The 144,179-nt window shown below is 41.3% G+C and overlaps 4 protein-coding genes, 1 long non-coding RNA gene, 1 other non-coding gene and 2 pseudogenes across 7 annotated transcripts in view; all 8 read left to right on the top strand.

Moving 5' to 3' along the window:
• Positions 1-388, top strand: part of LOC143099584 (uncharacterized) — a 4,637-nt gene extending 4,249 nt beyond the window's left edge. Inside the window, exon 4 of the long non-coding RNA XR_012981678.1 lies at positions 1-388. This exon is cut by the window's left edge and continues 51 nt beyond it. This is a non-coding gene — a long non-coding RNA (uncharacterized LOC143099584).
• Positions 389-11,450: 11,062 nt separating this feature from the next.
• LOC143100111 (BOLA class I histocompatibility antigen, alpha chain BL3-6-like) lies at positions 11,451-23,856 on the top strand. Of its 2 annotated transcripts, XM_076263049.1 has the most exons (6): positions 11,451-11,791; positions 14,706-14,966; positions 15,159-15,413; positions 22,874-23,143; positions 23,230-23,407; positions 23,493-23,856. In XM_076263049.1, the coding sequence occupies exons 1-6, from the start codon at positions 11,707-11,709 to the stop codon at positions 23,506-23,508; spliced, it is 1,065 nt and encodes a 354-aa protein (XP_076119164.1). In that variant the 5' UTR covers positions 11,451-11,706; the 3' UTR covers positions 23,509-23,856. The 2 variants fall into 2 exon arrangements, with proteins under 2 accessions (XP_076119164.1, XP_076119166.1); XM_076263051.1 differs by lacking the exon at positions 15,159-15,413 and having other exon boundaries at positions 11,454-11,791.
• Positions 23,857-29,150: 5,294 nt separating this feature from the next.
• Positions 29,151-48,647, top strand: LOC143100110 (hereditary hemochromatosis protein homolog). The gene is made up of 6 exons (XM_076263048.1): positions 29,151-29,497; positions 46,043-46,303; positions 46,478-46,750; positions 47,142-47,420; positions 47,507-47,672; positions 47,779-48,647. Exons 1-6 carry the CDS (start codon positions 29,404-29,406, stop codon positions 47,789-47,791), a joined length of 1,086 nt encoding a protein of 361 aa, XP_076119163.1. The 5' UTR covers positions 29,151-29,403; the 3' UTR covers positions 47,792-48,647.
• LOC143100996 (U1 spliceosomal RNA) lies at positions 29,633-29,797 on the top strand. The gene has a single exon (XR_012981999.1). It is a non-coding gene; the product is annotated as a U1 spliceosomal RNA (small nuclear RNA).
• A 13,027-nt stretch (positions 48,648-61,674) lies between the features above and the next one.
• On the top strand, positions 61,675-61,823 carry LOC143101007 (U1 spliceosomal RNA; annotated as a pseudogene).
• Positions 61,824-74,554: 12,731 nt separating this feature from the next.
• Positions 74,555-81,859, top strand: LOC143100119 (E3 ubiquitin-protein ligase TRIM35-like; annotated as a pseudogene).
• A 7,058-nt stretch (positions 81,860-88,917) lies between these two features.
• On the top strand, positions 88,918-106,747 carry LOC143100109 (nuclear factor 7, ovary-like). Its single transcript, XM_076263047.1, has 6 exons — positions 88,918-89,558; positions 100,080-100,175; positions 100,482-100,712; positions 102,833-102,855; positions 102,943-103,061; positions 105,575-106,747. Exons 1-6 carry the CDS (start codon positions 89,178-89,180, stop codon positions 106,108-106,110), a joined length of 1,386 nt encoding a protein of 461 aa, XP_076119162.1. The 5' UTR covers positions 88,918-89,177; the 3' UTR covers positions 106,111-106,747.
• Positions 106,748-107,644: 897 nt separating this feature from the next.
• LOC143100106 (zinc-binding protein A33-like) lies at positions 107,645-121,245 on the top strand. The gene is made up of 6 exons (XM_076263045.1): positions 107,645-108,347; positions 109,506-109,601; positions 110,460-110,690; positions 118,607-118,629; positions 118,717-118,835; positions 120,284-121,245. The coding sequence occupies exons 1-6, from the start codon at positions 107,961-107,963 to the stop codon at positions 120,817-120,819; spliced, it is 1,392 nt and encodes a 463-aa protein (XP_076119160.1). The 5' UTR covers positions 107,645-107,960; the 3' UTR covers positions 120,820-121,245.
• The last annotated feature ends 22,934 nt before the right edge of the window (positions 121,246-144,179 follow it).

Genomic DNA, 144,179 nt, shown 5'->3' with positions numbered 1-144,179 from the left:
AACCCTCTTCAGATTCTGTCTGTCTGCCTGCCAGGAGATGCCGCCAGAATGCTCAAGCCCCTGGAAATTGCCCTGAGAAACCCTGGCAGGTGTTCATGGGGCTCATTCTGTGCGGCCTTCTTAGGTCCCTGTTTCAGACCCTTCTGTGCTCAGTCATGGTTTTCGGCCTTGTGGAAGGTTGTCTACTCTGCACCTGTGAATCTTGCTCTTTGTGCTGCCCCAACCCGGTCTGTAAGGCTTTCTTGTTGTTTTTGCCTTGGACGCTTGGACTTCTGGCCCTTTTCTGGATTTACTTTTCTGTTTGGAACCGGGACTTCTTTCCCTGTTTTTTCTCTCTTGGACGGATCTTCTGTGAGTTAAGACTGTGATTTGAAAGGCTTTACCTAAGTTAAACCTGTGTGCTTCCGAAAAATAAACTCTGTTGAAACCTTACTCCTGTGGGCTCTTGCAATTGTGCTCACCGAGTATTGTAAGAGATTCAACTCAAAGACTTAACTCTTCCACATCTGAAGAAAAAAGACACGTCCACTGAGTGTCCAACAGAATGTCCACTGAGGTGCAAGCACTTCATATTGTAACGATTTGAAAGCGAACCACACAGTTGTGCAATCAAAAGGTTTATTCACTGGGAACGAGAGCAGTGACACAGACAGATTTAGACACAGAACACAATACACACGGGGCAGGTCAAGCAGACACACACTACACACATACAGGGGAGGTCGCAGCCCCCCACACAAAAAGGATCACACACGAGGGAGAACTAAAAGGGAAACATGTCACACTAAAGACGCTAACTTTACACTTAAAACTAAGGAGAATAACGACATAAACCCCCCCAAATGTTCGCTCTCGTATCCCAGGATCCCCTGCGCGGGAGAACGCGAACACTGTCTTTTGCGCCGACGTTACACAGCTCCCCCAACAAGCCATTGCCGTCCTCGGCAATGCCCACGAGGTAGCCACATGCTAACGTCGGCGCGCGTCGCCCGCCACTCAGTTCAGTGCGAAAGTTCCGCCAACTCACGTGGGGTGCACGCGCCGCAGGAGCTCACTCAACGGGGCGCCACGCTGCTAGCAATCCAGTTCGGGCGTGCTAGCAGCCACGTGGCCGACCCGCTCGTCACCAGCTCCCTCTCAGCAGCCGCCCTCAGGCTGCACTTTCCGCGGCGTGTCACCACGGCACTCCTCCTCTCCAGACGGGGCCCTAGGTGGCCTTACAACCGTCGACACTGTCCCAAGCACCGGGGTTCGGGGGGGCCAGATGAAGCTGCGCCAACGCCACTCCGCTCCGTCGAGTCGTCGACCAGGACAGACAGGCACCGACTCCGCAGCAACCGGACCGCGCTGAGCTCTCCCGCTGCAGCTACCGTCTTCGGCGTCCCTCCTCGTGTTGCCATCTCGCAGAGCCGTACTGCTCTGTTCCCGGCCCGTTCCACTCCTTCGCGGCCTCGGCGAAGGCACGACCCCCGAGATGGTCGTGCTATAGAACTCCACACAACGAACTTTTTTTTTTTTTTTTTTTTTTTTTAACGGCGCCGGCCAACAGGCCAACTAGAACTAGCGCCTAGCACTGCATGGTGCCCCTCACACGCACCCAGAAGTTAAAGCACACACGAAACAGTCACACTCTAGAGAGCCTTTCCGTCGAAGCTGCCCCACCGTCGTGAGTTCGCTGCCTTCAGCGGCTCCGCCAACCGTCCATCGTCTAAGAACCTCTTCCTCGCCGCACTCCCTCGGCTCTGCTCACGCGTCGCGGCTCGCCGTGGAGTCAGCGCCCAGGCCAGCGTCGTCTCCTCCGCGACCGCTTCTTCCGGCCAGATCTCCTCCCATGGCAGCAGGCAGGTCCCGGTAACAGCTCCTCTCCTCCGGCGGCAGTCACGATAGAAGGCCTCGAGCTTTTTAGTAGCCCTGACAAGGGCTCTCTCTAGATCCTGTTGCGTGGGCCTCCACCCAGTGATGAGGTCTCCCGCTCCCAGCTTCTCCCGCTGAGTGGAGGCCATGTTCGAAAGTCGCTTCTGACACCAATGTAACGATTTGAAAGCGAACCACACAGTTGTGCAATCAAAAGGTTTATTCACTGGGAACGAGAGCAGTGACACAGACAGATTTAGACACAGAACACAATACACACGGGGCAGGTCAAGCAGACACACACTACACACATACAGGGGAGGTCGCAGCCCCCCACACAAAAAGGATCACACACGAGGGAGAACTAAAAGGGAAACATGTCACACTAAAGACGCTAACTTTACACTTAAAACTAAGGAGAATAACGACATAAACCCCCCCAAATGTTCGCTCTCGTATCCCAGGATCCCCTGCGCGGGAGAACGCGAACACTGTCTTTTGCGCCGACGTTACAATATGTTTAATAGTTAAAGAGAAACTATGCAGTATTGGCAATTTATTTGCTGTTGTCTTGGTTTTTGCTTGTTTTTCACTGGCTCTGTCATGACGAATGTCTGAGAAACTCCATCGCTACATTGTTCTAGCCGGTGCCTAAAGAGTATTTGTATTTACTGTAAATTACATTACATTACATTACATTACATTTAGCAGACACTTTTTGACCAAAGTGACTTACATATGTCAGCTATATTACAAGGGATTACATTGTCCCCGGAGCAACTTGGGGTTAGGTGCCTTGCTCAAGGGCACAACGGTGGAAGCTGGGAATTGAACCAACAACTTTCAGGCTACTGCACGCTAACCCAGCTACTTAACCACTACACTACCATAAATGGGTCATTCTATGAAAAGTGCCATTTTATGTCCCTCAAACAAAAGCGTCTTGCAAAGGTGAATTAACAATATTCATAATTATTTTATATTTTAGGAAATATAATAATGGTAAAAATAAATTATTTACTTTTTAAGAATTCATAATTTTTTTAAAGGATTTTAAGCACTTTTCGTATTAGGAATATTGCAAAAACTAAAAATGGCTTGTCCCTCGGTATGACTTGTCTAGTATCACTGGCTCTTTAGGATAAAAAAAGTCAAATTATCACAAAAATAAATACATGTACAAAAAGCCTCAAGTGTTTGTTCATGGATCATTAAACAATTTTATTTGGAATGTTTTTAAAATTATGAAAAAATCAACATTTTACATGTGTCCCCATGTTGTCGTCAACCCTGTTACTTTTGGATAAAACCCCCTTTGGAGAAAATGAACTGTGCCAAAAGTTACATCATTTTCAGGAAGTGATATCCCCTGCCTTCCAGGAAGTTAATGGGGAAAAGACCAGAAAAGTGTTGTTCTCTTTTAATGACTTTTATTACGGTTTTGCTCTGTCTGACAGAAGGGGACAAGCTTGTTTTGTCAACCCTGTTACCACAAAATCATGCATTAAAAAATAATTTGATTGAAAATTGAAATGTAAATATTTAACAGCATTTTAACCTCTTTGAATGCACACCATGTGGTGTCATGGTGTCCACCACATGGCTAGTAATAGCTGCCAATAACAATATTTCATCAACCCTGTTACTGTCAACCCTGTTACTGTCAATCCTAAAATCGAATAATTAATGTGTTCAACACCAGAATTATTTATGTAACACATACTTTTTTGTATAATATTCATGAATAGTTACAAGAGCACTCATATTATTTTATAATAATATATGTTTTTTTGGTAACAGGGTTGACATAGCACACATACCTCCATTGACTATTTGTTAAAGTAAATAAATATATAAATAAGATAGCCTGAGATGGCACCGCATGTTTTTTTGAGAGGTAAGAATCTACTTCATCCAAATAGGTGCTTCAAGATTTTAAAAACAGTACTTTGAAAATTAGATTTTTTGAATGCAAAATGGCACTTCGTAGAATGACCCAAATGCTGTAAAGCAATTCATTACACTCGTTATACTTCCTGATACTGAGGCGGTCGGCCCACCGGCCCAAAGTTGCAAGGGTGGTTTTTCCGCTCACAGGCGCTAGAGGGATGCAAGATGGCCATCATTCAACCCGAAAGAAGTCATATAACCATTCCAATGACTCCGAAGCTGTTAAGTTAAGGTAAATTGACCTAAAAAAACCTACATATTAAGCTAAAAAACCTGCATAGTTCACCTTTAAATTCAGCAGGAGCAGTTGCACATGGTCAGTTGCATTTTGGGAAAGCTCAGCTGTACATTCTTCATTTGTGAGATTAATGCTGCAGAGTAACGGCTCCTACAAACAGTTGCGTGCGGTGCAGTGCTAGATGCATCCTGTCCATGGGCTCAGTGGCGCCGGCAGGCGTAATCCTGTACGCACTGTGCGTACAATTTTTCACAGCTTTATTTGTGAAATCATTCAACATTAGCCTACAACAATAAAAAAATATATTAGCATATTAGCATATTGGCATTATTCTGAATAAAACCAGATTATGGTGTGCATGGAAACCATATGAAAACGTAGCATTGTCATGACATGATAACGATTGGCCTGTGGTGGTTTTCAGGCATGGCTTTGGATGGGTCAATTCTGGCGCTTAAAAACACAACGTTCCATTCATTCATGAAAAGAAAACAACAGCAGCAGCTTACTATTTTTCAGGCGTTTAACCGTAACGTTAAAAGACGTAGGCCTACTGTTCTTAGCAGTGATGCTAAAACTGACAGCAGTGAGAGATTCTCAACTACGGTCACGGTCTACACATGTTTAAAATGTTGAATTGTTTGCTTTCCTCTGTAGGATTATTTAAAAAAGATAAAGCATTGTTTGGAACAGGGATTCAGTTAATGCGTAGAGAGGTTCTCAACCTTTTTGGGGCTAAGGCACGTCATGACGAGTCGGGTTGGTGTGGGTGTTAAAAGTCCTTGACTTCGTAGGCTTATCATCTAAAAGTTTGGGACAACCAAAACAGCAGTGCAATGTATTTAGAGAGTTGTAAGCAAATCCTTATTGTTAGTAGGTTACCATAATTGTGTGTTCCTCGACATGAACTTGGTTTATTTTTTCTTTTCTTTCCCTTTTTTCGCAAGTTGGGCAGTGAAGTTATAATGCGCATAAAGTATGTTCACCTAATTTGAGCCAGAGCCACTTGCTCTGTAAAGGTATTCCTGTCCATCCCAAACTGCGTTAAAATAGTATGTTTAGCAACCAGAATTAAAAAAAAATTCTCTCCCTCATCCCAGAACTTTAAATAGGGTCGGGTATCTCTTTTTTTTGGGGGGGGGGGGGGGGCTGGGCCACGTAGGGTGCGTACTATGGAATACAACCCTAGCGGCGCCCCTGCATGGGCTTACGTCATCCGTTGCCGAACTGAATTGTTGGTCCGTTGCGTTGCGTTGCTCCTGTCGCTCGTGTCGAAAAGTTCAACTTTTGCTGCACCAACGGACAACAACAGAAGGCACTAGCCAATTAAATTACGGTTATGCTTCAAGTAATTTGCATAGCGTTGGGAACACCCATTGGCAGGCGTTGATGGAACGCAACTGTGTGTGGGAGCCGTAAATGTGGCGGTGCAGCACTGTTCTCCAGGCAGCGGATTGTTACATTAATTACATGATCACATAATCACATAATCATATCCATAATCATTGGAATCAATTTGATTGTATTTAGAGTTGTAAAGCAGACACATAAGATCAAATACGCAATCAAAGGATTTTAATTTTTGCCTGCTGTGGCTAAGTGTATCATGCGGTCAAATTGTAATGTGTTTTGTGGTTAATTGAATTGTGTGGTCAATTGTAAAGTGGTATATGTAATGTAATATGTTGAAAAGTGTTTGATTTGCAAATGGAGCTACTATGCTATGCTAACTCATCGACAAGAATAGAAGGCTATCTGCTGCACCTCTGTGGGGATAAGGAGATATGCAACATACTCCCATGTCATTATTTATTTATTTTTACATTGACAATTGTAATTTACACTCTTTACTTGATCTATTTTCTTATTTGTCTTAATGAACAATTTGCCTGAAAACAGATACAGCTTACAGGCAGTGTGGCTCTTTCTTGTGACTTGGGCCGTACTTTCTGGAGGCATAGATAGACAGACAGACAGACAGACAGACACTTTATTCATCCTGAGGTTTGGTTTATGGTTTATGATTTATAACTTATTTTTGCAGATTGAAGATTAAATAAATGCACTAAAATACCACAGAATCTGACAAGCAATTAAAACTGTTTATTTTTAAACAACTTAATACCTTAGCAACCCTTAGACCTGTATTATGGAAGGGATAGTGTATTGTCCACCAATTCAAGTTCCTATCCAAGTTCAATTGGTGTGGCAAACAAATAATTAAAAAGGATATATTGAATTAAATTTCTTTTCTCCTTTTTTTTTTTGTTTTTAGTCCTGTGGACCATCAGGGGCCTATTGCACAAAAGCAGAATTAAGACATCCAGGATAAGTTACTGAGCTGCGCTCAATGAATCCAAAACAAGAGCGTACGTACAGGCTTAATTAGTTGCACAACGAGCAAGCCAGGATGAGCAGACACGGATCCATCAAGCCAGGTGAAACCTATCCCGGATAAGTGCGCGCTCACGGCTCCCTCAAATAGACCCCGCCACTGATCACAGATTCACTGATTCACCATGGCAACTAGAGCGGCTTCATTGCTTCTTCTACGGTGTGAAGTAGGTAGTGATAGCCTTTTCACCACAGCAACAAACAGCAACACCTCTGTTTAGGAGAATATTGCAACTAGTGCTGCGACCACCACGCGCAAAATGGTTAGGCACTCCCGTGACATCACATTGTCACATGACAGGTCGGGAATGGCGAGTATGTAAAAGTTAATTAATGATCACAAACGTTTAAATAATGACAATGGGTCTAGGTATATGGGATAACAATGTGTAGTGGGCAGTGGAATAATTATTGGTTTCTGTTTGTGGTGACTGCTGACTGAGATAAGGGATGAGATTAAATAGATCCTGGAACATAGCCTGGTCTGGAGCAGGCTAGCTCCAAAGAATAAATCGCCATGGTAACTTATACCATAACATATCCTGCTGCCCCTATCCCGCTTTTGTGCAACTGGATCACGGCTAAATTGAGTCAGGATAACCAAGATATCCCGGCTAAATCCCTTATCCTAGTTTTGTGCAATAGGCCCCTGGACTTGTTTTCCAATAATGACTGGCGGACAATACATTATCCCCTACATAGCTAGACAAGTGTTGACAATACACACAATTCAGATTGTTCACACAATTTTCACATGAATACTTTCACATGAAAGAGAGAAGGCAGTTCTGCTGCTTTCCATCCATATTGTCATTTTGCCCCCAGAAGATTAACAAGTAGCCTAAGTATTAATATCAACTGTGTTATTGAGTTATTTAGCATCAGTGGTGAATTAGAGATCAATGTCTAATGGACTGGCCATTGCTACAGTACCTGCACTTACATCATTAAGCCGTCATGATGACAGCAGTTATCCAGGGAGATTTTGCATGCTCTTGATGACTGTACATTTTCACTGCAGGAGTATGTTCTTCTATCCATAAGAGTAAAGATGTTATAATGTAATGTTGGCCTTGGTTTGTAGGGGCTAATACACGGTCTATTCTCCCATACAGTAGGCCTCACACTGTGTCAACTGTTGTTAGGAAAGTATATTCTTCTCAACCAAACAGATTTACCTTTCTATTTCCTTGGTGTGGTGGGTGATTCACTGAAAATGCTGTCAGTCCCAACCACCCACCCTCAATTTGTGGTGATCTCTAACTACCTTTTGTAATAATGGTTTATACCATAAGCTTAATATATTTCTTGAGACACAAACAAAATGTCAGTAGTAGTACAATATTTAACTACCCATAGATATTAAGCATATAGGCTTGTTGTGGGCTTCTTGAGCTGCTCTCTAATTGTCACTCTTGTTGTGAAACTATAACAGTACACATCCTTTCAGCAACAACAGACCCAGGCCTATAACCCACATCCTGTTTGTAAATGTCAAAACCCAGTAGATGATGATCTACCAAGTAACATGAAAGAATAAGATGATTGGCCGCAAGAGCAAGTCCTCCTAGCCGAAGACCAACCCACTACTTTTCATATGCCTTGCACTAAAAAGGTTAAATTTACCTTTGGTGGGTGGGGTGTGTGTGCGTACTATAACATTCAGTCCTGCAGGCGCCCTGTAAGGGCTTTGTCCTGTCTTGTTCTGTTTTCCTTGTCTGTACTGCGGGGAGAAAAGCAGGGTTACATGGTTCACTCTGTCAAAGGCCTTGCACATATCAGCCAATGAAACTCACAAGTCCAGACGTAGAAGACACTCTCTCCTCCTACAAGCTACGCCTCTAAACGTTCCACTTTCATACACATGACTGTTTCCCTTTAAAGTATACAGGTCTTGTTTTGAATGCTACTGCTACCTTCACTTCCTGAATCCAGTCAGCCGCCTAGAGTAGTCTAGTAATAGTAACAACATGTTCATCGGTTCTTATGTTCTTCCTGTTAATAGCATATTGTAGCGATCTCACCCTCAGACAAGATTCACCTTTGGCCAGGACGGCCATTTATTGGAACAGGAAGACTCAGACGCACACAGACAACTACATAGGGCAACACAGGGGTAGTCTCAACCGCACATGCTACACACAATAAGGGTTTACCACACACATCAACACGAGGATAAGCACATGAGGTACAACCAAAGACTAACACGCTAACAAATACACAACATGCTAAACGTAACTACAACTATTATAATCGACATTACACATTCTAGCATTCACTCGCACTGCATTCTGGGAGACACTCATCCAACGATAAACATGTACATCCACCGACGCTACATAACCCCCTCCCGAGCCATTGTCGTCCCCGGCAATGACAGCTCAGCTCACCGCTCGCGGCTGCGTCGGTGTCAGTCCCAGTGCTTAGTCCAAGTGACCGGAAAGCCTCCGGCTGCACGATAACCCCTCCCGACTGGAAGGGCTCTCGGCTGCCTCTGTCACATCAGTTCTCCCCCGAACAAGCACCAGAACCGGCCAGACGTGGGTCGTGGTGTCGCTTGGGCCCTCGGTTTCCCGCCGTGCAGCTGCGCTACCTGAAACAGCAGCAAACAGTCCCACTGCAAGCCGAACCCCCGGATACGCTGGAACCCCTGGACGTTCGGTAGCCCCCTCTGGCTACTGTGACAGCTCGTGGCCGTTGCCACCTGTCCACAGTGTGCCGATCTCCAGGCGGTCAGCTGTCCACGAGGTCCCTCCTCGCGCTGCCCTCTTGTAGAACTTTTGTCGGCTGTCTCTCGAGCACAACGATGCTCCACTGTGGCGGGAAATGGAGACCCCGACCCTCTCAGCAGGCTCGGGACACACAGAAACTCACACACAAAACGTGAAAAACATTGCGCAGACTTGTGTCGAACGTGCGCACTTCAAACTTCAAACAGTCCACAACACGATAGCTCCCAAGGCTCTACAGGTCGACGTTACCCTCTTGGTCACTAGCTGGAGCACCGCAAGCTCCCGAACCAGCAGCTATGACTCCATCACACTCTCGACCGGCAGCTGACGCTCTGGAAGTTCTTCCGTAGCTGGCGGTGTAAACCCGGCCGCTGTGGTCGTGTTCCAAGGTCGTCAGAGAGTTCGCGCTCTCTATGGATGAGATCGATCCTCGGATGACGGCAGCATCGACATCGGCGTCGAGCCGGGAACTCCTCAGCCGGGGCCGCTTCCTCCAGCGTTGGCAGCTCTCGTCGGCTGTGCAGGGCTGGTCCCGCTGGTCGCCTGCACAGGTCCCGCGCCGGGCCGGAAGGTCCTCCATCCTTCGCTGTGGCGAGCTCAGCGAGCTGGCTAGTCCTTAAAAGGACCATTGGAACATCTGCTGAGCATCGCCGCCATCTTGTTGGTCTGGTCTTCGGCCTTCTTCTCCATCTTGATCTGGCGTAGATCTTCGCGCCCCGGGAGGGGCCCATCCCACTTCTGACACCAATGTAGCGATCTCACCCTCAGACAAGATTCACCTTTGGCCAGGACGGCCATTTATTGGAACAGGAAGACTCAGACGCACACAGACAACTACATAGGGCAACACAGGGGTAGTCTCAGCCGCACATGCTACACACAATAAGGGTTTACCACACACATCAACACGAGGATAAGCACATGAGGTACAACCAAAGACTAACACGCTAACAAATACACAACATGCTAAACGTAACTACAACTATTATAATCGACATTACACATTCTAGCATTCACTCGCACTGCATTCTGGGAGACACTCATCCAACGATAAACATGTACATCCACCGACGCTACAATATCAATCTAACTGTCTGTATTGAAGGGATAATTGGATTACTGTACATGCACATTTCTTAAATGACCTGACTTGATCTGAGCAGCAAATGCAGAAGAAGACAGGAAATGTTCCTCTTTGAAGGCAACTGCAACTGCAAAGTGGATTTATTTAGGTCTACTGATCTACATTCCTTTCTCAAAGGGTTCAGGTACAGTGTGTGTATTAGTGTGTGTTCTAGAGTATTCATGTTTGTATGGTCTTCTTAGACATTTCACATTTTTTATCAATTATTTTGTCCTAACATCTAATGGCATATATGTTTGTGATTTACAGTCTTAAAACAGTGGGTTCAAAACTCATTAACTTGAGTTTGTGTTCATCTGTGTCCTGATCCTAGTTAGTCCGTGTGCATTTAAACTCTCATGTCTCTTAGTTCTTGTCCGTCTTTGTTCGTGTGCATTTGCATCATGTTCTGAGTGGTGATAGTGTACTGAACTGGGAGAGCATGCTGTAGCCGGAAAAGATGTGGGTTCAGAACTCATTAATCTGAGTTTTACTACACTGGGCACTGGGCACACTACTAAGGCACATAACATTAGTCACAAAAAGATTCAGTGCCTGAAAAGAACTCAGCCTTTACACAGGAAACAGCTGGACTGGTCCCCACCGCCTCTCCTTCCTGCTCTGACTGTCTGAATATTGTCACATACTGTATATGCTTCTGATTTGTACACGTGACTTTTCCCCTTTAAAGTAAACAGGTCTTAGTTTTTGAACATGCTACTGGTACTTTCACTTCCTGAATCCAGTCAGCAGCATAGAGTAGTCTAGTAATAACAACAACATGTGACATTTGTTCTTATATTCTTACAGCTTATAACATATCAATCTAACTGTCTGTATATTGACGGAATAATTGGATTACATACATGTTTCACATTTCTTATCAATTATAATGTCCTCACATCTAAATGCCATAGTTTTGAAATGGAAAAATGGTTTATCATTTATAATCTTAGAGCAGGGCATTTCCTTATTTCCATTTATGGAGACAGTCAGGTGATTTAAATTGATAGACATGTTGATTGTACTGCGGGGAGAAAAGCAGGGTTACATGGTTCACTCTGTCAAAGGCCTTGCACATATCAGCCAATGAAACTCACAAGTCCAGACGTAGAAGACTCTCTCCTCCTACAAGCTACGCCTCTAAACGTTCCACTTTCATACACATGACTGTTTCCCTTTAAAGTATACAGGTCTTGTTTTGAATGCTACTGCTACCTTCACTTCCTGAATCCAGTCAGCCGCCTAGAGTAGTCTAGTAATAGTAACAACATGTTCATCGGTTCTTATGTTCTTCCTGTTAATAGCATATCAATCTAACTGTCTGTATTGAAGGGATAATTGGATTACTGTACATGCACATTTCTTAAATGACCTGACTTGATCTGAGCAGCAAATGCAGAAGAAGACAGGAAATGTTCCTCTTTGAAGGCTCATCTGCAACTGCAAAGTGGATTTATTTAGGTCTACTGATCTACATTCCTTTCTCAAAGGGTTCAGGTACAGTGTGTGTATTAGTGTGTGTTCTAGAGTATTCATGTTTGTATGGTCTTCTTAGACATTTCACATTTTTTATCAATTATTTTGTCCTAACATCTAATGGCATATATGTTTGTGATTTACAGTCTTAAAACAGTGGGTTCAAAACTCATTAACTTGAGTTTGTGTTCATCTGTGTCCTGATCCTAGTTAGTCCGTGTGCATTTAAACTCTCATGTCTCTTAGTTCTTGTCCGTCTTTGTTCGTGTGCATTTGCATCATGTTCTGAGTGGTGATAGTGTACTGAACTGGGAGAGCATGCTGTAGCCGGAAAAGATGTGGGTTCAGAACTCATTAATCTGAGTTTTACTACACTGGGCACTGGGCACACTACTAAGGCACATAACATTAGTCACAAAAAGATTCAGTGCCTGAAAAGAACTCAGCCTTTACACAGGAAACAGCTGGACTGGTCCCCACCGCCTCTCCTTCCTGCTCTGACTGTCTGAATATTGTCACATACTGTATATGCTTCTGATTTGTACACGTGACTTTTCCCCTTTAAAGTAAACAGGTCTTAGTTTTTGAACATGCTACTGGTACTTTCACTTCCTGAATCCAGTCAGCAGCATAGAGTAGTCTAGTAATAACAACAACATGTGACATTTGTTCTTATGTTCTTACAGCTTATAACATATCAATCTAACTGTCTGTATATTGAAGGAATAATTGGATTACATACATGTTTCACATTTCTTATCAATTATAATGTCCTCACATCTAAATGCCATAGTTTTGAAATGGAAAAATGGTTTGTCATTCATAATCTTAGAGCAGGGCATTTCCTTATTTCCATTTATGGAGACAGTCAGGTGATTTAAATTGATAGACATGTTGATTGATAGACTTGTCCTGTCTTCCCTGTCTGTACCTTGGTTTTGTAAACCATTGTGTCTCCTTTGTTTACTTGGTTAGTGCTTCTGTGTACTGTAGTAGTTAATGAGCTGGGCAAGCAAAAAGACAACATGGGAAGACAACATGACATAAAACAGCCTAGATGCCCCTAGAGTTAAGTATACGTATAAGTAAGTATACATAATCTTTTGATCCTGTGAGGGAAATTTGGTCTCTGCATTTATCCCAATCCGTGAATTAGTGAAACACACAGCAAACACACAGTGAGGTGAAGTACACAGTAACCCGGAGCAGTGAACTGCCTGCTACAACAGCACTCAGGGAGCAGTGAGGGGATAGCTGCCTCGCCCAAGGGCACTTCAGCTGTGGATGTGGGTATGGGAGAGCAGTGCTCAACCACTTTCCCCGCCCTGAATTTGCCTACTGGTCAGGGATCGAACAAATATTATTGTGACTACACGGCAAATATACCTATGTTTAAATATTGTTTAAACACTGTTTAATTTTAGTTTTAGGGCATTTCTACGCCACAGAAAATTAGTCACAACAAACTCAGGGCTCTACACAGGAAACAGCTGTACTGGTCCCCACAGCCTCTACTTCCTGCTCTGACTATCTGACAATTGTCACGTATGCTTCTGATTTTTACACGTAGCTGTTTCTCTTTAAAGTATACAGGTCTTGTTTTCACATATGTTGCCTGACAGGTCACATACATTGTTATTGTTTAGTTCATTTATTTTCTTTGCATTTGATTTCATTGTACCACTGACAGGAGGCCCTTCTGTGTCTGCAGCCTGTTTGGTGAATATTGTGTGTGTGTGTGTGTGTGCCGGTGTGCGGACTTGTATTGTGTACGTGTGTGTGTGTGTGTGTGTGTGTGTGTGTGTGTGTGGCCCACTATCCCTGTGTCTCTTTCCTCTGTTTCCTAGGAGCTGAGTGCCCAAGGTAGGGGGCAGCGTTCCTTTAGGTGGTGGGATACCTTTGTGTGGCGTGTCTTCTTTTCATTGGCTGTGACTATATTTTGCCCTTGCAAAGTATAGGGCAAGGGCAAAATACAGTCACAGCCAGTGAAAAGAAGACACGCCATACTGCAAAAAAATGAAATCTAACCAAGTGTTATTAATCTTATAATAAGATCAAAAAATCTATTTGGTATTGTTTCTAGTATGAAAAGACTTACCTAGCACTTAATTTAAGAAGACTTTGACTTATTTTAAGGAGTCTTATCAAGACAAATTTACTTAACGCACTGGCAGACAAATTGGCTTGTTTTTAGGACAAATTTGCTTAACGCACTGGCAGAAAAATCCTTGCTTGTTTTCAGGATGGGATGTCTTAAAATAAGACAAACTTTTCTTAATTTCTTAAAGATTTCATGAGAAAGTGCTAGGTAAGTCTCTTTATGCTGAAAACAATTCAAACTAGTTTTTTTATCTTGATATATAAGATTAATAGTCTTGGTTAGATTTTATTAGATACACAGTTTTTGCAGTGCACACAAAGGTACAAAGGGGACAGAAACTAAACAAAACAAGCAAAACAAACAAACTCAACAAAGGGGAACAGAAACAAAACAAGCAACATAAACTCAGCTGCGTCAGACACTCAATACTCATCAGACAAAATAACAACATTCATTCATTCATTCATTCATTCATTCACCCAGATGGGCACACACAAATTAGGATGCAGGACACAGAGTTATTTGTAACATACAGTGTAGTGAAACAGCGATCAGCAAAGCAGCAGTGTTCAGGTGTTAGTAGGACCAGCATAATTGTTGCTCCTCCCTAGAGCTAACTCTGGCCCTCCCTGCTACACACAAATATGTCATCCATAATCTATATGCTAAACATGGACATTGGTCTGAACAGGTTCATGTCATTTGCCCCTGCCTAGGAATGGGTTAGTTACACATATTTTTTAAGTTACCCAAAGGTCTGACAAAACGAGGCCTGTTCTAGAATCTGACAAATTATATTATCATGTTTGTTTTCCTTGTACCCCAACCCCCCAGATGTTGACACACTTGAGGTCCAGTACACAGTGAATCATGGCCCAGGTGGCAAGCTGCAGTTTCAGCAGACAACTCTGTTCAATGGACACGTGATATTTGCCTGTAGCAGCCCAACACTGAGAGACCAGCCAAGACAGCACTGGGTAACACAAGCATTCACCCAAGAGGAACTAGAGGAAAGACACCAGCAGTGTAAAAGTCAATGCTATGAGCACTTTGCTTGGTTTGAGAAGATACAAGAGACCATCACTGTTTCGGCAGGTGGGTCGTACAGTATGCATTAACAAACAAATGAATAAATTGACATCTGCAGATGGGAATACTACATTATATTATTCGTTTTCATTCATTTGGCAATAAGCATTTTATTCATAATTGTTTATTTTGATTTACTCAAAATGGTATAGACCCGTAAAGAAATTTAAAAAAATCATTCTTTTTAAATCATTACAGACATTCTTCAAAGACATCGAGGTTGTATAATCAACAGCTCAGGAAAGTTTGTCTTTGATAAGTGGGGTGTGAATGGTGAGGACTTCCTAACCTTTGACCCCAATGCTCTTAAATGGACAGCTCAGACTGATGAGGCCAACCCTTTAGCATCAGAGTGGGATGGAGAGCACCTTAGGAATAATGCTTACAAAATAATGCTTACAAGAATGTTGAACATGAAGCTACTAGCAAGGCCCAGTGATGATGCCCACACAGGTACATTACAGCAATCTGAAACATGAAAAAGTGTGTGTTTACAGTGTTTACCCTTTGCTAATGTGTCCTGCTCTTAAGTTAGCCTGGCTCCACCTGTCTACGTACTTCCACTGAATTTCATTTCCCTACAGTACTCCGTCTGGCATAGCTTGATCCGCCCTCGTTTACTTTGACTTCCTGGAAGCCGAACCAACCAGCTAACAGAGTGTGTAATAACAGGCACCCCTGAGAGCGATTACGTTACACAGGCATGGTGTTTCAATTTACTACGTCCCCGCCCCCGAAGCAGACAGCTTGGAATACATCAGCGTATTTTTTCAAATACTACACACAAAACTGCAAACAGAAAGTACAAGTCTTTTTATCTCTTTTTAGACACCTGTGCTAGCAACCTTAGCTTATAAATATAATAATGATAAAATAAATATTAATACAAATGATAAAAACAAGCAAAAAGCATAAACACAGGTATGTGTGTGTTTTACTCCAAATAAAAATATTTTCCTCTCATAACTTATTTAAACCTGGCAAACTTTAGGTGCAAGGGTTAAGAAAACAACACCATTGGATTTTGACATCAAAATTTCAAAAGGCTTGAAAGTGGTCAGAAATAACTGTAAATGTAAAAATCTTTGAGTATAAACAAAAGTTTATGAAGGGGGTACATTTACCCATCTAATTTGCCACTGGATGGCAAGCACCTTTCAGTAAAGTAGCCTGGTCAAATCAGTTCCTATCTTGGGTGACTTTGTAGTTCTTCAGAGCCCGATTTTTACTACCCCCTGCTGTCTTTACCACGTCAATTATGGACAATATCATCACAATTACCACTGCCACCTAAATCTATGGGCAGAGGGTCCAAATAAGCATTGTATGCTTAGTGGACACCGTCGTATACACGCAAAGACGCACCTCCATTCACAGATGCACCGTGACTATCACTGTCAATAGACGATCGATCATAATCTCCAAAAGGCAGATATTCTCCCTCAGAATCAGAAAAGGTGAATAACATAGCCTACCCATAGCCTAGACTTCATCACACGTGAACGTTTTTTCAACATTTGGTGTAGGCCTATTTCTGCTTCAGTTTGTACAAAACTATGGCCTGCATCGCTTCCGCGTTATTACAAACAAATGCACGTCTTCGTGTTTCTCGCATGTAATACAAGTATTTCCTGAAAACTACAACAAAATTTGGGCTTGAATTGAAGCTCTGGATGTCTAGCAACTAGTGGAGGAGAGTACAAATGGGATTTGTCACCGTCCTTGGATCTATCGTCTATTTTAATTAGTGTTGTTGTTTGTCGCAATTAAAAAATACCCTCAAGGGCCGAATTAAATTATTATTTTGACATTAGGTCGCAAGCCGGAATTGGGCCGGGAGTTTGAGACCCCTGGTTTATATAGTAATGAAATCTTTGAGCAAATGTGAATAAAAGGCACACAATAAGGTTTGTGTGTAAGTTGGATTTAGGCGGCCATCAGACGCGGCTCGTTCACTAGGACAGGAGGGGCAGAGCCCTACTAAAGATTCATCCACTAGAAAATCCACTAGAAAATCCACAAAATATATTTTTTAAATAAAATGTTGTTTGTTTATTATTGTAATCAGTGGCAAAGTACTCAATCATTTTACATTTGTGTATGATTTGCAAAGAAATTTCGTAAAGATCGCAAAGATCTCGTTGATCATATTCGTAGTTGTTGTAGGCCTACTGTAACGTTACATTTCATTTCTGGTAGGGCAGTGACGTCACTGCCCTGAAGAAATTGAACAGCGCCTGCTGTTTGTCTATGTAAATCTGTCGACCGATAATGGAACTGCAGCTAGAGCGCGGTTAGTAGAAGGTCGGGTGGGCAGATCATGCCACTGCCCACCCTATACGACGTCAGAACTTACTGTAATATGCCTACTGTTAGCCTACTGTATTAGTCCGCACAAAGTTTGTGAGGTCAGACAGACAGTTGAAAAATGGCGAGTGAACAGCGTGTGTGCAATAGAGTGGAGTTTCTCTTAAAAAACTAATTCGAAAGACTTGAGTTTGTAGTTAAATTAGCTATCAAAGACCTAGGACCTGATCAGCCCGACATTAACATCGTATAGGCTACCAACAAACAAAGGACAAGAGTCGGTCATTTAATCGGACATTTTCACGTTCGCAGTAGGCCATATGTCTGATAAGAAGTTCTGGTTGTTCTTTTTTTCATGCCTGTTTTTTCGATCTTCTGGGGGACAAGGGGATGTTTGGAGTAGGCTAGTGTAGGTGTGTGTGACATGAAACATTTTTCAGAGAAGGCAAAAAACATGAGGCTAGCATCTGAGTTGTGCAAATTAGCCATGCTGGGGAAAGCTAAAATTGCAGCACAACTCGATGAGGGCTAGGCCTACATTTGTTGGGGCTAGTGTCATGAGAGGAGCATCTGGTGGAGTGCGTAAGAAAGTGCAAGACGTGTACCCTAATTGCTATGCACATCAATTGAACCTGGTGATGGGAAAGGCTGCGTCAGCAGCATCCTCAATGCGTGTCTTTTTTGGATCTTTATGGTTTCTCTGCGTTTTTCACAAGATCTCTGAAAGATTTAAAAGCTTATTTTGGAGTGTTTCGAAATAGCCTAATTGAAACATCTGGAGATTTTGATACAATCTCAGTTAGAGAGGCTAAAGTGTTTTCTCGCATGCTCTTAAATCCCGATTTTTTATTCCTTTTAGACCTGTTCTACAAGATCATGCCCCGTGTAGATGTGCTCTATGCACAACTGCAGAAAAGAGCAATGGATGCAGTGGAGTCACACAGGGTTACAGACAAGTTTGTGGCCAACATGAGAACGATAGGCCTACGTGATGTCCCGTGCCTTTGTGCAAAACATACCGGTCCAGGATAAGCGCAGGTCCGCTTCTAACGTTGCACAAATTGCCTTTAAGTGTGTGACAATCATATAGTTACCGCCACCGACAGATTTTCATTCACCGGCCATTTGTCTACCGCCATCCTATTTGATAGTTCAAGCTTCCTCAAATTTGCCAAATCATTCTCCAAGGAGCTCGTAAAAAAAACGCCCTTTTACGTGTAGGCTATGTGTCACTTAATATTAATGTCTACAAACCACGGTGGACACGCAAGCACTCACCCCCCCATACACACAGAATATTTACCTTTTTAATGAATAGCCTACTTTTAATTTACTCTTTAAAGTTGAGCTGGCTCTTGAACACAATAATTTCGTTACTTATAATTTATTTTATGAGTAGGCCTACTGTGATCGGGATGGCGTTGCGGTGATGGAAATAGGAGACAGTGGTGATGTTTCTCAAAAATAGCCAGGTTTTATTTCCACCTTTGCGGCTGAGCATGCGTACCAGTATGGAGAAATCGGAAAAAGAAAAGAAAAAAAACAAACTCCAAACAATAATCTCAAATCAATCAATGAGCTTCCAAAATATATCAAAATTAACTTTGACAACCCTTTTCAATCATAGGGCAAACTGCTGCAAATCACAAAACGAGTGTTCGGCCTATTAGCAGGGGCAATCACTTGCTCACCTCACACCATTCTACCTCCTGCTCTCAACCATAGTCCCTCCAGAGAATTTAACTCCGCCGACTAAACCAATGCACAATCAATCAATCAATGAATTAACAAAACGCATCTTCTCTATATAAATATCCAATAATACATTCCATACCATAAAACCCACTGTTTCATAACAAGGCCATCATATTGTATCATTTCATAACCATAAACACATCATAGATAACCAGAATCGTCCCAAACACCCCTCTTGTCCTGCACACTTGACCTCTGCTTGTGCAGTACGTCACACTCCACTAACTTATAATGTTCCTTGCGACTTTCCGTCGGCTTTTCTCTCCGTCCCCAGACCAGGAAGCGCTATTGTCCGACACATTGAAAAGTTTGCTGAATGTCCGTGTTCCCTCAACCTTCAGTTGGCCACCCTGAAAGTAAGGCTTATTGTCCCGTATGCGTTTGTGGTTTGCAGTTGCTGCAACCATGCTGGATGCCGTTCGTGTTCGTGTGTGCAAATAAAGTGTGTTTGTAAATCACGTTGTCCGTTCTTTGTGTTTAGCTCCCGTGTGAAATAAACTGTAGCCGTAAATATTGCAAGTGGTAACAGTATGGGATTCCATTCCCCAGATTTCGCTCATAGCCTAGCCATAGAAAGAAAGAGCCGTAAAAATGAGCAAAATCTCCGTGAACCGCCCTTAGTGTGCGTCCAGCTGCCGGTGACCTGGAACTATGCCAATTTTTTTTTCTAAACTTGATCATCAGACTCTGCCCTGCCTATTTGTCAACCCAGGAGCCGCTACTGGCGACCATTCCATTTCTATTTTTAGCTCTTTCTAGTTTACTAATGGGAGTGTCATGAACAAAGTCACAGTAGAGCTGCCAGTGGGGTTGAGAAGCTTAACTGTTAAGCAATATAAAACTTGTGATCATTGGATTGGTAATGGATATTCCCACGGCTGTTGTTGCCTACGCCACTCTGCCTCTGGCCTCGTGGCTACGGCCACACAACACCCATGGATATATCCATTACCAATCCCCTTGATCACGAGTGCTATGGTGATCATACTTTATTTTCTTTACCCATTTAATTTCTTCTGAATTTTTACAAATACTCACAAACCGATTGCACATGTGTGAAATCACCACAGTCTCATGGCTTTCAACATCTTTAGAAGATAACGGCTGGCGAGTAAGAAATCAACATGCCGATTTGCTGTGAGAATTTTGTAATTTAACGGTTAACACTCATGTTAAAGCGCTATAGAATCTTTGCATTGTGTCGCGGAGTGATTTATTATTAGCTGTGCAAAGTCTGAGTTGAAATGTTCAGGGATATTTCAACTCATGGAACGTCTCTCGGTAGCCTGGCGTTGTCATACTCAAATTCTAGTCAGAATATGAATCTGATACTGTTCCATTGGGACGTAATTATGGGGCGTGTTTCAACCGATACAGGGGGGGAATGACTCTGCACTCAATTGGATAGACCTAACCAATCAGAGCAACAAAATAGCTTACCGTGAGATGTAGTAAGAACACACAAACCATCCTTCTTCTCCACATATACCTTAACATTGTTTTCTGGTCTTCTGGTAAAAGTTATTGTGCCGTCAATATCTCCTACAACACCCGTTAGCGAAATCTAAGAGATATGTAGCAGGGTAGGCTATTAGGAAAAACTGATATATCCCTTCCGTTTTTAAAAAGAATTCCGTTGAACACCGATAAGCTACAAACATGTTATAAACAGCTGGGGAAGGCTGTCGCAAATCCCTCTAACAGGTGGTCAATCAGAGATTTCAAACGAACAAGGGAACAACATGTCACAATGTAACACGCTGTTTTCCCTTGATGAAAGTGAAACCATGAGTTTTCCCACATCTCAACTTTGGCCAAAGTTTTCAGAAATAACTGTTTTCAGTGATTAAACCTCATTGAAATAATATGCATTTTCCCTATGGGGTCTTAGACAGCCATCTGTCTCCTTCTAGCCACAGCGTTTTTGTTGCAAACAAAATCAACCTAAGTGTGCTCAGATGACGTGATAGACGAGGCGCTGTTGCTCACCTGTTCATCATCGTAAAGCCTGATTTGATTGGTCCGAACAGCTTTGGTCCGAGCATAGTTGCTCCACAACGGAGCAATGCCAGACCGAACTTCCTGACCTCAAATGTTATGGGCGGGGCTAAGTTCGGCTGGCACCCAGGTTAGTTTCTCGGCCAATCGGAAACAAATAGTTCCATAGAACCCAATTGTTATATAATACATGTTATAACGTCGACTAAACTTGTCATTCCTTAATTCTATCACTTGAAATGCAAACGTATTCCCTACCACTAAGATGACATAATTGGCCATATTAAACCAGAGAGGGTTAAAGCAGAGCAATCAAGGCTATTTGGGTATAAGGAAGTTCCACAGTTTACGTTAGCTAGTTAGTAAACTAACGGTGATAAATTGTCCTCTACACTGGGGTATGTGAATTATGTTGGTAATGTTTTGGGATGAGTCAGTAGCAAATACAGTACATATTTCTTCATAACCGTTGGGTTAGTAAAAGGACTGAATGTCCTGTGAATTAACGGAGTGTCTATTTACACCCCTGGTACGAATAGCCTTGGCCACACAGCTGAGCTATTCACACCCTGTCACATAACAACAAAAAGACGTTGCTCACGTGCACATTAGTTTTTTTGTCAGCAGAAAGTGAAGAATTATGAAAGGTTTCGGTACTAATATCTGTTTAGATTAAGTTTTAGATTGAAAAGTTGTGTTTTATTTTCATAATCTTGGTTCAGTGAACACATACAACCGTCAGTTTGTTAGTTAACAGAAATTTCGTGAATATGACGTTCAGGCCTATAAACTGTAAGTTTACCTGCAAACACCATTTTCTTGTGGAAGAAGATGGTGCACTGGTCACAGACATGGGTTAACACGTGGGAGACCGGGGTTTGATTCCCGTGTGATGTGTTTTGGCAGAGTGAGTGTACATGTGTACCAACGTCTCTGGAGAGAAGGCGCGCAATTTGAACAATAAATTGGTTCTCAAACGGAAGTTTTGATTGCAACAATTAGCTAGTTAATGCACCAGGGTGTAAATAGCATACAGTACTATATACACCAGGGTACGAATAGCATCCACTTCTAACTATACATTGATGCAAACAGCATACCTTATTCAGAGTATCTATTACACAGCTGAGCTATTCACATCTTGTTACGAAAAACAACAAAAAAGTTGCAAGCTTGATTGCTGGGCGTGATGCAGAGAAACTTCTCTGTATGACGAAACACCAGTTGTTAGTGATTGGTTTAAAGGAACTCCAATGATTTTAAACTTCACACTGTGCCCTCCCACCCGGAAATAAACTTTTGCCAATGGAGTTAGGCCAGACTCTCTGCAAAGTCAGATAGTCTGGTATCATCAGGCTATTCTTGAGAAGGACATGGACTCAAGAAAATGGCCCACCCAATAGGGTGACCCTGGTCCAGGATGTGAAAATGAATGATAAAAACCAACCAGATCTGGGTCAGAACTGATCTGGCTTTTGTGAATCACCTTTAGTGAGATAGAACTGTGTATTTTCATGCTTGCATAGTTAAGTGCATCGCATTTTACTATAATTGGTTTGGTGTGATGCAAGTTTGACTCAGACTGACCTGACTCAGACTGACCTGTGAGCAGTAGGCTTTATCCCTGTACTGTGTATGTTCTTATAAGTTTGTCTGGTAACTGGCTATCGAATGGAGTCATGGGGGTCTTGGTAAATTGAAAACTGTAATTGAGTGGATATATTAGTCCATGGTTTGATTGGGTAGCTGCATATTTGCAGATGAGGAAATTACAACTACTATTTTTAGACCAATCAGCCCCACTCAGCTTTTACCGCAGCAGTGTTTAATGACTTCTCCACCTTTTATTGTAGGTGTGGAGCTTCATATATTTGGCGAACCCATTTTAGGAAGAACTGTCTCATATTTACAGTGTCATGTGACAGGCATCAGCCTATCAGGAATCAGCATCCAGTTAACTAAAGACGGGGTTCCTCTTGATCATGGAGTTCATCAGATTGGACCACGTCCCAATGGAGATGGAACAGTTCAGATGAGGGTCCAGGTTAAGACCACAGTAGACAACAGTAAAACATATCGATGTGAAGTTCACAGTGAGACTTTCAACAAGTCTGTTCTCTTTGGTAAGATCAACTTTGTGTAAAATGTGAATTCATTAACACTGTCCATTAAAAGCAGAAGACCGTAACTGTAAACTCTGTTTTCACAGATGACCCATCACCTCACCAGAGTACTGTGATTGGGACTGTTGTACAGGTCATTGTGACTGTTATATGTAGCATGACGTTTCTTGGGATAAATATTGGTTGCCATGTGTTGGTGAAGGTGAGGAAGGAGAGGAAGGAGAGGAAGACGGCAGCGCCAGAGGCGGAGGCAGCTATAATCATGTGAGGTGTTTTGTGTTCTGTCTTAGCAAAACCACACTGTCTTACTGACTTGTCATTATTACTGATCACTTATTTTAACATACAGGTCTCCCAAGTTATGACTGAGCCTCGTCTTCAGATTCAACTATGAAGACTGAAGCCTTTCGCAGATATCACACAATCATATCCATAATCATATGAATATATTTGGGTTGTAAAGCAGACACATAAGATCAAATACACAATGAAAGGATTTTTATTTTTGTCTGCTGTGATTGAAATGTGTGGATAATTGTATCATGTGGTCAGTTGTAATGTGTCCTATTGTATAATATGGTTTTAGAATTGTGTGGTCAATTGTAAAAAGTTATATATGTAATATATGTAATGTTGGAAACTGTATGTTTAGCCTCCTATGCCATTATTTATTCATTTATTTATTAAAATTAAAAAATGTAATTTACACTCTTCACTTGATCTATTTTCTTTTTGTTTTGTATGCCTTAAGACAGATACAGCTTACAGGCACAGTGTGGCTCTTGCTTGTGGCTTGGGCTGTAGTTTCTGGAGGCATTGGTTTCTTCTGCAGATGTAATGCCTAAAAGTCAATAAAGAAGCATTTTTCCTTCCTCCAAATCTCACCAGAATTAGGTTTGAATTAATGTACTGAAATACCACAGAATCTGACACACTGTTGCTTGGTTTATGTATTCAAGTAATCATCACATTATTATGACCGCCGCGCAGCGAAGCGGCGGTCATATAGGTTTAGTCAGATTTTTTCTTTTTTTTTAATTTTTTTTCTTTTTCGCATGTCCAAATTTCCGTCAAGGATTCCCGGGACACTGTAAGACCGGGATACACGAAACTTGGTGGGCATGTAACCCCACATGGATAGCATGGAACCTCCTGTTTTCGTTTTGATCTGTAGCCCCCCCGCTGGACTGGCCCCCCCGAAAGGAGGGTAGGGCAGACACAGTTTTCTGTGAATATCTCGAGAACCGTAGGGTTTAGGAGGACCATTTTTTTTTGTATGTCGATCTCAAAGGGCCATGTCAACCCATTCCATAAACACTCATTTCATGTATAGCGCCACCTAGTTAAACACAAAAAAGTAAAAATGAGGTGTTGTAATCGCAGGTATCTGTGACCTAACATAGTCAAAACTGCACGAAATTGGAAGTGTAGGATCATTATGACACCCTCTGAATGCACGCCAAGTTTCGTGGAATTCCGTTCATGGGGGGCCACACAATAAATTAATTTATGTTACTATACACCAACTGGCCTGTAGGTGGCCGGAGACAGTTTTCTGTGAATATCTCGAGAACCGTAGGGCCTAGGAGGTCCACCTTTTTTTTGTATGTTGGTCTTAAGGGGGCATGTCAACCTATCCCATTACCACTTATTTCATATATAGCGCCACCTAGTTAAAAATTAAAAAGCAAAATATTAGGTGTTTTCATCACAATATCTCTGGCTGACATGGTCAAAACTGCACGAAATTGAAAGTGTAGGATCATTATCAAACCTTTCTAATGCATGCCAAGTTTCGTGGACCTTCGTTCATGGGGGGCCTTACAATAAAATAATTTATGTGTACATTTAGTGACCGTACACCAACAAGGATTCCCGGGACACTGAAAGAGCGGGGTACACGAAACTTGGTGGGCATGTAACCCCACATGGATAGCATGGAACCATCGCTTTTCGTTTTGATCTGTAGCCCCCCCGCTGGACTGGACCCCCCGAAAGGAGGGTAGGGCAGACACAGTTTTCTGTGAATATCTTGAGAACCGTAGGGCCTAGGATGACCCATGTTTGTGTATGTTTGCCTCCAGGGGTCATGTAAACCCATTCCATATGCACACATGTGCATAAACAGATACAAATACGCACACATACATTCACAGTAATCCTAGGTATGACACATACTCACACAGTAGACATATATACGCATGCATGCACATGCACACACACAGGCACATAAACAGGCAAACACACACATGCACGCACACACACCCAACCACACACCCACACACACATAAACATAAACATGTACACGCACACATGCACACAATTCAAGAATTTCTCAGAATTATGAACAGGCAAGATGGGGGTGGGGTTGTATAAAATGTATATTACATGTGAAATCTATGAACTAATCATGTTTTTAGTACTTGTTGTCTAGCAGATACCAGTGAGAATTGAGTGTGCATAATGCAATTCAGTGAGACAGTTAGAATCATATATGCCTTTCAGCGTGACTTATTTTTGTGGAAAACATGTGCTGGACTGGGCGGCGGTCATATTTTGTACCGCTCTGCGGTACATCTAGTTTACCCTCATGTTAGCCCTTAGGATCTGTTACATAAGGGATAATGTATTGTCCTTCAGTAATTATTGAAATCCCGACAGGGCGAACAGAACTTGAATCAACTACTTGTAACAAACAAATTTCAAGTTCTATTGGTGTGGCAAACAAAATAATTGATAAAAGATGAATTGAGTGAAATGTATTTTCTCGTTTTCTTCATTTTCATTTTCAGTCCAGTGTACCCTATCAGGAGGACTTGTTTTCCAATAATGGCTGGCGGACAGTAAATTATCCCCTACTAGTCAACTAGTGTTGACAATACATACAATCCGCAAAATTTGTTCAGATTGTTCACATCATTTTCACATGAATATTTAAAGCTTTCTGCAAAAAAGACAGAGAAGGCAGATCTGCTGCTTTTCACTCAAATTTTCATCACTCAAAATTTCATTTTGCCCCAGGAAGCATTATAGAAAACACATTATCTGTGTTTACTGAGTTATTTTCATTTTAGAGCATCAGTGGTGAATTATTAATTACTGTCTAATGGACAGTACCTGCACCTGAGGCCGGCATGATGACAGCATGTATCCAGGGAGATTTGCATGCTCTTGATGACTGTACATTTTCACAGCAGGAGTATGTTATAATGTTCTTATACCAATAAGAATAAAAATGTTGTAATACTAGCCTTGGTTTGTAGGGGCTAATACACCACCCATTCTCCCATAGGCCTCACACTGTGTCAAGCTGCCTACTGCTGCACTCGAGTGGCTGATGAGTGGTATGCAGCCCTCAGTTTGTGCTCTCTTGCCTATAAGTAAAGTATATTTTTCTCAAGAATCAAAAACTAAACAAAACTTCTATTTCCTTGGTGTGGTGGGTGATTTGCTTAGAATGCTTTCAGTCCCAACCACCTACCCTCAATTTGTGGAGATATCTAACCACCTTTTGCAGTGATGCATCACATAAACTTAAATTATTTCTTGAGAAACAAACAAAATGTCAGTACTAGTACAATATTTAACTATCCATATATATTAAGCATAGGCCTGTTATAGGCTCCTTGAGCAGACTGCTGACTCATTGGTCACTCTTGTTGTGAAACCTGGGCTCTGATCTCAATTTCAAAGATACACCCAGAGTTGACAAGTGTTATTGTGCTTCTTTCTGTACATGAAACAAACAGCACACATCCTTTCAGAAACTGCAGACACAGACCGATAACCCACATCCTGTTTCAAAATGCGATTTATGTTTGGTTAAGGGTTGAGCATGTTTCTGTCAAAACCCAGTAGACAGTGATCTACCTAGTGACATGATAGTGTGAAAAGAATAAGTTGATTGGCCAATGAAACTTGACTGATGGGTTGACCTGACTTTGAACTTGAGGGTTGATCTCATCGCTGCTTCTAAATGTGATTTATGCCTACATGAATGCCAAAATCCCTATAGATTAAATAAGAAAGGTTGTTTAGTTAAGGCATGAGTTTAAGACTCGGTGGTTGATATTATTATGATTTATGAAGTTATAATGTTTGTAATTATGGGATATTGGAATCACAATTTATTTTCTGTTCTCTGTTTGAAAATGAAAGTAAATTTACTCAATGTTTTCTATGCTATTGACATGAATCAAAACCCAGTAGGCAATGATCTACCTAGTAACATGACAGTGTAAAAAGAATAAGATGATTGGTCAATGAAACTTGACTGATGGGTTGACCTGACTATCAACTCGAGGCTTGATCTCATCGCTAGCATCGCAACATGCTCAAACCAAACCCTCAAAGTCCAAAGACTGGGGCTCGCTGAAAAGGAAGCAGCACAGTGGGGCGTCTGAGAGGTCTGCTAAGAGAGGAGCAATGGGCTTTCAGAGGAAGAGTGTCTCGAAAACACAAGCTCCACAAGAGCAAGTCCTCTTTCCCGAGGACCAACCCACTACTTTTCATGTTCCTTTTCAAACAATTGTTATTATTATTACCAGAGGTCAGCATAATTTTACGCCTATCTCGACATATAGGCCTATCTCTACTCTGAATATGTTCAAATCAACTAGTTGAGTTCCAAACATCCCCGACAAGGCTCTTTGGAGCGCCAAGTGGACAGAATGCCTTTTGTGTTTCAAAATGTATACATTCATTATGAAACCAAGTAACATTGTAATGCCTTTTGTACATAAAATACACAAATCAGTTTGCATTGTGTCCACGAAACACTGAGAGCACGTCCTTTCGGGGATGAAACGGACTGGTAGCCTTTTCCTTTTGTGGACATAAGGCTGAATTCACTCACTGTCATGGGCAAAATAAAACAAATTCTTTTTTGGACAAATGTAATTTTGTCAACATAATCTAGGCCAGTAAATGCAGTGTGTCGCAAAATGTGGAATGCACTACAAGCATCACTGTGTACCTATCCAATGTCAATTTTGTCTAACACAGTATTGTGTTGTGTTACAGAAACTACGTATTTTGCTCAGTACAAAATTAATTATGTCACAGGCTTCGAATACTAGTTTGTGCTATATATTGCCTATATTGGTCAACTTTATATGGCCCTAAAAAAGATAAATTTACCTATGGGGCGTACTATAATATTTATTCCTTGGTGCCGTCCAGTGCTGGGTTTTAGTACAATGAAATTTCCAAGTAGGCCTTGGATATTCTATTTGACAAAGTGTGTGTGTGTGTGTGTGTGTGTGTGTGTGTTCCAGCAGAGGCCTCCTGTAGACAGGGAGGGACCAGACTCATCTTACCCAAAGTCGGTGGTGGATTAGAAGATTTAAGACTTCATCTAAAATTTTCTTTTAACATTAACGTTGCAATACTACATCTGAATGCCTACTCTCAGTACATACCACCTGTATAACACAATCACGTTGAAATTACTTGAATATTTCATGTAGGCCTAAGCCTCATCAATTTCATTGGAACTACTTGTTCAAATTGAATTATCACAGCATGAATTTTACATGAATTTTGTAAACCAGAAGAGAAATGCTGGACTAACATAAGACATTTCATTCATGTACAACTGATGTACACAATAAAATCAAATAAATCCAGCATTTATTTTTTTCAGTGTATGCTAGCATGGCTAATGCCACTACATCCAAGTCAGTCTCCAATTCAGCCAGTGTTCCCAGTCTTGCAACAGATGCCATAGCCGGACTTCAGGCTACTTTGGAGAAAACAATGCATGGCTCAGGTTAGTGATACACTTTAAGACATGAGGATATTTCCCAAGTTAAGAGAGCACAAGTTAAAACTAACATGGACATTATAGCCATATGAAAGATTAAGGCAGACGGTCGAATTATGGACTTTGAAACTGAAAATACCAGGCTGGCCACTGAATTGCAAGTCTCTCAACAGGAAATAATGTAGCTGTACGCCACCACATCTCTCACCACATTCTTGCTCTGACTGTCTGACAGTTGTCACGTACTTTTACACGTGACTGTTTCCCTTTAAACTTTAAAGGTCTTGTTTTGAACATGCTACTGCTTTCACTTTGTGAATCCAGTCAGCAGAGTAACAGCATATAATAGTCTAGTAATAACAACATGTGATATCTGCTCTTATGTTCTTACAGCTTATATCATTTCAATCTAACTGTCTGTATTGAAGGAATAACTGGATTACATACACATTTCTTAAACAAGATGACCTGATCTAAGCAGCAAACAAAAGAAGACATGATGTTCCTCTTTGAAGGCTCAGGCTCATCTGCAACTGCAGTGTGGATTTATTTATCTCTACTGATCCTCATTCCTCTCTCAAATGGTTCAGGTATGTAGTGTGTGTTCTAGAGCATTCATGTTTGTATATGGTCTGTTTAGACATTTCACATTTCTTATCAATTATTATGTCCTATAAATCCCATACTTTTGAAATGGCATAATGGTTTGTTACATACTTATACTCATACTTACCTGGCAGGGGTGATACAATGATCAAGAAGGTTGTTTGCCCAGGGCAAGGCTCGGCCATTGCACATCCGGTCGTGCTGACCCCTGCGAATTCCTCAAATGTGGGAATCTCGACTGCACAATTTCTGGTAGTGGGGGACTGCGTTCAAGCTCTCCCCTGATTTGAGGCAGCCGTGGTCTACTGGTTAGCGCTTCGGACTTGTAACCGGAGGTTTGCCAGGTTCGAACCCCGACCAGTAGGCACGGCTGAAGCGCCCTTGAGCAAGGCACCTAACCCCCTCACTGCTCGCCGAGCACCGCTGTTGTTGCAGGCAGCTCACTGCGCCGGGATTAGTGTGTGCTTCACCTCACTGTGTGTTCACTGTGTGCTGTTTGTGTTTCACTAATTCACGGATTGGGAAAAATGCAGAGACCAAATTTCCCTCACGGGATCAAAAGAGTATATATACTTATATATACTATACAATCTTAAAGCAACACCAAAGAGTTTTTTAAACCTTAAAATAATGCTTCCAAAATCGTTTCAGTGGTTCATCAACTCGTAACAGAGTGAACGGCACTTCTGCATTCGCTTTGCGGCCCTCTATCGGCTATAACCGCACTATGTAAGTTTGCCAGATCGGGTAGCGGATCTGTAGTTCGATGGAATGAGACATAAGAAACTACAAATTTGACTTGCATGATGTCGCAATACATCATACTTTCATAAAATCATGCAACATATTCTACCTTGTCTGTGGACATCGTTATTTGCAAAGCCGGAGCTGGATAAACAAATAGCGTGCGTGCGACAAAGGAAAAGTTCTTTGGTGTTGCTTTAAAGCAGGGTATTTCCTCATTTCCATTTATGGATAAACTCAGCTGATTTAAATCGACTTACCAAAAATGCTACTGCTCTATAGACATGAAGGGTCTTGTCCTGTTTTGTATTCAATTGTGTATCCTTTGTTTACCTTGTGTGCCATGTGCTCCTTTGTTTACCTCCTGTGCCATGTGCTCCTTTGTTTACCTTGTGTGCCATGTGCTCCTTTGTTTACCTCCTGTGTCCCGAGCCATGTGCTCCTTTGTTTATCCTGGTCATGTGCTTCTGTTCCGTATCCCTGTTGCCCCTTATTCTTGTTGCCCCTTATTTCTGTTGCCCCTTATCCCTGTATTCTGTTGCCCCTCACCTCATTATAGTTTCTGTTCCCTGATTATTGGGTCATTGTGTTCACCTGTGTCCTGATCCTAGTTAAGAATGTGTATTAAACCCTCATGTGTATTAACCCTCATTTGTGTGCTTTGTTCTTTGTTCGTGTGCATTTTCACTTTTGTGGGCGTTGGTAGTGTAGTAGTTAACCCTCTAGGCGCCACAGGCGACTATAGTCGACAAGATGCGGTACTGAATAAAACGGCCGATTTTGTCAAATAGGGTGTCATATTTCGTTCGACCTCCCCTCCACTAGATGGCAGACATGTCATATGTCATCCCCGAGTCCGAAAAAGGGCACTCTTTAAACAAAACTTTCACGCTACAGCTGCAGTGAATCAGTGCGTGAAATACCGGAGCTAGTGTGCGTGTGAGCCACTTTGTCAGAGCGATATTGTCAACGTCAGCGAGTATTTGCATTAGATTATCGTCTAATGGCATCAAAAAAGTTTACCTGAAATGAAGTGTTGGGTCTTCTATTCGCGGACCCTGATTCTGAAGGGGAATATCTGCCTTCAGAAAATGACGGTGATTCGTTTAGTGAGGCTTCAGATGCGTCCCTGCCTTGCAATGATGCAGCTGGAGAAAGTGAGAGTTTACTCCATAGTTTAGCTTACACCAAGCACAAACGTTGAATCGTTTGCCCAATGTCACTGGTGGGAATAATGTTTCACGGGTTCGGAGTGTTCATCGGGAAGTTAGCAGGGTAGTGGTGTGGCAAACGAGGCTGGAGGTAGCCTAATGATAGCGCTAGCCAGGGCTGTAGTCAAGACCACCTTTGTCGAGTCCAAGTCAAGTCCAAGACCAGGACTAGTCGAGACCAAGTCAAGACCGAGTCCAAAGAGGTTCGAGTCCAAGACAAGACCGAGTCCAAAAAGGTTCGAGTCCGAGTCAAGACCGAGTCCAGGATAGGAAAAAAAGTCTTATGCATGACAATCATTTTGGGTTATTATTATTATTATCTAAAAGCAAAAACAGTGTGAACACACCCAGGATTTGTAAGTGTAGCCATTCCCCTTCTCCAATATTATTATAGGGCTGTCAAACGATTAAAAATATATATTTTGAAATGAATTCATCTCGATTAAAAGTTCCTAAAGACTAAAGCTTCTTAAATGGCATATTAATACAACATAAATCACAAAATGATAATGAGTAACCACAAAGGTAAAAGAAAACACTTTTATATTATTTAAATGATAATACTGACACAGTAATTGTGTTTTAAAGTATTCATTTCTTAAGAAATACTACACATTTGATGCTGTTTAACTCATTTGTAAATGGTGCACTGTCACTTTAAGCCCATTGTGGCCACGTTCTCATAGGCCTAATGATCTTTTTTTTACCAGCTCCATTGAAATATAGCCTATAGCTAGTCCACAAGCTCTAATATTGTTTGTACCACGTGTATTGTACAATATTAACAATGATAAGCATGATATTAAGTTGGTATAAACAGCTTTCATTCCTTTGGAAATAAAAGCATGTAATGACATGATGCTAGCTAGACATTTTCTGTTTGCAATTAAAAGTGAATGATGAGCCTGAGCCAGTCACCTATAGCTAGCTGAGTGGAATGTGTTTCAATCGGCATAATATGTGCTTCATGTAAACAAATTATTGAAGACTTCAAGACTCACCAGTTCCATTACACAAAGGCAAAGACAACTCTTCATATTTTTGTCCATTTTTCAAAATCACAGTGAGTGCAGCCTACATGTCAAAGTGCCCTGGCTCTCATAGTTTATAACTGGTCAGTAGTGGAAATCGGATAAATCCGCAATCTCATCTAACCTCGTCTTTGTTGCCTTCCTTTTATAAGTTTCTTATATTAAAAAGGAGATATCAATTATCATCAACAACGACAATCCAGCTAGAGCCTGCCAATCGTTTTCTTTCCCTCTCGTGTGCGCTCAGACGCGCTCTCAATTAAATGGAGTGGCACACGTTCAAGTTGGATCTTAATGGAGAGGACCCGAAAAGTATCATCTTTATGTAACTGTTGCTGTTGGTGCATTTTGACATTGTAAACGTTATCTAACAAGAGTGAAAAGCAGTTTGCAGTAAAGCTACTATTTATTGGCTAAATGTTGGTTCCTCTTCATCTTCAGCTAACTCCACAGACAGTAAAAAAAAACATCAGCCCCCCACAAAGGTAAACACTATTGCGTTAATATTTTGTAACGCATTATGTATTTCAAAAATGAATCGCTGCGATTAACACGTTAATTTTGATGGCCTTAAAGACACCTGGACTCGGTCGAGACCAAAAGCCATATTGGGCAAGACCAGTGGCCGAGACCAAGACAAGACCAAGTCCAAATACTAGCGAGTCCGAGACAAGTCCGAGACCATAGAAAAACGGTCTCGAGTCCGGACTCGAGTCCAAGACCGGACTCGAGTACTACAGCCCTGGCGCTAGCTTCTGTCTTCTGAACGTGTGCCTCTCCACAATCGCGGCGACAGTAACGTGGTGGAGCCTTTGTCTAATGCCATTGGGTATGTTAGACGAGGTCGAAGTGCTCATAGGACAGTTAGTGGGGAACGTAGTGGTAGTGTGGGGAGTCGCAATGAGAATGACAGTAGGCCTAGTCCGAGCTGCGCAAATTCTCTCCACTCGGTGCGCGCGAGGCAGATCTGGCCATGCTGCTCGCATGGTGGAGGTGGTGACACGCTCTCTCCCTCTCCCTCTCCCACACACACACACACACATTAGGTCATGCATAGCCTATCACAAGATGATGGGAATGCCGGCCCTGTATGGATAGGGATAGGGAGTCATTATCTCTACAGCAAAAGGCCTGCTACATAAAAAAAAAATGTCAGCCATTTATTAGTAATGATTTACACTGTTGATTTGCTATCTATTTCCCTGATCATTTAGGACATACACTATGTGTTCCTTTTTGTGTGTTCATGTCCTTGTGATGTGTGTGTCTTTGTCAGCTAAGAAAAAAAACCAAAAAAACATCAACAAAAACAACAAAAAGAAAAAAAATACTAACATTGTCTCTTGTCTTGTCTCGTCATCTCACTCCTGATCTGTGCCTTGCCGTGGCAAATGAGCTTTTGAACTAAACAGGTCTTGTCTACTTGTGTTTGTGTGTCATCTGAATAATATATATGTGCCCCATACATGGAATCAGAGTGCCTACTGTATATAGTAAATGGAAAATCTCTACAGCAAAAGGCCAGTCTACCGCTACATGCTTTTGGTTTGTTACTGCCATTTATTAGTAATGATTTACACAGTTTGTTCACTACTTACTATTTACCTGAGCATTCAGTATTGTGCAATATAGCATACAGAAGGTGAGGGACATTTTGGGGGGAAAGAAGTGGTGCATTTTATCATTCAAACATGCGACTTTTCATGAAAATTCTATAATCCAAGATGGCCGCCACCATATGACGTCATAATATGCAAATTAGATATAAACATTTAATCTCTACATAAACTTTGGGTCATCCTTAATATTTCTCTAATTTACAGAAAGTCTCTATCTCTTATCACTTTTAAGATATAGCCTTTTGAAATGAAGATGTCAAAATTGATCGTTTCGGAAAAAAACCTCTGGCGCCTAAAGGGTTAATGAGCTGGGCAGGCAGGCAGTAGCCAGAAAAGTTGTGGGTTCAATTCCCAGCGTTCACTGTTGTGCCCTTGAGCAAAGCTTTTAACCCCAAGTTACTTTGAGGACAATGGCCCTAAGTGATATAATTGACATTATGTAAGTTGCTTTGGATAAAAGTGTCTAAAACTGCTAAATTAATAAATGTAATGTTAATGTGCATTAGGTCCTACTCTTTAAGAAACACATAACAAGACATACGTTTACAATCTTTATAAGACATATGAGCTGCTGCTTAAATCAGCCTTTAATTTCTAATACTCGTTTCAATAAGAGAACAAACAAGCAAATGAAACATGCATGTCTATCAAAACCAAAAGACAAAATTGGAAGATGCATTACATAAAAGAGCCTATGTGCACCTAGAGTTTACAATTCTAAACCTAAATCACAGGACAGCACAATGCAGGTTGGATCACATTGTCACAGACTATAGCTGCTAAAAGACCACCACTTGCCCCGTATGACATTTAAAATAAATAATATAATAACAAAACATAAGGGGGCCCATGGATTTCAACTTTAAGTTTCACGTGCATAGAACAAACATTATTGTGACTACACGGCAAATATACATATAAAAACAATGTTTCATTTGAGTTTTACTACTCTGGCCATTTCTATGTCACAGAAAACATATCAGGTCTCTACACAGGAAACTGCTGGACTGGTCCTCATCGCCTCTCCTTCCTGCTCTGACTGTCTGGCAATTGTCACGTATGCCTCTGATTTGTACACGTAGCTGTTTCCCTTTAAACTATAAAGGTCTTGTTTTTCGCATATGTTGCCTGACAGATGTCACGTACATCATTCTCAGACACTGTGACATGTGACTATAGGGACATCACTTTTGTGCTGCTGTCTAGCAACAACAAAACCTGTCTGACTGATATCTAAGGAAATATGTGATATCTGTTAACAGATACATTTGAACAAAAAACAGTCCCATCCCATGAAAACCTCAAAAAGTGTGTGTGTGTGTTTGCACAAGTGTGTTTGAGTGCATGCAATCACCCACACGCTACTGTGCAATAGTAGAAGAAGATTTGTTTAAAGCAATTGCAGAAATACACAGCCCAACATTTGATATGTGAAACTGAAACCGATTTAGCAATTGCAAATGGAAATAATGTCAGATTTTTAAGTGTCAAAATGTTGTTGTTAATGCAATTTGGCATCTGTTGGAGCAGTAACATTACAGCCAGGGATACTAAGAAACTGAATAAGATCATAAGAAAGGCTGGCTTTGTGCTGGGGACAGCTCTGGAGCCCCTGGTGGTGGTGGAGAGAAGGATGCTGCACAAATATATTGTACAATGCTTTACATCCACTACACAACTTACTGGTCAAACAAAAAAGTTTTTTCAGTTGGAGGCTAATGAACTAAGCTGTAAGTAAGACAGATACAGAAAGACATTTTACCCACTGCAATAGCACTTTATAATGACTCCCCCCTGAACAGAAAGAGAGGAATAATATTTTTAGAATGATTTATATGTACAGTATGTACTGTATGTATGTTGGTATGTACAGTATGTGTGTGAGTGCTGTTTTTGTATGGCTGCTGGAACACTGTTATAATCAATCTATCTATCTATTTTTCTATCTTTTGGATACCTTTATGCTTGACATATATTATATTATATTATATTATATATGCTATTCATGACTGCTCTGCTGCTGATTATTCTTGTACTCACACCCTTACATGGACCTTAACAGATGGATTTTTCTTACATTCATTCATTCGTTTGAAGGGTTACACAGAGACTCAAATGCACTCTTCACACTTTCAGAGGCCTAGAAGTTTGGAGGCATCACTGAAAGGACGTGCTTGATGTGGCAAGTGGTATAGGCAAAGTCCTTTTAAGCAAGTCCCTCCACTTGGGGGCCATATTGCAACACTTTTTGGGCACTCATTAGGCATCTATTTCGGCAGAAATGCGTGTGCGCAATAGCCTGACGTAGTCATACTCCCGACCTCAAACGTTGTGGGCGGGACTAAGTTCGGAATGGCACCCAGGCTATGTGCGCAAGGCTTCACGACCAAGGGGGCAGGCGAATTCCCGGAAGTAGAAGCATCGATGTAGCGGTGGTTATCAACTCTCTGCTAACCCCATAGAACGCCCATCCATTTAGGATTTTTTTGAACTCCCATAACTTCATATAACATATATCATGTGCCGATAGTTTAGATTCTGTGTTATCTACATAAACAATAAAAGGCAAAACAAGACTCGACTACCTCGTACGTAACGTTAGGTTCCCGTAAGAAGAATGTTTAGCATGTCCGGTTGAAGGGAAGCTAACGCACTGAAGGGAGATAACCGTATTGTTTGGATAAGAAGCGTAGTCCAGCCAGCACGGAAACTCGTGAACAAAGCTATGTAGCCTACAATAGCATTGTAGCCTATGTTAAGGTAAAGCATAGAGGCAAGTAAACCTAATGGAAAAACAGTAGTTTTACCGTTAGGTAGTCTAACGATAATCTTTTCGTTTTCGATGGATTGACGTAGGTCAGAAAAGTGGAAAGAAGATTAGCCTCAAGGCTATAACTTTTTTGTTTTGTTTTACCATGACTGTTTTTGAAGATGATCATGTGTGGTAGTTTCAACATTAACACGACTTGATATCACTTGTGAGGATGATAATAATAATACATAAATAAATGTTTAACTTTGATGACTTTGAAGGCGAAGGAAGTGTGAGAAGAATTTCTGTGTAGCCTATCTATCATATGAGTTACAAGATTCAGTTCGATGGCTAACGTCACGAAGTTAAGTGCGAGTCTGCGCAGTACTGGGGGGACCAACTGAAAAATGACTCAGTACCCTCCCATTGAGAACGACGGAGTCTGTTCATCCATTTCTTTTACCGTCTATGTTCACGACACCAATCTTGCTCCAGCAGCAAGATCACAACCCATGATTGGCACGATGTCTTCACAACACAGCACATGATTGGCTCAATGTATTCACATGTCGACGTTTTGCTGCGGAAGGGGTGTGATATGTGTAGACAACTGCCATATTGGCGTTACAAACTAACCCCATGCATTTCTATGGATGATTGTTCTCCTCATTAGAAAGTCTCTGGTATATAGGTTTTAAGGCCTTCACCTGTACATAGAAGCTGATTATGCCATGATGGGACTTGCACCCAAAGAAATAGTTAACACATCAATAAACTTAACCCAATAAGGCACTCAGGTTCATATACTAAACAGCAGGAGATGTGGTTCGATAAAAGAAATCAAGCTTTTATTAACATGGTTTGGACAGACAACATACATGATACACTAACATATGCATGTGTGCGCACCAATACACCAAGACTGGAGGGGAATGAGGATAGGACAGGGCTGAGGCTTACCAGTGGGAGGCCAGCGAGCCTCCAGTGGGTCACACACTCACACGTGCCACTAAAAGGAACACTGCACCACCAACTTGGGCACACAGCTCCTGAGAAACAGGGGAAAGAGACACAGGGTTAGTTGGCCCACACACACACACACACACACACACAGCCATCTAACCAGGTTAACAAACACAAAATCCAATACTGGTCAGGGATCATATGCTGCCCCGGCACAGCAACACAATATTCACAAAACAGGGCTGCAGACACAGGAGGGCCTCCTGTCAGTGGTACAGTGAAATCAAATGCAAAGAAAATAAATGAACTAAACAATAACAAAATCAATTGCAATGAGCCAAACGCTGTCACAGTGGGGATCAGCAGTGCTACACAAATGGACTCCTACCAGTGGCAAACACAAAGGGGGACATATACCAATCAAGCAAAACAAACAAACTTAGCTATGTCAGTTACACAGACACTCAATACATATATCAGACATCACAACATTCATCCATTCACCCAGACACGTACACACAAACTAAGACGTAGGACAGAGTTATTTGTTACAGGCAGTGTTGGGAGTAACACATTACAAAGTAATGCATTACTGTAATCCCACTACTTTTAGCAGTAACAAGCATGTAACAAAGTATTTTGTATTAAAACAAGTAATGCAGTTACAATTACTGAAATTTAAATGAGTTTATTACTGGTGTATCTTGTGTGAAAAATGAACGACTTCAGCAGACAAGATGACAGATCCACTTGGCCCCAGCCGTGGCGCAACTGGCTGGGGCACCTGCACCGTACGCCGGCGACCCAGGTTCGATTCCCGCCCCGTGGTCCTTTCCGGATCCCACCCTGACTCTCTCTCCCACTCACTTCCTGTCAATCTCCACTGTCCTATCCAATTAAAGGCATAAAAAGCCCAAAAAAATAAAAATAAAAAGATGACAGATCCACCTTTGCTCGCCCGACCTTAGCAGTGTTTCCTGCGATTGTGTTTTGTGTTTCCAATGCAGATACATTCTTTAGTTATAGCAGTCTCCTCACATTCCTCCTTATTTCACGGAAGAGTTCAGGCTACAATTTTAATGGACATCATAAACGCCTTTCCCTTTTGTTTCCATCTGGTAAACTCCAAGTTTGCAGTAGGCGCATTGTTGTTCTCTTTCTGCTCTTCTTCACCTCTTGCACAAAAGCCTCGTTCTATTAATTTTACATTCTTACAACATAGCGACAACACAACACCAATATGCCTACATAGCCTTGGCACAGACACACAGGTTTAACTTGAGAGAAAAATGCAGATTTCACAACCCTCCACAAATAGCCTACAATATAACGACTTAGCTATTTGCACTAGGGTATGTTTACATCGGAATTGACGTCCATGGTGTTATGGGTTCATTTGGAACATATAATACAACTTCTCTCTGGAACACCTTAGCTGGTTCTTCAAAAGTAAAAGTTTGAGAACCCATGTACTGTACAACGCTATACTGTTTGATTGGAAGGGTTGAGACTAGCCTACAATAAAAAGGTCTACAAATTATGTTTATTGTGTGTGTGACTGTTCAGTACTGTTCACACTGACATTTTAAAAGCAGACATGAAAGTAACTCAAAAGTAGCTTTTTCTTGTAACTAATTACAGTGCATGAAAATGCACTGTACTGTTCTTCCTAGGCTTCTTATTACAGTGCATGAAAATGCACTGTACTGTTCTTCCTAGGCTTTTTATTACAGTGCATGAAAATGCACTGTACTGTTCTTCCTAGGCTTCTGATTCTTATTACAGTGCATGAAAATGCACTGTACTGTTCTTCCTAGGCTTCTTCTTATTACAGTGCATGAAAATGCACTGTACTGTTATTCCAAGGCATTTTATTACAGTGCATGAAAATGCACTGTACTGTTCTTCCTAGGCTTCTTCTTATTATAGTGCATGAAAATGCACTATACTGTTATTCCAAGGCTTCTTCTTATTATAGTGCATGAAAATGCACTATACTGTTCTTCCTAGGCTTCTTATTACAGTGCATGAAAATGCACTGTACTGTTCTTCCTAGGCTTCTTATTCTTATGATTCTTCTTATTATAGTGCATGAAAATGCACTATACTGTTCTTCCTAGGCTTCTTATTACAGTGCATGAAAATGCACTGTACTGTTATTCCAAGGCATTTTATTATTATTACAGTGCATGAAAATGCACTGTACTGTTCTTCCTAGGCTTCTTATTCTTATGATTCTTCTTATTACAGTGCATGAAAATGCACTGTACTGTTCTTCCTAGGCTTCTTCTTATTACAGTGCATGAAAATGCACTGTACTGTTCTTCCTAGGCTTCTTCTGATTCTTATTATAGTGCATGAAAATGCACTATACTGTTCTTCCTAGGCTTCTTCTGATTCTTCTTCTTCTTCTAACGCACTTAATGCAGCTTCAACCGTTTAACGTAGAAACTTCATTCAAACTATGTTACGTAGGTCTTACTTAGGACATGCCTGCTATGTATTTTTCAGCTTTGTAACTTTTATACTTTTTAAACTATTAATTAAAAACTACTCAAAATTTCCCCATAGACTTAACATGGGCTGATGACATCACAATAGAGCCGTTAAGCAATTAGAATCCTATGGCAGGTGTTCGGGCCACCTGGATCTCAACTGCCATTCTCAGGCTTTAAGCATACAAACTGGCCCTATTAAGACTACACATCCTGTTCAACTGCTTCCTCTGCCAAAAACTGTTTCAAAATAAAAGTCCTCACTACAATATTTCACTGTTAAACAATTTAACCCTTTAAACTACTGAACTTTTTAACTGTTCAGCCATTGTAACTGTTACTTGTCATCAACTATGACTCCTACCCACTGTAGCTAGTTAGCTAAGTAACATGGTTAGCTAGTTAGCATGCTAGCATGTTAGCATGCTAGTTAGCATATTTAGCAAAACTGCTAAAAACTATTAGCTAAGTTAGCTAAGTCACATGGTTAGCATAGTTAGCATGCTAGCATGTTAGCATGCTAGTTAGCATTTTTAGCAAAACTGCTAAAAACGATTAGCTAAGTTAGCTAAGTCACATGGTTAGCATAGTTAGCATGCTAGCATGTTAGCATGCTAGTTAGCATTTTTAGCAAAACTGCTAAAAATGATTAGCGAAGTTAGCTAAGTCACATGGTTAGCATAGTTAGCATGCTAACATATTAGCATGTTAGTTAGCATTTTTAGCAAAACTGTTAAAAATGATTAGCGAAGTTAGCTAAGTCATACGGTTAGCATAGTTAACATGCTAGTTAGCATTTTTAACAAAACTGCTAAAAATGATTAGCTAAGTTAGCTAAGTCACATGATTAACATAGTTAGCATGCTAGCATGTTAACATGCTAGTTAGCATTTTTAGCAAAACTGTTAAAAATGATTAGCTAAGTTAGCTAAGTAAAATTGTTAGCATAGTTAGCATGTTAGCATGTTAACATGCTAGTTAGCATAGTTAGTAAAACTTCTAAAAATGATTAGCTAGGTTAGCTAAGTCACATGGTTAACATAGTTAGCAGTTAGCATAACTACTAAAAATTAAAACATTAGCTAAGTTAACTAAGTTAAGTATTATCCACCTATTTAACCGTTCAATCATTCCAACTATATTAAACCTTATCTACCAAACAAATCATTTAACCATATAAACTATCCACCTATTTAACTGTTCAGTCACTCCAACTATATTAAACCTCATCTACCTAGCAACCAATATAGTTTGTTTTTACTCTGTATGATATTTTACATCATATTTTTTGCATTTTCATGCACTGTATTTCCTTCAGGAAATGCTTTTTCTAGTTCTTATTCTTCTTCTAACGCACTTAATGCAGCTTCAACCGTTTAACGTAGAAACTTCATTCAAACTATGTTACGTAGGTCTTACTTAGGACATGCCTGCTATGTATTTTTCAGCTTTGTAACTTTTATACTTTTTAAACTATTAATTAAAAACTGTTCAAAATTTCCCCATAGACTTAACATGGGCTGATGACATCACAATAGAGCCGTTAAGCAATTAGAATCCTATGGCAGGTGATCGGGCCAGCTGCATCAACTGCCAGTCTCAGGCTTTAAGCATACAAACTGGACCTATTAAGACTACACATCCTGTTCAACTGCTTCCTCTGCCAAAATCTGTTTCAAAATAAAAGTCCTCACTACAATATTTCACTGTTAAAAAATTTAACCCTTTAAACTACTGAACTTTTTAACTGTTCAGCCATTGAAACTGTTACTTGTCATCAACTATGACTCCTACCCACTGTAGCTAGTTAGCATGGTTAGCATAGTTAGCATGCTAGCATGTTAGCATACTAGCATGTTAGCATGCTAGTTAGCATTTTTAGCAAAACTGCTAAAAATGATTAGCTAAGTTAGCTAAGTAACATGGTTAACATATTTAGCATGCTAGCGTGTTAGCATGCTAGTTAGCATTTTTAGCAAAACTGCTAAAAATGATTAGCTAAGTTAGCTAAGTAACATGGTTAGCATAGTTAGCATGCTAGCGTGTTAGCATGCTAGTTAGCAATTTTAGCAAAACTGCTAAAAATGATTAGCTAAGTTAGCTAAGTAACATCTTTAGTATAGTTAGCATGTTAGCATGTTAGTTAGCATTTGTGGCCAGGCTATATTAAACCTCATCTACCTAGTTCAGTCATTCCAACTGTTAAACCTCATCTACCTAGCAAATAATTTAACCTTTTAAACTATCCACCTATTTAACTGTTCAGTCATTCCAACTATATTAAACCTCATCTACCTAGCAACCAATATAGTTTTTTTTTCTGTATGATATTTTACATCATATTTTTTGCATTTTCATGCACTGTATTTCCTTCAGGAAATGCTTTTCTAGTTCTTCTTCTAACGCACTTAATGCAGCTTCAACCGTTTAACGTAGAAACTTCATTCAAACTATGTTACGTAGGTCTTACTTAGGACATGGGTGCTATGTATTTTTCAGCTTCGTAACTTTTATACTTTTTAAACTATTAATTAAAAACTAATCAAAATTTCCCCATTGACTTAACATTATGATTATGACATCACAATACGGCCGTTAAGCAATTAGAATCCTATGGCAGGTGTTCGGGCCACCTGTTTCAACTGCCATTCTCAGGCTTTAAGCATACAAGCTGGCCCTATTAAGACTACACATCCTGTTCAACTGCTTCCTCTGCCAGAAACTGTTTCAAAATAAAAGTCCTCACTACAATATTTCACTGTTAAACAATTTAACCCTTTAAACTACTGAACTTTTTAACTGTTCAGCCATTGTAACTGTTACTTGTCATCAACTATGACTCCTACCCACTGTAGCTAGTTAGCATGGTTAACATAGTTAGCATGCTAGCATGTTACCATGCTAGTTAGCATTTTTAGCAAAACTGCTAAAAATGATTAGCTAAGTTAGCTAAGTCACATGGTTAGCATAGTTAGCATTCTAGCATGTTAGCATGCTAGTTAGCATTTTTAGCAAAACTGCTAAAAATGATTAGCTAAGTTAGCTAAGTCACATGGTTAGCATGCTAGCATGTTAACATGCTAGTTAGCATTTTTAGCAAAACTATTAAAAATGATTAGCTAAGTTAGCTAAGTAAAATAGTTAGCATAGTTAGCATGCTAACATGTTAACATGCTAGTTAGCATAGTTAACAAAACTGCTAAAAATGATTAGCTAGGTTAGCTAAGTCACATGGTTAACATAGTTAGCATGTTAGCATTGCTAAAATGAAAACATTAGCTAAGTTAAGTATTATCCACCTATTTAACCGTTCAATCATTCCAACTATATTAAACCTTATCTACCAAGCAAATCATTTAACCATATAAACTATCCACCTATTTAACTGTTCAGTCACTCCAACTATATTAAACCTCATCTACCTAGCAACCAATATAGTTTGTTTTTACTCTGTATGATATTTTACATCGTATTTTTTGCATTTTCATGCACTGTATTTCCTTCAGGAAATGCTTTTCTAGTTATTCCTCTTCTTCTAACGCAGTTAATGCAGCTTCAACCGTTTAACGTAGAAACTTCATTCAAACATTGACGCGTAGGTCTTAATTAGGACATGTGGGCTTTGTATTTTTCAACTTTGTAACTTTTATACTTTTTAAACTATTAATTAAAAACTATCAAAATTTTCCCATTGACTTAACATTGCCCTTTATGACATCACAGCAATTAGAATCTTATGGCAGGTGTTCAGGCCAGCTGGCCCAACTGCCATTCTCAGGCTTTAAGCATACAAACTGGCCCTATTAAGACTACACATCCTGTTCAACTGCTTCCTCTGCCAAAAACTGTTTCAAAATAAAAGTCCTCACTACAATATTTCACTGTTAAACAATTTAACCCTTTAAACTACTGAACTTTTTAACTGTTCAGCCATTGTAACTGTTACTTGTCATCAACTATGACTCCTACTCACTGTAGCTAGTTAGCTAAGTTAGCTAAGTAACTTGGTTAGCATAGTTAGCATGCTAGCATGTTAGCATGCTAGTTAGCATTTTTAGCAAAACTGCTAAAAATGATTAGCTAAGTTAGCTAAGTCACATGGTTAGCATAGTTAGCATGCTAACATGTTAGCATGCTAGCATGCTAGTTAGCATTTTTAGCAAAACTGCTAAAAATGATTAGCTAAGTTAGCTAAGTCACATGGTTAGCGTAGTTAGCATGCTAGCATGTTAACATTCTAGTTAGCATTTTTAGCATAACTGCTAAAAATGATTAGCTAAGTTAGCTAAGTAACATGGTTAACATAGTTAACATGCCAACATGTTAGCATGCTAGTTAGCATAGTTAGCATAACTGCACTTAATGCAGCTTCAACCGTTTAACATAGAAACTTCATTCAAACATTGTCGCGTAGATCTTACTTAGGACTCCCGGGCAATGTATTTTTCATCTTTGTAACTTTTATACTTTTTAAACTATTAATTAAAAACTAATCAAAATTTCCCCATTGACTTAACATTATGATTATGACATCACAATACGGCCGTTAAGCAATTAGAATCCTATGGCAGGTGTTCGGGCCACCTGCATCAACTGCCAGTCTTAGGCTTTAAGCATACAAACTGGCCCTATTAAGACTACACATCCTGTTCAACTGCTTCCTCTGCCAAAAACTACTGAACTTTTTAACTGTTCAGCCATTGTAACTGTTACTTGTCATCAACTATGACTCCTACCCACTGTAGCTAGTTAGCATGGTTAGCATAGTTAGCATGCTAGCATGTTAGCATGCTAGTTAGCATAGTTAGTATAACTGCTAAAAATGATTAGCTAAGTTAGCTAAGTAACATAGTTAGCATGTTAGCATGCTAGATAGAATAGTTAGCATAACTATTAAAAATGAAAACATTAGCTAAGTTAACTAAGTTAAGTAACTTGGTTAACATTATTATCTTTGATAACATAGTTAGCATAACTGCTAGAAAACATTAGAGCCATTCCAACTGTCAGTTATCGTCAATTATCTACCTAAATAATTTAACCATTTAAATTATCCACCTATTTAACCGTTCAATCATTCCAACTATATTAAACCTTATCTACCAAGCAAATCATTTAACTATATAAACTATCCACCTATTTAACTGTTCAGTCATTCTAACTATATTAAACCTCATCTACCTAGCAACCAATATAGTTTGTTTTTACTCTGTATGATATTTTACATAATATTTTTTGCATTTTCATGCACTGTATTTCCTTCAGGAAATGCTTTTCTGGTTACTTTTGATATACAGTATTGGTAAAGTAATTCAGTAAAGTAATTCTTTTGAAAGAAGTAACTAGTAACTGTAACTAATTTCTAATTTCCAGTAACTTGCCCAACACTGGTAACAGGACAGTGTAGCGATACAGCGGTCAGCAAAGCAGCAGTGTTCAGGTGTTAGTAGGACCAGCGTAATGGGGCTGTGTTAACTCTGGACCCCCCTGCTACACATAAATATATATGTAATGGATAATCCATATAGATATTGGTCTGAACTGGTTCAGCTGATTTGCCCCTGCATAGGAATGGGTTAGTTACAGAGGTTACCCAAAGCTCTGACACAACGTGGCCTGTTCTGGAACTGTTTGTTGTGTGGCCTTCTCACACGGTTATGAAATCTGCCAAACATTACTCTCATGTATGATTTCCTTGTACTCCCACCCCTCAGATGATGACACACTTGAGGTCCAGTACACAGTGCATCATGGCCCAGGTGGCAAGCTGCAGTTTCAGCAGACAACTCTGTTCAATGGACACGTGATATTTGCCTGTAACAGCACAACACTGAGAGACCAACCAGAACTTGACTGGGTAACACACGCATTCACCCAAGAGGAACTGGAGGAAAGACATGAGCAGTGTGCAAGTCAGTGTAATGATCACTGTGCTTCATTTGAGAAGATAAAACAGACTGTCACTGTTTCAGCTGGTGGGTCGTATAAATACACAAACAAATAAATCTGCAGATAGGAATACAAATTACATTACATTAGTACTTTTAGCCATTTGGCAATTAAGCATTTTATTCATAGTTGTTTATTTTGATTTACTCATAGAACAGAAAAGAATAAAACAAACATGCATTGTTTTTAAACCATTACAGATATTCTTCAAATACGTCGAGGTTGTATAATCAACAGCTCAGGACAGTTTGCCTTTGACAAGTGGGGTGTGAATGGTGAGGACTTCCTGACTTTTGACCCTGATGCTCTTAAATGGACGGCTCAGACTGATGAGGCCAACCCTTTAGCATCAGAGTGGGATGGAGAACGGCATATGAATTATGCTTACAAAGCTTCTGGCAATATTTTGTGTAGCAAGGCCCACATCTTGAAGATGAAGCAAGCAGCAAGGCCCAGTGATGGTGCACACACAGGTAAATTCCAGCAAACTGAAACATGACATATTGTTTACAGTGTTTACCATTTGGTATTGTGTCTGGCTCTTGAGTAGGACATGGGGTGGAGCAAATGGCCCACCAAATGGGGTGGCCCTGGTCCAAATGTGATGCATGTTTGATTCAGACAGACCTATTGGTTAGCAGTAGGCTTTAAACCTGCACTGTGCATGTTTGTATGAGTTTGTCTGGCTATTGAATGGAGTCATGGGGTGTGGGTATATTGAGTGCTTTAATTGAGTGGATATGGTAGGCCATGTTTTGATTAGGTAACTGCATATTTGCAGATAAGGAAATGACAATGACTGTTTTTGGACCATTGCACCACAGTCCAGCATTGTATAAAATACTTCTCCATCTTTTATTGTAGGTTTGGAGCTTCGTACATTTGCCGAATCTATTTCAGGAAGAACTGTCTCATATTTGCAGTGTCATGTGACAGACTACAGTCTATCAGGAGTCAGCATCCAGTTTACTGAAGATGGAGTTCCTCTTGATCATGGAGTTTATCAGACTGGACCTCGTCCCAATGGAGATGGAACAGTTCAGATGAGGGTCCAGGTTAAGACCACAATAGACAATAGTAAAACATATCGATGTGAAGTTTTGACAATTCATCCTGAGAATTTCATCAAGTCTCTTGTCTTTGGTAAGATCAACCTTGTGAAATGTGAATTAATTAACACTGCATCTATTAAAAGCAGAAGACCTTAACTGTCTACTCTGATTTCACAGATGACCCATCACCTCACCAGAGTACTGTGATTGGGACTGCAAAGGTTATTGGGATTGTTATATGTAACATTGTAATTTTGGTGATAATAATTAGTTGCAGTGTGTTGGTGCTGCATGTGAGGGAGAAGAGGAAGGCGGCGGCAGCGACAGAGGGAGCTATAATCATGTAAGGTGTTTTGTGTTCTGTGTTTTAGCAAAACAGCATTGTGTCTTACTGACTTATTGAATATTAACTTAACTGACTATTACTGATTACTAATTTTAACATACAGGTTTCCCAACTGATGACTGATCTTCATCTTCAGATTCAACTCAACAGTCAAAATGGCAACCTGAGTCTTTCAGTGTACTTTTTATATTGTTTAAATTACAAAAGTTATTTTGTTGTAGAAAATTATTTTTTTAAGAATTACTGTTCATTTGATGTTGTTTAATTCATTTATAAATGGTGCACTGTCACTTTAAGACTCTTTTGCCAGCTCCACTCAATAGCCTATCGCTAATGCTGTGCCTTTGGCTTGTGCCCTCTCACAGTTTATAAGTGCTCAGTAGTGGGAATGCGTTCCCAATTAAATGTAGTTAGATCTGCTGCAAAGGAGATACTACGTATCTCGATGTAACAAGCTGTTTTGACATTGACATTGTAATTGCTCTCTAAGAAGAGTGTAAAGCAGTTTGCAGTAGCCTAAAGTTACTCACAATGTTGTCTATCGCTGGAAAAAAATAGCGAGAGGCCTATGATAACCTAATTAAATGCTCGGCAGGCCGGATTAAAGTGCGTGGCGGGCCGCAGTTTGGACACCCCTGATCTATACACATGGTCAGTTGCAAGTGGTCAGTTGCCTTTTTTGGAAATCTCAGCTGTAGTGATATTAGCATGCTTGTCATGTGAGATTGATGCTTGTGGACAGCACATGTATTCATACGGCATATCCATATTTATTCTGCTGTTGTTACTGTTAATGCACGGCATATATCTTTAATGTAAACTAGGGCTTCTCAACGGGGGCATTCGTGCAAGCTAGGGGGGCGCTGGGAGAATCACAACATAGTTTGTGTAGTCATAATTGTTAACATGTGTTACCAATGTGTTACCAATGCTCCTATGTTAATTCTCATAAATAAAGTATTTGTACACACAGTTATAAATGGTTTGTTCATAGTAAATAAGCCTATATCTAAAATATATGTTTATGAATAAGTGTTAATACTTAATAAATTATGCAATAACATTTTGTTGATGAAGTAATATTTCCATTATTTAACAGTTGTTACATACACATGCACTAATGATTAGTTAAGGTGAGGATACATATTTTATAAACCATTATCTAATACTATAATTCATGATTAACTCAGGAGTTACAAGTGGTTAGTTAATGATATTTTGTGAGCTTATCTAAAGTGAGGACATGCTATGCCTTGCAAGACATTTTCAAATGAGTTGTAAAGATTACATTCACATTCATTCATTTAGCAGACAAGCAACGAACCCCCAACTTTTCAGGCTACTGCATGCTAATCCAGCTCCTTATCCACTACACTACCTTGGCCCAGATAGAGACCCCTACAACTATGAAAGAGTTTGTTTTACATGTACAAACACACACTCCAACAGATGCAGAGTTCAACTACATACATGTACAAACACACACTCCAACAGATCCAGAGTTAAAGTACATAGTACATGTACAAACACACACTCCAACAGATGCAGAGCGCATGGTCCGCCCCACACACAGCTCTGCTAACATATCCACACTATGTACAAACACACACATGCATGTGAGATGCTGCTGAGGCCGTGTACATACGGCAGTAAATAACATGCGCAGACATGCATGGGTCATCACAACCTAGCAGTGTGCTCTGTTTTTAAACACCAAAGAATTTGTTTTAGTTGCCAAGGGATAACTAACATTCCCTATTGCACTCCACTTCAAACTTAAATTCCGATTTTGTGAAGCAGCTGTGCCACCACAAAATGATAATAAATAAAAAGGTTTGAAGTTACTCTACCAGGAGAGGGAGGAAAGGACCGGCCATTTAAGGTCACCATCAAATTTGTGGCCCCAGTGAGCTGGCACCTGCTGCATGAGGTTCTAACAGGCCGTGGGGTTCCTGAACCCCTGGAGCTGGACAAGCCTATCAACACCAACCCTGTGCCATTGACAGAGAATTTGCTCTACACAGTCTGGTATGACCAGACACAATTCACTTTGTGAAAATGGTCTGGCCCCTCTGCCACTGAACCCCCCCCCCCACCCACCCACCCACCCACAATGGGATATTGTATCTGGCACCCAACAAGGTCATATAAAACATACAACACATGATGTGTCATTGCCCAACTAATATGTCTGACTTTTTCTGACTTTAGAAAAAGTATTGACTAGCTACACTGGGTTTGCAACTGAAGTGTTCCGTTCACAAAGCCTATGCAGATACAATTACAACTACAACTGGCCACACCAGATGTGAGAGCGCTACACACATTACAACAAATAAGATAAGATAAGCAGTGATTAAGCACAAATTAGCAGTGAATAAGCACAAATTAGCAGTGAATAAGCACAAATTAGCAGTGAATAAGCACAAATTAGCAGTTCTCTTGTTTCTGATTTTCTTAAAAACAAAACAAAAACAAAACATCAACACAGAGTTTGATTGTTGCATGTATTTTCAGCTTTGTTCGTAGAGCAGTAACAGTAAATGTGGAGTCAGAATAGAGGAGGATGCTCCTGGTGAGCAAGGTTTCTGCTCGCTAAAGTTCTCTGCTAGCTAAAGTTCTCTGCTAGCTAAAGGTTTCAGCACTGAAACTTGTCAAACTTCGTTCAAAGTCCTTCATCACATGAATTAAGATTAAACTAATTTCATTTCTGAGCACCACAAAGTCAGACCTCAGCAACTTTTTTAATGTAAGATTGTTCTTAGGTCACATATCAATCAAATCATAACAACTGCAATGGTACTGTTTTTAAAATCATGTGTAGTACGCCTAAGTGTAAATTTTGGAGTGGATTTTGGAGTGATTATGTTGCTTATTTAGTGTGTTTTCTTTGTGGAAAACTGAGTTTGCGTTTGGTGCAGTGAGAAACACTTGCTACACATATAGATTAGGCTCTTTTTTGAAATAAAACTACCACAAATGTGCACTGTAGCAATACTTTCTCCACAAGCAGAAATCCAAAACTGCAAGATAAAGCAACAAATCAAATATCTGTTGGGAAAGAATCTAGTTAGTATCATGTATATGCCACTACCCATTTGAGTTACAGTTATGGGATTTAACAGCTGACACACAGTCTACTTTAGTGTCGTGTGTGTGCCAAGTGCTGTTGAGTGGAGCTAAAATCAACAGTTTGTTGTTGTTAACAAAGAGCATCGGGGCATCAATGTCAAAAATAGGTGCGGTATGAGATCACACCCACACGTTTTACATTAATGTGTTAGGAGCATGGTGATACTGTGAACATGTTTACAGAACTATGACAAAAGTATTACCTCAAACTGACATAGCCTACCTCGTACACAGAGAAAGCAAAAGCCAGTTTTTTATTCATACCATCAGTGTGTAGTTGGCACATTGTGTGCTTATTATTGTGATGGCTTGTGTTTACTGTTTGATACGAAAACACAATTTTTACGAAGGTGTGAAGAGTTAAGCAAGGTGTGTTAGCTTTTGCAAGAGAACTACAATGTGTTGCTGATTTGGTGAAAGGTTTTCCTATTTGTGAGTGAGTTTTGCAAAAATAGCCATAGTTACAAAAAAATGTGCTTAAGCAATCAAAAAAAACAGTAAGCAATGTAGAAATGCACAGCCCAACATTTGATCATGAAACTGAAACTGAAACAGATTTAGCAATTGTATAATATGAAAATAATATTTTTAAAGTGTCTAAACCGCAGTTGTTTGGGAATTCTCAAGGGATATCATCGGGCACCCACCAATGTTCCCTCTAATTTTTTTGAGCACTGAGCAAATATTTTGTTTTCTGAGCGCACATTTCAGCACTGTGAGCAATTCGCAACCACGCGACCTGCCGAAAATGACCACAAGCCTGCGTTAGCCATAGGGAATTCAAAGAGATAACAGCAAATGTATCAATATGTCTAAAAAGTTGATATTTATTCAGTATCCTTTATAATGGTTGGACTTCTGGAACATTATAATGATGGTGTTTTACCAGTCAGTTTAGTTGAACTTAAAGGATCTTTGGTTGAACTTCAATAAGGTTTAGAGGTTATGACTGGTTCACTGGTTATGACTGATAATGATATATATATTATATATATACACAGCGGGGAAAATAAGTATTGAACACGTCAACATTTTTTTTCAGTAAGTATACTTCCAATGAGGCTATTTGCATGACATTTTCACCAGACATTAGTATTAACTCATATAATCCACCCATGTAAAAAAATCCAAACATTAAAGTCCATAGGTAGAATTATGTGCAATAAAGTGGACTGACCCAGGAAAAAAGTATTGAACACGCCTGCTGAAATTTCTTAAATACTTTGTGGAAAAGCCTTTATTCGTAATAACAGCTTCAAGGTATTTCCTGTATGATGAAACTAATCAGTCACAGTATTCTGGTGAGAGTTTGGCCCATTCTTTTAAACAGATAGTCCTTTAATATTGAAGATTTCAGGGGTCCCTCTTGTGAATCCTGATCTTTAGTTAACTTCCAAAACTGTTCAATTGAATTGAAGTCAGGGCCTTGATTTCCTTTCTCTGAAACCAATTGAGAGTTTCCTTTGCTGAATGGTTAGGATCATTATCCTGCTGGAAGGTCTAGCCATGTCTCATCCTCATCATCCTGGTGGATGTAAAGATTCTCCCAGAACAAAATGACTCCATTCATCATTCCTTTAACTGTATGAAGTCTGCTAGTACCATGAGATGAAAAACAGCCCATACCATGATGCCACCACCTCCAAACCTCACTGTTGGTAGGGTATTTTTAGGGTGATGCACAGTGCCATTTCTCCTCCAAATATGGTGTGTAGTATGACATCCGAAAAGTTACATTTTTAACCAGAATACATTCTCTCAGTATTTCATAGGATTGTTCAAATGTTGTGTAGCAAACTTTCAACGAGCTTCGACATGTTTTTCTTCAGCAATAGAATCATGCTGGATGAGCGTGCATAGAGGCCATGGCGGTGGAGTGCATTACCTATGATTTTCTCTGTAACAATTGTACCTGCTGCCTCCAAATCTTTCTGGAGCTTTCTCTTTGGCTCTTGGGCTACTCTTCTGACTATCCTTCTGACTTCCTGGTCAGAAATCATGCAAGGAGATCCTGTGCATGGCCAGTTGATGATGTAGTGATGTTCCTTCCACTTGCAAATAATGGCTCCAATACTGCTTGCTGGATGATTCTGAAGTTTTGAAGTGCATCTGTAACCAGTTCCATTAATATGTTTGGCAACAATAAGGTTGCAAAGATCTTGGGAGAGCTCTTTGCTTTTACCCATCACGAAATGTTTCTTGTGTGACACCTTGCTAACAAAAAACCTTTTTATAGCCCACCAGTATGTACTAACCCAGCTTATATCAATTTGCACAGATAGGAGGGATAATTTCTACTTATAGATTCCAGTTTGTTCCTTGCCATTCCTTGCGTGTGTGTGCTGCTTTATCTTAGCGTGTTCAATACTTTTTCCCTGTGCCATTCCACTTTTTTACTCATAACACTACTTTTAGACATTAATGTTTGGATTTTTATATATGTGTGGATTACCTAAATTAATAATAATGTCCGGTGAAAATTTCATGCGAATAGCCTCACTGGAAGTATACTTACTAAAAAAAATGTTGACGTGTTCAATACTTATTTTCCCTGCTGTATGTATGTATGTATGTATGTATGTATGTATGTATGTATGTATGTATGTATATATATATATATAAAATAAAAGTATCCAAGGTGTTTACTCATTTCTCAGCATGTACAACATTTAAGTGGAATTTCATTGAAAGAAAAATGCCAATGCAGTGCTTAACAATAATAGGCCTATTAAATTGACATGGGGTCATTTTTCCTAAAGGTAGCCTATATAAACAATTTTATAACTGGAGTGGTTTGCAACAAACTAGGCTACAAAACATGATGTCGTTTGAATTTCATTGAGGGAGATTGGCCTATCTGGCTATGTGGCTTGTATCAGCGATTTCAGGCACAAAAAAGGCCCAAACATAAATGATCACATTAATCTAATCTTTCCTAACGATCCGCTAGCTGCCTGCCTCATAAGCAGGCCGTCAAAAAACACGTCTCTGTAGGCAGCCTAGGTTCCGAGATCTGTACACAAAAACAATTGCTACCAACAAGTGTTGGCAACCACTCAAAGGCAAAATAAAGTGTTCCAACCAATAACCGACGAGATGCGCGTTTACGTGAGTTTCAATTGCACGGGAGGGAGTAGCGAGCTAGCTCGCTGTTAACATCAACAGAAGTGAAGTTCAGCTGTAATTGCTGATACAACCTTTAAGCACCATCTGAAGTGAACATTAACATTTTTGAAAGCTGATAGCCTGGGTGCCATTCCGAACTGGGTGCCATTCACAACATTTGAGGTCGGGAAGTCATATTCTGACTAGAATTGAGTATGACTACGTCAGGCTAGAAAGCTGAATGATTCCAGCAAAAACTGTCTTAACTAAAATCAGTTTGCTTTGTGCCATATGATCGTGTATCCTGAACTGATAACATGGACATGTTGGTGTTAATGGCTAGCATCACATTGTCGATTAATAATTTTTATTTGTTTAGGGTCGGATCGTGCTCTCAGAATTCGTCTCTCTCGGGATTCATTCGTTTCGGGGAGAATTTGATCGATATAGTTCCCATGTCTACGTCTTAACGTTTTCAATGCGTCTACATGGACTTTCTGTGTCAGATAATCAAGCTTAGGAAATCAAGCTTCCACTCAGAACAAGTTTTCTCACGAGCGAACTCTCCTTTCGCTTTTGCCTCCGAGCAGAATTTGCAGATCACGCCACTCCTTTCATGTCTGAAAGTTTTTGCTACCTGGACCATCTTTTGTGTCAATTTGGAGTATTTCATCTAGCCACTCATGTTTAAACGTTACGCAGACCTTTTTCTGGGGCATCTGCTCTGCCTTTTCGCCATGGCAGCCTACTGCTGTTGTGAATTTAGAATTATTTTCCAATTAGGCCCTGACCTTATATTAATTATTTTACAGTCCTGTACTATGGATGGACTTTTGTGTAAACCCCTAGTTTGAAATTACAGGAAGTAGAATTGTGTGTGTTGTTTCCGCAAATCTTTAAGTTCCTGTGTGAATGTATTCTGAGTGAGATTCTGTCACGACCAGCAGGTCAGGGTTGCAAATTGGACCCAAATGCAGACTCAGTGAAACCGAAGTGGACTTAAACAAGAGTTTAAAGTGTCTTCTTTCTCACATAAACTTCACAGAAAACTAAACTAAAACACAAACTCTAGACTGACAATAGCATAACTGACAGGAACATGGCACCAACCTGACAAGAGACGAAATAATCCAGCAAAGCAAAGCACACAAGACAGGGTTTACATACACAACACTTAACAAGACTGACAAGGCACAGGTGGAAAACAATCAAGGCAATAATTAGGGAACACGGCTCAGGTGAAGGGCGGAGACAAAGAACAAAAGCACATGACCAGAGTAAACAGAGCAGCACATGGTTCAGAACACAGGAAGTAACAAAAGCACATGACAAGGGTAAAATAAAGGAATACATGGTACATGATACAGGAAGTGACAAGGAACAGAAGACATGGCAAAATGCAAAGACAAACCACTACAGGGCACAAACATAATACACAAGAAACATCAAACATGAACCTGGATCTAGAGATCCAGCGCAGGATCGTGACAGATTCGTAGTAAAGACGTTAAGTTGAAAACACTCGCCTTGTTCTTTCACTATAAGTTCATTATAACTGCATAACTGCTGGAGCAGGGCCTGCCTAAAGACATATCTAGGCTATGTAGACATATCGAGGCTTGACAAAGCCTTGACTCAGGGGTATACGTTAAGTGATACTACGATTGCAGTTATGTGATATATTTGTCAAACTAGGCTTTCAGCTCAGATCTGTGCGCGTTCTCGTTGTTGGGATGACTTTGGCCAATCGTGTAACGTGGAGACGCACAAGACCGCCTCTATTTAAAAACATGATTCATGAGCGATAGCTTAATCTACACTGCAGTCATTTTTTGTGTCTAACCTATAACATCAAATAAATCAATTGTCACCAGTTGTTGTATGGTATGCACGTCCACAGTGGGATATTTGCACGCACGGCACTATTAAAGCGCATTCGAGATCCAAAATGTTAGTAGAGGCGGAGCTCAACCTGTAAGATATTTGACAGAATCCTACACGTGAGATGACTTCGTTTTTAAGACAATTGATTGGTCAGTGTGCGGTAGATTACACGATTTGAGCTATAACTTAGCACATAACCTCCTCCCGACCAGGTTTGGTTGACAGCATAAGATACCATGGTGATATAGCGACACTAAAACAGATCCACTTTCGTGTCACAGCATAGCCTGGCTTTGGGCGCAACATACCTCGCTAACCCACTAATCGAGATTTGTAGTACACCCCACAGGAGTAGCCTAAAGGATACTTTGTATGTAAACATTCTAACGTACATCCTGCTTGGTTGTCAGACATGTCAGTCTTTTAAATGTTTATTACCTAGCCTACATCGCCTTTGATGCTCATGTAACAGTTGTGATGGAAACCTAGGTTATTCAATTAAATGAATGTAGTAAGAGGCAAAGGTTACAGAAATATAGTAGTTCTTTTATTTTCTTGTTCTTCTTTCTCTTTGGTATTTTGTAGTTGAATAAGTTATGTATAGAAATTACCAAGGGCCACAACAGTGTAGAGGCCAGTACAGTGGGATCAATTGTAAGACAAACGAAACTAGATGTACCGCAGAGCGGTACAAAATATGACCGCCGCCCAGTCCAGCACATTTTTTCCACAAAAATAAATCACGCTGAAAGGCCTATATGATTCTAACTGTCTCACTAAATTGCATTATCCACACTCAATTCTCACTGATATCTGCTAGACAACAAGTACCAAAACATGATTAGTTCATAGATTTCACATGTAAAATTCACTTTATACAACCCCACCTCCATCTTGCCTGTTCATAATTCTGAGAAATTCTTGAATTGTGTGCATGTGTGCATGTACATGTTTATGTTTATGTTATGTTGTGTGTGTGTGTGTGTGTGTGTGTGTGTGTGCTTGTGTGTGTGCCTGCGTATGTGCCTGTGCATGTAAGCGTACATATGTCTACTGTGTGAGTATGTGTCATACGCATGATTACTGTGAATGTATGTGTGTGTGTGTGTATCTGTTTGTGTGCACATGAAATGGGTTAACATGACCCCTGGAGGCAAACATACGGAAAAAAATGGTCATCCTAGTCCCTACAGTTCTCAAGATATTCACAGAGAACTGTGTCTGCCCTACCCTCCTTTCGGGGGGTCCAGTCCAGCGGGGGGGCTACAGATCAAAACGAAAAACGACGGTTCCATGCTATCCATGTGGGGTTACATGCCCACCAAGTTTTGTGTACCCCGGTCTTTCAGTGTCCCGGGAATCCTTGTTGGTGTACGTCACTAAATGTACACATACATTATTTTATTGTAAGGCCCCCCATGAACGAAAGTACACAAAACGTGGCATGCATTCGGAGGGTGTCATAATGATCCTACACTTTTAATTTCGTGCAGTCAGCCAGAGATATTGTGATGAAAACACCTAATTTTTTGCTTTTTAATTTTTAACTAGGTGGCGCTATACATGAAATAAGTGGTAATGGGATGGGTTGACATGCCCCCTTAAGACCAAGACACATAAAAAAGTTGGACCTCCTAGGCCCTACGGTTCTCGAGATATTCACAGAAAACTGTCTCCGGCCACCTACAGGCCAGTTGGTGTATAGTAACATAAATTAATTTATTGTGTGGCCCCCCATGAACGGAATTCCACGAAACTTGGCGTGCATATAGAGGGTGTCATAATGATCCTACACTTCCAATTTCGTGCAGTTTTGACTATGTTAGGTCACAGATACCTGCGATTACAACACCTCATTTTTACTTTTTTGTGTTTAACTAGGTGGCGCTATACATGAAATGAGTGGTTATGGAATGGGTTGACATGGCCCCTTGAGATCAACATACAAAAAAAATCGTCCTCCTAAACCCTACGGTTCTCGAGATATTCACAGAAAACTGTGTCTGCCCTACCCTCCTTTGGGGGGTCCAGTCCAGTGGGGGGGGCTACAGATCAAAACGAAAAACGATGGTTCCATGCTATCCATGTGGGGTTACATGCCCACCAAGTTTCGTGTACCCCGGTCTTTCAGTGTCCCGGGAATCATTGACAGAAATTTGGGCATGCGAAAAAGAAAAAAGAAAAAAAATTCTGACTAAACCTGTATGACCGCCGCTTCGCTGTGCGGCGGTCATAATAAATAAGCATCCACCACGCAACCACCAGCGCTGCTCGCCATAGGAATCAGTTACAGGTAACAATTACAACAGACTACTATGGTCAGTCAATACTCACAGCAAATAATAGTACGGCAAAGCCAAACCCTTAAAGCCAAGCTAGGAACACAAGGTGCCACAAAACTTATGTCACTGCAAGCTAACACACCACAATCCCCCAGACTCACACAGTAGACCAACTAGAGGGAGATTGCCACACCGGTGCACGCCACTACGTTTTCCTCCTTGAAATGAAAGAAAGAGAACGGCTATAAATTCATAGAATGTCACTGATTACATTGGGTGACTCACATACATACGGTAACATTACGAGATAAGAATATGCACAACTTACGGCTTTTAAAAGACGGCAAAACACCTACACAACCGCAGCAACGCACTTAAAGATCAGCTGTTTTACAACGGGGCTGCAACATAGAATGTTTGGTCAGAACTTTAGAGCGTTGATCAAGCGTACAAATCACAGAATCTCTAGCATGATCCTTAACGTTACCCATGCTATTTAAGGAACAAATTAAAGCATAAAACCTACCAGAGTTCTTCCAGCGACGGACACTAACAGGCACCTGCACGCCAAACAATTCAAAGAAACCGGCATTGTCTGCCAGGAGGAAGCTACGTATAATGTTACCACCCCTGAAAGGGCGTGAGTACCTGGATCTGCGTGGCGGCACCTGGAGTCAGCCCTACCACACTCAGATTTTTAACCCCTGGAAAAAAAATCGTTTGTGCGACCAGAAAAAATATCACTTAAAGTGACCTCTCCCGGGCTCCGTAGCATAGAACAGAAAATATTTTTTTTTTAAATCATTGTTTTTAAACCATTACAGATATTCTTCAAAGACGTCAAGGTTGTATAATCAACAGCTCAGGACAGTTTGCCTTTGATAAATGGGGTGTGAATGGTGAGGACTTCCTGACCTTTGACCCCAAAGACTGATGAGGTCAACCCTTTAGCAACAGATTGGGATGGAGAGTACCATATGAATAATGCTTACAAAGATTTTGGCAATATTTTGTATTTTCATTACCTTGGATATGAAGCTACACGCAAGGCCCAGTGATGATGCACACACAGGTACATTACAGCAATCTGAAACATGAAAAAGTGTGTGTTTACAGTGCTTACCATTTGGTAATGTGTCCGGCTCTTGGGTAGGAAATGGGGGTGGAGCAAATGGCCCACCAAATTGGGTGGCCGGGTCCAGCATGTGAACATTAATGATCTAAACCACCAAGATCTGGGTCAGAGATCTGACTTTTGTGAATCACCTTCAGTCAGTTAGCACTGGATATTTTCATGCTATCATGTAGAGAGTGAGTTTGATTATCGCGTTTTACTATAATTGGTTTGGTGTGATGCATGTTTGATTCAGACAGACCTATTAGTTAGTTAGCAGTAGGCTTATCCCTGTACTGTGTAAGTTTGTATGAGTTTTCTGGCAACCTTCTTGGGGTGTGGGCAGGGGCGTTGATCTCGGGGGGGAAAGTGGGACTGATTCCTAGGGCCCCAAGGGGGAAGAGGGCCCTTGAAAAGTCTGGAATAAATTTCATTTTTCCAAATATTTTCATTTCCAAATTGAATAGCATAATGAATGCAGGACGAAGTGTAAAGTTAATTTGTAAAGTGTATTTTCTGAATAACTTGGTTGATTGACTGACTGAATTGTGTATATAAAAAATAGTGAAGACTGTCTAAGGTCCCAATCACAGCTTGCTAAAGCGCAAAATGGTTTAGTTTGACAGCAAGATGATAGGTAGGAACTTTTTGTTGTTGTCAAATTAATGAAGATGTTTTCTTAAATTGTCTATTTGCTAGTGTTTTGTCGATGTCCATGTGTTGTCATAAATTGCAGTTAGTTTACACCCGTCAGCCACCGTACTGAGTTGCTCTGATGAGAATGCAGAATAGTGACAAGACATACAGTTTGTTTCTCACACACATACTGTACAGAACACAAAACACAGAACACAAACACAAATAGGAAGGCTGTGGTTATATGACTGCTTTCATGTTGTGCATACATACATAGTTTCATGTCATCTCTTGTCGGGGGTTTTCAGCTGTATTTTTATTTTTCTACTCTCAGTAAATGTCATGCTGATGTGAGTTTAACAGGTGTCACCATATGTCTATGTGAAGAGATCAAACTCCCAATAGACTTGTGCCTTGCAACTTTTTTTAATGAATGTAATATTATCACTCTTACTCACCCACCAGTCATGTGACATGCCTTGTTTGCCGACCGTCCTCATTTGCTTCTGCTAACTACCTATGCACATGGTCAGTGGCCTTTTTGGAAATCTCAGCTGTACTGATATTAGCATGCTTGTCATATGTGAGATTAATCCTTTAGGACAGCACATGTATTCATGCTGCATATCCATATTTATTCTGCTCTTATAATGTTATTGTTAATGCACTGCACATATATTTAAACCATATCACTTGCTTAACTGTAATGTCAAATACTGTTTGTAATGTTTACTGTTATTAGAGACCCTGTATGTTTTATTAATATTTTGATAAGCTTTTTAAAAAAAAAAATTATGCACTTTCAAATTTCCTTGTACATGTAAAATGACAATAAAGATATTCACTAATCGATTCTATTTTGGATCACTGTTCAGTAAGGTGTAATGTACTGTACTGGTGATTATTGGAAAATAAGGGAAACTTATACTTACAGCACACATCCTTTCAGCAACTGCAGACCCAGACCCACATCCTGTTTCTAAATGAGATTTATGTTTGGTTAAGAGTTGAGCATGTTTCTGTCAAAACCCAGTAGATCTACCTAGTAACATGATAGTGTGAAAAGAATACGATGATTGGCCAATGAAACTTGACTGATGGGTTGACCTGACTTTGAACTCGAGGGTTGATCTCATCACTGTTTCTAAATGTGATTTATGCCTACAGTACATGAATGCCAAAATCCCTATAGATTAAAAAAGAAAGGTTGTTTAGTTAAGGCATAAGTTTAAGACTCGGTGGTTGATATTATTATGATTTATGAAGTTCTAATGTTTGTAATTCTGGGAGATTGGAATCACGATTTATTTTCTGTTTGAAAATTAAAGTAAATTTACTCAATGTTTTCTATGCTATTGACATGAATCAAAACCCAGTAGGCAATGATCTACCTAGTAACATGACAGTGTAAAAAGAATAAGATGATTGGTCAATGAAACTTGACAGATGGGTTGACCTGACTTTCAACTCGAGGCTTGATCTCATCGCTAGCATCGCAGCATGCTCAGACCAAACCCTCAAAGTCCAAAGACTGGGGCTGGCTGAAAAGGAAGCAGCACAGAGGGGCGTCTGAGAGGTCTGCTAAGAGAGGAGCAATGGGCTTTCAGAGGAAGAGAAGAGTGTCTCGAAAACACGAGCTCCACAAGAGCAAGTCCTCTTTCCCAAGGACCAACCCACTACTTTTCATGTTCCTTTTCAAACAGGTGTTTGGGCAAAATACGTGTGTTCTCGAGCATTCATGTTTGTATATGGTCTGTTTAGACATTTCACATTTCTTATAAATTATTATGTCCTATAAATCCCATACTTTTGAAATGGCATAATGGTTTGTTACATACTTATACTCATACTTACCTGGCAGGGGTGATACAGTGATCAAGAAGGTTGTTTGCCCAGGGCAAGGCTCGGCCATTGCACATCCGGTGGTGCTGACCCCTGCGAATTCCTCAAATGTGAATTTCTGGTAGTGGGGGACTGCGCTCGTGCACTCCCCTGATTTGAGGCAGCCGTGGTCTACTGGTTAGCGCTTCGGACTTGTAACCGGAGGGTTGCCGGTTCAAATCCCGAAGAGTAGGAATGGCTGAAGTGCCCTTGAGCAAGGCGCCTAACCCCTCACTGCTCCCCGAGTGCCGCTGTTGTTGCAGGCAGCTCACTGCGCCGGGATTAGTGTGTGCTTCACCTCACTGTGTGCTGAGTGTGTTTCACTCTGACACTCATTTAGGTTTCCAAAAAATAAAAAGATTTCAGTTTCCAAAGTTTGAACAACAATTGTGTGAACTACACAAAAGACACAATGTGGAAGGGATGGGTAGCCCTGTACTCTGTACACCTATAAGAGGGACATGGTAAGGAGGATGCAACATTTGGCTGGAGTCGGGAGTGTTATGGGAGGTGTGGAAGATGCTGGATCAATACAACTCCATTTGTGTAATGGCCCCATCGTGTGGACCTCAAACATAAAAAATGATCTTATCTGACCATTCCAGTCATATATCGCACACCCTTTTTGTCCTCTGCATCCTTGGTCCTGAATAAGCAGAACAGGCACAGTGGAGAATGGAGGGAGAGAACAAAGCAGGTAACACTCAGTGTATACTTGGGACAACACATTAAGTAAGTAGCAGAAACCTAAGCAAGAGGCCATCTCCAGCAAGAGGCCAGCAAGAGTTTTTCATACCCATACACAGCTAACCATTTGCAAGGCTGGTTGGGGGTGCCACAAGTCCACACAAAAACTATAACAATAACATGAAGAATGATTTTGTTGGGGATTACTTTCAGAGTGATCTATGCCCTATTAACCTGACTACACTTTTCAGTTATCCAAAAAAAGACATTTGTCCTACTTACAAAGATCACTGACCTAATGAAAGGCAATGCCCTCTTGTCACGTCAGTCTCTTCCATGCAAACTTCGCTATGTATTTGACAAATTACTTGGCAGATAAAGCAATCAAAATTACACCAAGAACACCAACACGAAATGTACAATTACCAGTGTTTCCCATACATTGACTTATTTGTGGCGGCAGAAATCAAGCTTTCATTAACATGGTTTGGACAGACAATGTACACAGTACACTGACATGTGCATGTGTGCAAACAAATGTCAGTGATCCTCCATGGGGGTCACCCGCTCACACATGCTCCATCACTCACACACACAAGGGCAAAATATAGTCCCAGACAGTGAAAAGAAGACATGCCACACAAAGGTATCCCACCCTACCTTGGGCCCTCAGCTCCTGGGAAACAGAGGAAAGAGACACAGGGTCAGTGGGGCCACACACACACACACACACACACACACACACACACACACACACGTACACACAATACACGCCCACACACACACAATATTCACCAAACAGGGCTTCAGTCACAGGAGGGCCTCCTGTCAGTGGTCCAGTGAAATCAAATGCAAAGAAAAGAAATGAAGTAAACAACGGGCTAAGCGATGTCACACTGAGGATCAGCAGCGCTACACAAATGGCCTCCTACCAGTGGCTAACAACAAGAGAACAGAAACTAAACAAGCAAAACAAACAAACTCAGCTGCGTCAGTTACTCAGACACTCATGGTTTGTTCTGGAATCTGCCAAACGTTACTCTCATGTGTGTTTTTCTTCTACCCGCATCCCCCCCAGATGTTGACACACTTGAGGTCCAGTACACAGTGCATCATGGCCCAGGTGGCAAGCTGCAGTTTCATCAGACAACTCTGTTCAATGGACACGTGATATTTGCCTGTAGCAGCCCAACACTGAGAGACCAGCCACAACAGGACTGGGTAACACACGCATTCACCCAAGAGGGACTGGAGGAAAGACACCAGCAGTGTAAAAGTCAGTGCTATGAGCACTTTGCTTCATTTGAGAAGATAAAACAGACTATCACTGTTTCAGCAGGTGGGTCGTATGAATAAACAAACAAATTAATACTTTGACATTTGCAGACAGGAATAAATATAACATTATATTAGTAGTTTTATCCATTTGGCAATTAACCATTATATTCATAATTGTTTATTTTGATTTACCCAAAATGGTATAGAACAGAAAAAGGGAAAAAATAATTATTTTTAAATCATTACAGATATTCTTCAAAGACGTCGAGGTTGTATAGTCAACAGTTCAGAAAAGTTTGCCTTTGACAAGTGGGGTGTGGATGGTGAGGACTTCCTGACCTTTGACCCTAATGCTCTTAAATGGACGGCTCAGACAGATGAGGCCAACCCTTTAGCATCAGAGTGGGATGGAGAGCGCCATATGAATTATGCTTACAAAAATTTTGGCGATATTTTGTATTATTTATTTCCTATCTTGAAGATGCATCTACCAGCAAGGCCCAGCGATGACGCACACGCAGGTAATTTCCATCAATTCTGAAACATGAAAAATTGTGTGTTTACGGTGCTTACCCTGGTAATGTGCCCGCTCTTGAGTAGGACATGGTGTGAAGCAAGTGGCCCACCAAATGGGGTGGCCCTGGTCCAGGATGTGAAAACTCTAATTATCTCGACCAACCAGATCTGGGCCAGAGCTGACCTGGCTTTTGTGAATCACCTTCAGCTAGCACTGGGTATTTTCATGCTTACATATAGAGGAGAGTGAGTTCGATTATGATGTTTTACTATAATTGGTTTGATGTGGTGCATGTTTGATTCAGACAGACCTATTGGTTAACAGTAGGCTTTATCCCTGTCCTGTGTATGTTTTTATGAGTTCGTCAGGTAACCGGCTATTGAATGGAGTCATGGGGGTGTCGTATATTGAGTGCTGTAATTGAGAGGAAATGTTAGATTGGGTTACTGCATATTTGCAGATGAGGAAATGACCACAACTGTTTTTTTAGACCATTCAGCCCCACAGTCCAGCTTGTACCCCGACAGCATTTAAAGACTTCTCCACCTTTTACTAGGTATGGAGCTTCATATCTTTGGCAAACCCATCCCAGGAGGAATGGTATCATCCTTACAATGTCATGTGAGAGGCTCCAGCCTTTCGGGAGTCAACATCCAGTTAACTAAAGATGGGGTTCCTCTTGATCATGGAGTTTATCAGACTGGACCTCGTCCCAATGGAGATGGAACAGTTCAGATGAGAGTCCAGGTTAAGACCACAATAGACAACAGCAAAACATATCGATGTGAAGTTTTGACAATTTATCCTGAGAATTTCTTCTTACCAAAGTCTCTTGTCTTTGGTAAGATCAACCTTGTGTCAAATGTGAATTAATTAACACTGCATCTATTTAAAGCAGAAGACGTTAACTGTCAACTCTGTTTTCACAGTTGACCCATCAACTCACCAGAATACTGTGATTGGGGCTTTTGAATATGCTGTCATTGGGACTGTTACATGTGTCATTGTGCTTGTTGTTGTAATTTGTTGCCTATGGTGGAGACAGCGCTGCTGGAGGCTGCTACACAAAACAAGTATGTGTCTTACTGACTTGACACTATTACTGATTACTAATTTTCAAATACATGTCTCCTAACTGATGACTGATCCTCCTCTTCAGATTCTCCTGAAGACGGAACCCTTTCACAGAAATCTCAAGAAGAAGAAAAAAATGTGAAATATAAAACTGAAGGCAGCTCATCTTCAGAGTCAACTCAAAGGCTGAACGCTTCCACATCTGAAGGAAAAAATAAACGTGTGACAGAATTAACAAAGTTTTCAGTTGAAATGGCAACTTGAGTATTTCAATGTACTGGATATGTAAATGTAAAGGTTTCAAGGCCAAGTATACAAGGAATTTGGTCTCTGCATTTATCCCATCCGTGAAATAGTGAACACACAGTGAGGTGAAGCACACACTAACCCAGAGCAGTGAGCTGCCTTGCAACAACGGCGCTCGAGGAGCAGTGAGTGGTTAGGTGCCTTGCTCAAGGGCACTTCAGCCGTTCCTACAGGTAACTTCGAACCAGCAACTCTTCGATTCCAAGCCCAAAGCCCTAATCAGTAGGCCACAACTGCCCCTATCCATGCCCTTTAGTATTACATGGTCAGTTGCCATGGAAAATTACTAATGATCACATAATTAATGATCACATAATCATACATCCATATCCTTAATCATAGGAATCAATTTGATTGTATTTAGAGTTGTAAAGCAGACACATAAGATCAAATACGCAATCAAAGGATTTTTATTTTTGTCTGCTGTGGCTAATTGTATCATGTGGTCAGTTGTAATGTGTTTTATGGTTAATTGAATTGTTTGGTCTATTGTAAATTGTTATATGTCATGTAATATGTTGGAAACGGTTTGATTTGCAAATGGATATGCTATGAACACAACAATAGAAGGCTATCTAGTGCACCACTGTGAGGATAAGGAGAAATGCAACAAACTCCCATGTCATTATTTATTTATTTTTAAATAGAAAATTGTCATTTGCACTCTTGAGCCTACTTGATCTATTTCTATTTCTTGATCTATTTCCTGTTTTATTGCCTACAATGAAAACAGATACAGCTTAAAGGCACCATGTAACTCTTTCCGTTGGTTCGACATTTGTTTCTGACCTATAACTTCTTTGCAGATGTAATGCCTACAAGTCAATAAATGAGTATTACTCCATAATTAACTAGGTTTAGGACTAAATTAATCCACTGAAATACTTAAGATTCAGCAGAGATAAAGATAAAGGAGTTCTGCTGATTTTCATCCAAATTGTAATTTTGCCACCGTGTTTGGTTGCAAAACTTGCTTAGTTTTAAACTGTTAAGGTGTAATGATGTGTAATTGTTTGCTAATATAATTAAATGTCACACCTTGAATATGAAATCCAAGTATATTGTTGTTATTAGTGTCAGAATACAACACTTTAAAGTTTAATAAAATGTCATGGCAAAAACTCGGACTCGATTTCAGCTCCATTTAAAAACCAACAGTCTCGGTCTCAACCTTTAAAGACTCTCGAGAGGTCTCGAGAAAGAAAAAAATGAAATGGCACAACACAGAAAATTATTATTTACAGTTAATTCAAAATGAAAGTTGAATGGCATAGGCCACATTCCGCCTGTGAGCTAAACTATTATCTTAAATGTCATTAGGCTACATTGTAAAACTATTGGTGGTGTGTTGTATGATTCCTCATAAGAACCATTTTGGGTGACTTATTTGTATTTGTATAAGGAAGGAACCTTTTTAGGTTTCACGTGGAACCTATTTAACTAAGAGTGCAGAACATGTATTCTGCCTCCATAGGAAACTATGTAGGCTACTTTGTCTATGTTCATAATCATATCTCTGTAGATCATTTTTGCTTGCACTGTCAGCTCTTGTTCCCCCTGTCTTAATCTCTTTAGGTCTGTAAGGAGATTCTGTTTTCTTCAGGTATGATGGTACCTGTATATGGTGTAGTTATTTAGTGATATATTTTCTGTATCTTGACGTAGACATTGATCTGTGGCTGTGGAACATGCATCACAAGATGTAGAATACATTTGATTCCAGCTTCTGAGTCCTCTATCATGCAGTGCTAGGACTGTGCATTCAGTCTGTGCTAGGAGTACGCATATGGTATTCCCATAAAAGGGAGTGGGGTTTTGAGGCCTTATTATATGCTGGAACTAATCTGGGTACCCAGAAGCTCGCATCATGCTGAACGAACTCCTGGGCCAAAACCTTCACAACCGGAAAACAGCTACTTTCAGAGACGCCCGCTGATCTCACTTCCGTTGTGTTCATGGGGAAACGTTCCTACTGAAACCAGTGCGAAATGGCTGCCGATACAAACATAATTGAAGCATGTTTAGAGTCGATTTTGAAGAAATTGAAGTTTGTAACAACATTTGCTTTAAACCTCTGCAGTTACAGTATGTCTCATTTGCCTAAGTAAAGGCTAGCCAGAGATGGCTACATAGGCAAATTAAACGCCATCGCTTTGGTTGTTAGTTCGCTGTTGGCGGTATTTACATGAAACACCCAGTACATGTGCATATCGGTGCATATTTACAAGGTCTGCCACCTCTCCGCGATTGGCTATTGAGAAAAGCTTTCTTCAAAATCAGAGGGGCAGTTCCAGCGTTATGGATGTGACAATTGGACTCATATTGGTAAACAAAATGCCTTAGAGTGGGGGCAAAATTAGTATCAGTGAATTAATTTGCATAACTTTTAATGTAACCTCTGTCCTCTGAATACTGAGAAATCCTCAAATTTCATATAATCAATTTAATCCTAAGAATACAAGGCATTTTATCAGCGTTATGGATGTGACATGAAATGGACACACTTTTGTGAGAGATTACAGGTTTTCTACAAACTCTGTGAATTTTGAAGGAAACTGCCAAAACTATGATATATGTAGCATGGAGGAGACTTGAATGAACACAAGAAGTGTGTTTTTGAAACTATGCGTCATTTTCGTAATGCATTATGTAGGAAAAACTGGCGTTATGGATGTGACGGTTTCACATTATGGATGTGACGTGTCTGAACCAGTCCTCGACAAACTACATAAAACACATAATTAAGTAGTGAATTTTGATATGAAACAATTTAAATAGTAATCATGAAAAACTAGCGATGAAATTATTGCTTCCTCAGTGCCCACTAAGAGACACAGGAAGAATCAGGACAACAAGTAATTTAAAATATAAAAAATAAATGTATTTATTTCTTTTACCGTCATCAATTTTGGTCAGTGATTCCCGGGTTACTGAAACACCAGGGAACATGATACTTGGTGGCCACTCCCCTAAATAACTAGCCCTACCTGAACCGTTGCACCCAAGATGACAAAATATTTATGGTATGTTAGTCTCAAGAGCCCGCATCAACCTAACCATACCCACTCATTTGTGATTTGCACACATAAAGTACATGCACGCGCACGTGCACACACGCACATGCTTACACACACACACACACACACACACACACACACACACACGCACATGCGCACACACGCACACACACACACACACACACACACACACACACACACACACACACACGCACGCACGCACACACAGTCGCACATATACAGACAGGCAAGCACACACACACACACACACACGCACAAACACACACCCGCATGAATGCAGACACATAAACACACACACACAGGCACGCATACGCATGTGCGCATGCAAACACACGCACGCACACACACACACACAGACACACACACACACAGACACACACACACTTATAAACAAAAGCAAACTCACATATGCACACACTCATTTACATGCACATGAGTTGCAGGAGTAGGAAATGGAGACAAATTGACAAGCGTGATTTATTTTTGCGAAGAGAATATGCAGGACTGAGAGGGTGTCATATTTTGCACCGCTATGCGGTACATCTAGTTTATTGCTGCAGTTACTTATGTTACTCTGTGGGTATTAGCTACAGAGGACCTGACACTTCAAATGCTGGCATATAAATGCGTCATATTTAAAATGAAACTGTGTTAAGCAGACGTGAACGGCAGGCTGAACAGATTTGCAACAGAAGGAGTTAACTCCAGCTGCAAAGTATGCAAAATACAATGGGTACAATGGAGGGAGCAGGAAGAGTAAGAAGAGTAAGAATTAGAGGAGGCCTAGGAAGAGGACGACAAGGTGAAGAAGTAGGAGGAAGAGGAGGAGGAAGAGGACGCAGAGGTGAAGCGGGAGAGGACAACAAGGACAAGGAGGTGAAGTTAGAGGAAGAGGACGCATGGGTGAAGCCAGAGGGAGAGGACAACAAGGACAAGGAGGTGAAGTTAGAAGAAGAGGACGAGGAGGAGCAAGAGGAGGATGAGGAGGGGGAAGAGGAAGGGTAAGAAGAGGAAGAAATAGCCCTTTTACGGGCAAAAAAATCAGTCTACATGTGGGGATATTGACCAGGCATCATGTCAGGCCTGGATCCGGCATTCCAGAATACATTTTCCCCGGTGCCAGGGGCGGACTGGCACCAAAAATCGGCCCTGGCATATTTGGCCCAAGCGGCCCTCAAATCGGTCGGGCACACCTAATTAAATACAAAATTTTTGCATTACCCTTAAATATGCATATCTTTTCAACTGTCATGGAGCACTGAAAGTGATATAGGCCTCATTGGTTATCTCTCTGACTGATCAGAGGTAGGCATGGAACATATGATCTCCATATTCAAGTAACAAGCAATTATTAAAGAAGAGTTTCTGCTTGAATTCAAAGTATCATTTCAATGGGCTACAATTGACAGCAGCACCAAAAATTACTGAAGCCTATGTGTAAAGAGTTAAATTACCCAGATTGTCTTAGACATTAATGTAATTTATACCATGTTATCACTGTAGGACAACTGAAACAACACAAAATAAACAGGGCTGTTGCTGGAAATATTTTATTCCTGTAGGCTATACTTCCTACCTACATTGCTGGTACATTTTGGAACAGTACAGCTACATGAACTAATTGTCTTTAGTGTCTGACCTAGGCCTATAGGTTATATATATACTGTAGCTTAGTTGGCTTGTGCATGACGTGACGTTTTGTAACCTACGTTTCCGTCAGTCTACAGTCTTTTGTCCCTTCTTTACCATGATAACCCTCCCAAGATAGAACCACCACTCATGCCATCGATGTTGAATTTTGGGCGTCTGACGGAAACTGATCAATCTGACCAACAATTAACGTTGATTTGACACAATTTTGCTGTCCGGGTTTGCAAATCATTCATTTAGAAAATTTAAGTTGCGCTATTTGTTATCATAATCACAGCACGGCTTTACTATGTTATCATTAGGCAACCATATCATTACATTATCGCAATTAATAAGTCATCATAATCATCATAGTCAGCATGGCATGTCACAGCCTACCTGCTCCACCACTGAGTTCTCATGTAGCCTCAACTAGGCTCGCACTCTCCACCACCTGCTCACTGTCCCTTGCTCTGTATATCCTCGTTCAAACTCAACGAACTTCAACATGTTGCTGACATATGCTAGCCTACTTGCTATATTGTATTGAAGCTTCTACATTGGTGTTCATTTTGCACAATTGTTACTACCGGCACCCGCCGCAATTTCGTGTAGGCAACTTCGATTAAAGGGACACCAGGCAACGTTTTTGTGTTAATTACTCATCTTCGTAAGTCGGTATATGGTTAAATGACTCATTACAGGGCGAATGAAGACTCTCTCGCCCGCCCCTACTGCCTGTAGGAAGAATATCCCGCTTGCAAGTTCAGTGTATCGTACCCGGCGACCGAAGCAGTTTCAGTTTCCATCCTGCATCCACAGCACAGAGGGAGGCTAACGAAACGCTAGCGATTGTTGCAAACGTGTGTATAATGGCAGAGCCAGCAAAGAAGCAGCGAAAACCCTTGACGGAAGATGCAAAGAAAAGGAAAAGAGCTTCAGACCGAGCGAGGGGGAGTTTCGTAGAGAAAAAGCATCAGGCTTGCCTGGTGTCCCTTTAACTTTTGATGCGCTCACAGAATCCTGGCTCTGAGCCAAAATGGGAGGGGTGGGGCCTGACGTGAGCTGTTATTGGATCAGTCCAGTGTCAATATTGAAATGTAACCAATTGGCCGCTGATTGTCCTTCGTTTGGGCCAATGGTTGGTCAAAATAATTAAATTATATATATAGCCTATTCTATCGGCCCAAAAGGTGCGTCGGCCCACCGGGAAAATGCCCGGTATGCCAGATGGCCAGTCCGCCCATGCCCGGTGCCTTGGACGAAATTTTGAGAGAGACGTCACAATGTAGACTGATTTTTTTTTCTCCTCAGAGAAATTGCTATTTTTTGTTTTGACTTGGAAAAACACACATGTGTTTGTTTTGATGTGTGTAAATAAACACCAATACTTGAAGTTTGGATCCCTGTATTGTTTACAGAACTATGACAACAGTATGACCTCAAACTGACATAGTCTACCTTGTGCACAGAGAGAGCAAAAGCCAGATGTGTTTTTTATTCATACCATCAGTCTGTTGTTGCCACATTGTGTGCTTATTATTGTGATGGCTTGTGTTTACTGTTTGATACGAAAACACCATTTTTACAAAGGTGTGAAGAGTTAAGCAAGGTGTGATAGCTTTTGCAAGAGAACTACAATGTTTTGCTGATTTGGTGAAAGGTTTTCCTATTTGCGTGTAGAGTTTTGCAAAAATAATTACAATAATTACAAAAAATGTGCTTATAAGCAATCAGAAAAAACTGTAAATCAGTGTTTCTCAAACTTTCTCAGACCAAGGACCACTTAACCAATAAAAAAGAAATTCACAGACCACCTAGCTAAAAAAAAAACATAGTAGACCTACTTCAACAGTATATTACACAATAGGCCTACTCACTGAACCACCTTGCTTATTGTCTTTGCACGCTTATTGTGTCAGAGGGTTCATATGTTTTAAACTGACATACTGTAGCTTACATAGGCAGTGTTGCAGAACACCATTTTTGATAAGGATTGCCATACAATGCATGTCATGCAAAAACACTTTTCTGCAAAAATAATAGGCCTACTTCGTTCAGTAAAACTGTTAACAAAACTGACTTTCTTTTGCCTGACACGAGGCAGTATCTATCCCCTATCTATAATGTCCGGAACAAGAGAGGAGCGATGGCTTACTGGACCTCATGAGATTTTAGTTGGTGACCTCTGAGTTAGACATTTAACAGATGCTCTAATCCAGAGGGATGTGAAGTTCACAGTGATACTTTCAACAACAGTAACATTATACGAGTAGTAGGGTAATATAGAGGCCTATGCAGTGTATTGACAGGCCTACATCACAAGAAAAACAGAATAAATATGGATATTCAGTATTGAACCGTAGAGGAGAGGCACACATCTTACAGGGTCTCACACAGTCGATGGTGTAGCCTACGTCAGAATGAAAACCAAGCCACGAGGTCGAGAGATGTTGTAATGTTGAATGGGCTAAAGGTCTAATGACGTACAATAAATGAGATAAGAAGGAACACATCCATCAATTTCTAACAAAGACGTATTGGGACAGTATAATCATTTAACACTCAATATGCATACATTCCAAAGCCATTTCTATACCAATTGCAGAGGTCATTATGAGTAATATGAGTATTATGATAATACTATGGAGATCTCATATTCCAATCTTAAAAATATTGGTTGCCATGGGAACACTCAGTGGCAGACTAGAGTATATGTGATCAAAAGTAAACATCTCTTAAACGTGAAACATTTCTATCCTGTGCTTTCTCCCAAACCAAAACATTGGGGCAGCCGTGGCCTACTGGTTAGGGCTTCGGGCTTGTTACCAAAGGGTTGCTGGTTTGATCCCTGACCTAGTAGGGAAAATGTGGGCGGGGGAAATGGTTGAGCACTGCTCTCCCATGCCCACATCCACGGCTGAAGTGCCCTTTTAGCAAGGCACCTAACCCCTCACTGCTCCCCGAGCGCCGCTGTAGCAGGCAGCTCACAGCTCCTGGTAAGTATGGGCTTCACCTCACTGTGTGTTCACTGTGTGCTAAGTGTGTTTCGCTAATTCACGGATTGGGATAAATGCAGAGACCAAATTTCCTTCATGGGATCAAAAGAGTATATATACTTATACATATACTTAAAACAGCATCGGACTGGAGGATAATCATTCTTCTACTAGGAATATTCTCATGCTACTAATTCATTCATTCATTACTCCAGAGTCCTGACCAATCACAAGTCTCCTCCTGTCTTCTGAGCAGATCATGATGGTGTTTTGTAGCTGTAGATAGATAGGAAATGTTTATGTAAGTGTAAATGACTTCAAATGTTTATGTTATGAAATGGAGCTTTCATATGTCAATATAAATACTGCTATCTAGTGGCCATTTGTAGTGGTCATTTAGAGATCTGCACTAAATATAAACTGCAACAATCCTAATTCCATTGGTTATGTTCATTAATTTTAAATATATTTTCTTGGAAATTTGAGGGTGTATGTTTAACACTTATTTTGTGCACATGTTCATGAAATGCAGAAATGACGCTTTCCTACAAGTGCTATAGCTACAGCCTCATTGTTAATACTGCCATCTAGTGGTGATTGTGTAACTACATCTCCTTTCACCTGTTAGGTTTCCTTCCCAGACATGTGATAACTTGAAAGGCAGGGAACAGATACACACACGCACACATACACACACACGCACACACACACACACAGACAGACACAGACACATTTTAATTTTAAAAACATCTTTCCCCAGACACTATTACAAAGGGACAATGAGGAATAATAATAATCAGTAGAAATACTGATTGGAGCCCTATATGGTCAGCATGTTGTGGTGTATTGGAGTTCTACACTCCTTAATTTTGGCCCTGTTGGGCCACTGTACTGAAGTGCCCCCTATTGGGCAGGTTGCTCTATGTACCGTATCTTTTAAGTTTCATATATAAATGAGTTAACGGCACAATGCCTCCGGTCTATTCATTTATTAGGGATTACATTGTTATTAAGATATAACATGCTTCAGTGCTGCACCTAGCTGGTAAACTGTCCACATTTGCTGTGAGTGTGCATACAGTAGGTGTCATTAACAGCACATTCAGGTCTCTGTGAATGAACAAGTCTGTAGTAGAAATAGGTGATCAGTTGTGTGGATAAAAGATAAATAAGCACTGGTATTGTGTGTTGATGCTAGATGCTAGTCAGTTAAAGTTCACTGAACCTGCTACTTTGAACCTGAACCTAAAGGGACTGAACAACTGGTTCTGTGAAGGAATGTGACACTGACCAATAAGCTTGCAGCTCCTCCAGATCCCTCCCTCTGACTCACCCGTCCTGAAGGAGGAAGTGAAGCTTAGGTCTCTGCTACACCTCTACTGAATTACTTGGTGAGAATTAAACAGAAACAATCTAACTGGATATAGTTGTTTTCCAAAAGACATTGGACTGGTTAACCATACCTGCAGATGTAAGATAAAACACCCAGAGGATTTAGAGAGTGACTTGATTTTAAGCTTCCTGAAAGTGAAAGTAAGTCAGTGTGAGTGAGAGAGCAACAACGGGAGGGAGGTTTGCTCTGAGGACGCTGTTTACAACAACTTAGAAAATGGCTTCAAAGCTGCAAGAAGAGTTCTCTTGTCCTGTGTGCACGGAGATCTACAAGGACCCTGTAGTCCTGTCTTGTAGTCACAGCTTCTGTAAAGCCTGTCTGCAGCAGTTCTGGGATACCAAACCATCCAGAGAATGTCCAGTCTGCAGGAGGAGGTCATCAAAGGAACTGCCACCAACTAACCTGGCGTTAAAAAACTTGTGTGAGGTGTACTTACAGGAGAGAGGTCAGAGAGGACCACTGTGTCGTCTCCATGGTGACCCACTCAGGCTGTTCTGTCATGATGATAAGCAGCTCGTGTGTTACTCGTGTCGAGACTCAAAAGTCCACAGGAGTCACCAGTTCAGTCCTGTTGATGAGGCAGCAGCTGACCGAAAGGTAAGACTGATTGTGACTGATGAAAAAGAGCTTGATTTTGATAAGGAACAATATTAATAGATATATTATATAATATGTGATACAGACTATGATTTACTCCATTATTAAATACAATTATTTACCAATCACAGAAATCAAAACTTTGGTGGTTGCCATTGTTACTATAATTTCCGTGCAATCCTTTGCGCCTCATGAAGACTTTCCAAATATTGATAAATGATTTGCGGTGATTATCCGTGTTCTGCCAAAGACAGATAATTAATTGTGCTCAGTGATGCTTTAGTCAAGAAGCTCGTTGAAATGTTCCACTTTTCCACATGAAATGCAGCCAACACCAGGGAGAGATGTGTGGTGTTTGTTTGTAAAGTTATCAGGTATGTGACAACCACTGCCTCCTTGGTTTCAGGAGGAGCTTAAGATTAAACTGGATCCCTTAAAGGAGAGACTGAAGGCTTTTGAAAACACAAAACTCAACTGTGATAAAACGGCTGATTACATTAAGGTGAGAGTGATGATTTACTGTATGTTATAGTTTTTCTTATGTTATAGTCTGTCGCTTTGGTGCATTTCTCAAATCATTATTAACACAGTAAGTGCATTAACTGTCGTGCAAATGTTACTGCTTATCAAATCATTTTTAGAACAGTAAGTGCATTAACTGTCGTGCACATGTTACTGATTATTTGAGAAATGCTCTTTGAAGAGTGCTATAAATCCATTAATAAAACATTAATAAGTCACATTATTTAATTGTGTATTTCAGGTAATATCAATACAAGTGCAGTTGTGTTATTTTGATTCAGTAAAAATAAATCAAATAACAATAACCCAATTACAGTTCCACTGAAATTACAAAAAAAAGGTAACGCTTTAAAACATGTGCTTATTAGGTATTAACAGTGCATAATCAGCAGTTAACAATTCATTACTAACAGTTAGTTAACTGTTGTTATCCTTTAATAGCATTAACTAACTGTTAACATGCAGCTTGTAACTGTTAACATGCAGCTTGTAAGCAGCCTTTTAAGTTACTTACAAACATATTTGTTAACAGTTCTAAGTGTTAACAAGCAGCTTGTTAATGCTTGTTAATGCTTGTTAATGGTGTATAAGTGGATAGCTAGAGGTGGATAACTAATACGCTTATAATACCTTTCTTACCTATTTGTAGTAAGTTTTGCAGCTCCCCAATCTAAAGTGATGACCATGTAGCCTATAGATCCACAAGCCTTCTTTGGTCAGAACTTTGCACCACTGCATCTTTCTATACATCCTGACGTTTCTGTCTGCTTAAATGACTGTATATGCACCAGTGATAAGATGATATGAAGTTTGAACAAGCAGTTTTGAGAATTACCATTTTGATCTGAGAAATGTTCCAAAGCGACTGAAAAAAACTGTAAATACATTGAAAATATTTACATCAATGTTTCCTGCAGAAAACAAAAGTTTTTTAACTCATTTAATGCCAAGCTGTTTTTGGAAGCTTTGTCCTAGAGTGCCAGCAATCTAGACCATTGTTGATGATTTTTGTACAGCCACAGCATATTCTATGTTATAGCTATGAACACATATTGGCTTCTTTAAAAGGTGAGACTTTAAGCTCTCAGTGGGTGCAAACCGTGAATTTCTACACGCCTCTGTTCCTGAGAAATCCCAAGCTAAACAGTGACTAGTTTTCATCAAAATCGCTGTTTTTTTCTAGAAATGGAGATATAACGTCTTTCATGAAATATAAAGTGTTGCCTGTAAACTTTCCGGGAAGTGATCAGCGAGACCTGGCGAGACTGCCACCTAGTGATAGACCCACGAAAATGGCCTGGTTTTGACCTGACGTGCATGCATCACTGATTCAACCCAAAGCGGCAACCGAGTTATGATAAAATGTCCAGATAAAATGTCCAGATTGTGCGTTTTCATGAGTTTTCGATCGTCATTTTCATTTCCATTCATCACAGGGTTCCCAAAATCACATATAAGGTGTGTTGGAGTGTCTAGTTTCGTAATTAAAAAAAGCTAAAAACGTAATATTACGTTTTTGGCACTCAACGCATGGGAAGGGAAAACGTAATATTATGTTTTTGGCACTCAATGAGTTAAGAAATGTGTTTATTCACAGTTTTAAATCCCTTGCCCTTGTTGTTGTCTTATTTGTATTCCAGACTCAGGTCCAGCACACAGAGAAGCAGATCAAGGAGGAGTTTGAGAAGCTTCACCAGTTTCTACGAGATGAAGAGGCAGCCAGGATAGCTGCACTGAGGAAGGAAGAGGAGCAGAAGAGTCAGATGATGAAGGAGAAGATTGAGAAGATGAGCAGAGAGATCTCATCTCTTTCAGACACCATCAGAGCCATAGAAGAGCAGATGGGAGCTGATGATGTCACATTACTGCAGGTAAGAACCATCCAGTCTTTGTGTCTTGAGGGTTCTTTGATATTAAGTTTTGATTACTGGTTTGAATGTTAAAAATGATCAAACTTATATTCTGTTCATGTGACCAGCTGCTCACCCAACTCAACTGATGCAGACTTTCAATGAATCAAAGAAGAAGTGTGTGTGTATAAGTATATATACTTTAAGTATATATACTTTTTTGATCCCGTGAGGGAAATTCAGTCTCTGCATTTTAACCCAATCGGTGAATTAGTGAAACACAAACAGCACACAGTGAACACACAGTGAGGTGAAGCACACACTAATCCCGACGCAGTGAGCTGCCTGCTACAATGGCGGCGCTCAGGGAGCAGTGAGGGGTTAGGTGCCTTGCTCAAGGGCACTTCAGCCGCGGCCCACTGGTCGGGGCTCGAACCGGCAACCCTCCGGTTACAAGTCCAAAGTGCTAACCTGTGTGTGTGTGTGTGTGTGTGTGTGTGTGTGTGTGTGTGTGTGTGTGTGTGTGTGTGTGTGTGTGTGTGTGTGTGTGTGTGTGTGTGTGTGTGTGTGTGTGTGTGTGTGTGTGTGTGTGTGTGTACATATGTGTCCACTGGCTGATCAACTATATGCATTTCTTTGTTACAGAACTTGGTCAGTGTAAACTGTATTTGAAATCTGCCTTATAAATAAATGTTACTTTACTTGCTATTAAATTCGTAAATTAACAGATAATTGATCATTTAAAAGTCCATTCATAGTTCATATTTTATTTAAATAATGCAGGAAACAGTATGTAAAAAGTTATTATCATGACACTTTATGCATACTTTCATTTTATTCCAGAACTACAAGAGCACAGCAGAAAGGTGAGTGATCTGCCTCCTGTCTCTCTCTCTTCTCTGTGGTTCTGAACCCAAACCCACAGCAGCACTGACTCCTGAATGTTATTCCAGAGCCCAGTGCACACTGCAGGATCCAGAGAGGGTTTCAGGAGCTCTGATCAATGTAGCAAAGCACCTGGGCAACCTGAAGTTCAGAGTCTGGGAGAAGATGCAGGAGACTGTTCAATACAGTAAGTTAGGTGTCACACACACACGCACACACACACACACACACACACACACATTGAAAAGACGATAAAAAAGTTATTTTTTTCATGTTTGATACTATATAAATTACCTATTTTCATTTATTTTAGACATGCAACCTAGTTGGCAAGGAAGTACTAAAACAGAAGCATTATATTAATAAATTCAAAACTTGATGGGATTCATTGTGAAGATATTGCGGTTAAAACATGCTTCCATTTTTCATAAATTTTCAGCAAGTCATAGCTTGACAAATATTCAACTGTAGGGCAATAACTGCAGAAGTTAAAGACAACTAATAGTGTAGAAAATTCCCAAAAAATTTCAAGAATCTAGCATGAATCGTTCAAAAGTAATGACCGAAGGAACATTTTAAAAAACAGCATTTTTCAGACTCAAGTAGATACAAGCTTAAACTTTTGCACAGTAGTTGCTGGGTATAGTAACATTATTGGCCTAAAGTATGAAGAAAATCCAAGATGGTCAGACGGGAATCTTTTCTAAAATCTGTTAATTTGACACGGAATGACCCTATGGGCTTTTGTTGATATATTTTGCAAAAGTGACAATGCCACTAAAAAACATTCTGGATTACTTTGGGGAGAAAGTAGAATTAACATTTTGCTTATTATTTATCCCATGTACGAAAGAGTGTTTCATTGTCAGCACACAAAAAATGACAATAATACAGTACACACAATTATATTTACTTCTCTTATTGCTTATTCAAAAAAAAGTTTATGTTTTGACGTTATGGACACACCTTTTCACGGGTCCAGAACTAGTGCCATGTCGTTCCATAGACAAATATGTTGATGCTTTAGTTTGGTAACTAGAGAATCTTTGTCTAATTACTGGCAAAAATAAAAAAAAAATTGCCATGTCGTCAGTAAACTTGAAATTTCGAGAATAAAGTTGAAATATCATGTAAACTTTAATCTCGGCATTTTGTCTTTATTCCCAACATTCAAACATCCTCATCAAACAGTGTTTAGGTCATGTGTGTGTTCTTTCTCTCTGCAGCTCCTGTGACTCTGGATCCCAACACTGTAAACCAACAAGTCCTCCTGTCTGAGGATCTGACCAGTGTGATAGAGAGTTATATGAGGCAGCAGCTTCCTGATAACCCAGAGAGATTTGATAAGTGTCACAGTGTCCTGGGCTCTGAGGGCTTTCACTCAGGGACTCACTGCTGGGATGTGGAGGTTGGAGAGAACACATTTTGGTATGTGGGTGTGATGACAAAGTCTCGGAACAGGAAGGGAGACATATCCTCCATGAGTGGACTTTGGTATGTGGTTCACACTTGTGGACTATATGGAACATGTGTACAACCACAGCCCTGCACTTACTTCGATTTGAAGCAGAAACTCCATCAGAGTGCAGCTGGACTGGGACAGAGGAAAGGTGTCATTCTCTGACCCTGACAATAACACACACCTAGGGACTTTCACACACACTTTCACTGAGAGAGTGTTTCCATACTTTAATACTGTACTACCTCTGAGGATCTTACCAGTGAAGGTTTCAGTTAGAGTAGAGCAGCCCAGTTAGAGCTGATAGTGTCTCTGTGTGGACCAGAACTGATCAGCATGAGGAGATTAATTAGTTAGTGTGAGGAGTGTGACGGGTTGAGTAGCCACCATCACGGCACACGAGGCGCTGCCTACTGTGAGAGACATTTAGAGATAGATAGATAGATAGATAGATACTTTATTGATCCCCAAGGGGAAATTCAAGATGTGTGCGTACTATGATTTCTGGGTTTTAATGATTATTTAGGCTGTTCATACACTTTTTGGCTATGCCAAAGTACAGCAAAAAAGTGAAACGATTTATGAATGTTTGCTCTAGATTTATGGAATATAAAATTGGCTGTTTGAGCTCATTTAACCCTTAGAACCAGACTGTTTTAAAGGCATTTTCACTAGTTATAAGCATTTAACCTGGTCATTGTAAGTGCAATTTACACATGCTATATTTTTTCAGCACAGTCTAGGCAACCCAGATCTGCCAACATTTCATATATTAATATTTGCATTGATTTGATTTTGCGTATTATACAATTCTTACATTTTCAAATGTATCTCACCACAGCAAGCTGCCTGCTGGGCATGACTTTCACGTATGTGTTTTATAACCCAGAAGGATGTACTTGATATCAAATGATAGCTGTGTCTCCTCTTTTATCTGATATACGTGGTATGTCTATCCGATCGCAGGTTTGCGAGTAATTCAAACGAGAGTAATGGGTGTGCAGGTTGGTTTGTGTACATGACGTTATTATTTACCAATGGATAGCCCTGTGTCTCCTCTTTCATCTGATATGTTTGCCATATCTATGCGATCACGGGTTCATGAGTAATTCAAACGAGAGTAATGGGTGCGCAGGTGAACGCAGAGAAGTATAGACTGTAAATATGATGCAATTTGATTTAATTTTGTGTTTTTTTTATTTGCATACTTGATCGTATAGGTAAGTGTGTAGTCTCGTTGGAAAGCCCCCCTCCTGCTCTGTCACACAATAAAGGTCTCGCTGAGATGAACAGTTCCGGAGCAATGTAATGGAAGGAAGGGTGTGTTTTTTGATGCACTTTGCGTCAACCGGGTTCTAAGGGTTAAGGTTATTTACCTATAACACCCCTGTCCTGTTTAGAGTAGAGTTGGTATGGTCCAATTGAAGGGTGATTGCAGGCCCTATATAAGCCTGTGGCTTTGTTTGTTCAGGAGAGCTGCGATTTGAATAGGCGTAAGTCTTGAGAGCTCGTCTCATGTGTGCAGCCCAAGTGACTAGCTGTGTAGTCCATTGCGCTCGTCTTATTGCTCAAATAGTTTTGTATATTGTATTGTTTTTGACTATCAAGTTTTTCTTTCTTTATTGAGAAGTATTTTATTTCTCCTTAGTGCTTTGTTCACATTTACTTACTTTATCATTGCCTCATGTTGGCCTTACTTGGGGAATTAATAAAATCCCATCTTCCACCCTGAATCTCTGAGTGCTGTTCCATCTACCTCACAACTGCCCGACACATCTAACCTTAACAAGGAGGCTCTGAGAGAAAACACCACTGTGGACTGAGAGAAATCACCAGCATCAGACTCACCCTCTTCTCCCATGTGATCATTTGCCATTCATTGTACACATTCCACCTGTTTAAATGGTGTGTAAGGGCTAAAGGTTTTGTAATGTGTAAAATACATCAATTAGGTAAAATTCACTTCCTCCTCCACCTGCTCCACCATAGATATACATAATAAAGGCAAGATGTCTTATGGCGCAGTCTCTAACAGCATCACTGGTGGCCATCTTGTCACAGGCAAGCTATCTGGTGGGCTCTGTGGTACCTGATAGGTGAGTGATCTGCACGAACACAAATACTCCTATCTCGCTGAAATCTTGACGGATTTACAAAAGGTTTGGTTTATTACAAACGTTATTAATGTAGCTATAATCTGGATGCTTGAACATTTTTAAGTTAAAATTGTTCATATGTATGCAGTGTCATAACTACATCTCTGACATTTATAACAAACCAAACCGGTAGAAAATTGAGCATGTTATGGTTATTTAAAAAGTATGTGTAATGTCTGTAGCCATCTCTAACAGTCATATGTGTATTAACTCGACTTACACATGTGAGTTCCTCAGTGTTCGGTTTATTAACTTAACTTTTACCACACACATATTCCCTGTATATCTCTTCTTCTACTAAAGGCAGAACAATGCCCCCAGGCTATAACAATGACACCTTCAGATCACTACCTGTCATTACAATATGCACCATTGAAACACAATGTTTTAATGTTTTCACAATATTTTCACAATGAGTTAGCGAGCTGACTGTGGCAAGATGGCCACGAGGTGCGGACGAGACATCTAGCCTTTATTATATATATCTATGTGCTCCACTCTCCATCAGACACAATGGCCCTCCTCTTATTGGCTGCTCCACTCTCCATCAGACACAATGGCCCTCCTCTTATTGGCTGCTCCACCCTCCATCAGACACAATGGCCCTCCTCTTATTGGCTGCTCCACCCTCCATCAGACACAATGGCCGTCCTCTTATTGGCTGCTCCACCCTCCATCAGACACAATGGCCCTCCTCTTATTGGCTGCTCCACCCTCCATCCAGACACAATGGCCCTCCTCTTATTGGCTGCTCCACCCTCCACCCAGACACAATGGCCCTCCTCTTATTGGCTGCTCCACCCTCCATCCAGACACAATGGCCCTCCTCTTATTGGCTGCTCCACCCTCCATCCAGACACAATGGCCCTCCTCTTATTGGCTGCTCCACCCTCCACCCAGACACAATAGACCTCTATAAAGTTCGCCTACAAAAAAGCTGCCATCTTTGAGGTCCGGTATCTGGAGATTTTTCCTATGGTTATATAACATGGGGATTATGAATTATCGCACCTGTTAAACTCTCGTAGGGATGAGAAGTCTGAAATGCAGACGTTTTCCTGAACACACTTTTGTCCTCTGCCTTCGAGTGGATACTGTGATCTCTGGTACGTGAAGGCGGCACACTTAAATATGCTACCCTAGAGCTAACTTCTTAACTAACTTAATGGCAAGTTGCATCGCACGTTAGCTCTGGGGTAGCAAAAATCAAAGTGTGCCGCCTTCACAAACCGGAAATCACAGTGTCTACTCAAAGGCAGATGACAAAAGTGTGTTTGGGAAAATGTCTGCATTTCCGATTTTGTCATCATCAAAATCCCCATGTTATTTTCCCAGATACCAGATCTCCTTATATGGGCAGAGATGGTAGCTTTTCTGTAGGCGAACTTTCATTTCATTTCATTTATTTATTTAAAGGACAGTGCACATTGATCAACATTTCTGTAAATGTGCCAGTGTTAGCCAGCAGGCTAATTTCAGAGGTCTATGGCTCTCCTTTTATTGGCCTGATGTCCTGGGCAGTTTGGCTGTAGTGTCTGTCTCCTCTTGGCATCCCAGAGTTTTAATCTGAACGTTTCTGCGGCCATTGCCTCCTCCGCTGTCCTGGGCTCTGAGGGCTTTAACTCAGGGACTCACTGCTGGGATGTGGAGAGAACACACAGTGGAGTGTGAGTGTGATGGCAGAGTCTCTCCAGTGGAAGGGAGACTTTACCTCCATGAGTGGACAGTGGTTTCTGAGTTATAAAGATGGTAGATATATCATCAAAGTCTCACACTGATCCTCTGGGGTTTCTGCTTCACTCTGAGGAGAGTTGGGGCCTGTGGTAGAGCACGTGCTCCAGTGGATGGTGTTGTGTTGAGTGCAATGGTGCTGTACTATATGTATCATGTTCTACAACACCATCCTCCAACCTCCACTCTACTCCCAGTGAAGCAGAAACTCCAGAGGATCAGAGTGCAGTGGGGTATATTACGAAGCACGTTAGACATATCTAGGCTATGTAGACATATCGAGGCTTGACAAAGCCTTGACTTGGGGGTATACGTTAAGTGATACTACGATAGCAGTTATGTGATATATTTGTCAAACTAGGCTTTCAGCTCAGATCTGTGCGCGTTCTCGGTGTTGGGATGACGTTGGCCAATCTATTTGCCTCTATTTAAAAACAATTACTTCCGCATTCATGAGCGATAGCTTAATCTACACTGCGGTCATTTTTTGTGTCTAACCTATAACATCAAATAAATCAATTGTCATCAGTTGTTGTATGGTATGCACGTCCATAGTGGGATATTTGCATGCACAGCGCTATTAAAGCGCATTCGAGATCCAAAATGTTAGTAGAGGCGGAGCTCCACCTGTAAGATATATGACAGAATCCTACACGTGAGAAGACAATTGATTGGTCAGTTGGCGGTAGATTACACAATTTGAGCTATAACTTAGCACATAACCTCCTCCCGACCAGGTTTGGTTGACAGCATAAGATACCATGGTGATATAGCGACACTAAAACAGATCCACTTTCATGTCACAGCATACCTCACTAACTCGAGATTCGTAGTATACCCCACAGCTGGACTGGGACAGAGGAGAGCTGTCATTCTCTGACCCTGATAATAACACACACCTACACACACTCACACACACTTTCACTGAGAGAGTGTTTCCATTTTTCAAAACTAGTCTTCCTCTAAGGGTCTTAGCATTGACAACTACAGTGGCAGTACAGCAGTAAAAGTGTTTCCATATTTCAATGGATTTCCACAGAATATCCTACCTGGGAAGACTTTGGTTACATTTGATCAGCACAGAACTAAAGATTAATATAATAATAAAGGAACTTTCTAAGAATTTGTCACTATTTAAAAAAAAAACAAATGTTCATTTCCCAAAGCGGTGAATATAAGATCATAAGTGAGGGCTAAATGTGTTAAATTATGTGTTAAATCTTATCTGACGTGTATTGTCTATGTAAATGACTGTGCATGGGTTTGTGTTAAGAAATGGATCTGTTACGCCTGTAAACACTACCTGGTGGCCATTTTCAGAGGTCAGTGAGAGCATGCACAATCTGCAACAATCCTGATTTTATTGGTAACGTAAATGTAAATTAATTTATTTCATGAAATTCCTGTCTAACACTGATTCTGTGCATGTTAATCACATGCAGTCACATTGGGGCTAAATCTAAAGCTTCAATGTAAATACTGCCATCTAGTGGTGTTTATTTTGTAACTACATGTTCTCTCACCTGTAAGGTTTTCTGTATAGTCAGGTAGAACTTTGTGGAATTTGGGCTTAAGTGTGACATAAGGTACTAATGCAATTTTTTTGCATAAATTGATAGGTAAGGGGGTGTAGACTCAGAATCTGACGGGTGCCGCTCCGGCACCCTTGAGCATTTTCTTTAAAATGCCATCAGCTGCCACACCCCTTTTTTAATCATATAAAATCATCTAAATAGACATTAACCTATAAACCCATCATATATGGTATCAAAATATGGTATCAAAATAAAGCTCTTTTCATACAGAAATCAGCTTTGACCATAATAAAGTAGAAAAAATAGTTTAGGTCCCTCCAGAGAACAAAATACCTTTTGCAAAGTGACCTTTAAGGTCAAATTAGGTTTCTTTTTGCTGCATAATAGCTTATACCTCTAAATCATGTCATGTTTGGTATTAAATTAAACAAATTATGGAACTGTCATGTAGCTTAATACATACAGGAATACAATCATTCAATAGTAATTCATTTTAATATGAATTATAGCAAGTCTGATGTACCCTAGTTCACCAACTTGCTGGTTAGCTAGCACGTTAGCTTTAATTTCCCTTGAATCAGTCGCTGAATTCCCAGGTAGTTAGCACATTAATTATAACTGTCCTTGGATTTCCCCCCAGAATTACAGACAACAATATTTTTCATCCTAACATTTTTTTAATGCTTTAAAACAGACAACACAATCCAGGATTGATACAAACTAGTCTGAGTTATGAGGTACTTGCCAGTTAGTCAGCACATTAACTATAATAGTCCTTGAATTTGCCCCTTTAATTACAGAGAAAACTGCAAAGTTGATTACAGGAGGAGAGGACAGAATCAAGAAAATTATTTCTTCCAGTATTGCAAGGAATGACACGAATCATTTGGAAATACAACAACAAATGTAAATCAGGTTTATAGCCCAAGTATAGACCCTTTCAACAATAAAATAAAATGATAATGGAACTCTCTTGAAAGGGTCTATACTTGCATATACAAGGAATTTGGTCTCTGCATTTATCCCATGAACACACAGTGAGATGAAGCACACAACGAGCACACATGAGGTGGAGCGCACACTAACCCGGAGCAGTGAGTTGACTTGCTACAGTGGCGCTCGGGAGCAGTGAAGGATCAGGTGCCTTGCTCAAGGGCACTTCAACTGTGGTTGTGGGCATGGGAGAGCAGTGCTCTTCAACCACTCCCCCCCCCCCACATTTCTCCTACTGGTCGGAGATCGAACCGGCAGCCCGAAGCCCTAACCACTAGGCCACGGCTGCCCAAGTATACTTACATATACCAGTACGGGAGCATGCCTATGTTCCCACAGCCCTATGTCCGCTAACCCTAACCCACACCTCAGGCCTAACCCTAACCCTAGAAATGTGGGAACATAGGGCTGACCCCACCGATGCAAGGAATTTGTGCTCTGCATTTTACCCATTCGGGGGTAGTGTACAACACACCCACACAAACAGTGTACTGTACACCCATTCAAACACACACACACACCCTAGAGCAGTGAGCATACTAGGAGTATACATACACACCCGGAGCAGTGAGCATACTAGGAGTATACATACACACCCGGAGCAGTGGGCAGCCCTTGATCCAGCGCCCGGGGAGCAGGGCTCAAGGGCACCTCATCCAGATGTGGGTACTTCACATGGATGTGGGAGAGCGCTGTTAAGTCACTCCCCCCACTCACATTTTTCCTACCAGTCGGGGATCGAACTGGCCACCCTTTAGTCACAAGTCCGATTCCCTAACCAGTAGGCCATGGATGCCCAAAGTAATTGACATTAATGCTATGGCTGCAAAATTAGACAAATGTTATGATTTGTTGGCTGTTCATGCATTGTTTGGTTGTGACAGTGTGTCATATCCATATGGCAAAGGGAAAACCTCAGCAATAAATTTGATGCTCAAGAGGAATCTTGATTTGAAGAATTGTACATATGTACAGAAGCTGATGAGCATGAAGGCAGGAATGGATTTCCTTTCTTGCCTCTATTATGGAAAGACTGTTGAAAGCCTCAGTAACTTGATACATGCTATTCACCAAGAAAAGAGACCCTGCTAAAATAAAGAGTCTTCCTCCAACAAGAGAATATGCAGCGGAACATATCAAGCGTGCACGGCTGCAAGTCCTTCTGTGGAGAGCTGCTGACAAAAAAAAACACCTCCAGTGTGAAAATAGAGGATGGAATTCCTGTGCCTGTTCATGGAAACACTGACATTGCACCCAAAACAGGTCTACAGCTTGTTGCTTGTGGATGCAAGGCAGTGCCAGCATGCTCCAGAGCCTCTTGCAGCTGTCAGTCAGATGGACTACCATGCACCACCTACTGCCATTGCAAAGGTGGTGAACAGTGTGCAAATAAAAATTCGAAGATGGCTACACTTTCAGTGGAGGATACTGATGACAGCGAGGGAGAAATGTCTGATTGAATGAATGTTTTTTGGAGGAGACATTTGATGTTTGTGATGTGTACCAGTGTGTGGCCAGCCTGGCAACATGTTCTGTATATAGTTGCTTTCAGAATCTGAGAAAGTTCTACTTTGTTCCTTATAACTTTGTCTATTTGATTAATTGTTGAGGGTTGATACAATTCATATGTCTCTTGTGGTTGTTGCTCAGCCTACCATTTCAGCGGTGTGACCTTACCAGGCTTTTATTATGTTCTCTGGAGGGACTTGAAATCATTTTTAGCATCATTTATTTCTGTTTGAGAAGAGCTTTAATTTGATACCATACATGATGGGTTTATACAGTAATGTGCATCTAGTTATTTTTTATGGTCAAAAAAAGGGGGCGTGACAAATTATGTCATTTAAAAAAAATGCTCAAGGGTGCCAGAGCGGCACCCGTCAGATTCTGAGTCTACACCCCCTAAACTATCAATTTATGCAAAAAAATTGCATTAGTACCTTATGTCACACCTATCCTGGGGTTCTACCTGACTAGCAGTAGAAAAACATGATAACTGGAGCACAGGGAACAGTTAGCCACACACACACACACACACATTGCTACATATTGCCAAACATCACTTACTCAGGTGACCCAGTCACATACTATACTGATTGGAGTCCTTATGGTCTGCATGCTTTAGTGCTGTAGCCTACTGTACATACTAATACTGATTGGAGCCCTTATGATCTGCATGCTTTAGTGCTGTACATACTAATACTGATTGGAGCCCTTATGGTCTGCATGCTTTAGTGCTGTACATACTGTACCAGCTGGTAAATGACTGAAGTCCACAAGTTGTTGTGAGTGTGTGCATTGGTGTCACTCACGTCACATTCAGCTCTCTGAATGAACATATTGTTAGCACGAATAGGAGATCAGTTGTGTGGATAGAAGAGAAACAAGCACTGATATTCTGTGTTCATGCCGGTCAGTTATTCACTGAACCTTCTACTTTGAACCTGAACCTGACTGAAGTGACTGAACAACCAGGTTCTGTGAAGGAATGTGACATTGACCAATCAGCTTGCAGCTCCCCCAGATCGCCCCTCACCCGTCCTGAAGGAGGAAGTGAAGCTCAGGTACAGACAGCTGCTCTGCTCTCTGCTACACCTCGACTGAACTACTCAGTAAAAGTAAATCAAAAACAATCTAACTGGACATAGTTGTGTTCAAAAAGACGTTGGAGAGGTAACCATACTTGCAGATGTGAGATAAAACACCCAGAGGATTTAGAGAGTGACTTGATTTTCAGCCTCCTGAAAGTGAAAGTAAGTCAGTGTGAATGCTACTACAGGAGGGACGTTTGCCGTAAGGACACTTTTTAATCTTAGAAAATGGCTTCAAAGCTGCAAGAAGAGTTCTCCTGTCCTGTGTGCACTGAGATCTACAAGGACCCTGTGCTCCTCACCTGCTCTCACAGCTTCTGTAAAGTCTGTCTGCAGCAGTTCTGGAAAACTAAAGGATCCAGTGAATGTCCAGTCTGCAGGAGGAGGTCATCAAGGGACACACCACCAACTAACCTGGCGTTAAAAAACTTGTGTGAGGTGTACTTACAAGAGAGAGGTCAGAGAGGACCACTGTGTAGTCTCCATGGTGACCAACTCAGGCTGTTCTGTCATGATGATCAGCAGCTTGTGTGTTACTCGTGTCGAGACTCAAAACTCCACAGGAGTCACCGGTGCAGTCCTGTTGATGAAGCAGCAGCTGACAGGAAGGTATGTCTGATTATTAGTAATGAAAAATATTTGGATAATTAACAGGCTCAACCCACAGCCTAATATTAATTCAACTAGATGTACCGCATAGCGGTACAAAATATGACCGCCGCGCAGTCCTGTACATCCATTCCGCGAAAATAAATCATATTAATGAATTTGTCTCCATCTTCTACTCCATCCCCCACTCTTGAAACTTTTGTGTATGCTTGTTTGGAATGTGTGTTTGCACACATTCCGCACACAAAGTAGCCTACTGGCGCTGCAAAGGTGAATAGATTTGTTTCTGGGCCAAAAAATTTGTAGCATTGTTATAAAACCTTTAAAATCTCTAAACAATCACAAGTAGGGAAGTTCATCACAGTCCATCCATTGCAACTGGACTGATGAAAGGTACACCTGTAGGCTACATTGTATTTGGGAAAAGCAGAAGGTAGCAGCATAATGTATTTATTTATTTATTATTATTAAACAAAACAATCCCTGTCAGTTCCATGCAGTTTTCAACAGCTATCAAGAAGAGAGGTCATGTCATGGATTTTTGTGAATGTTTCTTCTTCTACATATGCATAAGTTTAGTCATCTAGTTCAAATGATATTCAGCTTTATTGTCAATGCACAAATTAAATATCAGTAGTCTAGAACAAAATGCCGTTTTACCCAGTGGTGCAAATAACTGACATGTCCAAAAGGGCCTCCAATGCGTTGCGAGACTGTTCATACACATTTTAACGGGCAAAGTTGAAGAGCTACTGTCCGTTATTGTTTGTGCAAATAATATGCTGATTCATGTTCCCTTGCATTTTGCAACTATGAGGTCCATGGTTAAGCTCAATATTTTGACGCAATCTTTTGATTTTCACCCAGCCTAGTCCATGGTAGGCGTCCGATACAAATATTGTTTAATTTTGCGATTGAGATATCCACGCACTGGCGCCCCCCCTGCGACGTGTTCGCCCCCCGGTTTCAGAGCTATTCTAAATGCAAAAATGCATAGAGGGAGTTATGACAAAACCGTGACTGTTAAACTATAAGCTATATAAGGTAGGCCCTATGCTAGGCCTATTACACAACACTTGTCACTAGGCTATGCTGGCGACCCAAATAAAATCTCCTTTGGAACCAATGGCTTACACCTTACATCAAGCTGCCACCTCTTGGCGAAAAGTTAATAGTTTTGCATATCAGTAATACATTTCACGTAGCTGTGTTTATCACGGAAAGGGCGAATGAAGTGGACACTTCTAAATGGAACCCAACCCACTGTACAGTAGCTCAAGGTCTGTGGCTAAAGCAGCCATAATGAAAGCGTTATCATTGTTTGGATACTTCACACACACGTGTTTTTTAATCGCATAGACTACAACTACCAAGCTGGAATCAAAGCACATCGACTCCCCTCTCACACCCTAAACACACACTTCGAACAAACAAAAAGCGCCTCAGTCTCACGGAATAACTGTATCTGACCGGTGTAACGTTGGTACTAAATCATCCATCGCAAAGAATGATTTTTGTAGCACGTGCAACAAATATGTGTAGGTACAGCCCTGCCCTGAATACATCTCAACGTGCGCTCTAAAACATCTGGTTTAAATGGAGATGTAGATCATCACGGGTGCGTTAATAAATCTACATTGCGGCGAGTTGACACAAATTATTCACTTTGACGAATTTATGTAGTTTCAGTTACTTTACTTTGAGCCATGCTCTTCCTTACTTGAATCCCCTTTGAAAATAGAGAATTGAACTATGGGTGTTTGGGAATGAACGTTGACTCAGATGCTTTTTGAGACTTTTAGCAGAAATGTCCCAGCCCGGTGTTTAGGATGCATCATAGGTTATCTTTCAGGTAGCATATATTTTCCATTAGAAAACCATCACGTAGCGAACGTGTTGTGGCTAACTCACTTAGCTCCTGTTAGTAGCCTAGGTTATGGTCATAAGCAAATGAGATGACAGTCGAAAGATACAATTAGTGCTGTTATCAATTTTCTTGGTAGCCTATAACCGCATTTATGGTTTTCTACAAATACATCAATAATCAAATTGGCCTCCATCACTCAACCATGCTAACGGTAACATTATTTTACCTACGTTCTGCTATTGATAGGATTAACGTAGCCTACCAGCAGTAAAAAACAAGCATGTCCGATAAACATTCTCAGATTTATTTCGGCTTCAAGAAGAAATAGGAATTACATGTCATGCAGAAATCATCCTAACCTTATTAGACGTTCTCTGCGGTAAACTAAACTTAAACTTAACTGAAGAGAGGGGCGATTAAAGCAGAATGATATTGCATTTTCATTTTTTACCGGGGGGGTGCAAATCACAAATGAGTGATTATGGGCTAGGTTGATGTGGGCCCTTGAGACCAACATACCATAAAAATTTCTTCATCCTCGGTGCCACGGTTCAGGTAGTTATTTAGGAAAAACTGCATTTTTTGGGTTTCGGGGGGCCCAGCGCGGAGGGGGAGTGGCCCCCGGGGACCAAACGAAATTTTTCCGTAAAAGTCTAGTGGGGCTACATACCCACCAAATTTCATGTGCCCCGGTGTTTCGGTGCCCCGGGTATCGTTGACCAAAATTTCAGGAAGTAGATGACGGGGGGGAAAAAAAAAAAAAAAAAAAAAAAAACTTTGACAATCCCTATATGACAGCTTCGCTAGCTTCGCTTGTCTACAATTACTAAAAATACCTTTGGTTGCTGTAATTCACCACTAGGGTGCAGCACTTTTCTTTCAATCCTTTGATACCTATGCAAGAATCAAAAAATGTTTGAGAATAGTTTTTTCCCCATGTCAATGAACGTTCATTTAGGCACAGAGATACAAAGAAATGCAGCCATCCTCAGGAAGTTTTCTATTTAACTCTCTCTGCCTTTCTTTCTCTTTTATTAAGTACAATTTTGCAACGACACATCCTTGGCTCTGTATCTAAAAACAACTGATTTGTTAGATTTAATAAGGTTTATTTAATTGTGTAATGACGTCACTCGTCAGGACCAAAGAGGGAACTGAGAGTGGTTGAAGGAATTCGTGAAGCTGTCCGCGCGCTGTTGGAAATATAAAAAATGAACCCCTGTTAAACCTAATAAATCTGACTCCGCTCAGTATTAGAAAAGTTTTGGTTCATTTTAAAATTGCCATAGTGGGTTGGTACGCCCACAATGCATATTGCAGACATCCCAACCTGCAAAAAGTCATTTCAGGGAGGTATCACGAAGCCCCCCCCCCCCCCACCAAAAAAAATAAGGAAGGCCTAGATAGAAATTGTGAAAATAAAATATGTATATTTTGGTAGTTTGGTCTTTTCATGTAGCCTTGTAACTAGCCATCTAGTATAGACCTGAATAATATGCACATGAACTGACACTTGTTAAACTCACCTCAACATGTCTTTTGCAATCATTTAACCCACCATGGGCAATGTTAAAGTCACTGTTACAAACAGTGCAGCGTGCAAGACTAGCCTATCATTATTTTTAACTCAAGATATTCACAGAGAACTGTGTCTGGCCTACCCTCCTTTCGGGGGGTCCAGTCCAGCGGGGGGGCTACAGATCAAAACGAAAAATGACGGTTCCATGCTATCCATGTGGGGGTACATGCCCACCAAGTTTTGTGTACCCCGGTCTTTCAGTGTCCCGGGAATCCTTGTTGGTGTACGTCATGGCATGCATTCGGAGGGTGTCATAATGACCCTACACATTCAATTTCGTGCAGTTTTGACCATGTCAGCCAGAGATATTGTGATGAAAACACCTAATTTATTGCTTTTTAATTTTTAACTAGGTGGCGCTATACATGAAATAAGTGGTAATGGAATGGGTTGACATGGCCCCTTGAGATCAACATACAAAAAAAAGGTGGCCCTCCTAGGCTCTACGGTTCTCGAGATATTCACAGAAAACTGTCTCCGGCCACCTACAGGCCAGTTGGTGTATAGTAACATAAATTAATTTATTGTGTGGCCCCCCATGAACGGAATTCCACGAAACTTGGCGTGCATTCAGAGGGTGTCATAATGATCCTACACTTCCAATTTCGTGCAGTTTTGACTATGTTAGGTCACAGATACCTGCGACACCTCATTTTTACTTTTTTGTGTTTAACTAGGTGGCGCTATACATGAAATGAGTGGTTATGGAATGGGTTGACATGGCCCCTTGAGATCAACATACAAAAAAAAATGGTCCTCCTAAACCTTACGGTTCTCGAGATATTCACAGAAAACTGTGTCTGCCCTACCCTCCTTTCGGGGGGTGCAGTCCAGCGGGGGGGCTACAGATCAAAACGAAAAACGATGGTTCCATGCTATCCATATGGGGTTACATGTTCGTCTACCCCGGTCTTTCAATGTCCCGGGAATCATTGACGGAAATTTGGACATGCGAAAAAAAAATTCTGACTTGCTGCGCGGCGGTCATAATAAGTAGGCTACAATAGAAAAGCTATGCGGATCAGAACATAACAATTTATTTGTCAGGTATAAGTTACCCATCCAATTCATTATAGAAAGTACATCTAAATGAATAATGTGAAAGTTACGAAAACAGGTTAAAGGAACATTTAGGAGACCATATGAAATAATCAGAGAATGAACATACCAGCTCAGAGGATGATGACTACACACCTAATGGCGGCCTTACATTGTACGATTTTGGTCTGTTTTCACAGTCGGCGACTAAATTTCCAAAGTCGGACACAAATCATGGGAGTTGTACTGGAATCGCGGCGCGCTCCTGTCAACTAGATCGTTAAGTGTAAGGTGCCAATCTTAGCGGTTTTAAGTCAGTCAGAGTCAGTCCTTTTCTAGTTTTGCCGTTACGACAATATCAAACATGTTTGATATTAGGCTATCGCAAGTCTTGCTAGTCGTGGCTCATGCAAATAGTGACGTGAACTATAAAAACCAATAGTGACCTATCTCCGACAATAAACAGGAAGGGGCAAAGTAGGAGACAGCTGTAGCCTATATGATTATTTGTTATTCTTATAATTTTTGTCATTTCTTATACATATTTAGTCGGCTCTTCCATGTGACAGAACAACTCTATATCGGTTAGGGATGTCACGCATGGAACTGTCACCACCAGGGGTCACTAATAAATGTTTCCTCCCCCCCACCAGAACCCAGGGGAGTACACTTTGCCCTTCAATGAACCGGGGATACGTGGATACAGTATAAAAATATATGATTTATTAATACATGAGTTAAAAGGCAATGCAATAGAAAAAGTATATTAAAACAGTAGTCCAATGCACAGTCCAATGCTCAGTCCGAGCTGCACCCGCCCGCGCTTGAATAGAGCCACCTCCAGTTGTGATGTCACCAACCTCGAGGCCCAGGTAGATGTTGTTACTGGCCCGGTCACAGCCCAGGGCTCCGACTGGAGTTGGTTTCTGTGCGACAGGGAAGGGGGGGGGGGCACAGCGATTCAGCCCTTTTACAGTCCACCCCCACTTGTCACAACCCAAGTTCACAGCAAGCTTATTAAGGGGCAGTTAGCCCAGTAAAAGCAGTGGCAAACATACGGACAGAGAATGATTTCTTTGTCTTATCCCAACCCACAGCAAATTTACACAGCACACTATTCAAGCTATAGGTTCGTCACACGTTTACACAGCACACTATTAAAGTTATAGGGCCCACCAGATGTTTACACAGCACACTATTAAGGCTATAGGGCTCACCACAGGTTTACACAGCACACCATTGGAGCTATAGGGCTCACCACATGTTTACACAGCACACTATTGAAGCTATAAGGCACAGCAAGTTCACACAACACACTACTATGACTCTATTGGGCAAGAATGACAGCGGGGGGATTTAAACAAGGACAGTCCAGTCGTTAGCCCAGGCAGTAGGTCTACAATCAAGGGGAGGGATCAGCAGGAAGAGCGAGAGAGTGCTTCGGAGCCAGTTAGCCGGAGTAGGCTATAGAAGAGTCACTTAACTTAGTGAGGGGTGAGCGTCCTCACCCCTCTCCTGGTCCACCAAGCAGTGTATAGGCTACCGGAAACCTCCCGGGGATCTCGTCGGTATTCACGTAGACGCTAGGTCCTCTGGAAGAGGGAGAAATACAAATAACTAGAGCCTAAGACGTCGGGCACCACTCAGTCATAGCACAAGCTACACGGTAACAACCAGGCTTTAGTTTAGAGAGTTCACTTAGCTCATGGAGGGGCAGACGATTCCACCCCTCTCGTATCCGTTCACGCAGATAACCCTTGGCACGGCGGCGCAGCCCAGTCGGTAACGTCAACACAACAGCAGCGCTCAGTTGATCCAGATCCAGTACGCCGGCATCCAGGGTCCCTGGCTTCCATCCGTTTCCGCGGAGCACGTCTTCGTTCCAGGCCTCTCTCCTTATCGTCCTGTATGAAGTGCTTAAGAGGCTAATCCCACAAACAGTGCACCAATCACCACCACCACCACTGAGCTAACACACCTGTGGCTCATTAGTAGGCCTAAACAATGAACGGCTCGAGGGCCGCCATCTTGGTGTCACGCCCTTAGCTTTCCCATAGAGAACTAAATCCCCAGCAGTGTTGCCAACTATTTAAAATGGAAAGTAGCTAAAGCCAGCTACAAAAGTCGCTAAATGTCGCTAGATGACGTCACATACTAATTTGCATATCAATTACGTCACCACGTCGTGTACAACCCCCCCCCCCCCCAAAAAAAAGGTGATGGCCCTTTAACTCCCTTTTATACCTGTTTGCTTTTGTCCTACTCAAATAGTCAACTTTAAATATATTTCATTTACTATACTTGTATATTATTTGAGACACTTTACACTTCTGTACACTATCTCGTCATAGCCTACACCAGAATGAGCATCAAGTGGCTGAAAAGCAGTCCAACCAATTCCCAATTGCTCCATCTGCTTTGCACTGCTTGAAGTCTGATTATAACTTCACCATAGGCTACACACAATTTAACCTTACTGGCTATATTTTGGATATATTTAGGCTTAATGTCACTAGGACAGACCAACAGATTTTTCCCCCCTCAGCCGACAGTCTGTCCTGCATTGACAACATTGAGGCTACATAGCCTAAACGAATGCTATATTTTCCTAACCTGTATGTTCGATTTTGAACTGCTTGTGAATGAAGTTGTAGCCTAGGCTACTTTCTTTTGTTCAGTGTGGTTGTTGAACGATGCTGGCAGCGTGTCCTTGTTTCCCTGTCATCATGTCATTGCTCTCGTCTCCTTGATTCTGGTTGTAATCTCACCCGAAGTTGCGGCCATAGAGTTGCGGCACCTTCCAATAACGTTGTCTGAGCTGTTAGATTTATAGAATATCTACTTCCGTGTAATAACATGGGCTGATACTACAGGCCAGTCATTACTTTTATAATCATGGGGCAACACTTCGGGCGAACTTGATGTAATTCACAAATGAAACAGGCATGAGACTTTCACACAGCACGAACTCACTGCTCACACAGAAGAGTAAAAAGGGACGTTACATGCCATCACATCAGAGTCTCCAAAAGTCTCCAAGAACGCCAGAAAAAGTAGCTAGATTTGTCGCTAGTCGCTTTTTACAAAAAAAAGTCGCTTGGGGGGTCTGAAATCTCGCTAAATATGGCGACAAAGTCGCTAAATTGGCAACACTGATCCCCAGTAACTTGTTCCCCACCTAGTCACCCCGTGACAGAACAATGCTGCAGAAACACAAAAATACGACTTTGAGTTTAGTATGCCATCATTTCAGTTCCTGTTTATCTATTGAACAATGGGTAATAATTATGACCGCCGCGCAGCGAAGCGGCGGTCATATAGGTTTAGTCAGATTTTTTTCTTTTTTTTTTTTTTTCTTTTTCGCATGTCCAAATTTCCGTCAATGATTCCCGGGACACTGAAAGACCGGGGTAGACGAAACTTGGTGGGCATGTTACCCCATATGGATAGCATGGAACCATTGTTTTTCGTTTTGATCTGTAGCCCCCCCGCTGTACTGCACCCCCCGAAAGGAGGGTAGGCCAGACACAGTTTTCTGTGAATATCTCGAGAACCGTAAGGTTTAGGAGGACCATTTTTTTTTTGTATGTTGATCTCAAGGGGCCATGTTAACCCATTTCATGTGCACACATGTGCACAAACAGATACACACACACACACACACAGTAATCATACGTATGACACATACTCACACAGTAGACATATGTATGCTTCCATGCACAGACACATACGCAGGCACAGACACAAGCACGCACACACACACACTCACACACACACACACCCACACACATAACATAAACATAACACAAACAATCAAGAATTTCTCAGAATTATGAACAAGCAAAATGGAGGTGGGGTTGTATAAAATGAATTTTACATGTGAAATGAAATCTATGAACTAATCATGTTTTGGTACTTGTTGTCTAGCAGATACCAGTGAGAATTGAGTGTGGATAATGCAATTTAGTGAGACAGTTAGAATCATATCGCCTTTCAGCGTGATTTCTTTTTGTGGAAAAAATGTGCTGGACTGGGCGGCGGTCATATTTTTTACCGCTCTGCGGTACATCTAGTTTAAAGGAATCTAGTTGCAGTCTTGTAAATAGTGACCCTGCAAGATCCCTAGTCATTGCAAAATCATAGTCTGTGACTCTACTACTTGTCTTTAGATGTTCGAGGGTCTGAGACTGTAGTCTTTCAAAAATCTTTTCCAAATCTTTGCAAATCTTTCCAAAGTCTGTCAGTGTCAGTTTCATGCGTGACATCCTTAACCGATATAGAGTTACAAATGACACATCTGCTGTGTGTCAGTCTGTCAGTGTCAGTTTCATGCGTGACATCCTTAACCGATATAGAGTTGTTCTGTTATGTGGAAGACCCGACTAAATATGTATAAGAAATGACAAATATTATAAGAATAACAATTAATCATATAGGCTACAACTGTCGCCTACGTTGCCCCTTTCCTGTTTGTTGTTGGAGAGAGGTCACTATTGGTTTTTATAGTTCACGTCACTATTTGCATGAGCCACGACTAGAAAGACTTGCGATTGATATGGTCGTAACGGCAAAACTAGAAAAGGACCGACTCCGACTGACTTAAAACCGCTAAGATTGGCACCTTACACTTAACGATCTAGTTGATGGGAGCGCGCCGCGATTCCAGTACAACTCCCATGATTTCTGTCCGACTTTGGAAATTTAGTCGCCGACTGTGAAAACAGACCAAAATCGTACAATGTAAGGCTGCCATAAGTCGGTATATGGTTAAATGACTCGTTACACTCGTTATCGTACCCGCCGACCGAAGCAGGATCAGTTTACAGCACAGAGGCAGGCTAACTAAACGCTAGAGATTGTTGCAAACGTGTGTATAATGGCAGAGCCGGCGAAGTAGCAGCGAAAACCCTTGACGGAAGACGCAAAGAAAAGGAAAAGCGCTTCAGACCGAGCGAGGGGGAGTTTCGTAGAGAAAAAGCATCAGGCTTGCCTGGTGTCCCTTTAAATAGGCTCCCTAGTTTGTGGTTGGTTACATTGATATGGATCACATGCTGATTTGGGATCACATGGTTGAAGGTCAGCTGATTTGAGAGTACTTTGATGAGACTTGAGACTATTGTTGTAGTGAGATTTAATCAATCAAGACATGACAAGGTATACATTTGATTACATTTCCTGTCCCTATAGTTAACTACTCCTGTGGACATGTGACAGTTGGCCCACAATAGGCCCACACCTAGTAGTTGATCAAGAGTCAATATATGATTGAAAAGATTATCATCAGCCTGGTAATTAGGATCCTTACAATTGCATATCAGAAACTTGTCAGTGCAAATTCATATAGGTATGAAGAGATAAGGTAACAGCCACAGCCATACTCACTCAAAAAGTGATGCGTTAAAAATGATCTGCTGTGTGCTCTGGGACAACACATTTTGTGTCAATTTCAACACAGTAATTGGCTGGGTGGATGGTTAAAGATACATTTCAGCTATCTAACAAAAAACTGTATTTTAAACTGTCTTTCTCCCAGCCAGCCACACAATTGCTGTGTTGAAATTGACACAAAATGTGTTGTTCCTGAGCACACACAGCAGATGTGTCATTTGTAACACATCTCTTTTTAGAGTGTGGATGGGATGTGTTATCATACTGTAACATCGGTGTCTTTTGGACTGAGTGCTAGCCTCCCAGAATGCAATGTGTGTGAATGCTGGATTTTGTAATGTCGGTTTTAGTGAGTGTAATTGGGTTTACCGTGTCATGTATGTGTTAGCTTGGGTAGTCTTTCTTTAGGTTGTACCTCATGTGTTTTACCCGGTGTATTGTATGGGACTACCCTGTCCGTGCATCATGCTTGTTTTATTGACTTCCCTTGTGTTTCCTATGTAATGGGTTTTGGTATGTGTGTGTTTCTCACTTCCGAATTACCTTTGATTGGGCTCTGTGTGTCGCATCAAATGTTACAATACTCTGGAAGGGATGTGTTATGTCTGTAAGGATTTCTCTTTCTCTTTCTCTCTGTCCTTGGTTCCAGGAGGAATTCAAAATCAAACTACATCCCATGAAGAAGACGCTGAAGGCTTTTGAACAAGCAAAACTCACTTGTGATAAAACAGCTGAACACATTAAGGTGTCACGATTAATATCAAGCACAAACTAAATACAGAGAAATTTCAAAGAATTTAAAATACTCATCACACAGAAAGACAGACAGGGATAGGGGTCTGCAGCTGTCTGACTGTTCATACTTATGGATATAACATGAACATTCATTAAAATACACCACATTTAATGTTCATACTTATGGATATAACATGAATATTCATTAAAATACACCACATTTAATGCATTCATGCATTTACAGGTGTTACTAATAAAATATGTTAATGATTGTCAAGAGTGCTTGCTTTTGTTCTATTTATGTGATTTTATCCAGACTCAGGTCCAGCACACAGAAAAACACATCAAAGAGGAGTTTGAGAAGCTTCACCAGTTTCTACGAGATGAAGAGGCAGCCAGGATAGCTGCACTGAGGGAGGAAGAGGAGCAGAAGAGTCAGATGATGAAGGAGAAGATTAAGAAGATGAGCAGAGAGATCTCATCTCTTTCAGACACAATCAGAGCCATAGAAGAGAAGATGGGAGCTGATGATGTCACATTCCTGCAGGTCAGAAACATCCAGTCTTGTGTATTGAGGGTCCCTTGATATTGTAACGTCGTCGCAAAAGACAGTGTTCGCGTTCTCCCGCGCAGGGGATCCTGGGATACGAGAGCGAACATTTGGGGGGTTTATGTCGTTATTCTCCTTAGTTTTAAGTGTAAAGTTAGCGTCTTTAGTGTGACATGTTTCCCTTTTAGTTCTCCCTCGTGTGTGATCCCTTTTGTGTGGGGGGCTGCGACCTCCCCTGTATGTGTGTAGTGTGTGTCTGCTTGACCTGCCCCGTGTGTATTGTGTTCTGTGTCTAAATCTATCTATGTCCCGGCTCTCGTTCCCAGTGAATAAACCTTTTGATTGGACAACTGTGTGGTTCGCTATCAAATCGTTACATTGGTGTCAGAAGCGACTTTCGAACATGGCCTCCACTCAGCGGGAGAAGCTGGGAGCGGGAGACCTCATCACTGGGTGGAGGCCCACGCAAGAGGATCCAGAGAGAGCCCTTGTCAGGGCTACTAAAAAGCTCGAGGCCTTCTATCGTGACTGTCGCCGGAGGAGAGGAGCTGTTACCGGGACCTGCCTGCGGCCATGGGAGGAGATCTGGCCGGAAGAAGCGTTCGCGGAGAAGACGACGCTGGCCTGGGCGCTGACTCCGCTGCGAGCCGCGACGCGTGAGCAGAGAGGGAGTGCGGCGAGGAAGAGGTTCCTAGACGATGGACGGTTGGCGGAGCCGCTGAGGGCAGCGAACTCACGACGGTGGGGCAGCTTCGATGGAAAGGCCCTCTAGTGTGTGACTGTTTTGGTGTGTGCTTTAACTTTTGGGTGCGTGTGAGGGGCACCGTGCAGTGCTAGGCGCTAGTTCTAGTTGGCCTGTTGGCCGGCGCCTTTAAAAGGAAAAAAAAAAAAAAGAGTTAGTTGTGAGGAGTTCTATAGCACGACCATCTCGGGGGTCGTGCCTTCGCCGAGGCCGCGAAGGAGTGGAACGGGCCGGGAACAGAGCAGTACGGCTCTGCGAGATGGCAACACGAGGAGGGACGCCGAAGACGGTAGCTGCAGCGGGAGAGCTCAGCGCGGTCCGGTTGCTGTGGAGTCGGTGCCTGTCTGTCCCGGTCGGCGACTCGACGGAGCGGAGTGGCGTTGGCGCAGCTTCACCTGGCCCCCCTTGAACCCCGGTGCTTGGTACAGTGTCAACGGTTGTAAGGCCACCTAGGGCCCCGTCTGGAGAGGAGGAGTGCCGTGGTGACACGCCGCGGAAAGTGCAGCCTGAGGGCGGCTGCTGAGAGGGAGCTGGTGACGAGCGGGTCGGCCACGTGGCTGCTAGCACGCCCGAACTGGATTGCTAGCAGCGTGGCGCCCCGTTGAGTGAGCTCCTGCGGCGCGTGCACCCCACGTGAGTTGGCGGAACTTTCGCACTGAACTGAGTGGCGGGCGACGCGCGCCGACGTTAGCATGTGGCTACCTCGTGGGCATTGCCGAGGACGGCAATGGCTTGTTGGGGGAGCTGTGTAACGTCGGCGCAAAAGACAGTGTTCGCGTTCTCCCGCGCAGGGGATCCTGGGATACGAGAGCGAACATTTGGGGGGTTTATGTCGTTATTCTCCTTAGTTTTAAGTGTAAAGTTAGCGTCTTTAGTGTGACATGTTTCCCTTTTAGTTCTCCCTCGTGTGTGATCCCTTTTGTGTGGGGGGCTGCGACCTCCCCTGTATGTGTGTAGTGTGTGTCTGCTTGACCTGCCCCGTGTGTATTGTGTTCTGGGTCTAAATCTGTCTGTGTCACTGCTCTCGCTCCCAGTGAATAAACCTTTTGATTGCACAACTGTGTGGTTCGCTATCAAAACGTTACAATATTAAGGTCTGTGGTCTGTTGAGTGTGGTGTTGGTGTGAGTCTAGACAGGAAGGATAATCACTCTGAGATGAGTTTTCAATTAATATAAGTGGGACTATATGTGTGTGTGTGTGTGTGTGTGTGTGTGTGTGTGTGTGTGTGTGTGTGTGTGTCTGCGTGTTGTTGACAAATCACTGGCTGATCATCCTCATGAGTCCACCTCTAAACAAGGGCTCATGAAGAGAGTTGCTAAAAGAGAATTCATCAAAACATTTGAAACACATTTTCTCTTTTTTTTATTTCACAGAACCACAAAACTACACTCAAAAGGTGAGTGGTCTGCCTCCTTTCTCTCTCTCTTCTCTGTGATTCTGAACCCAAACCTACAGCAGCACTGACTCCTGAATGTTATTCCAGAGCCCAGTGCACACTGCAGGATCCAGAGAGGGTTTCAGGAGCTCTGATCAATGTGGCAAAGCACCTGGGCAACCTGAAGTTCAGAGTCTGGGAGAAGATGCAGGATACTGTTCAGTACAGTGAGTTCTGTACACACACACATGCAACCGAAGAAACACACACACAATAACTCCATTTTATACAACCCCACCCCCATCTTGCCTGTTCATAACTCTGAGAAATTCTTGAATTGTGTGCATGTGTGTGTGTGTACATGTTTATGTTTATGTGTGTGTGTGTGTGTGTGTGCCTGCGCATGTGCCTGTGTGTGTGCATGTGCATGCATGTGTACATATGTCTACTGTGTGAGTATGTGTCACACATATGATTACTGTGAATGTATGTGTGTGCCTGCCTGTGTATCTGTTTATGCACATGTGTGCATAGGGAATGGGTTAACATGACCCCTGAAGGCAAACATACGCAAAAAATTGGTCATCTTAGGCCCTATGGTTCTCAAGATATTCACAGAAAACACTGTTGGTTTACTGTAGTGGTGGGCGATATATATCGTCTGCGATAATATCGTCATTGTTGTTTTAACGATGTGCAAATTTACATTATCGAGTATTTAAATTACTTATGGGGGGAAAAACACTCGAAATCACGCATTGAAACCCCATACATTCACAAATCCAGGAGGTGTAGGCCTATGCAAGAGAAGCCCCGTTGCAGCAGAGCAAGTGTCACATGATCCCTAGTGGGTCCACGTTGTCACACGCAGGTCTAATGTTTATTTTGTGTAGCGAGATCAAGACGTAGCCTACAAGGGATTTTGTGCAGCTACTTCTGTTCACGTAGCATTGATGAGACAGTCCTTTTTTCCTACATGGTATTATATGGTGAGAAAACATTTGCCTTTGAGTATTTTAGTAGTCAGTTGTAAACAAACTACTCTTCTCATGTAACCCTTTTGTAAATGGACTAAAGTTCGCTCTAAATATCTACGTGTATCGATTATGCTAACCGTTAGCATCTCTATGGGATTTCTCATATACATTAGCCATAAGCTAACGCATTAGTTTCTATTCTCTAACTTGGAATGCTAGCCTACATGATTTCTCTTAAACAAAACATCGAAGGGAATAACTGAGATGTACTCTGTTGGTCTGCTTAGTTTTACAGTGAATCCTAAGTAAAGGTTTTTTAAAGGAACTTTAAAAAAGCTTGAGACTTTCTCTTGAGACACTGTTAGGCCTAGTCATCTTCTCTAATGTAGCTGGCTAAACCATTGCCACACACACAGGGGCAAAATTGGAAATGTGTCATAGAGTGACAATGCATTGGTTGATTTGGTTAAAAAGTCACAGGTTAGGTTATTGGTTATTATTGTATTGATGCTATTCATAAATAATGAGCTGTAAAGTAACTCAGACTTTTACAATTTTTTTTAAAGGATATCGACTAATTATCGTTATCGTCAAAATCACAAAAAATATCGAGATATTATTTTTTGTCCATATCGCCCACCCCTAGTTTACTGTCACTAAATGTACACATTAGGTTAGACAGGTAGGGTCTCGTGCCAAATACTCAAGGCCGTACGGGTGCGTTAGTTTTAGGCAACGTAGTAGTCAATCATGGAAGAAAACTCACACACAATAAATAAACACTTTGTTTATTTATTTTTCAACGGCAAACAATGGTGTGCGAGTTTTCTTCCATGATTGACTAAATTTACACATAAATTATTTTATTGTATGGCCCCCCCATGAATGAAAGTTAACGAAACTTGGCATGCATTCGGAGGGTGTCAAAATGATCCTACACTTTCAATTTCGTGCAGTTTTGACCATGTCAGCCAGAGATATTGTGATTAAAACACCTATTATTTTATATTTTTAATTTTTAACTAGGTGGAGCTATACATGAAATAAGTGGTAATGGGATGGGTTGACATGGCCCCTTAAGACCAACATACCAAAAAAAGGTGGTCCTCCTAGGCCCTACGGTTTTCGAGATATTCACAGAAAACTGTCTCTGGCCACCTACAGGCCAGTTGGTGTATAGTAACATAAATTAATTCATTGTGTGGCCCCCCATGAACGGAATTCCATGAAACTTGGCGTGCATTCAGAGGGTGTCATAATGATCCTACACTTCCAATTTCGTGCAGTTTTGACTATGTTAGGTCACAGATACCTGCGATTACAACACCTCATTTTTACTTTTTTGTTTTTAACTAGGTGGCGCTATACATGAAATGAGTGGTTATGGAATGGGTTGACACAGCCCCTTAAGATTAACATACAAAAAAAAGACCCTACGGTTCTCGAGATATTCACAGAAAACTGTGTCTGCCCTACCCTCCTTTGGGGGGGTCCAGTCCAGGGAGGGGGGGCTACAGATCAAAATGAAAAATGATGGTTCCATGCTATCCATGTGGGGCTACATGCACACCAAGTTTTGTGTACCCTGGTCTTTCAGTGTCCCAGGAATCTTTGACGGAAATTTGCCCATGCGAAAAAAAAAAAAAATCTGACTAAACCTATAATGCTTTGCTGTGCGGCGGTCATAATAATGACATCTCACTCACATCCTCATCACACATCACTCAGTGTTCAGCTCATGTGTGTGTTCTTTCTCTCTGCAGCTCCAGTGACTCTGGATTCCAACACTGCACACCCAGATCTCATCTTGTCTAAAAATCTGACCAGTGTGAGACGTGTTGATGAGGAGCAGCAGCTTCCTGATAACCCAGAGAGATTTGATAGATATCGCAGTGTCCTGGGCTCTGAGGGCTTTAACTCAGGGTCTCACTGCTGGGATGTGGAGGTTGGGGACAGTACATGGTGGAGTGTGGGTGTGATGACAGAGTCCCTTCAGAGAAAGGGAAACTTAAGGTCCAGGAGTGGATGGTGGTATGTTTGGTATAAAGATGGTGAATATAGAGCATGTGCTCCACCACAGCCTGATATTCTCCTCACAGTGAAGCAGAAACCCCAGAGGATCAGAGTGCAGCTGGACTGGGACAGAGGAGAGCTGTCATTCTCTGACCCTGACAATAACACACACCTACATACTCTCACACACACTTTCACCGAGAGAGTGTTTCCATACTCTAATAGTACATTTCTTCTGAGGATCTTACCTGTAGCGGTCTCTGTAACAGTGAAGACCTCACAGTAGAGCAGCTCAGGTAGAGCTGATAGCTCCTCTGTCTGGACCAGGACTGACCTACAGAGAGGGATGGAGACCAGTGGAGGTCAGTGATGAATCACTAATAACAACACTGATATGTATCAGGACTGGTCTGCATGATGAATCACTAATAACAACACTGATATGTATCAGGACTGGTCTGCATGATGAGATGAATCACTAATAACAGCACTGATATGTATCAGGACTGGTCTGCATGATGAATCACTAATAACAACACTGATATGTATCAGGACTGGTCTGCATGATGAATCACTAATATGACAGTGAAGACGTCCATTAGATTTGAGCTGCACAGTGAGTTAATGCTACAGTACTGATATTTCAGAAACTTTGTCAAAGTTACCACCATTTTGAAAAAATGTTGATGATGTGTGCATTGTGGTCTTCGTTGTGTGCCTATTGCCTTGCTCTCTACTAACAGCTGCAGTGTGACCATCATGCACTGTGTGTGGCTTACAGAGTAGCCGAGGTCGAGGACACCAGGTTATCAGAATTGACCATATTTATATTTGTTCATGTTTTATGGAGAACAGCAGCAATTTCACAGTGTCTTGAGTCCATTGAATTAACGGCCTGTTCTGCAATAAACCTGGTATTTGTATGTTGTTGTTTTTTTGGTAAAAAAAAAAATCAAATTGCATATTCAACACACAATATGTGATTAAAATGTAACTTGCACTACACACAAACTTGTGTTAATTAGGAATTTATTGATTAATAGATATATAGCTATTAGGCTATTTGGCAAAATTCCTGTTGCCTCTGGTTTTCAATCAGATTTTACCAGCCTGAACGGACAGTATAGGCTGCACATGTGTTCTACTGTAAATTACTAAATTCCACAGATGATATTTATTCCATATTAGCAGCATAGTGAGTCAGTGACATCTACATTATTCACAGCCGCGTTTCTTCAAGTGGATTGAAATCATAATGTTTTAACAGCACTGTTCTAGCCTACTTGCCTAGGATGCATGCACTTTACACATTCTGGTACTTTTATGATGAACTTGTATGATTAACAAACAAAAAGGCGAAACATTGCTCAATTAACAAAGGGAAACCAATGTATTGTAGCGATCTCACCCTCAGACAAGATTCACCTTTGGCCAGGACGGCCATTTATTGGAACAGGAAGACTCAGACGCACACAGACAACTACATAGAGCAACACAGGGGTAGTCTCAGCTGCACATACTACACACAATAAGGGTTTACCACACACATCAACACGAGGATAAACACATGAGGTACAACTAAAGAGACTAACACGCTAACAAATACACAACATGGTAAACGTAACTACAACTATTATAATCGACATCACACATTCTAGCATTCACTCGCACTGCATTCTGGGAGACACTCATTCAACGTTAGACATGTACATCCACCGACGCTACAGTATTGATGATGAGCGGACGTTTCGGTTAGCGAATAAACCGTTTGCGTACGTTTTGTCTGATCGGCTGAGTTTGGTGAGGGAATGCTAAAAGATTAACCAATCAGCTCCCTGCTCCTCCATATCCCTCCCTCTGTCTCTTGTTTCTAGAACGAGGAAGTGAAACTCGGGGACGGACGGTCTCCGCTTAACGTCACTTCTTTATCTTATCAGGCGTGTGGATTTTTCTGTGGAAAATGTCGAACTATAGGCAACAGTGAATGTACAAATACTTGCAAATTGACGATTGAAACAAACAGATGGGATTCAGAGATTCAGTAGATTTACCAAACGTGAAAGTGAAAGTAGCCTACACATAACACATCAACTAGGGAAGTGTTTATTTGGATTAGGCTGCACTGATTATTTGAACATGGCCTCTAAACTAGAAGAGGAGTTATCTTGTCCTGTGTGCACTGAGATCTACAAGGATCCCGTCATCCTGACCTGTACCCACAGTGTCTGCAAAGTCTGTCTGAAGCAATTCTGGGATACCAAAGGATCAAGAGAATGTCCAGTCTGCAGGAATACATCGCTGAAAGATTCTCCCCTCCCAAATCTGGCTTTAAAGAACCTGTGTGAGGCTTACTTACAAGAGAGAGGTCACAAAGACATAGGCCTACTCTGCAAAGATCACAAACAAAAAGTTGAGCTCTTCTGTCAAGATGATAAGCAGCTTGTGTGTCTGGTGTGTCTGTGCTCAAAATTGCACAAGAATCACAACTTCAGTCCTACTGTGGAGGCTGCGTCTGAGATGAAGGTAAGGCCTTTGGTAGCAGTGTAGCATTACTTTCTTTCTCTCTGTGGTAGACACTGTTGTTTCCTATGACTGTACACTTCCAGCTCGCTGTGTAGTAATTGTATAATTGTGTAGTATACATAGTTTAGTAAGCACATTTTTGATTATCTCAGCAGGACATGTACTGACAGAGAGAGAGAGAGAGAGAGAGAGAGATAGATAATCATACAACTAACTAATGAATTAATTTAGAAAATAATCAACAGTTTAGTCTACTTTGAAAATAATCCTTGAGTTCAGGATAACCATTGTCTGAACCCAGTTTGACGCTCATGCAAGATGGACTGAGATGAAGTGGAAAACTATCCTGTAGTTAGACCAATCAAAATCTGTCATTTATGTTGGAAATGTGGACTCCCCATCCTCCTGGCTAAAGAGGAGAGGGACTGTCCAACTTGTTATTAGGGCTCAGGCTCAGTTCAAAAGCGTCTATGATGATGGGGGTGCATAAGTGCCTGTGACATGCAGTTTTCACATCTGAAGAGGCACACAGTTATTGATGAATGATTATTACAGGTTTTTAACATGTTTATCCAGACTTTCATTGAATGCCTTGAAAAGTTAATGAAAGCAATGGCAACTGCATTCTGCATATTACAACAGGAGGGCTCCACAGTAGAACAGTAAAATAGCATTCTGCATATTACAACAGTAGAGCCAGAGAGGGTTAAAGCGGAGGATCTTTGGTAGGGTTCCACAGTAGAACAGTAACATAGCATTCTGCATATTACAACAGGAGGGCTCCACAGTAGAACAGTAACATAGAATGTTGAGCAGATTAAAAGTGTATAGGGCAAGAATGGTCTATACTCCAGCAAGTCTACTCAGTTCCCAAGTGTTTAGTGGTAAAGGCAGGTGGATGTGAAACAGTGGTTACATGTATGTCCAACGTGTAACGTGTTGCTTGCATCCATTTAAAAATGTTCTATATTTCCCCCAAAACAGTGAAATCTGTCTGTTTCAACACCTCTCATGTTGTCTTTGCACTATTCTAAAATATAGAATTTACATGTTTTGTTTTGTTGGGATTTCATATAGTGCCCAACTCTTTTGGAAACAGGGTGCATATGATGGTGCGGTGAGTGTGCACTCCAGACTAAAGTGGTCTATTCATTTCAGAGAGGGCTCAAGGTCAAACTACAGACTCTACAGAAGAAACTGAAGGATTTTGAGAAAGCTAATGTCACCTGTAAGAAAACAGCTGGGTACATTAAGGTCAGTGTGCTCTGTGGTCACGTCTAAACAGTCAGCGTGTGTGTAATCTTCCACGGATGTTTCCCATTGTTGTGTGCCAATAAAGCATACTGTATCTGAACAGTTCAGATGTAAAGCCCTCTAATTCTACCTGACCACTTCTCTTTTAAATCAGCATTTGTATCAGGCTTCTATAGGTTTTTGCCTACAAATCGATATTTCAGTCCAGGAAGAGAGTGGCATTTAGCAGGTTTGGAAGCTTAATTATTTGATTAACGTATACCATGTGTGGAGAGCATTCACTCACCATCCTTATCTCATTTCTGATGGAGGGTTTTGCATCTATAGTTCATAGTGACTGTAGCCTGAGCCGATCTAAATAGATAAGTGTCTAAGTGTCTGCTCGGTAAGTGCCCAAAAAACATTGCAATGTGGCCGCCGAGTGGAGGGACTTGCCTAAAAGGACTTTGGTACAGCTCGAACATGCCCACTGATTTGAGGCTACTGGAACACAAGCCAGGCTATTTGCTTCCTCCAGAAAACAGGTCTTGTTATAACCTCTCTGTACACCTTCAAAGTTTAGAATACTTCAGTTTGTCTGTAGGGACACTCACTCACCACACTACCACAGAAGTGTAATTACATTTTGAACATAGTGGTATAAAATAGCGTTTGTTTCACTCTAAGCCAATTTGTGCTAATGCAAAAAATGGTCTTGCTCAAAATTCCACCAATTAAGGGTAATTTTGCTCTCAAACGACAGTTTGAACTTATCTTCTGTAAATAGACCCTAGGTAGTTCTAACTCAGGAACTATCCTTTAATGGCAATTATGTTCGGCATTTAATCAGTGTGATGAAGCTGATACAATTCTATTCAGACTCAAACCCAGAACACAGAGAAGCAGATCAAGGAGGAGTTTGAGAAGCTTCACCAGTTTCTACGAGATGAAGAGGCTGCCAGGATATCAGCACTGAGGGAGGAAGAGGAGCAAAAGAGTCAGATGATGAAGGAGAAGATTGAGAAGATGAGCAGAGAGATCTCATCTCTTTCAGACTCAATCAGAGCCATAGAAGAGGAGATGGGAGCTGATGATGTCACATTCCTGCAGGTAGGAGCCATCTGTTATCTATATTAGAGGTGCGTGTGTGTGTGTGTGTGTGTGTGTGTGTGTGTGTGTGTGTGTGTGTGTGTGTTGTTGTTGAACAATTTAACATACAGGTGAATTCATCATAACTGACATTTGATGGGTTTTCAGCAAATATTACTGTAACCAGCCTGGAGTAGCCAGGTACTGGTTACACGCTTCTGGTAACACGCCATTTGGGTTGGATTATGTGACGTTTTTGAACGTGCCTGAAAGTTAGCCCACATTTATCTAATCATCTTTCTACTCTAGCAGAAGTGATTTTCTTGTGAAAGCCATCCCTAACAATTTGTTTAGTCCGAACACATCTTATTCAAGCATAGAGATTTCTAAATGGAGCGACTCCAGACCATATTTCCTGTCCTCACATTTTGTGGGCGGGATAGATTTGGGATGCTCCTGGATACACTATAACTGCCATGACATTTAGGCCCCGTCCACACGGAGACACTTTTTGGGTTAAACTCACAGGTTTTGCATCGTCTTGGCCGATAGTCCAAACGAATCCTGTAAACACACTGCCCGAAACCGCACTTTTTTGAAACCTGGTCCCAGGGTGGAAAAATCTGAAACCGTAGCCCTTGCGAGTTCGTTTGGACGACAAAACCGCATACTTGCATATTGATGATGTCATGGCCACACCTCAGCTGCCCTGGACTTGACACTTATAGTATTGCCTAACAATACTAGTTTTCATACATGACATCACCTACGATTACACTCAGTAGGATAAATATCACAACTGGTGCTGCGCAGTGCCAATGACTTGGTGGACTGAACACTGTTTTCCCTGTGTTTTCTTGATGCATTCTAACTAGGCTACTGTCAGTGACGCGAGAGAACTAGTCAGAAGTTATTATGAATGTGCGGTGTAAGTTTAAATTAATTTGTGCATAGTGCCGGTGTCATTCATTTATTTTACATGTCTTACAACATAAATAAATGCATTCATACTCTAGTGAAGTCAGATATGAGCATACAAAGACGCTTAGAACTCATGTTAAACCTATGGTAGATGCACACTAAATGCGAATGCACGATTTGATGCAGGCAAAAGTATCGACTGTTACTAACGAAGGTATTATAGCAATATTATAAATGTGGCGACGGAATAGCCTAGAACTTGGGTAGGCCTAGTGTTTAGTAGCCTATGCACTTGCGGTGATAGCCAAAACTAACGTGAATCGCGGACTGTCCTACAACCAAAGAAAGTAAAGGAGATTATTTGTACCTGCGTTAGCCAAATAAAGGACGGGACTGCACCCTTCACAAACCGTAAAAATTAAGTTTATTAGTTTTATTGTTGACTACAGTTGACAGTTTACTATCAGTCCACACAAACAATTCTGGTTTCCTTGCACTAGCCATTTTCGTCGTAGCCTATTCTGTCTGTTTGTATAGCCTACAGCGAGCAAGCCATGGTCAATTTCTGTAACAGAAACAGTGCCACCTATAGGCCTGGGATATAAAGTAACACGTTGAGTCGTGTTGAGATGGTTCCGCTTGGTCGCAAATATTCTTGATACGGTTCCAGGGAAGACGGAGGAAAAAAATATTGGTTTGGTACAGTCCCAGATAACAAACATACACTGGGACGGAACTGGGCCACACCTACCACAACGTCCGGCACGGATCTGCATAATGGACCTGATCCGGCGTCCAAACGCACATCGGTCCAAAACTGGTCTGGATCCGTTTGACGGATCTGGTTCCAATAAGGGCTAAGACTGGCCCAGTTCCGTATGAGAGTCTGTGTTACTGACGTGTTCCAGATCTGCTTATCATATGCAATACGGGTCCGCTTATTGTGTGTGGTACGGACCCGTTTATCAGATATCAGCTGGCTTTATTTGACACGTGAAATGTGATTGGTAATTAGGCTAATTATCCTGAAAATCTGTTTGCTACACTACACATTAGCTAACAGGTTCGTTATCGGTTAACCCAGGCTAAAGTTCGTAACGTTTTCCCAACAGCTCAACTAATAAACATAAGCTAGGCTACAAACACAATAGGGGGGTAAAAAAAAACTTTACAAATAAGTGTCCTATTATTTTTTTTATTCAACAACCTGGCTGTAGGCTAGAAGTGCAATCCCATGTTTAAATCGTGTTAATTCCACTGTTCCCATCGATATTCAGGCTATCTTCCAGTCATCTCCATGGTCAATCTGAAACAACACAAAATAAACATTAGCCATTTATTCCTTTTTGAAAATAGGCTAAGACAATTACACTCGTTTTTTATCATCGGTGATCCTGTTAGCGTTATCACTGTTTTTTCCAAAATAGGCTAGTTATTGTGAGTTATTTTGCTCAAGCTAAGCTAGCCTATATTGCTGGAAAATAATAGTATAAACTTACAGTAGGCCTAAAGTTATCAATCGCTCGGCTGCTTGTTGTTGTCTCTGAATAAACCAACAGAGATAAAAAGCAGATAGCCTACCTTGAAAAGTTGAGCTGTGTCCTAGTCCAACCCCAGGCTGGCAAATCATGTCAAAAGGCAAACCAAAGATCCTTGATTAACGTTACTGCTTGGACTTCTGCATGCGTGGCAAGAATATGGGGTTGTCTCATAGCACTGTTTGATCTGACACAAACAGCAATTGACTACTTTTACCACTGCTAGGTAATAATAAAAATAATGAAACGAGCGATCAATATTGAGCCAACTATATCTTCTTTTCCAGCCTTACTGTAGAAATGAAGTGGCCAAGGGAACATAGTGCACCCCCATGGCTTCTAAATTTGTGCCATTCCAAAATACCTTTTTTTTTCTTTAGCAGCCAGTTGACAATAAAGTAGGGAAAGGACAGTCAATTTAGCAGAATCCGCACCTTAATTAATATCATTACCACCTGGGTCTGCTGTGAAAAAATGGTCATTCGGCTCATATCCGTATCACAGGTTTGGGCCAAATCAGTGTTTTGTATTTTAAACGCATTTCCTGACTTCCAGTTGAGTTGCGGAAATCGGACCTGGGACAAATCTGTAAACCGGTGATAAAACAGCATTACTAGCAGAGCTGAAACCTCTATCAGGAGCAGATCTGGCCCACAGCCAGATACCGTATGTCCGCTACAGGCGGATCTAAAGGCTTTTATGCGAATCCGGCCCAAAGGAAATTGCTATCTGGGGTGGGTCCCCGTTAAAAATTGACACTTCATTCACGATCATGGTGAATGGTGAAATGTAAGTACAACTGCAGCCGCTTGGGGGCAGCATAGTCCGCTGTGGAGTTCCACGGTCGGCCAGACCACAGCAAGGGCTGTGATTGGCCGAGTTTTCAGTGCGTTTCTCTGTGTTTTTAGCAGCCCCTGCAACATGCTAGTCCACTGTAGCCTAAGCCTTGTACATAATGTTAAACATAGTTTTGGATTCAGTGGCAAGATTTCTTGATTGTACAGTGTCTGTCTCTCAGTAATGTTTTAAAATGAGAGCTTCGTCAGCTGGCAGTAGGTTACTTTGTCAGTAGTCATGAGAAGTTCGCTTGCTAACAGAACATAAAAATGCTGCCCAGAAACCTTGTGAATAGTTCTGACACTAACGAGGTTGAAATATAGCTTTTGCCTACAGCATCTCCTTAACAGTAGCCTAATGTTAACAAAATGACAGCATTCATATGACAAAGGAAAACGAATCCGGTCACTCAAGACTGTGCCGCAGCTGTGGGGCCGAAGACGCTTGGTGGCCGTCCACAACGTTATAAACTTAACCTAAATAGTCGGCTGCTGTAAGCTACAATCGGATTTTATTGTATACCCCTGTTGTCTCAATGATAATAACATCTCATTTCCGACTATATTTCAAAGTGTGCCGTTCATTTGCATTATTAACATAACATCGTATTTTGTCATTTTTGGCGAAGACATGCATTCCGTTAGGGATATTGAACATATTTAACATTCTCTAACCATCGTGATTTCGAATTGGTGCAGTTGTCAGCACAAAAACTCATTTTATTCTTTTGCTCTTTTGCATTGCTCTATGCTGTTCTATGGTGCTTTCTGCCTCTTGGTTGCGCACGCATGTTTTCGTGACGTTTCATAGAAATCCATGTATAATGAGCGCATAAAACCACTTGTTTTGGGACATTAATCTAGGCTACGTTAAGCTTTAAGGATTGTATGTCCTTAATTTATTTATATAGGCCTATTTAGGCTAGGCTACTTGCGCAAACCCTGGATAGACTTTTATTGCCACACAACAATATTGGTGGTATTTGTTACATTAGCTTCAAAAGGCACCGCTTCAGAAAGCTGCACTGCTTGTGAAAGAAGGGGGTGGGGGAGGGGAGCTTGCAGCCAAGTGTCGGAAAAATGCATAGCCTACAACACAGAACCAGCTTCTCGCATTAGTCACTGACAGTAGACACGCTTCCAGCCTAATGACTTTCACACATTTTGAATAATTTACAGTAGGCTATGCCTAGACACATTAGCGCTCCACGTGTAGAAACTGTGCAGAATACAATGTGTGAATGATGCTCAATGATTTGCCAATAGCCTATAATAGTCTTCTGCTGGGTTGCATGTACTGTAGGCTATAGCCTACAGTTTTACTGTAGGCTACATGTTTTCAGCCTTTATTGGTTAAATGACCATTTTTATTACGAAAATATTTCTTAACTTCAAAAACTCAGTGTCTAAAACTCGGTGTCATTCAGACTTAACCCTCTTGACGTTTGGTGATTAATTGACAGCTGTTTTGGGACACGTTAAACTTTCTTTATAATGAGCGCATAAAACGACTTGTTGTTTTGGGACATTAAGCTACGTTAAGCTTTTTCACGTTAAGGATTGTATGTCCTTAATTTATTTATATATTTAGGCTACTTGCGCAAACCCTGGATACTTTTATTGCCAAACAACAATATTGGTGGTATTTGTTACATTAGCTTCAAAAGGCACCGCTTCAGAAAGCTGCACTGCTTGTGAAAGAAGGGGGGGAGGGAAGCTTGCAGCCAAGTGTCGGAAAAATGCATAGCCTACAACACAGAACCCGCTTCTCGCATTAGTCACTGACAGTAGACACGCTTCCAGCCTAATGACTTAAAAACATTTTGAATGATTTACATAAACTTTCTTTATAATGGGCGCATAAAATGACTTGTTGTTTTGGGACATTAAGCTACGTTAAGCTTTTTCACGTTAAGGATTGTATGATCGAATGTATGATTGAATGATCGGTTGAAAGCGGAGGTCAACAACCTCAAACGAGAGCTTCAACAACTCCGAGAGACCAGCTACTTGGAGAGCCACAGAGACATTTTACAGGAGATGAGAGCTGGAATCGGAGAACTTCAGGCGACGCTACGTGAGCAGAGAAGTTATTCGACGCCTGAGAGACCAATCCCCAGGTGCACCTCGACACCAGCTCCAGAAACGTCCTCCTTCCAGATGTCTCCATTGGCCCTCTCCGTCACACTCAACGACAGCATCCAAGTTCCTAGTCAACACGCAGACGTGACCTTGCGTGATGTTGGTCCCGAAGACCACGCTAAGATTCACCAACAGAGCTACGGCCAAGTGGGCAGATACGGATGCCTGCTCTTCAGGTCCATCGTCACAGAGGAACACTATAAAGCCTGGAGCAAAACCACCAACTGGGATGGAGCGAAGGGCAAGCGAGCACTGCCGCAGAATGTGAAAAACTTTGTGGTCTCAACACTGCAACGAAAGTTCCCTGCTATGGGGAGGAGTGAACTGAAGGACTGCATCAATAAGATCAACGAATTCCTCCGCACAACACGCAGATCTTCCCAGGGATTCAACGTGCTTTAAATTTAGACTGTAGAATGTAGAATGTAGACTGTTCATTATTTCAATAAATACGTTTTCTCTGAAGCACTTTCCCGACTTCGTCTTTCTATAGGCTAAGCATATCATGGAGATAGAGTAGAAAACTGGATTTAACTAAACAAATGTAACTAAGTAAACTGATTGTTTACTCTACAGTAGGCTATGTTCCCCCTCTCAGGCTGTACAGTAGGCCTATTGAAAGTAGGCTAATGAGCTCAATAGACACGTTAGCGCTTCCATTAGGAAACTTTCGTTGCAGACTTTCACAACAGATCGTTTAGCCTACTGTAGGCCTACTCTACAGTAGCCTAGACTATAGGTTATGTTCCCCCTCTCAGGCTGTACAGTAGGCCTATTTAAAGTAGACTAATGAGCTTAGACACATTAGCGCTTCCAGCCTAATGACTTTCACACATGAATGATTTACAGTAGACACATTAGCGCTCCACGCAGTGGCGTAACTATAGTAGGTGCAGCAAGTGCAGTCGCACCAGGGCCTGTGACCTCCCGGGGCCCGTCGCTACCCCCGCAATGCAATTGCTGGAAAATTCTATACCGGTCCTTTCTGACTACCTGCGTGCCTTTGACCAGGCCAAGGCTACAGCGCAGACACTCGCAAATAAATGGGGGTTCAGAGTACATTTGAAAATGTTAGAGCACGGAGAGTGAAGCGTCACTTTGACGAACTATCGGAAGATGAACGCTTAACCGATGCAGAGAGATACTTCAAAGTGCAGGTATTTAATGCAACTCTGGACATCATAATCAGTCAGCTCTCCCAAAGATGTGCAAGCATGCGGGAAACTTGTAATGTGTTTGAGTCTTTACGTCCTATGATCCTTCAACTCGCAGGTGATGATGAACTGCTTGAAAAGGCAGTACGTTTGTCAGACCATTATAGCATGGACATTGCACCGACATTCCCAACACAACTCCACTCATTTAGGTCTTGCTTTAAAGCAGAGATTTCACAGAAGTCATCTATTTTTCAACTTGCCCAAATGCTGGTGGTAGATTATGACAGTGTAACATCCACATTCGGGGAAGTGTGTACTGCTCTCATGTTGTTTCTGACATTGCCTGTGACTGTGGCAACAGCTGAGCGATCTTTTTCCAAATGTTCAACAATTGCTGGTGTACAGGCTATAATCAATTAGCTAAATCATTTGTCCAGCTGTTTAAACATTTTTTCGTGTTACATTCAAACGCAAAAGGTGCCTTGATATCTTTTTTGTTTAAACGTCGGCAAGCAGGCATGCTGCCGTTGCAATGAATGAGGATAATTGGTTTTATCTGCGGTGTTATTTTTTGCATTTTGAATATGACTCGCTCCAGTCACAACAGCACATCTACTTTTTTGCACGGTGCTTTCTTAAAGGAGCTGCACCATCTTACAACAATTGCATCTACATTTTCATATTAGAATGTTTTGTCAAGTGTAAGCTTAAACTACCGTGATCAATTTAAGTTTCCATGCCCCCGCTGAAATTCTCTTATGCTCTTATGCGCTTATCGTTACACTATCAAATCTATAAGTAACCGTGACAAATAGGGTATAAGATATATAAACTCACGCTATTGTATTATCATATATGTTTGGTAATGGCTCAGCTTTCTCTGATTGTTCTACTGACTTGGAAACTGCATCATGGAAGCAGTAAGTCAAGTCGCATCAAAAATAGTAGTGGCACCAAATTGACACCTTGTGGTTGTTTGTGTCAACTGCAGTTTGTGCCATTTCTGCCGAGAAAATGGGGATCGTGATTCTTGAAGGAACCCGTCCAAACTTAACAGGGACCCACTGTACGTGTGGACTAGCCCTTACTGTTATGTTTCAACTGGTATGACTTTTTGTCGCAGCATTTGTCGCCCTTTACTGGCATGGAATTTTCTTTTATTCAGCTTCAACTGTGATCTTCAAGCGTTGTTGACGAAATGTATATTCAATGTAGAATATGCTCTGTAAATGTAAAGTAAAATCCCTACAATCATTTGTAATGGCAAAAACATTCTCTCCTTTGTGTATGGGAACCAGGTACAAAGTGTAATAATAAAGACAAATATTATTTTATTTTTCCAGAGCTACAAGAACACAGTGGAAAGGTGAGTGATCTGCCTCCTGTCTCTCTCTCTTCTCTGTGGTTCTGAACCCAAACCCACAGCAGCACTGACTCCTGAATGTTATTCCAGAGCCCAGTGCACACTGCAGGATCCAGAGAGGGTTTCAGGAGCTCTGATCAATGTGGCAAAGCACCTGGGCAACCTGAAGTTCAGAGTCTGGGAGAAGATGCAGGAGATTGTTCAGTACAGTGAGTGCTGACTAAAACACACACACACACCTCCTGGAGCAAGTCTCCATTTACAAATACTTGGGCATGTGGTTAGACACTACTCTATGCTTTTCACATCACATCTCCCGGTTACAGTCTAAGGTGCGGGCCAAACTCGGTTTCCTTTATCGCCATCGCCACGCCTTCACTCCCTCCTCTAAACTCACGCTTATCAAAATGACTATTCTCCCCACACTTGATTTCGGTGATATTATCTATAGAACTGCATGTAAGGGCACTCTCGCCAAACTGGACACACTCTGTCACTCTGCTGTCCGTTTTGCTACAAATGCCCCCCTCAACACCCACCACTGCAGTCTTTACCACCCCTAATACCAGATCCACACTTGTTCTTGCATCATTCCAGTCAGCTGCTGCCGTTGACTGGAATGCACTACAAAAACACCTCAAACTGGTCAAATTCATTTCCATCTCAGCCTTCAAAGACACCATCTCACAGATTCCTGCAACTGCTTCCCCTCCATCTAACCCTCCTCTCAATCAATTGTTCTCTTTTTATGTTTTTATGTTTTCATAATTGTTTTTTTTTTATATTCTGTGCTGTTTATGTAATCCTGTTCTTTGCTCGTGCCTGTATGTCTGAGTAGTTTTATGTGAACCCTGTGGGTCCCTGTTGCTGTCTTGTTGTATGTCTGCACAGCTGTGTTTGTGTACTGTTGCTTCTCTATCCCATCTCACTGCCCCTTTCCCCCTCTCTTCCAAGAAGCTTGTGCTTCTTGTCAGGCCATCACTGTAAATAAGAACTTGTTCTTAAAGGAACCATATGTAAGAAATGTATTTCAATTAATCATAAAATGGCCCTGATATGTCACTAGACATTAAGAAATCATGTTAATTTCAAATACTTATATCACTGACAACTGTAGTCCGGCCAGGATATTGCCATTTAAAAAGTGAAGTTGCAGCCCTCAACTGATGTTGATGTTGTGTTTTATCATGTCATGTTGTGTTTTGGCCTGATGCGCCACCCTCCACCTATCTACTAATCACAGAGTCAGTAGTGTTTTGGCATCCGGGTTGGCAACCTCGAGTCAGGAGGGAGGAGGAGGGGATACTCCGCTCTACAGTGATTTGAAAGTGATTGCAGTACCAGTTTTGACCAAAATCTTACATATGGTTCCTTAATGATCTGCCTGGTTAAATAAAGGTAAAATAAATAAATAAATAAACACACACACACACACACACACACACACACACACGCTTTTTGGCATTGTGGTCAAGCTGCATAAGGAATAATTAACACCACTATCTAAGGAATAATTAACACCACTATCTAAGGAATAATTAACACCACTATTTAATAAATAATTAACAACACTATTTAAGCAACAATGACCATCATTCACATCCTCATCACACATCACTCAGTGTTCAGCTCATGTGTGTGTTCTTTCTCTCTGCAGCTCCTGTGACTCTGGATCCCAACACTGCTGCTGACTCTCTCATCCAGTCTGAGGATCTGACCAGTGTGAGAGAGGGTGATGACCAGCAGCAGCTTCCTGATAACCCAGAGAGATTTGACTTTTATGCCTGCGTCCTGGGCTTTGAGGGCTTTAACTCAGGGACTCACTGCTGGGATGTGGAGGTCGGGGGGAACACACACTGGATCCTTGGTGTAATGACCGAGTCTGCCCAGAGGAAAGGAGAAATAAACATTGATGATGGATACTTCTACGTGGGTTATAGTTATGGACAATATAGGTCATGCTCCACACCAGATGCGCCCTCCTCTCTGTCCGTGACCAAGAAACTCCAGAAGATCCGAGTGAAATTGGACTGGGGAAATGGACAGGTGTCATTCTCAAACCCTGACAATAACAATCATTTACACACATTCAAATGTACTTTCACTGAGAGAGTGTTTCCATACTTTTCCTCTGGCCATCCTCTGAGGATCTTACCAGTGAAGGCCACACTGAGTCTGGCCCAGCACAGGTAGAGCTGCCACTGCTTCAGTCGTCACCCACAACATAAACATTAAGGGTGTGATTAGGGCTGCCACTGCTTCAGTCGTCACCCACAACATAAGCATTAAGGGTGCGAGTTTGACGGCATATTTTGCCGATAGTGCATGCACACTGTGGTCAGAATGACCCCCCGAAGTGGGAAGAATCAAGCCAAACTACTTAATTAATAAAAGATGATAGATCAGACTTTAGCACTGGTTGCATGTGATTGGTTTATTTAATTTTCAGAATTTGTCCACCTTGACAGCTACCTACAGTATATCACCGCCGGACTTGGGCCCTAGGTCCGGCAGGATACTGAATGAAAGCTGTCATTCTTCTGTCATTGTATATCATATACTTTAATAATCTTCCTTTTTGTAATCTTCCTTAACAATAAACAAAGAGATTCGACATAATTGACATACCTAAACAAATTGTTTAATTGCACAAAAACCTCCCATGAATAGTATGCAATCTAATGATCGCCCCCACTAAACATCAAAGTTTAATGCATATAGAAACCAAATTAATTAACAGTAGTTAAATTGTGATTAAACAATTTGGGGATTTACACCTAACACCTATTCTGCACACCAGTACATAATGTCACATAACATTAGAAAAGTCACTTCCCTATGGGGCCAGTGAAAGCCTCAGTATGAATACTGCCATCTAGTGGTGTTTATTGTGTAACTACACACTCTCTTCTCACCTGTGAGGTTACTTTACTTACTTTCTCCCTTACTTTCATTCTTAAATACTTGGTTGACCCACCTGACAATGTTACAATGTGTATTGTTTTCCTTCAAGAAATATTAGCGTGCAGAGTGAGGAGCGAACTACAGGCATCAGTTAGCTGGGAGAAAATGTCTTAGATAGATAGATAGATAGATAGATACTTTATTGATCCCCAGGGGAAATTCAAGGTCTCAGCAGCATACAGACAACACAAACACATTCTTTAAAGGGGAACTTGGCAACTGTTTCAACGTAATAAACCCGTTTAGAAATCATTTGGATGGTTAAATGACCTGTTCCGGTGAAAAATTGTGACTTTCCCCGCTGTCCCTAGCGTCCTCAGGCGGAAAACCAACCTTGCAACATTGAGACTACCGTCCCGGAAAGAGAAGTGAGTTATACTTGAGCTACACCCCTGACATTCCATGTCTGGAGGCCATTAGTAACAGATATTGACTGTAGAAAATTTGAAGGCTACAGGTGAGATAGTTTTCCAGATATTACTGTTTAAAAATGGCTTCTCAGAGTATGATACCAAAAAAAGCCCCTCACACCCCTCATTCAACATTTTGTAATGGGAAAACTATTAACAGTAGAGACTTATTATTTTTTACTTATTAAGAAGTGAATCTTTTTACTAGAATTTTCAGGGAATTCTGCGATGGTCAGGTGGGGAGATTTTTTTAGAATTTAGGTGCAAGGAGACGGAATGACCCCACTACAAGACGAAGCGGCACCTTCAAGGTGGTCTATCTGCTCCAGACAGAGGCACAAAAGTGCAACATGCACTGGCAGAGGATCATAGTGCATTCTGGTGTTCTTTCTCATATTTGTTTAAGCTCCCGTGGTCTGATTGGTGAATAAGCTATTTGTAAATTATCTAAAAAGAATAATCTGGCGGGCCAAATACTATTGCTGACGGGTTGCTGATCTGATCTGCTGATCTGTGGAGCTTACAGACAACGTTAAAATACTTTACATACATTACATTGCTCAGTACAGTGAGTTGTCCTTTAAAAAGCAACATATTTGCACATGTTCCCATAATGTCATCACCATCCGCCTTGTGAGTCTCCTGCACAGCTCCGATCCCTTCATACTGATGACTAATAAAGAGCATGTCACTCACTGTGTTTCCATTACAGCTTTGCGCAAAATGAAAGTACCGGTAATATTTGTTGAAATTCGACAAACCACAATAGTTTGTGTTTTCATTAAGTGAGGCAGTGCGCTAAAATATTTTAGATGAAAGTGACAACGAATCTCACAGAATCTAGATAGATAGATGATAGATAGATAGATACTTTATTGATCCTCAAGGGGAAATTCAAGTCAAGTTCTGTCAAGTCAAGTCAAATCTGTCAAGTTTTGACTCTTTATCTTCAATTGCATCCAACAAGTCCCATGATGGTTAAATTGAGGGGGTCCGAATGTTAAGGGAGGTTTCAGTGCCACCACAAGGTGAAACAGCATATAGTGTTTGATGTCTGCAGGCCTAGCTCTAACTACATTCACAAAGAACAGAATAACATAACATTCCAGTATCAAATATGGTGCTTGATTTTCTGAAATGGCATTAGGCATTATGTTTATTAAACCCATTATGATGTCACACCATATTTCCTGATCTTACTTTATGTATGAGGCTACACTGTTAAATGAAAAAAATATGAAATAGATACTGGCTCATATCTCAAGTACAGTGATGCCTAGACTTTGCATTCATCTGCATCTTTTGGTCCTCTGCTCTAAAATGTCTTTTCTCTCTCACTTTGCTCACAAATTTCAGATAAATGACAGTGAAAGTAAAGTGAATTAGCCTGAGGCCGCTCATTTCAGTCTCCCAAAATGAAATGTACATCATCTACAAACAATGCTGATAAATAATTATCCAAAAAACCTTTCATTGGTCATACCATATTTAAAAAAAAAAACCTGAGCATTGCAAGGAAGTGGCCCCTTATCTGATCATGCAAAGGCCCAAACATAACAAATGTTCATAAACATAATCAGCACAGTGACCTATAGACACATACACAATTTGGTCACATTTTAGAAATGTAACAAAATAATTTTGAGAGTCTGCTTACATGAATTGTGATATACTCTCACACTCAGTTCTCAGCTTGGTGAGTTAGTCCGTAGCTCAATGGTAAGTCATCCGCCTGCAGCACAAGAGACCCGTGTTTCGAAACCCGCCTGAGACATAATGTGTCTTGTCTCTAACTTGGCCAGGTAGTTAAACATTGTTATACAAGACTCAGCATTACTTAATCAGCATGATAGCAATGGCATCAAGTGGCCGCTGAATCTAATCTTAGCTAAAACATGTAAGTATTCAGTTTAGCATCAGAGTTACAAATTTTCACTATTGACTGACAATGGGTTACCATCGAAAACATAGGCTGGAAAAAGCAACACTTACCCTAATGTTGCTCAAATGACTGAATAAAACAACCTTTATCCTGCATAGGAGTTGCTTATATTTTGTGACAGTGCATCTTCAGCTGTGCTCCATATGTGTCTCTCGCCTCTCCCCTAATCACTTTTATCCGTCATTACCAATTTGCAAATTATGGTGAATAACTACTCATTATGAGATTTATTTCGTAATATCTTTATTCTAATTATGCTTCCTATTGTAATCATGTAATATGTAATGGTTTGCATGGATGTGCACTGGTGCATGTTCATGGATGATAGAAATGGTGCGTTGTGCACCCTCCCATATCACTGTTGATGATGTGCTCTTAAAATAACATTAACAACTCACCACAGGCTTTTGATCAGGTTTCTCTTGGTCAGTGGCGTAATACGTCTTAGGTAGTGCAGGATAGTGATTTTTTTAGACAATGCGCCAGACCACTCCTTAGGTTATTAATTACCACACCCCTTGGTGCATTGTTTAAAAATGTGATGTGCAAAAAAACTACTAGGAAAATGACAAATGACACTAGGAAAATAACAAGTTTTCCGCCAGGCGCCATATAAACACACACACGCACACACACACGCACACAAACATGGTATTCCACACAGGATCACACTTGACACAAGCAGATAAAAAAAGAGGGGACACCGCTCACAATGTACCTGGATGACAGTCTAGAAGACTAGAGTGACAGATGTCAAGTTAAAGTGACATGGTGCTTAAGGATGCATACAGTACTTTACAATAACAAGGTAAATAATACTAGTATGAGTAGCGTAGATAATATAGAAGAGTAAAAACAGTGTAAAAAGATGAACAACTTATACAGGCCCATTAAGAGAACCTTCTTTCATGAGATACTGGTGCAAGGATGGAGAGCAGTTTAGAGATTTAATGGCAGTATGTGCTGTTGAGACAGCGGGAGGTTTTTGTCTTAATGGCTCTCAAACTTCTCCCTTATGGGAGGATGGTGAAAAAGGAGTTGGCAGGGTGAGTTTCATCTTGTAGGATCTTTAGGCCTTTCTGGCGGATACGGGCCTCGTAGATCTCACAAATGGGGGAAAGTTTGCAGCCAATAATTTTGAGTGTATATGAACAACGTACCTGCAATCCCAAATAAAACACACAATCCATTGATATCAAGCGAATTGCGACTGCACATCCAAATCTATAGTATAAATGTAAATGAAAGTCAACAAAGTGCAAGTGTTTTCTCCATGGAGCTACAGTAGTGAACATAACGTGGCTGCTGCCAAAAAGACAGCCTATAATAGAACGATTAAAACAATCTATACACACTAGCATTTCTTGCTGAGATTACCTGTTAATGAAACTTATACAAACACTTATTCCTTAACCAGTGTGAAAGACAAACATGTTATTTTATTAAAAATACAAATGTATTCACAGAGCACTGTCTATGCACAGCTCCCCTTCAGCAAGCTGTAGTTCTAAATGAAGTACGGGAAGCGCAAGTGTTCAAAATATTTAAATGCAAAGTAGAAATAAAAATAATGAGAATGGGTATGACAAATGAAAACCTTTTAAACATGTAGAAATCAGTATATACAAAAATAGAAATTAGAATAACATGGCAATATCTTAATTTTGAAAGAATTCACTTTATCTAGGAATTATTAATTATTTATAATAATTATTATTTTTAACTCTGTTACACAAAGTCTTTTAGGCCAAGTCCCCTCGCTTGACGGGCATCTTGGATCGGACTTTGCTCATTTATCGGGTAACTTTTTTCCTATTCAAGTGAATGGGGAGGCATACAGGAAGGGATATGTGAAGACACTACTGCCATATTGGCATTACAAACCCCATGCATTTCTATGGAGGATACTTTGAGTGTTGTGTACTCAAATACTGTAAATAACAAGTTCTTCAAGATCCACTTGGACCCCCGATCATCACTGCTCTGGATTTTAAATTTTATTTTGTTAGATTTCATTAGCAAGTATTTGTAGTTTGTAACAAAGTAGTGTTTGATGTAGTTGTGACTACCTCTGAGTGTTCCGCTCATGTATGTGTGTTTCTCTCTGCAGCTCCTGTGATTTTGGATCCTAACACTGCACAGAAACAACTCGTTTTGTCTGAGGATCTGACCTGTGTGAGAGTCAGTGTCAACAGTCAGCAGGTCCCTGATAATCCAGAGAGATTTGATGAGTATGTCGGTGTCCTGGGCTCTGAGGGCTTTGACTCAAGGACTCAGTGCTGGGATGTGGAAGTTGAGGGTCATCCATGGTGGGCTGTAGGTGTGTCGACAGAGTCTCTCCAGCGCAAGGGAGATGAGTTGGGCATGGGACAGTTGTATATTTGGCAAAAAAAAGGGTTTCCGATGGAGTCTCCAGCACAGGCCGAGGAGAACAGAGTGATGCAGAAACTCAAGAGGATCAGAGTGCAGATGGACTGGACCAGAAGAAAGCTGTCATTCTCTGACCCTGATAATAATGCATATCAATTCAGTCTACCTCTCGTTTTCTCAGAGAGAATGTTTCCATTCTTAGGTCTTGGCTGGCCACTCTCTCCTCTGAGGATATTACCAGTGCAGACCTCAGTAAAAGTAGAGCCACACAGGTCTGTGAACTGATATACAAAGAAGTTAAGCTAGAAAAAAACTAGACCTGGGGCCGTATTCGCAAAGAAGTAGCTCCTGGTGTCACTCGTAACTTTGGGACTCCTTTGTTTTTACTAAAAGTAATTCACGAAGCATTTTAGCCCTAAAAGTAGCACCTAACTCTGGGACAGAAGTAGTCAAGATGACTCCTAACTCACAAAGAACTATTCACAAACAATTGTAAGCATGTCATGTGTGTTTGCCTTCCACAAGCAGAAGCACTTACAGGAGCTGTCAATCACTTAATTGTGCATTGTAAGGGATGCAATAACACCACCAACAACCAAAACCATTTATTGTCAAGATGTAAAGCAAATGTAAAGTTTTATTATAAAACCAATTAGATTAAGGGTTAAGGCTGCCAGTTTTCTGGTCGTTGTGCTCCTTAAACATCTGTATATAAATTCATATAATCACAACAATTACTAAGAACATATGGACATGACCGCTGTATTTCTGATATTGCTTGGTATATTAATATGTTGCTGACCACTGCAATGAAGAGAAATGACTGAAGAACTTGTAGGACATAGTTGGTTTATTGTGTTAAATGTTTCAAATGTGAAGCACTTTGAGCTGCATTCTGTGTATGAAAGATGCTATACAAATAAAGCTTATTATTATTATTTTTATTATTATTATTATTATTATTATTATTAACTTGCTTCTCGTCTATGCGATTTGTGAATAGGTTTTAAGAGAAAACGTATAGCTAAAAATGTTAGGTGCGATTTAGGAGTACTCCTTGTGATAAGATAAAATGTTTAGTTTTAGTAATTAGTTTGTCATGATTTAAAATAAACATAAAATGTAGTGAAGTAATTTGGATGTAAAATGTAAAAGTAATGCTATTTATGTACATGTTACACTAGAAGGAACACTAATTCTCATTGTCACTGAGTCAGTTCTAACATTAATAGTCTTTTGTTTACGCAATGTCAAGCCCGTTTTAAGTACAGTAAGTATACTCTTTTGATCCCGTGAGGGAAATTTGGTCTCTGCATTTATCCCAATCCGTGAAACACTCTGCACACAGTGAAGTGAAGCACACACTAATCCCGGCGCAGTGAGCTGCCTGCAACAACAGCGGCGCTCAGGGAGCAGTGAGGGGTTAGGTGCCTTGCTCAAGGGCACTTAAGCCGTGCCTACTGGTCGGGGTTCGAACCGGCAACCCTCCGGTTACAGGTCCGAAGTGCTAACCAGTAGGCCACGGCTGCCCTGTTGTTGTCACATTCAGCAAACTTCTTCTCAAGATCCGCCAGCAGCCCATCCTGTGTACGCTGTAAAAAAAGGACAATCTCTGTAGGCAGCCGAGGCTCCAACAGCTAGAAACAAAGAAAGTGGGGGCAGCGTGTCACAGAAGCAAAAGTGAAACTTGTTTTTTCTGCTCGCCGGATCACGTCTTGCTCGAGAGTCAGTCATTTTCAGGCAGGATACGATACAAATGTCAAGTTAAAGTTTTAAAAGAATAGTATGAAAGGTATTTCGCAAAATATTTGTTACACTGTGCTCTATATAAAAATAAATGTTACACTTGGCAGGAGCTCACAGAAAACACGTCTACTCCATGCGTGTGCACTAGCGCCCCCCCCCCCCCCCCCGTATTAATGTTGATACTGAAATTAAGGGTTAGTCCTGCATTTCTTTTATGTCCACAGAGAGGAAATGAATATGTACCTAATTTATAATCACTTTTCAGATACCTGAACAGAGCCAGCCTTCTGAGCCAACACAAGTAAGTTGTAGTTTGTAGAATTCCAAGACTTCACTCATTAGGCACTTTATGCACACCCAGCATAAACTAATTGTAATACACCACTCCTGCATAAACCTTAGCTTCAGGATTGATAGATTATTCAGTATTTGTTAAAAACTAGTTTAAAAAGATGTTGATTCAACTGTGCAGTAATTTAGGATGCTTTAGTTTGTGGTGCTGTTGGATTGTACTGGGGCAATTCCGCGCAAAACTGTCACATCCATAATACCAACACAATGCCATGGTATTTAGTTGCCGTTATGGATGTGACAGTTTTGTGTTTGGTATTGCCCACTGACACGTTTATATTACTTTGACCCCCCCATTTCAGTCAATGAAAGGGATATATTGCAGGACTGGTGTATTACACTGCATTCATTTTTTCTAGATGTACCTTAAAAAGTGGCTGGTGAGTGTACATACACAAAACAAAATGCACATAATAATAATGCAGCAAAAAATCACTGACTCAGATGGCGTACTCTTGTCAGTACACTTTCATGCCGTGCACTGTGTGCTTGCTTGTTAGTTGTGTGAATTTCAACATAATAGTGTTGTTTCATATCGAACACCAAGTAAGTGCACTTAAAGCAACACCAAAGAACTTTCCCTCTGTCGCACGCACACTTTACATTACATTACATTACATTACATTACATTTGGCTGACGCATTTTTAACCAAAGCGACTAACAACATGGTAAACAGTTTAAGTTTTAGAGCAATTCTCAACAATATTAGGACAATTTAAAAACATAAGAATAAGTACAGTAAGAATAAGTGCATCAGTGAGTGCTGTTTTTAACAGTTACGTGTCCGTTTAAGACGGCTGGTGAGTGCTAGGATCAGCAAGACTTGTTGTAAGTGTTGCTATGAGAGGAGATGTTCTCTAAAGAGCTGGGTCTTCAGGAGTTTTTTGAAAATGGAGAGGGATGTCCCTGCCCTTGTAGGAACTGGCAGTGTGTTCCACCAACGAGGAACAACAGATGAGAAAAGTTTGGATTGGCCTGAGCGTACCGGAGGTAGAGCTAGACGTCGTTCGTCTGAGGAGCGCAGCGGTCTGGAGGTAGCGTATGTCTGTATGAAGGCATTCAAGTAGGTGGGAGCAGAACCGGAGACTACTTTGTAGGCAAGCGTTAGAGCCTTGAATTTGATGCGGGCCGCCATAGGTAGCCAATGTAGCTGGATGAGTAGCGGGGTAACATGTGCCCTCTTGGGTTGGTTGTAGACCAGGCGCGCCGCCGCGTTCTGGATCATCTGAAGTGGTTTCACTGCGCAGGCTGGGAGACCTGTCAGGAGGGCGTTGCAGTAGTCGAGTCGTGAGATGACTATTGCCTGAACCAGAAGTTGGGTGGCATCTTGAGTTAAGTAAGACCTGATTTTCCGTATATTGTAGAGTGCGAAACGGCATGACCGGGCGACTGAGGCAACATGATCTGAGAAGTTTAGTTGGTTGTCGAGAACAACTCCTAGATTTCTTGCAGTCCTGGTAGGTGAAACAGACAGGGAGTCAAATTTGATGTTGATGTCGTGGTGTATGGTAGGTTTAGCTGGGAGGACCAGCAGTTCAGTCTTTGAGAGGTTCAGCTGGAGGTGGTGTGCCTTCATCCATGTAGCTATGTCTGAGAGGCAATCCGAGATCCGTGCTGAAACCAAGGGGTCATCAGGTGGAAAGGACAGATAGAGCTGTGTGTCGTCTGCATAGCAGTGGTATGAGAAGCCATGCGAACGGATAATCTGTCCCAAGGAGGTGGTGTAGATAGCAAAGAGAAGGGGGCCCAGTACTGAGCCCTGGGGGACCCCTGTGGTGAGATGGTGAGGTGCAGATAGCTGACCAAGCCATGATACGTTAAACGAGCGTCCTGTGAGGTAGGATTCAAACCAGGAGAGAGCAGAACCGGAGATTCCCATGTTAGCGAGTATAGAGAGAAGGATGCGGTGATTAACCGTGTCAAAGGCAGCCGATAAGTCAAGCAGAATGAGTGCTGATGACCGAGCGGTCGCCCTGGCTTCTTTTAAGGCTTCTGTTACAGACAGCAGAGCCGTTTCGGTAGAGTGGCCGCTTTTGAACCCAGACTGATTTGGATCCAGAAGGTTGTTCTGTGAAAGGAAGTCAGAGACCTGTTTGGAGACTGCTCGTTCAATGCCTTTGGATAGGAAAGGCAGGAGTGAGACAGGGCGGTAGTTCTCGACTTGAGCAGGGTTGAGAGAAGCTTTCTTAAGTAACGGTGTTACCCGGGCCATTTTGAACGCTGTTGGAAATGTGCCGGAGGTTAGCGAGGCATTGATCACGTGTGTGATAGCTGGTGCGATGGTCGGGCTGATGGACTGAAGTAGGCTCGTAGGTATAGGGTCCAGCGAGCATGTGGTAGGACGGCTGCATGTCAGGAGTCTAGATACTTCATTCTCGGAGAGAGGCGTGAATGCTGAAAAAGATGATCTAGCAGTCCCTAGAGGTTGTAGGAGTGCGGTATCTGAGTCAGATGCGTTGAGTGGGCATGTAGAGAATTGACTGCTGATTGCCATCACTTTGTTTGTAAAAAATGAGGCGAGGGTAAGTAAGGCTGGATGGAGGAGGAGGCATCTGAGGGTTGAGTAGCGATTTGAAGGTTGAAAAAAGCTTTCGAGTGTCTGTAGCGCTGTTGATTTTGTCATTGTAGAAAGCTGTCTTAGCAGCAGTGATGCTGGCTGAGAAGGAGGTCAGGAGTGTCTGGTAGTTTTTGAGGTCATCAGTTAGTTTGGATTTGTGCCATTTCCTCTCCGCGGCTCTGAGTTTGGTGCGCTGCGATCGGAGGGTATCATTTAGCCATGGATGAGAGTGTTTGGATCGAGCTGGCCTTGTGGTAAGAGGGCACAGCTCGTCTAGACACGAGCTCAGTGTGGAGCAGAGCGAGTCTGTGGCCTCATTAACCTCCAGAGAGGAGAAGGTGTTGAGTGGAGGTAGACCGGAGGCAACCACAGAGGAAAAGTGCGTTGGAGACAGGTTCCGGATGTTGCGGCGGAACGTGACCATCGGCTGAGGAGCCGGAGGCTGTTCTGTCAGGCTGACGTTGAACTGGATGAAGAAGTGGTCAGAAAGATGGAGAGGCGTCACCGTGAGGGTGTCTGTGCTGCAGTTCCGAGTGAAGATCAAGTCAAGCTCTTTGCCAGCTTTGTGTGTCGGTGGGCTTTGAACCAGTTTGAGGTCAAAGGAGTGGATCAGGGCCAAAAAGTCCGCTGAGCCTGGGGCATCTAAGTGGATGTTGATATCGCCGAGAACAAGAAGCGGACAGTCATGCTCAGGGATGGAGGACAGCAGAGTGTCAAGTTCGTCCAAAAAGTCGCCTAGTTGGCCTGGAGGGCGGTAGATGACCAGCATGACCAGCACACTATTTGTTTATCCAGCACCGGCTTTGCAAATAAAGATGTCCACAGACAAGGTAGAATATGTTGCATGATTTATGAAAGTACGATGTATTGCGACTAGGGATGTAACGATTACCGGTATAATGATAAACCGTGATAAAAATGTTGACGATAACAATTACCGTTTTCTTTTGAAATATCATAATTATCACGGTTGATTATCACGGTGTTGAAACCGTGTGTTTAATCCTTCCCAGCTTCATCCGAGCCTGCTTTTGACATACAGTAGGCCTGGTACAATGAAGCAAAATTGGTACCCTACTGATTCAGTTGTCTAATTGATGGTTTTAACTGCGAATTGGATTAGGCTACACCTGATTTTAAAAGGCGGAACATTTTCACCGCAAAACTTGCACTGTATCATTTGCACTCTGCGTCTTTTTATGTTCGCGTGCACATTAAATCCATTCCACTCACGTTATCAGAAGAACACAGTAGCCTAAAGTTTTATTTCGAACACTTACTTTGGTCTCACTCATGGTAGGAATTCCACGGCGGCCACGTTTTTGCCCCTTGCGTTGGCCGTGATGTCCCTTTGAAAATCAGAGGTTTACAGGCCACGGTGCCCTTGGTGCCCTTCTTTCAATATTCTGCTTTGCATCCTACTAATAGCGAATTTTATTTAGCCTATGGCCTGTCAAAATAATCTTAGCATTCACAGCGCAAATTAATTTCTTTTACGCAGTGGAGAAAGTGACAGCGCAAGAAAGAAAGTGCGTCTAAATTCACCTATTCTTCTCAGTTGAACTACTCGCGAAGTAGCCTACTCATCACACAGACATCACAAGTATCACATGAAAGAGCTTTTTCTCAGCTTTTAAACGATGTTAGCCGCGAATTGCTGTGGTGAACGGTTCGCGAGAAACGTAAATAATATAATTAAATTTAATCATAAATTCTACTGAAGGTTTTCGTCCATCTCCCTACCCATTCCTCTCGGTGCTTCACGAACCTTTCGTTTAACACATGACAAACCACATATCAGAATAAACAGCAGACCTTACCGAACATAAAGGTGTAAAGCAGTCCCCTGTACAATTAGCCGTTCCAGAGTAATCCACTTTTGAATTTGCAGTACATTTCGACATGCATGGATGTCTCCAAATTTGGGCTTTAAGTTTTACAATGTGTTTAAATTGTTCCACATGATTTCATAACGGGCCAAATACAAAATAAATGTTACAAATATCGCCTATATATCGGTAAATTAGAGGACAGCTGACTAAGAGTTTGTGAAAGTAGATCACAAAATGCTAAGCATGCATCTAGGCTATTTGAGTTTCTTAAAGCTGAACTGTGCTTAAATTGTTCAATACATGATTTCATAACAGGCCAAATATAAAATAAATGTTAAATATAGCCTGGATATCTGTAAATATTAGATGTTCAGATGATTTGCAGTTCTATATAATATGTCATGTTTCATGTTTTTGTAATGTTTCATACAGTGATGCAGGTCTACTGCAGTGAATAGGCTATACAACTTTGATATTTTTTATAGCCTATGTGGCCTTTGTGCCCTCCACCAAATATGCCCAACTGAAGGCCAAGTGGCCTTGCCCCCAGAATGGTGAAATTCCAAGCCTGGTCTCACTCATTGGATCCAAATAACAGTAATAGCAACCTCCAAGTCATGGTAGGGTAAGTTAAAAGCACATAGCCAATTAAACATGAAAAACTGAACGGGACACTTTTTGAAACTATTTCAGCTTGTGTAGGCCTATCGGTGCTTGTGCAGTGCATATTGAACACACTTTTAAAAATACCGTGATAATACCGAAAACCGTGATCATTTTGGTCACTATAACCGTGAGGTTAAATTTTCATACCGTTACATCTCTAATTGCGACATCAGATGCAAGTCAAATTTGTAGTTTCGTATGTCTCATTCCATCGAACTACAGACCCGCTACCCGATATGGCAAACTTACATAGTGCAGTTATAGCCGATAGAGGGCCGCAAAGCGAATGCAGAAGTGCCGTTCACCCAAGTTCACAAGTTGATGAACCACTGAAACGATTTTGGAAACATTATTTTAAGGTACAAAAAACTCTTTGGTGTTGCTTTAACAAAAATGACGATCGGAACATTTAAATGTAACTTTATTACTGTCCTCTATTCAACAGCCATGGTCAATTTATTAATTTTGACTGAGTTGATAGTGTTTATTTCCACGTAGGTTGAAATTGGGAAGCATGTACTATGCAACAAACATGCCTGGAAGGCAGCAGTCCATGCGTCAACCGCAACAGCTATGGTCCGGACCCTTCTGCTAGGGGAGTTTCCAATGGATGTCCTCCTTCAAAGTAACCTCAAACGTATTGTTTCCTTTGTTCATATAGGTGGAAAATCCAGAAGGGATGAGACAGATCAGCATCACCATCAGTGTTTTGGTGAGATGCCAATTGATTTACTTAAAATTCAGTCAGGTGGTGATAATGTTACAATGTGAAATGTGATGTAAACACATGTACACACTCAGTTGCCAGTTTATTAGATATACTGTATCTAGGAAACAAATCCAGTTGCTAACTATCCAATATAGTCCCAAGTCAATACCTGCCTAGGAAATTGCCTCATTTTAGTGTATCCTCTAGATCAGTCTTAATGGCTTCCAGCTCCTCGTACAGGAATCGGCGCTGCTTCTCGGCTTTGGTGCAGGCGGCCCTCTCCAGCTCCAGGTCCTGCTGCAGCTCAGACAGCTGGGCCTCCAGCTCACGGATCTTCTTCTGGGCCATGTTCTTCTGAGCAGCCTCCTCCTCAATCCTACACACACACAGCATAGTACAGTCTAAACACTTCACAAACATGAACTTGAAATTACTTGTTGCCATGGCGCCGCCGCGTTCGGACGCCTATCTGCAGGCTCCTATCATACTGTGCTATTATTTAATATTTTCCATTATTTTATTTATTCTATTTACACCAACTGCACTGGGCCGTGTAACGTATAGTCGTCAGGCACTGATTGACATTGGTTTTCTGGAAAACAATGGACTTTTTGATAACTTTTTTCACGGAATCAATCTGCCCGAGCGAAATTCTCAGGAATGCCGATGAGCGCACCGACTTCAAAAGATGCAAGCGGAGAAAACATCGCGGAAAGCGGGCCGGAGTCCAAAATAGGCTCAGAACTCGGGCTAACCGCCCGTCGTTGCCAAGTGTCCTATTAGCCAATGTCCAATCTCTGAATAATAAGCTGGATGACATAAGGGCACGATTGAAATACCAAAGACACATACGTGACTGTAACATCTTCTGCCTAACTGAGACGTGGTTAACACCGTCAGTGCCGGACCATGCAATTCAGCCTGCTGAATCTCTCTCTGTACATCGTATGGACAGAACGACGGATTGTGGCAAAACTAGAGGAGGGGGGGTATGCATTTTTGTGAACAACAGCTGGTGTGATAGCCGGAATGTCAAGGTACTAGCAAAATACTGCTCACCTGATTTGGAGCTCATACCTGTGAAATGCAGGCCATTTTACCTTCCACGGGAGTTCACATCAGTCATCGTCACCACCATCTATATACCACCTCAAGCGGACACTGATACAGCACTGAAGGAGTTGTCTGGGACTCTCAGAAAGCAACAGAATGACAACCTGGATGCAGCTGTGATTGTGGCTGGTGACTTCAATAAAGCCCGTCTCAAGAAAGTCATGCCAGATTTTTATCAGCACGTCAAATGTAACACCAGAGGGGAGAGGACACTGGATCACTGCTACACCTTGTTCAAAGATGGATACAAAGCCAAGTCTCTTCCTCCTTTCGGCAAATCAGATCATGCTGCAATATTCCTCATGCCCAGGTAACAGCAAAAACTGAAACTCGAGCCTCCAGCCATGCGTGAGGTGGCGCTCTGGTCAGAGGAGTCTGAGAACATGCTCCAAGATGCGCTGAGCATTGTGGACTGGGATGTGTTCAGATCTGAGGAGAACATCGATGAGTTTACAGAAGCAGTAGTAGGGTTCATAGGGAAGCTTGTGGACTGTTCCCAAAGCCATCATGAAGACATACCCAAACCAAAAGCCCTGGGTAAACCACTCCATACGCGAAGCTCTGAATGAACGAACTGCTGCTTATAACTCTTCTATCTGGAAACATGGAGGAATATAAAGCTGCTGCATACAAACTACGGAGAATGGTGAAAAAAGCCAAGAGACGGTATGGGGAAAAGATCCGGTTCCAGTTTGAACAGTCAGAGTCCAGGTGTATGTGGCAAGGGCTACGGGCGATGTCAGACTACAAATCACCAACTTCCACTATTGTGAACGCTGACCCCTCGCTGGCAGATAAACTCAACACATTCTAAGCGCTTTGACCAAAACGCGGAGGACATTACCCAGGCGCATGTTGTATGCGCGTCAGTCCTGCCAGGCCCAGTGGAGACCAAAGATTCTAGAACAGAGCAAGATAGATTACTGGCAGGAGAATATGTTGGATATGTTGAAGTACGTTCTATGACTCTATGGGCGCCATTTTGGTAAGCTCAGGTGTCGTCACAGACGCTGGCTACCGTGGGAATCCTATGGCGCTGATCGTAAATGTTAACAATATTTATTCTGTAAAGCTGTATGTTGAAATTACGTGAAACCCAATAGACCACACCATGTCTAGACCAGTTAAATATATTGTATAAAGACAATGTAGAATTATTTCCGAGGGTAAATTAGGCTAGGGCACTGACATCTGTCCATCATCCACCAAAGTTCAATAGCAGTGTTGGGGGTAACGTGTTACTGTAATTTCGTTACTTTATTGGGAAACGAAGTAGTCTAAAGATAACACATTACAATTTAAATTTCAGTAATTCGTTATAGTTGAATATACATAATAACTGTAACGTCCATTAGGCCTACTCACAATATCTGTCTAGCCTATTGACTTATTGTTTCCATGATTGCTTATTTAAAATATTTAAAATATGGATTAGGCTAGGCTACATTATTTCATAGAGATGTGCGTAGTGTAGAGCACCCATTCTCTCCCTGCACCTCTCTCCCTCAAGGGGGTTCAGCCCGCATCTCCCCTACGGAAATCAAAACGGTGGCTTGTGCAAGAACTTCATGCAGACTACAACTGGCGCGGTGTAGCCTACACAACTTTGTTCAAAATGTATGCATTCAAGTTGACTTTGCAAAAGTTAGAATGCCTATTTATCACAACGTTGTCAGTCGCGTTGTCAACGCAAACTTATTCAAACGACTACGGAATTAACTGTAGCTTAATTTGTGGAGGTCGAAGAGAAAGCACCTGTTTGACATAGGCTACGCGTAGCCACGGGCTGGCCTATACTTGTCAGTCTTGCCCGTCCGATTAGAGGGCTTTCCTTCGTATACGCTCGTCAAAGACGCGCAAATCAGCACTGCGCTGAGAGCTCAATAAATCTGTCAAATCGCGGCCACAGCCCCGTTTATTTGTCAGGTGTGATGAAATGCGTTCATATTCCACTTTTTATGTCATAAACGTTGCATGCCTATGGAAAGGTTTTGTGGTAGGATTGTCCAATGGTCAATTTATGACGCACCGATGCTGGGTTCATCAGTTTTGTGCAAGTTTAAAACGTTTAGCCGACTGCGCAATTTCTCATTTTCGTTCTAAGTTCCACTTTTCATGTCATGAATGTAACATGCCTATGATAAGGCTTTGCAGTTGTACAATATGGTCAATCTATTGTCTCAATTGTGTTTCATGTGACGCGCACACCGATGCTGGGTTCATGCACTTGGCCAGCCTAGGACAGGAATATTTTGGTGAGGGAATGAGAGAATGAACGCACGCAAGACACACTTTTTAATTAAACGTAGCCTAATTTACAAAACCATTTACAAAGACATGTTTTAATTTGGCTCCAGCCTGTATATAGGCTAATGATTTTTGAAAACGAACTTCTGTGGTCATATGCATTTCACATAGGCAAGCAGGACAATTTGGGAGTGTTTGACTGCATGGAAACGATAATAATTAGTGTCAAGCACGGTTGTGTTTAGCCTAGGCCAACTATTTGCATTTATTTAAGTTACATCAGACGCTTGAGTGAAATCTTGACCTTATTAGTGATTGATAATAATAGCCTAGGCCTATGCGCTGTGTTTAAGCAGGCCGTGAACAAAGGGTTAACGTATAGCCTACAGGTAGAAAAAAGAACAATGGTGATAATATAACGTTAGCTAAGTTAGTTTGCCTGCTAGCTAGCTTATCAGTAGGCTATACAGTCTCTCAATGGGAATTTGTGATCTATTTACCAGTGCAATAGCTACTTCTGTCTAAATAATAGGCCTATTTACCTCTCCTTATTCAGTGTAAACTTGGAAAAAGATAAATCAGGCCTGCACTGTCAGTTCTTGCAGTTCATTACCGAGTAAAAAAAAAAAAAACAGCTGGCAACGTTAAAAACAGAGCGTACTTCATGCCTATGACGTACCTGATCTATCTTGCTCTGTTCTAGAATCTTTGGTGGAGACTGTGTTCATGACGCTCTCAGAGCATGACATTCGGAGAGCATTTAGGAGCGTGAACACCAGGAAAGCGGCAGGTCCAGATGACATTCCTGGACGAGTATTCAAAACCTGCGTAGATCAACTTGCTCCTGTATTCACCGAAATACTCAACCTCTCTTTGGCGCAGTCAACTGTACCAACATGTTTTAAAAGATCAACAATTGTTCCTGTTCCAAAGAATTCACATCCTGCTGGACTGAATGACTACCGTCCAGTTGCCCTGACGTCTATAGCCATGAAGTGCTTTGAGAGGTTGGTCAAAAATTACATCTGCTCATCATTGCCCCTAAATCTAGATCCCTTGCAGTTTGCATATTGGACTGATAGATCTACTGATGATGCCATCAATTGTATACTGCATACTGCATTAGCCCACCTTGATAACAGGGCAGGGAATTATGTGAGAATGCTGTTTATAGATTTTAGCTCAGCATTTAATACAATCAAACCTGTATTACTACTCACTAAGTTAGAAGATCTTGGACTGAATTCATCTCTGTGTAAATGGATTTTTAACTTCCTGACTGGTAGACCCCAGGCCGTGCGGGTGGGTAGTCACATCTCTTCATCCCTTACTCTCAATACAGGAGCGCCACAGGGATGTGTTTTAAGTCCATTGTTGTATTCCCTCTACACATATGATTGTACAGCAGTCCATGATTCTAACATCATTGTCAAGTTTGCTGATGACACAGCAGTAGTTGGCCTCATTTCAAAGAACAATGAGCAGGCTTACTTGAGTGAAGTAGACATGTTATCTAACTGGTGCCAGGAAAACAATCTCCTCCTGAATGTTATGAAGACCAAAGAGATGTTTATAGATTTCAGGCGTGATCAGCATAAAATGTATTAACCACTTATGATCAATGATCAACAAAGTGGAAAGGGTAGAAAGTTTTAAATATCTTGGAGTCCATATTACTGAAGACCTGACTTGGACCAAGCACATTAATTCACTGGTGAAAAAGAGTCATCAGCGTCTTTTCCACCTCAGACGCCTAAAGTACTTCAAGCTACCTCAACAACTACTGAAGAACTTTTACAGAACCACCATTGAAAGTGTTATCACTGGCAGTATAACAGCTGAACGTACCACCAGACGTGCCCTACCCAACCTACAGGAAATTTACATAAGGTACATGTCAGTCGAGAACAAGAAAAATTATCAGGGATCCCAGTCACCCCAACAACTGCCTCTTCTCTATCCTAAGGTCTGGGAAACGTTACCACTGCCTGAAGTCCAACACGGGGAGAATGCATAAAAGTTTTTACCCCCAGGCTATCAGGATTCTAAATGAGGATTGTAGCAGGAGCACCAGCATAGCCTAAACACTTTGGACTTTTCTTTATTCTTCTCCCTTTTTATATATATATATATATATATATATATATATATATATATATATATATATATCCTTTGCACAGACTTGGAGTCAGTGGAACAAGCATTTCACTGCATTTATAGGCTACCTGTATAATGTACAGTGGGCATCGCTTTCAAATGGCCACTTCATTCGCGCATTACGAGGCGTGAAGCTGCGTGAAGCTTTAGTACCACTTTCAGCCACTGTGCATCGCTCTGCCACTGTACATCGCTCTGTCAGTAGCCTGACTGCCGCCCCCTCTGAAAAAGCAGGAGGCTACCAAACATAATTGTTACCGAGAGGAATCCCAGCCTACGAATTCAATAACAAAATAAATCATGCATAATTAAACATTACCTCGATTACCTCGACTTGGGTATGGCTTAAGGCTTGACTACACGGTGGTAGCGAAAATCTGCTATGTTATTGTCAGTGTTGGGGGCAATGCAACTACGCAAATCAAAACAGTGTCTTAATTTGCCCTACTTCTTGACTGCAATGTAGTCAATTGACTGCTTGACATGTCATTTTTATTTTTCTGTACAATAAACAAATACATCTGCTTTATGCCGCAGAATTACATTCATATTTGGCTGACTGCAGACGCGCCATTTCCCTCCCGATATTCCAAGATTAAGATAGTAGCCTATACAAAAAGCATACTATCATAAAAATTCGTTAAAACGAATAGCTATTTGCAATTTGACAAAACACTGGTCCTCATTTTGCGAATGCGAGGACGATATGAGCCTGTTGCATTTAGTTAGATGTCCGAGTCACGCATGTTTGAAAACCACTGGCACGTAATCACAATAATTTAACACACGACAGTTGGATAGCCTACTTCATCATGTCCCCATGCCTACATTTTTGTGAGTAGCATATAGATCGTTAAAAACAATAAAGTAGCCTATGTCTCTCCGTTTGGGACATCGAAAACTTATTTTTAATAGGGTAGACTAGGCCTACCCTCGGAGATGCTGACTGGCAAAGGCCTCGGGATATCTCCACTATCATCAGTCATGCCCCTTGATCAAAGTGGGGAATTAAAAGTTTGAGAACCACTGGCTTAACAAGTTACCTGCAGTCCAGAGCAATATTCTGATGATCGGCGATGATATCGGCAAATGTTTGTTTTCCAAAGTAAGAATTTCACTTGACCATGCACCTTCGACAATGAATAGCTCATTACAGTTACTGTTAAACGTAGGCCTAACTGGTATCATTACAAACATTATTCTGTGTCCTAAAACTGGCATATTTTATGGCAATGTGTCATGTAAATTCGTTGCAAAATCTAGAGAAATGTGTGAGGTGGTCAGCGGGGGACAATTGAGACACACATTGGATTGTGTTATTACTTGAACATTCCACACATATCCACAGCTGTGGTAGGCCTATCAGGGGCAGGAGGATTACTGTTAGCGCAGGCTTTAGGCTATATAAAATTCTTCAACAGAAGGCCTCGAATGCAGGCTTGCCCTGTGGTTTGCGCAGCCTACAGTAAATAACAGACCCGCCACAATGTGCGGTATGATGCTTTTTTACGAGCAAGATGTTTTTGGTGCCCTATAAACGCACACTGCATGTTCTTAAATAACAATGATCATCAGTAATATTCGACCATTAATTTGTGTAAATGGGCAAGCGTGACCACCTTGATTGGCTGATGATTGTAACGCGGGCATGATTCCAAACATCCCTTACGATAATGAGTGACAGGTGACAGGTCTCAGAATGCGTGCGCTACACAAGGACGGAAGATGATAAATAACTGGGGCCGTAGGCTATTCAGAAAGGCTTTTATCTTACCACTAGGAGTGGCTACTCCTAAATCGCACTAAAATATTTTAGCTTGGAGTTTTCTCTTAAAAGTTATTCACAAAGCCTTTCAGACAACTCCTAAACTAGGAGTGAGTCTTCGTTGCTATAGATGACGTCATTAATCATGCACGAGCTTGACTGAAGTGACCACCTTGATTGGCTGACGATTGTAACGCGGGAATGATTCCAAACACCTCCCTTCCGATGATGAGTGACAGGTGACAGGTCGGAGAATGCGTGCGCTACACAAGTAGTGAGAAGGACGGAAGATGATTAATAACTGAATAAAAAGGCCTATAGCCTAAATGAATAAAGAATAAGGCAAAACAAATAGCCTAGTAGCCTAATGAAACATAGGCCTATGGATTGATGCAGCATTATTAAATTATGCAACATTATTAAATTAATCTGTCACCATATGCCTAGGCTACGTTTGCAAAGAGAACATTTTGAATTTGATTCACAATGAAATGTTACATTTAATTTACATGTTAACAATGAGTAGTTTTGGTTGTTGTTGGTGGCGTTATTGCATTCCTTTTATGAATGCAAAATTGTTCCCTCGCGATTGGAAGCTCCTGTTGCCGCATAGCACATTTCAAAACATCGCAGCGTAAAATGCCACAAAAAGCTGTTTATGAATAGGTCTTAGTGAGTTAGGAGTCCTCTCGAATTCTTTTAAGCTGTCCCAGACTTTTAGGTGCTACTTTTAGATCTAAAATGCTTCGTGAATTACTTTTTGTGAAAAAAATTAGGAGTCCTAAAGTTAGGAGTGACACGCCCATTATTTTTAGGAGTGGCTCCTAAATTCGCCAGTTAGGAGCTACTTTTAGCCTTAAAATTCTTTGTGAATACGGCCCCTGAATAAAAAGGCCTAGCCTAAATGAATCAATAATAAGGCAAAACAAATAGCCTAGTAGCCTAATGAAACATACGGATTGATGTAGTATCTTTGTAACATTATTAAATTATTCTGTTACTATGCCTGTTTGCAAAAGAGAACATTTTAATTTGATGCACAATAATGTTACATTTAATTTACATTTTGACAATGATTAGCCTAGTTTTGGTTGTTGTTGTGGTGGCGTTATTGCATGTTAGTTATGCCTATGCAAAATTGCTTCCTCACTATTGAAAGCTGCATAGGATTTCAAAACACGGCAAAATGCCGCAGGTTTTTGAATAGGTCTGTGAGTTATTTTAAGATGTCAGAGGTGGAAAGGTGTGATTTGTTGGGGGGCAGGGACGGATTAACTGGTCACAAATGTCTGATGGCCCCCCTTCCCCCCCAGCCAACGTGAATTGGGTGGTCAGTTAATAGGCTGAAGATTTTTCCTGCCATCTAAGGCCTTAAAGGCAGCGGTCCCCAACGGGCTGCAGCCCGTATTCCTAACCGGGCCGTAGCCTACGACATGAGTTTTAAAAAAATGCATGCAAACTAAACTTTAATTCGCAATAATGTCACGTTTTTACATGGCATAGGCCTATATGCAGTTGTTTGATTGCACGCATGTTTGCATTTTGCAAGGTCTATTTTCTTACGTCAAAACTCGCTTACCTATGTGGCATATTCGGGTTGCTTAATGACCTCAACCTGTCACTCCAGGGGAGAATGAAGACTGTCTTTAAACTGGCAGATAAAGTCGCTGCATTTAAAGCCAAGCTTGATTTGTGGGGAGGAATGGGGACGGGGTGTATTTGATTTGTTCCAAACAGTAGTGGGGGTTTTGGGAGAGACTGAGGCAGGGCCCTTTCTCTTGCAGCTGGTGCGCGATCACCTTGTTGCGCTTTCAAATGAGTTTGAGCGTTAGGCTACTTCCCATCCTCCAAAGATCCACGGCAAACCAATGAGTGGGTCCGCAACCCATTTGTCAATATCCCGAATAGTCCTAACATGTCAGCGCAGGAGGAATAGCAGTTGATCGAAATTGCAAATGACGGTGGTCTTAAAAGTGTGTATGAGGAAACCTCTCTGGCGGGTTTTTGGATCAAAACCAAAGCAGAATATCCCGAGATAGCCGTAAAAGCGCTGAAAACGTTGCTACCATTTCCCACCACGTATCTATGCGAGGCCGGGTTTTCTGCAATGACTGCAATTAAAACCAAATTGCGCAATCGACTGGACATTTCAAACACACTGAGGGTGTCACTGTCTTGTTGCAGGGAAACAAGCACAGGGCTCCCACTGATTATATTCGTAATGCACGTTTAGTTCCCATGTTTTGTTCCTATATTTTGTTAAGCATGGTTACACTTGATAGATGTAGCTTCAAGTTGTTCAATTTTCATAGTTCATATTGTTCCATTTTCACTTCAAGTTCACGTTTTTCACGTTTTTAAGAGTTCGTTACCTTCACTGTTCATACATAACTGGAGCTAGTTCTTTTCAAGTAATGCATGCACAACACCTATGGAACATGGAACTCCCGAACCCCCCCCCCCACGGTCCGTGAAAAAAAAATGGGAATCAAACCGGTCCATGGTAAAAGGTTGGGGACCCCTGATCTAAGGCACGAGCGCATCTGTGAGGCCAAGCTTCAGCTTGCAAGCTTCCAAGATTCAGAACTGAAGAGCTGTGGACGGCACGGTACGGTACGCCCAATGAAAATAAATTAACGCAACGCAATGCAACACAACACAGACACCGCTTCTCTCGCGTCAGTCACTGACATGAATAAAACACAGAACCCGCTTCTCTCACG

The sequence above is a fragment of the Alosa pseudoharengus genome, unplaced genomic scaffold (genome assembly GCF_046254945.1).
Source record: "Alosa pseudoharengus isolate Yale_2024_CS ecotype anadromous, Long Island Sound unplaced genomic scaffold, YU_APseudo_1.1 YU_APseudo_1.1_scf_3, whole genome shotgun sequence".
NCBI classification, from domain to species: domain Eukaryota; kingdom Metazoa; phylum Chordata; class Actinopteri; order Clupeiformes; family Clupeidae; genus Alosa; species Alosa pseudoharengus.
The sequence above is the reverse complement of the archived record's forward strand: the minus strand, read 5'-3'. Positions and strand labels throughout refer to the sequence as shown.

Coding starts and splice junctions, on each gene's coding strand:
- LOC143100111 (XM_076263049.1), top strand. CDS start 11,707: ATGTTCCTCTTTGAAGGCTCATCTGCAACTGCAAAGTGGATTTATTTA. Junction 11,792..14,705: donor TCCTTTCTCAAAGGGTTCAG/GTACAGTGTGTG, acceptor CCAACCCCCCAG/ATGTTGACACACTTGAGGTC. Junction 14,967..15,158: donor GACCATCACTGTTTCGGCAG/GTGGGTCGTACA, acceptor AAATCATTACAG/ACATTCTTCAAAGACATCGA.
- LOC143100110 (XM_076263048.1), top strand. CDS start 29,404: ATGATGTTCCTCTTTGAAGGCTCAGGCTCATCTGCAACTGCAGTGTGG. Junction 29,498..46,042: donor TCCTCTCTCAAATGGTTCAG/GTATGTAGTGTG, acceptor CCCACCCCTCAG/ATGATGACACACTTGAGGTC. Junction 46,304..46,477: donor GACTGTCACTGTTTCAGCTG/GTGGGTCGTATA, acceptor AAACCATTACAG/ATATTCTTCAAATACGTCGA.
- LOC143100109 (XM_076263047.1), top strand. CDS start 89,178: ATGGCTTCAAAGCTGCAAGAAGAGTTCTCCTGTCCTGTGTGCACTGAG. Junction 100,713..102,832: donor ATGATGTCACATTCCTGCAG/GTCAGAAACATC, acceptor TTTATTTCACAG/AACCACAAAACTACACTCAA. Junction 102,856..102,942: donor CACAAAACTACACTCAAAAG/GTGAGTGGTCTG, acceptor ATGTTATTCCAG/AGCCCAGTGCACACTGCAGG.
- LOC143100106 (XM_076263045.1), top strand. CDS start 107,961: ATGGCCTCTAAACTAGAAGAGGAGTTATCTTGTCCTGTGTGCACTGAG. Junction 109,602..110,459: donor AAACAGCTGGGTACATTAAG/GTCAGTGTGCTC, acceptor AATTCTATTCAG/ACTCAAACCCAGAACACAGA. Junction 118,836..120,283: donor GCAGGAGATTGTTCAGTACA/GTGAGTGCTGAC, acceptor TTCTCTCTGCAG/CTCCTGTGACTCTGGATCCC.